The sequence below is a fragment of the Rhinolophus hipposideros genome (assembly GCF_964194185.1).
Source record: "Rhinolophus hipposideros genome assembly, chromosome: 3".
NCBI lineage: Eukaryota > Metazoa > Chordata > Mammalia > Chiroptera > Rhinolophidae > Rhinolophus > Rhinolophus hipposideros.
Window position 1 is genome coordinate 86,328,205 of NC_138049.1, and position 144,179 is coordinate 86,472,383.

General features: G+C 34.1%; 1 protein-coding gene across 2 annotated transcripts; it reads right to left on the reverse strand.

Moving 5' to 3' along the window:
* Positions 1–441: 441 nt before the first annotated feature.
* On the reverse strand, positions 442–97,104 carry HCRTR2 (hypocretin receptor 2). Of its 2 annotated transcripts, XM_081044953.1 has the most exons (8): positions 96,842–97,104; positions 36,734–36,912; positions 28,007–28,250; positions 23,415–23,530; positions 8,556–8,776; positions 5,694–5,815; positions 3,410–3,635; positions 442–722 (listed from the first exon to the last, which is right to left on the reverse strand). In XM_081044953.1, the coding sequence occupies exons 1-8, from the start codon at positions 97,062–97,064 to the stop codon at positions 668–670; spliced, it is 1,386 nt and encodes a 461-aa protein (XP_080901079.1). In that variant the 5' UTR covers positions 97,065–97,104; the 3' UTR covers positions 442–667. The 2 variants fall into 2 exon arrangements, with proteins under 2 accessions (XP_080901079.1, XP_080901078.1); XM_081044952.1 differs by lacking the exon at positions 442–722 and having other exon boundaries at positions 3,142–3,635.
* Positions 97,105–144,179: the final 47,075 nt, after the last annotated feature.

Consider the following 144,179-nt stretch of genomic DNA (forward strand, 5'->3'; position numbering starts at 1 on the left):
CAAATGGATTTCATATTAGATAACATTATTATCTCATCCTATTGATAACAAATTTTAGTAACATTAATGGCATTTTTCATTAAATCTTTGAAATATAAAAAAGAGAGATACATATTTTATGTATAGCATAAAATAGTCACAATACTTTCTTTTTATAAGAAGCCTTCTCATTTGTGTTATTAGCACATAATGAGGTAAGTAGTTGACCCTTTGTTCCAGAAGATTGTCAGCTTTGGGGAACACATGTTTCTTTACCATTTGTTCCATTAAGGTAACCATTAAGGTAAAAAGATTTAAACCTAAATCTCTTAGGAGTCCTGTATCACAGTGTTGAGAGAAATGTACACAGTCTCTTATTCCACTCCTACAATATCTAGTAAGTACTGGTGTTTGTCTTTCCTTCCAGTCAATACGCACTTAGAAACTGTCCGCCTCTGCAAAATTTAACCTTAGTGAGTGTAAATAAAACAAAATTAGAAATTTGATTTTTTTTTTTTTTTGGTTAGAAACTCAAGTCATCCAGGTAGCCATAAAACACACGAGGGTTTTTTAAAACCAGTCTTCTTTCACACTGCCCATGTAATTCAGGGACCATTGTTTTATAAACCATAATCTCTGAGTGAGATGACGTTGAATGATATTCAACATTGATACTCAGCCTCTTCTTTCAGACCTCCAACCAGATTGACAGTAGTGATGACAGTGGTCCCTGTTGTAGATACCTATGCAGTAAAATACTTTATTTCACATGGGTTAATAAACAGGTGCCAGGTTGTATTATTTGGAGGAGTGGTTCTCAAATTTTAAGGTCTCAGAATCACCTGTGGGGCTTATTAACATACAGATTCCTGGATACCACCCCCCAAATTTCCGATTCAGATCTGGGATAGGGTGGAAATTTGCATATCTATTTTGTTCTCCGGTGATGCTGATGCTGATGCTGATGATTCAGGAACACTTTGAGAATCACTAATTTAAAGCAAAGGAATTCTGACTCCTGAGTCTGTCCTCAGCATACATCACAAACTCTGCCTCTGAGCCTTTCTCCTTTTCTTTCTTTCTTTTCTTTCTTTCTTTCTTTCTTTCTTTCTTTCTTTCTTTCTTTCTTTCTTTCTTTCTTTCTTTCTTTCTTTCTTTCTTTCTTTCTTTCTTTCTTTCTTTCTTTCTTTCTTTCTCTTTCTCTCTCTCTCTCTCTCTCTCTCTCTCTCCCTCCCTCCCTCCCTCCCTCCCTCCCTCCCTCCCTCCCTCTCTCTCTCTCTCTCTCTTCCCTCCCTCCCTCTCGTTCTCTCTCTCCTTCCTTCCTTCCTTCCTTCCTTCCTTCCTTCCTTCCTTCCTTCCTTCCTTCCTTCCTTCCTTCCTTCTTTCTTTCCTTCCTCTTCCCTCCTGTTCTCTCTTGCTCTCCCTCTCTCAATCTCTCTCCTTACATGATAAAGAACTAGATATATTAGGGTCTAAAGGATTTAACTCTTACTCTGAGATATTACTTAGCTATTAAGGCATATTATCAATATTATCTGAAGTTATCATCAAAGTATTTAAAGTGCTAGTTTCCATCACAATCTGAAAATTACAACTCTTTTTTCATACAGCATAAATAAGAAAAAGTCCTCAAATACACAAAGAGGAGAGAAAAGAGTTACACGACTTTGTTTCCATTTATAATTGTTCTGATAATCAGCTATATAATTTCAAAAACCCTCATATTCCAGGGTAGTTGTTGCTTTTAGCTGTAAAAGCACAAAGTAATCCCCAATTATAAGGTACGAAAACAACTTGTGGGTAATTTGGCTGTATGATTTCTTTCTGAAAGTGATGAAGTTGAGTAAAAGCAAGAAAAGAACAAGACTGAAAATTATCTTCTATGAAAATTATCTTCTACGAAAATCTTTCTTAAATATTGTTCTCCATATCTTTTGTTTCAATAAAATAAGAACACCTGCTACTATCATATGTGAAGAGCAATTTTTCATGAACACTGGAAGTAAACATACGTTTTACTTTCAGTTTAATTTTAACATGACTATTTGAATCAGAAAAAAATTGCAGAGGAACAAATGTGAAATATCTGGTGCTTTGAACCCCAGAGCTTACATTTGTACAAACTATACTACATTTCTATTCATTTGTGTGTAGCTTAAGAGCAAACCTCTCCATTTTCCTAATCACCTGGCTTTCAGCCCAAGGCCCAGGCGGAATTCGCTGACATCAACAGTGTCACTAACTGTTGTGTCACTGACTAAACAGAAACAAGACAGTCCCAATGTCCAGGTAAGGAAGAGCATCGCTGGTTTCTTTATTGCTCTGTCCGTGTCGGAATCCGTCTCCCAGAATGCTTTGCTGCCCTGAGCAAAGAGACTCTTACAAATTGTCTCTTCCAGTAGACTAAAGCTCTTTTAAAGGCACGTTTACATTCACCCCCAACTCATTTCCTAGCACCTAATACAGTGGGTGCTTTCTGATAGGTGTTTGACAAATGTTTATGAAATTTAAATAAATGCAATTGTTTACCACCAAATCTCCATGGCATTAACCTGTGCAGTACAGGACCCAACTGTGATTTACTAGTTCACTACCCCCTTTCTTTGTAAATTGAATTCTTAACTTAATTCCCCACAGCCAACTACATCATTTTTATTGGTTAAAGACTATAAGAGAGTAATTTTATCTCATTTTTTAAATGCTGAAGTCTTAGAGATGGAAATCATTATGTATTCATAGCTACTCTAAAAGTTTTATTTTAACTGAGTCTTACTGGCCATATGTTGAGATGAGAAATGTTGGCAATAGTAAAGTTACAAACCTGAGAAAATTGTGTTGATGCATGATAAAATTAATGGAAAATAAATTTAATAGTATATTTTTATATATATTTTAAAGGTAGCTTTTGAGTAACATAATATGCTATTTTGTATATAAATTCTTTCAGATGTCACATCATAATGATGGTCTTTTGTGATTTTCTTTTTTTTAACTATAAACTAAAATGCCTGTTGTTGATTCAGTTAGTGATTGCTATTTCTTTTAGTAGTCAAAAGAAAATCACTGGATAACTTGGTAATTTTTTGCAAAAAAATTGAATTTTGAGGTTGAAATAACAATTAGAAGGAAATGTTTAAACATTTAATTGACACAAATCATAACACATGAAGCTAAAAGTGAAATAGCCTGAAATAAATTCAGTTGAAGGTTAAATGTCTAACATATTTAAATCAAAAATTGAGAATTTTTTTTTAAACTGACATTTTTATTTCCAAAGAGCAATAGATTTTTCTTTTTTTAAAAAAATGGGTCCACAAAGTAATTTTAGCTTTAGATCATTAGGATAATAAAATTTCTGTGCACAGAGATTTTTTTTTTTTTAAATAATAGTTTTACTCAGGTATCCTTTTCATATGAATAAATATTCTACCAGTTTTGAAGCGTCCCCGCTCCATTGGCTGCTGGGAGTGTGCTTATACTGGTGAGCACAACTTGCTCTGAGAGTTTTGATATGTTATCAAAGTTGCTGATCTGGGTGGTCAGCGACTTCCGGCTCTCTGTGCTTGTTCGCCCCCTGGTGAACCGATCCTCCTGGCGATGGTGAACTCCAAGGCAACAGCAAGAAAATGCAGCTTTAAATTCCTCTCGAAATTTTCCTGGCAAACCAGGGAGAATGAAAGGAAAAAGAATTGTGGTAAATGTTTTAACAAATCATGAATAGGGTACAACTGAGTTGCTCCCTTGAGCCAAACTAACAACGAGGTGTAACATTTTGCAAAGATGGGGAAAATAGGAAAAGGAAATTGAGTTACTGGAAGCTTGGTAGACTCTTGAAACAATGAGGTATTTTTATAAAATAATGAGACTGCTTTTCATGTGTGATATTTGGAGTTTGTTTCATTCCTTTAGAGTCAAAACTCATATATTTGTGAATATGGGTATTTTTAACTAGTTAACCATAATAAAAGTGATCATCAATAGAAGAAAGCCCAGAAATATTTAATAATTTCAAGAATGATAAAACTTATACGTAGCCAAAACTATATTGAAATTACCCCTGCATTTTACTCTGAAGAAACTGTTCTACTGAAACAATCAATTGAAAATATCTAGAAAAACATCTTCAAATACCTAGAAAATCTCTAAATTTTTATAATTTGCATAGACAGAACAACAAATGAAATGGGAAAATAAAAAACTTTTGAAGTTATTCCTTGTTTTTAGATAACTGACATGAAATTAGAGAAGTATGAAAATGAAACAATTACATTTTTAAGGGTAAATGGTAGTGTTGGGAATAATTTCTTTTTTCCAAGCCTCAATTACCAAACTGGGTTACTGAATGATTAAATAAGAAGATGAAGGTTAAGGGCCAACACAATAGCAGGGACATAACAAGTCCCCAGTGATTATCAGCCTCCTTTCCTGCCTCAGTCTTAACTACATAATAGCACTTGGACTTGGTTCTATGGCTTCCGGCTTCTGCTTCAAACACTTCTCCCTACTACCTCCTAGTAGGTTTTACCTGCTTGGTGCAAGGCTCAGGGCTTTAGTTACCCTTAACCCCTTGGCAATTGCTTCCCAGCTGCTTAACAAGCCACAGCTCCACGTGGTCCCTTCTCCCTTCAAACACTGCACCTGGTCCTATCCATTGTCTCAGACCTATTGTAGTCTTTATTTTGGAGACTGGAATTGGGTATGGCATGGAAATGCATGAAAAGGGGCAACTGAATACAAAATAAACCTCACATATATACAACCTGATTGTCTGACAAGTGAAATAAAACATTCATACATATAGGGTGTATGCAAGGTTTGAATAAAGAGTTATTTTTTAAAAATCTAATTGACTAGTTGGCTGTCTTTTTCATTTTTATAAACCAGAAAGCCAAATATGAAGTTGGAAAATGCCCATACTTTATTAAGTATGCAATAAAATAAATCACTCCTCCATATATAATTATAATATATTTGGAGGTAGAAATGAAAAAGAAATAGCCAACGAGTTAGAGAAGAAAACAATGCAAAGATGTAGCTAATTAAAACACATTTTTAAAAGTCAATCAGGCAAAATGTTTCTAAATAAAACAATAATTAGTTAAATAATTTTTTATAATTGTATCGATGCCATAAACAGAGATAGATGAAGTAAGTTACAGATGTGTGTGTCATTTAGTTGAGGTGTTATTTAGGAGTAATATCATTTTTTGTGGTCAGTGAGAGATCTTGAGAAAAACCCAAGAGATGTTACCCACAAAAAAAAAAATATGTAAATTTACAAAAGTATCTAAAAGTGCAAAAGTTCCAGTTCAATCTCAATTAAGCTACGAATGTTGGCCAAGGAAATAATATAGCAAGGCTGTTTTAGTTTCAGATAAAATTATCTAACATTTTTACAATTTAAGTTTAATGTATGACAAGCAAGATTCTGTGTTATTCAGTTCACACAATTTTCACTTCCTTCCTATTTCAACATTTCTTCCAAATTTTAGGGGGAAAAAATCCCTTAGATAACTTTCTCTGATGACTCAGGTTACATGTATTCCTGTTCATAAGGGAAAAACCTGAAGACAAATCAGATCAGATAAATGTTTTTCTCATTGTATGGCGTCTAAGCTCTTCACACAGTACAAGAGTATTCAAAACCTTTAGGCCATTCGTCCATCCTTAGTTAGAATTGTGATTTTCTATAGAAAAAACAGTTGAAAACTCACCACTGAGAAAATTATAAATAATAGGGTTCGCAGCACTATTGGCATAGACAAGCCAGTGTGAAAATGTAAACCAGGCATATACAGTCTCTCTGTCTTCCGTGTGGGTAAACATCCCAAATACTCTGTAAGAAAAGAAACAATAACAGGATAACTAGTGTGATTCTGGAGAATACCTTTTAAATAATTCAATTCAAGGGTGAACAAAGCCCTTGATAGAAGCTGCCTGACTCCCTTTTTCCTCTGTGGCAGACATTGATGTTGGTAGCTTTATGTCACTACAGTGAGTTTAGAATAACTTCAGCTCCTAAACAGAACCTCTAAGGCACAATTAATAAATCAAAAGTCTCATCAGGTCAGAGAAGACGGTCTCTGTCTTTCCTATAAACAGCAGATGCAATAGTATTTCTTTTGGGCAAGAATACAGAAGTTGACTATGTAGCTATTAATATTTCTTTCATTTTGTCTGTAAATGCAATTGAGCAGTGTTTGTTACTCTTCCATTAGAATTTACAAAGCACTCCTAAATTGCGGTCTCTAGGTACTTCTTCCTACTTTTATTTGTGCATTGATCAAAGTATTAAATTTCTTCAGCTCCAATCTTCCCATGCTGAGATTTACCTCTGGGATTTCTTTATACCCAGAGGAGAGTTAGTTTTCAGTAGGCAAAATTCTGGTAATTTTATAAATGTATGAGTTTATTTTTATTATTTTTAACTCTGAAAAATCTTTCATTATGATACCCTTAACGATCATTTTTAAGATTTGTCTGTATTTAGAATATCCTGTCTATGTAATTCTATTCACAAGCCAATAGCAGGTAACTTACAACTAACTACTCCATCAATTTATAGGCTGAGGATTATAATGCATTTCCTGTCAGAGATTCCACCACCATTGATTGTGTGATTTGTGACCATGATAGATATGCATTTCCAGAATAAAGTGGTGCTTTATGGACGACTGGAATTCTACAAAAACTACAATATGGTGTGAAACAACAAGGACAAATGGAATTAGTAATATGTTATGACTCTCTACCACAATACATCTTTGAAATCCTAGACAAATCAGAACTGCTTTAAAAAAGTTGGTTTTGATAGGCAAAAAATAAATTAATTGATTTCAAGAAAATGAATTTAGAAATTTATATGAGAAAGAAAACAAGTATATGCAAGGGTAAACAAAGAGATACACATTTGCAGTAAATGTGTGTGGCAAAGAGAAAAATAATTTTTGAGGTTATTTAAAAAAATTTGTATTTTGTGAAAAAAGAGCAGGATGCTCAAAAAATTGAAAATATTTTAAATTAAACATGAATTTTCTCCTTAGAAAGCAATTTTTTTTCCTTGGAGAGAAAGGTGTTTAAGGCAGAAGAATAAGTGAAATGTTATGGACAAGTAGGTGTTTGGAAATAGCTAAACAAAAGGTACAAGGGCTGACATGCTGGAAATCCAAAGGAGCAACCCAGAGAGCAGTAAACTTAATTTTCATTGAATTTAGACAGATTAAACTAAAAGTACAAAAAAGGGAAAAAAAAGAAGAAAAAAAAAGAAGAAAAAAGAGAGAGGAGAAAACTCATCCAGTATCACAGTATATTTACTAAGTTCTTAAGGGCAGAAAATAACATCTAGCAAAAGACCACAATACATTTGTATAGGATTTCTGTGGTCAAGAAAAATAAGGGGTATTACGAAAAGATATGGAAAGCAATGTAGCTCATTTTCCTGTGAGCTAGTTTATGTTTCAAGGACCCAAGCTGCCAAAAGTCTTTGAGACCCGTGTCTGTAGTAAATAATATTATTAAACGAAAGTGCATTTTCCATTTTTTCTCCTTTTAAGAAGGCATGAAGCAATCAAAAACAAGGGCCAAAGACAAGAGGACTCTTTACAGCTGATTATACCACCTTTCATATGCGTGACTCCCTTCAAAGCTCTCTCCAAAGATCCCAGCTGTGAGGAACATGATATTGACTCTAAATCAGCGAAAAGTGAGAGCAGCAATCCTAGTTTTAGTTCTAAGTCTATCATAAACAGAATTATTATTACCTTGGGACTAGTCTATGTGCAACATTTATGATAATTCTCCATAAAGTGGTTTGCCGTAAAGTTCAAATGTACCATTGCCCGGCATTGGCTGTGTTGTGTTGGTCAATTTTTTGAACTTAACTGTGTGTCTACAGTGTAACAAGTAACATACTTTCTCTGACTGAAAAATTTTGTGCTGATTTTTATTAATATTCATCCAGAGTTTGATTCAGTGACTTTAGGAAATGGATTTTCTTTCTTTCTGTTTAAGCGTTCAAAACACGGTATGTGTCACAGTGTCATTTTTATGTGCCTGTGCTCTCAAACACATTTTTTAAGTATAATTAGAATACTAACAAAACATTCTTATCTTTTTTTTTTTTTTATCCTTTAGAGAGAATTCTGTCACAATTCCCTATGTCTTTGAAAACAAAGTTTGGGAAAACCCATTTGTTTTGATCAAAAGAAAACTCCAAACTGTAAACTGTAAATGAGATTTTTTTTTCTTTCTTTCTTTCTTTTTTTTTTTTTTTTTTTTTTTTTTTGCATTAGAACTTTTTCCTGCATCTAAGGCTTAGTAATTAGCTTGAAGAGGTCAGGGGACCATCTGTTTTATGTTTGTCATTCAAAAGAGAATTTGCATGGACAAGAGAATTTACAATCTGAGCACTCTACGAGGCTGTTTGCCTTACCTGCTGGTAACAACAACAGAGTTATCTAGCCTGACAAGCTATCTAGACAGGGTTTAGATTTTTCTCAGGCTTAAAAAACAAAGCTCTTCATTAAGAACCAAGAAATAATAGGTCACTACATTTTCAAATAATAAGTGAACTTTACCTCTTTAGCACATTGAGGATGCTAATTGGTAGATAGCAAATTGCAAACACCAGAAGCACAACCATCAGCATCCGGGCTGTTTTCCTTCTGGCTCGGATCTGCTTTATTTCAGCAGCCACAGCGCTAATCCTGGACTTGGTCTGCTGTCCTGGCCCTCGAGGCTGTGAAACAGGCTGCAGGGGCTTCCATTTTCTCTGAACTACAGATGATGTTCCAGGGATCTGAAAGGAGTGGAGACCCTTTATTGTTACCTGAATGAGCAAAGTTCCACTTTGGAGAAGTGATTATAAGACACAGAAAGGAGAGCGCCCAGACTCCTGTGGTCTGAGAGGATTGAGGGCCTATTTCCCCAGAACGTTTACTGAACAGAGTGTGCTTGAGTAATACATGTGAGTGCCAAATAGGTGATTGGATGGGGAAAAAAAAAAAAACACGTTGAAACATTACAATTTTGTCAAGGTCTAAATTAGAGAGCTGCAAATGGAATAGATATCTCTTTATAAAAAGAGAAGTTGTAGAGACAATGGAATATTCCATGCTATAAAGAAATGAGCTATCAGTCCATGGAAAAAAATAGAGAAAACTTAAATTTACATTTAACTAACTGATACAAGCCTAACTGAAAGGACTACATATATGATTCTGACTATGTTAATCCTGGAAAAGGTAAAACTGAACAATAAAAAGATCAGTGACTGTCAGGGGCTGAAATGGGGAGGAATGAAATAGGCAAAGTACAGAGGACTTTTAGGGTAGTGAAAATACTCTGTATGATATCATCATGATGGATTCATGTCATTATATATTATGCCACGTATTTGGATACATTGTCCAAAGCCACAGAATGTACAACATTAAGAGTGAACTGTAAACTAAACTATAGACTTTGGGTAATTATGCTGGGCCAGTATAGGTTCATCAGTCGTAACCACTTTTGTGAAGGATGTCATAATTGAGAAGCTGTGCATGATGTCAGCTGGGAAGTACGTAGGCATTCTCTGTACCTTCCAGTTAAATTTTGCTGTGAATCTAAAACTGCTCTAAAAAAAAAAACAAAACAAATAAAAATCTCTTAATTAGAAAAAAAGAGAGAGAGAGAGAGAGAGAGAGAGAGAGAGAGAGAGAGAGAGAGAGAGAGAGAGAGAGAAATGAAAACTGGAGAAGAAGAACAATAAAGGGATGGCAACCATATTATCTTTTTAGAAATTCTGTTTGGGCTCAGATACCAAAATTGAAAGAGAAGGAAAACCTAACAGGTTAATTGCAAAGGGAACCTGAAGGATTTTTCGTGTATCAATACTGCCCCCTGCTGCTGGATGGCCGGATAGGACTTAACTATCGCTTTTTATTAGGTTTTCTGCTTCTCTGAGTTGGCCAATGTAAACCTTTTCGTGAAGGGAATAAAAAATAAAATATTCTCTGTTGCTTACTATGTATTGTTACGAAATAGCTTGAAACCAATTTTATGGTGTGTCACTTTAACATGCACACAAACACACTGAGAATCCCTGTGGTCTTACATGAACATTTCAAATACCTGGAATTTGTAAAGACAGTTATACAATTTTTCTTTTCAAGTTATTTGATAACAGCAAGGAGTCCCTCCAAAAATATTTTCTTTTTTATAAGCTCATGGAGACTGATAGCGTTTAGTGAACAAAACAATAAAATTCAGCACGTGTAATTTTTTTAAAAAAGAAAATGTGCCAGTAAGCTTGTACATATGGCCATCTTGGTTCTATTAAGATCATTCAGCTGTTGCTTTTATGTCTGGGCTGCAAACTGGGACAGACCACTGTGTCCCTGTGGTCTCTCAGAATGGATGTTCGATGGATTATCTTGCTTTATACATCAAAAGATTGAGGTCTGTTAGATGATCTCTGAGAGCAGAATTTTACTTTGATATTTACACAGATGATTTAATGTAATGCTCCTTTTCACCATATCTATTCTCTCTCAAAAAAGAACAAATGAAGTTAATGAAACCTGGCCTTAAATAATGGCCTTAAAAAATGGAAAATGATTTATCTTCTTTCTCTATATGTCCTGCCATGTAGGCCGACATTTTCATACAGTGGTAGCTCCAGCCAGTGTTCTTAACCGTGATTGGCAGGTGATAGGAGCTGAGAATCTTCCTCCTCTGTAAGTCTCTTTTTAAATAGTCTTTAAAATAATTGAGGAGAAACTGCAATAGATGTTAGAAAGTTCCAGAAGTACTTCAGCATAGGTAACCCTATAAGTGTCTGCTAAATAACCTTGAACTGTTTTCTAAATGATTTCTGAGAGATCATTAGACTTTAGCAATTGTATTATTGAGTGCTCCCCTGAAGGAAAGAATCAATACCCTGCATCCGATGACTTCTACAACCATCAGACACAGAGTTCCCATAAAGAGAAACTGCCACAGGGAATATGGCTAGGGTCCCTGCAATCAGAAAAAACAAACAAATAAACAAAAAAACCGTGATCACCTCCCCTTTTAGATGATGATCTAAATAAGGAGAGAAGATGATTAATTCTGCACTTGTGTTGAGGATACATGCAAGTACTTCATTGATACGTTGTCTCTGTCTAGAGAAAGTCAGCATAATATTAATAGAAATCCGTGATTCTAACTGAGCACCGGGAACTACGCATAATCTTGAAAAATCTAACGCATTCCTGAAAGTAGAGTATTATAAATGTCATATCATAGATAACCAAGCAGGCATTGAGAAGAATAAAATGAAATATCCAAGTGTGTATCTTTAATAATTGATCAGCTAGAATTAGCACTCAGTTCTGTCTGACCATAAAGCTCATCTTTTCCCATCATGATGCAAGGTTTCCATTTATAACCTTCACATTATAAACACAATGTGATATAAATGTCAGTAAAATTTAAACATATGTGTAGTTATATGAAAGCATTAATAATAATATAAAAGAGCTTTGAAAGATCCAGCCTGGGAAACTGTCCACATGGGCAGGGCTTTTTCCGTGCCATGTCAGTATACGGAAAACACACACACACACACACACACACACACACACCACTTTTATTCCACCATTATAAATAAACTTTAAAATCATCTTTGACATGAAAATACATCCTGGAAGATGTATGATTATAGCTATGAATTGAAAATATCATATAAGTGATGGACCTTGAAATCTGCTATCTTAAGAAGTATTTATGACCAGGATGAAGTTTTAGGTAAAGACAAACATATTGCAGACATTAAAAGGGAATAAAAATAAATTATGAATTACAATAAGTTTGCAAACGTAAATGGATAAATACTTTGAAAATTAAAAATTACAAACACTAACATTACATGTTGTTATACACCTTTCTACAAAGAAACTTTGGGTCCAGATAAATTCACTGATGAATTCAATCAAAGAGTAGAGAATAAACAATACCAATCTTATTCTTACTCTTTCTGAAATTCAAAGAAATGATAATACTTCCAACTAACTATGGCTTTATTTGATTGTCCTAATAATCAAAAATATGACAACAAGGAAAAGAACCCACTGACAAAATATCTCTCATGACTATAGATGAAAAGCTCCTTTAAAATATGTGATCGAATCAAGAAACATACAAAAAATAGATTTCACTCAATACATCAATAAGAGTTATTACAGCAATGCAATGGTAGTTTAATACTCAAAAAACAATCAATGTAATTTATCATATTAACAGAATAAAAGAAAAAATATGATCATTTCAAAAGATTAAGGAAATGAATTTGAAAAATTTGATACTTTTTTCAACATAAAACTCTCAGTAAACTAGCAAACCAGTAATAGAAGGAAACTTTCTCCACCTGATAAAATTATTGATGAAAAACCTTTAGTCATCATCCTCCCTAGTGGTAAAAGATTAACACTTTCCTCTAAGATTGGAAATAAGACAATGAAGTCATCTGTCATCACTTCTACTCAACATTGTGCTGGAGATCCTCACCAGTACAACGACACCAGAAAAACAGATAAAAGGCAGAGAGATTGAGAAGATGTTATTGCTTACAAATACAATCATAAGGAATCTATAAAAATGACACCAGAACTAATACATGAATTGAGCAATCGGCAGGACACAAACTCAGTAAATAAAAACTGGTTCTACCCCAGCAATAAACTATTGGAAAATTAAATAACACAAGTTTCAACAGAAAGAGCATGTATTCTTGGGGACACATTTAACAAAATGTGGACAAAATACGTATCCAGAAAGTTAAGAAAATTGCTGAGATAATAAAAAAGACGTAAATAAATGGAGAGACCTAAATAAAGGTTCATGGATTAGAAGACCTTAATATTGTTAAGTTGGTAGCTGGAAGGGTATAAGAGTTTGAATGATGGCTTTTTGTTAGGACTTAACAGATGTCCAGGACAGTTCTTTGTCTTTCCTCTATTCTTTAACTCATTAAGCACTTTATTATAATAGAGGGCAACTGATACTGAGAGGTGCTGTCTCATATGAAACAATAACCTCCTTACATTTCTCTGTCTGGCAGGAACAGAGACTTTTTTCTTGTTCCTTACACACAGTGCCATTTGAGGAGGATTGTGTTAGAAGACCAGTGACTTCTTTCTGTTTACCTCGGACTTCTTGACAATTTTTATTTGACCTTGGCACTGCTCTGTTGGAGTTTAGAGGCACATGCTAAGTTTTATGATCATAACTACTTTCTTTGTCCCAGCCCTTGACTTCATTCTCACAGTAAGTAGCTCTACTTTCAGATGCTACAGAGAGCCCTATGGACTACAACTGCTCTCCCTGGTCTACTCTCCCAACCCCCACAAACCATGTTTCCTGTCCCTTGTCAGTTCCCAGATCTGTTGTCTCTCAACATTATTCCATCACAAAGTCAATTAGCAATTTTGTTGTTGTTGTTGCTTTTGTTCCTAGAAATATTTTCCCCCTCTTTCCTGGGATCCAACAAATGTTTTTCAAAGAATAGGCCCTCTTATGCTTCGGAACTCTTATGGACTTTAAAATCTATAATTACAAACAACTTTTGGCTAGGTCGCATTATATATGCATCATGTTGAATTGTGTGCTTATCCTTTTTTTTTTCCCTAAAATTTCAGCGGAATTTTCTAAAAGAAATTTCCCTCTATCTTTAATGTTTGTTTGTTTGTTTTTAATTTTTAAAAACCCATCATTTTCTTACTTTTCTTTTTAAAAAACAGATTTATTGAGATCTAATTTATATGCCGTAAGTGTACCCTTTAAAGGGATACAATTAAGTGGTTTTTATTGTATTTACAGAGCTGTGCAATTATCACACCATCACTATCTAATTCCAGAACATATACATCACTCCAACATAAAACTGCAAACCCATTAGCAGTCACTCTCCACTGGCCCATTCTATGACCCCGGTCAACCACAAATCTGTCTGGGGCACTATAAAGTTGACTATTCTCTATATTTCATGTAAACAGACTGTTACAATGTGTGGTCTTCTGTGTAAGGTTTTTTTCACTTAACAATGTTTTCAGGATTCATCCATATTGAAGCATGTATAAATACTTTATTTCTTTTTAAAACTGAAAAATAGTATGCATATATCACAATTAGTTTATCCACTCATAAATTGATGGACACTTGGATTATTTCCACTTTTGGCTACTATGTATAAGGCTGCTACAAACATCCACATTTAAGTTTTTGTGTGAACATGTTTTCAATTCTCTTGGGTATATACCTAAGGAACAAATTGTCACATGGTAATTATTTGTTTAAGATTTTGAGAAACTGCCAACTGTTTTTCAAAGTAGCCACATCATTATTTTCTATTCCTACCAGCAATGTATGAGAATTCTAATTTCTCTATATCCTCACCAACTTTTGTGATTATCTGTCTTTTTTTCTTTTATTTTAGCCATTCTATTTTGATGAGGTATCTCGTGGTTTTGGTTTGCATTTCCCTAATAACTAATATGGTTTTGATGTGCATTTCCCTAATAACTAATTTTTAATGTGCTTATTGGCCATTTATATATATTTTTTTGAAGAAATATTTATTCAAATCTTTGCCCATATTTAATAGGTTATTTCTTTTTATTGTTGAATCACAAGAGTTCTTTTTGTATTTGGGATACTAGTCCTTTACCCGATATGTGATTTGCAGTTCTCCCATTCTGTGGAATGCCTTTTCACTTTCTTCATGGTATACTTTGAAACACAAAAGTTTTTATTTCGAGAGCACCCAAAAAAAATTGATCTACTTTTTAAAATTTTTTTGCTTGTGGTTTTGGTCTCATGTTTATGAAACCATTGCCTAAACAAAGGTCATAATGATATGTGACCAAGATCACATAATAAATGTGATTTCTTCTAAAAATTGTATAGTATTAGCTCTTATATTTGGATGTAAAGTCCATTTCAAGTTAAATTTTATATATGGTGTAGGGTGAAGTCCAACTCTATTCTTTTACTTATGCATATACCATTATCTCAGCACCATTTGTTGATAAGACTATGATTTTCCTGATTGAATTGTATTGGCACCCTTGTCAAAAACCATTTAATCATAAATATAAGGGTTTATTTTCAGACTCAGAATTCTATTTCATTGACCAGTATGACCATCTGCATTCAAATACCAGATTATCTTGATTCCTTTAGCTATATAATTAGATTTATCATTTAAGCAGTGAGTCTTCCAACTTTGTACTTTTTCAAGATATTTTGGCTCTTTTCTATTCCTTGTATTCTTGTATTCCTTGCATTCCTTGTATTCTTTGGCTGTTTTCTATTCCATACTAAATTTAGTATCAGGTTGCCAATTTGTGCAAAAAATAAAATAAAATAAAATGAAAAACAGCTGGGATTTTGGTAGGTATTATTCTGAATCCATAGATCAATTTGGGGAATTTTTCAGTAAACAACATTAAGTCTTCTAATCCATGAACATGGACTATATTTTCATTTGTTTAGTCCTTTTTAATTATTAACAATATTTTGCAGTTGTAAAAGTAAAAAATCATGTACTTCTTTTATTAAATTTATTCCTAAGTATTTTATTTTTTGTGGTGCTGTTTTAAATAAAATTGTTAATTTCATTTTACAATCATTCTTTGGTGGTATATAGAAAAGAAATTGATTTTTTATCCTCAAAACTTTTATCCTCAAAACTTGCTGAACTTGTTTATTAGCTCTAATGTATTTTTGCGTGTGGATTCTTTATGATTTTCTCTATACAAGATCACGTAATCAACAAAAAGAGATGGTTTACTTTTTACTTTACAAACTTTTATTTTATTATTATTAATATTATTTCTAGACTGGTTAATCTGGAGAATCTAGTTCTATTCAATATTGAACAGAAATTATTAGAGCAGACACCCTTGTCTTGTTCCTGATTTTAACAGTCAAATATTCCGTCTCTCACCATAAAGTATCATTTTAGCTGTGGGGTGTTTTAGATGTCCACTGTCAAATTGAGTTGCTTAATTTTTTCATCTTGAAAGGGTGCTATGTTTTGTAAAATGTTTTTACTGCATCTATTGAGATGATCATGTGTTCTTGTCTTTTATTCTATTAGTATGTTGTATTACATTGATGATTTTCATGTCAAACCCATGTTGCTTTGCTGAGCTATATTATATTCGGTCACCATATATAATTATTTTTATATATTAAATTTGGTTTAGTAGTAGATTGTTGAGTATTTTAACACCTATGTTTATAAATATATTAGTCTATAGTTTTCTTATGATGTCTTTGTGTGGTTTTAATATCAGTGTAATTCTGATCTCATGGAATGAGATGGGGAGTATTCCCTCCTCTTCTATTTTTTTGAAAGAATTTGTGAGGTTTTGTGCTACTTCTTCTCCAAATATTTGGTAGAAGTCAATTTTGAAGACATCTTGGTTTTTCCTGTGGGAAGTTTCTTTATTACTAATTCAGTTTTTCACGTATAATGGGTGTATTCAGATATTTCTATTTCTCCTATTCTTCAGTCTTTTTACAGTTTTTTTTCCCATTTCTTCTATGTTATTTAATTTGTTGGCATACATTGTTTTATAGTATCTCTGTATTCCTTTACACTCGTTTTCTTTTTTTTTGTTGTTTGTTTGTTTAAATTTCCGTAGTGTCTGTAGTGATATCCCTCTTTCACTTCTGATTTTTGTGATCTGGATCTTCTTTCCTCCTTGCTAATTTAGGTAAAGTTTTGTCATTATCTCTAATCTTTTAAAAGGACAAACTTTCAGTTTTATTGACCTTTTTATTGTTTTCTTATATTTTATTTATTTACACTCTAATCCTCATTATTTCCTTCCTACTATTTGCTTTGGTTTTTAGTACTTTTTCTATCTCATTTTTTTTCTTTTAATCTTTATTAAATTTATTGGGATGATATAAATAAAGGTTAGTATTAACCTTTATATAAAAGGTTACTAAAATTATATAGGTTTCAAGTGTGTATTTCTATAATATGTCATCTATATATTGCCTTATGTCTCATTTCTTAAGGTAGAATGTTATGTTTTTAATTTGAGATCTTCATTCTTTTTAATAGTTATTACAGATGTCAATTTTCTTTCAAGCACTTCTTTTGCTGCAGTTCATAAATTTTGCTATTGCATTTTCATTTTCATTCATTTCAAAGTATTTTCTAATGTGTTTTGTGATTTCTTCTTTTACCTATTGATTATTTAAAATTGTAATGTTTAATTTCCAGATACTTGTGATTTTCCCGATTTTACTTCTATGATAAATTTCCAGTATGATTCCATTGTAATGGAAGAATGTACTTTTTAAAGAATTCAATAATTTCAAGTGTTTTTAAGCTTGTTTTATGGCTTACTATATGATCTGGCCTGGAGAAGATTCCATGTGCACTCAAAATGAATGCACAGTCTCCTGTTTCTGATGGAGTATTTTATAGATAGCTGTAAATCTAGTCAGTTGATAGTTTTGTTCAAGTCTAGTTTCTCCTTGTTAATCTGCTGCCTAGATTTTCTATCTATTGCTGAAAGAAAAGTATTGCAGTTTTCAACTATTGTTGTTGTATTGTCTATCTCTCCCTCCAATTCTGCTAATTTTTGCTTTATGTATTGTAGGTTTTAGTTGTTAAATGAAGATAAGTTCATAATTTTTATACCTTCATGATGAATTGACATCATTATGAAATGTCCCTTTTTAGCTATAGCAATACTTTTTGTTAAAATCTCTTTTGTCTAATATTAGTATGGATACTCCAGCTTTCTTTTAGTTACTGTTTGCTTGGTATGTCTTTTCCAATATTTTACATATAACCTATTTGTCTTTGACTATAAGATGTATCTCTTGTAGATAGCATAGAGTTGGAACGTGGTTTATTGTTTGTTTTAAATATCCTGCCAATCCCTGAAGTGTTTTATTCATTTACATTTAATGTAATTATTAAGAACCTATGATTTATATCTGCTATTATGCTATTTGTTCTCTCCATATATTATATCTATTTAGTTGCTTTATTTTATATTAAACAGATAATTTCTAATAAACCACTTTAATTATCTTATTACTTTCCATACATTCTTAAAGTTATTTTCTTAGTAGTTTCCCTGGGGATTATAATTAAAAACTTAAACAATCTGTTTAGATTAATGTCAACTTTTAAAAATCAACTTTTATTTTTATTGTGGTGAAATCTATATAAAAAAATTACCATTTTTTTAATAGCTAAGACTTTTTAAAATGTATTTTTTAAATTACAGTTGACATACAATATTATATTACTTTTAGGTGTACAACATAGTGTTTAGTCATATACCTTACTAAGTGATCAGCCTGATAATATGTCTAGTACCTATCTGACACTATAAAGGTTATTACAATATTATTGACTATATTCACTATACTGTACTTTATATCCCCATGACTATTTTTATAATTGGCAATTTGTATTTCTTAATCTCTCAACTTTTTCATTGATTCCCAAACTCCATCCCATTTGGCAACCATCAATTATTTCTCTGTATCTGAGTTTGTTTCTGTTTTGTTTGTTCATTTATTTTGGTTGTTGTTTTTTGTTTGTTTGTTTGTTTTGTTTTGTTTTTGTTTTAATTCTACTAAAAATTGGTCATAACAATATTTTTTTGGATGTGTCTCCTAGGACAAAGTAAGCAAAAGCTAAAATAAACAAATAGGACTTCATCAATCTGAAAAGCTTTTGCACCACAAACGAAACCATCAACAAAACAAAACAAAAAAAACCCTACCAAATGGAAGAAGATATTTACAAACAATACATCTGATAAGGGATGAATATCCAAACTATATAAAGAACTCATATAGCTCAACATCAAAAAACCAAAAAATCAATATAAAATGTGCAGAGGACCTGAATGGACATCTTTCCAAAGAGGACATACAGATGGCCAACCGACACATGAAAAGATGCTCAATATCACTAATCACCAGGGAAATACAAATCAAAGCCACAATGAGATACTACCTCATACCTGTCAGGAAGGTTATCATCAATAAATCAACAAACAATAAGTGTTGGTGAGGATGTAGAGAAAAGGGGACCCTCATTCATTGTTTGCTGGACTGTAAATCGATACAGCCACTATGGAAAACAGTATAGAGGTTCCTCAAAAAATCAGAAATAGAACTACCTTACGACCCACTAATTCCAGTTCTGGGTCTTTATCTGAAGAAATGCAAATTACTAATTTGAAAAGATATATGCACCTCTGTGTTCACTGTAGTATTATTTACAATAGCCAAGATATGGAAACAATCTAAGTTTCCATTGATAGATGAATGGTTGAGAAAATATGGCACATATATACAATGGAATATTATTTAGCCATAAAAAACGAAATCTTGCTATTTATGATGACATGGATGGATCTAGAGGGTATTATGCTAAATTAAATAAGTCAGAGAAAGACAAATACTATAGATTAATGCCAACTTAATTTCAATAGTATGTAAAAGCTTTCCTACAATACACCTTCATCCCTTCCTCTTCTTTTGAATTACATCTTTATAAATTATTAGCTTAATCTTCAGAGTTTTATAATTATTGCTTTATGCTGTTGATTTTTAGTCAGATATGAGAAGAAATTAATTACAAATAAAAATACATTTATAATCTTTTACATTTACTTATGCAGTTACCTTTACTGACTCTCATTATTTCTATGTGTAGAATTGAGTTACTGCCTTTTGATTCTGCCTGTGCAATTATAATTTTCTATTTCCTCACACTAAACTAACTTGTCATCACCAAGTATTAATTAAGTTCTCTTAGAAGAGTGTTGAAGAATAAAGGTCAGAAGAAGAGACTATAATACAAATTGGTACAAGGAAGTGCTTTCAAAATTGGAAAGAACTTAGAAATTTTAAATTTAATTTTAAATTAAACTATCTGTTATAGTTCACCTCCAGTTCCTCCCACACTACCAGATACATAGTAGTTGCTTAATAAGTATTTGTGGAATGAATTAATATGGGTCTACATGATGATTAAGATTAAAGTGTTGAATTATATGAGGACTAGAACTGGAAAGATTGCTGACAGATGCATACAGGCCAAGCAAACGAAGAGTAAGCAGGTCTTAAAAAGAGCAGTTTTAGAGAAGACTGTAGAATTTCAAGACTGAGTTCTCTGAGTCACATTTTCAAAGAGAGATTTAATTAGATTATAGCAAAGCATAGAATAATTCTTTTAATGGGGCTTAAAGTTCTTGAGAAAGTCAGACTAGGACAAACATTTTGCTCACTAATAATGTTACACTTACTAATTCCAAAGTATGGAGCTGATTCTATGCATCTTCCTAATAATATGAGCAAACAGGACAGGGCCTCCTTTTGATGGCTCACTTGATTTAGCCTATGTGTGATTTAGCACACATAATGCCTTGGAACTCTGTATACAGACATTAACAGCTGGAAATTGAGAGTTGCTCCAGCAGAATTCTATATAATCACCCAATTGTGGTTAATTTAGTTTATTGTGGCTGCTAAAGTGCACTGAGCTGAACTTGCCATTTTCTATTCCAATATGTTTTGTAAATGTTTTAAGCTTCCCAGCCCAGGCATTTTACTGTAAATCTTCTGAATCATGCGGCTTAGATTTACCAGGACAATTCATCAAAGGAACTCAAAGAAATGTGGATTATTTCTGAATTTGTACTATAATTTTGAACTTAATTTAGAGTTTGAGAAATGCAAAATTATAAGCTTAAATAACAAAGCGGTAAATTGGTTTTGAGTACTTTCATTGTGCAAGTTACCATGTTAATGTTGGGATACAATGATGAACAAGACAGATTCAGGTACCCTCAAAGAGTTTTAAACTTATGTCAATCTATAAATAAATGAATAAGCAAATATACAAATCTGTGATATGTAACATTTCTCGTCTAAATCTAAAAAAAGTATTTCTATTTCTATAAGCTCATTAAATGCTTTTCCTCCTTCAAGAAAATTTTCAAATTCTATTTTTTTCTCTCAACTTCCTCACTGACTGGGCAATGGATTCTGCTTGTCCTCCTCTATCTAAACTTTCTAAGTATTGGGTTGGTGCAAAAGTAATTGCAGTTTAAAAGGTTAAAAATAATTGCAAAAAACTGCAATAACTTTTGCACCAAACCAATACTTAGTCATTATTTTACTCACTTTTTTCTTACAAAGTATTGACTGAGCAACTGACATGGACTAAGCATGTACTAATTGGAAGGATACAAGATGCTGGCAAGAGTGTACTGTCTTCAAGTTAGTAGAAGAGATAGACAAATGAAAAGTGATTGTAATGTTATTTTAAAGTGTATGAAAGAGATCTATTTAAGAAAGTAGTCACATGCACCAATTTAACACATGCTTCTTATTTTAGAAATATAAGCAGAATTAGTTGAAAGGTTGAATAACAGCTTATATTGTTACAGTATTTTATTTAATAAACACTTATTATACTCAAAGTACTTGAATGACTCTATCTAGTAACGGTAACAATGATGTGTTTTCATCACTTTAAAGATGAAAGAGAGACTTAATTTAGACAGACATTTAAATAATTGAAAAAATTCATGTATCTATTAAGTTGTAGAGTTTGGGTTTAAACTCATACAGTTTGGACCTTGAATCTATGTTTTTTACTTCACTGTACTATATCATTCCCTATTATTCACTCCCTAGCTTATAAGAAGATCCCCATTGCCCTTTGACTTGCATGGTCTTCCTGTAATAAAAGGATGCCTCCCTTCTTTGTGGTCAAGCTTAACCACATGACTTGTTTTGACCAATGAAAAGTGAGGAGACATAACATTATGCCAGTTTAAAGCAGAAATTTTAAGAGATATTACATATTTCTTCCAGCTGTATAACCCTTTCCCTCAGTCCCAGCATGGCATGTCCCAGGAAATGCTATTCCTTTACACTGAGTTTTGGAGTGAGAGGACAAGTGGAGCGTAGCCACAGCCCATCCTCACGACTGACATGGCAGACATGTGAGACAAATTGTTAACAAAAGCCACATATATATTTTTTTTAACAGCTGAGTAACCTAGCAAAAACTGACCAGTATGATAATAGTCACCAAGAAGCCACCAAGGGTACAATACTAACAAACACCTGAAAAATACATCAGGTGACACTGACTTCATGGCCAGGTGAAGAGTGTTGAGGATATAATCATTAGGAATATCACCATTTATGTTTTACAGTGGTACACATTTGTTGTTTTAGTTAAAAGGATTGAGGAAGATAATACTAATAAGGGTTGGTATTAGTCATATTTATTAAGTCATCAAAGAGATGACTTATTTGCAAAAATAGAGGAAAAGAAAACAATTGGAATTATGAGACATATAGAATTGAAAACTGCAACTGTTGCTCATATCCCACCAGTAAAAGATGATCTTGAAAACCGCTTTGAATAACAAGGGTTGAAGAGGAACCAAATTAAGATTCATCCTCAGACAAAAACCAAATGAAAGGTTTGTTAAATTATTTTAATGAATTAAAGTGGCCCAATAAATTCTTTCAGTCGGATCAAATATGTCAGAGCAAATAGACTAAGGGCATAGCTTTCCACAAGCCTGGAAATCTCAACGTACTGGCAATATGTATAGAGAAAGAGAGATATACATCTTTGAGTAATGTGGCATTTTAATATACAGTTTACAAGATGCTGAGCTATTTCGTTTGTACCTTTATAAATCACTACATGTTTGTTGGTGATTCCCTACAAATCATTATGGTTTAGTTTAAATATTACCTGCTCTGAATTAGATCCCCCTACACTAAGCCCTCCTCTGACTCCCTGTGCTTCTATTTGTTATAATGATTTTCGCTCTGCATCTGACTATTTCCCTCCTGTAGGCTATGAATTAATCAATGACTGACTGGAGCTTTCAGCTTTTACTCAGACACGCATGCAAAAGAAACATGATAAATATTTGATGAGTGAACAACTGAGTGAATGAATACATTCATTGATGTAGTAAAATTATCTAACAAATTTCATTACTCTCAAATCAGCATTATAAATATTTTCTTTAATTCTAAATTTTGCTTGATTCTTTTACTGTTCTTAAAAAAATCTTTGAATTTGGAGATTTAACCCATAAAATAAAAATGTATTACATAAATCTCATCAAAAATTAATGTTCTTTACTTACAGTATCGGAAATTTTAAAGAAATTTTTATCTGTTATTTCTCATAAAAAGTGAAATTTATAATATTAGTCCAGACAAAAATTGTCAATTATTCACAGAGATTTAAAATTTACAGTAATTAAGTCAGTTGACAAAATATATTCCTTAAATATATTATATTGATTCAATCTACCCTTAAATTTTGTTTTTAAGTACATCTCGAAGAAAACCAAAAAAAAATTATTTGAAATACATACCTGTCGGCACCACAGTTTACGAAATATTTGCAAATAGGCCAACACCATAAGACATAGTGGTGCCATGTATGTCACCAGAAAGAAACAGATATGATACATCTTGGGGTAAATTTCACCTGGAATGAAAGTGAAAACAATAAAATCTTACAATTCATAGATTCAAAGAAAACTGTCAATGTTTTGCCTTCAGAGCACACATTTACCTTCTATATGATTTCATTGGCATGTATATACACAAAAGGTAAAAATGATGTACAATATTATTTACTTACATTTACTCATATACATATATATACATATATACGTATATGTGTATATGTGTGTATATATATGTGTATATATATATATATATATATATATATATATATATATATATATATATAAATAGATAGATAGATAGTCCGGCTAGGTCTTATTTTTGGGGAAACATGGTATATATATACATAAACGTGTGTGTGTGTGTGTGTGTGTGTGTGTGTGTGTGTAATACTAAAGGTGAAGGCTTAATTTCATTTAATGTACTTAGAGAGGAATAATAAGCCATTTCTTAAATTGTGCTGCCAGTCTATACAAAGCAGTGTTCATTTATCAAAGAGCCTTTGTTTTTGTTTTGATTATATGTGGCTAATTAACAAAAATTCCTTTGAATTATCCTATACTTGCATTTATAAGAAAGTACATGACTCAATTACAACCTAATTACTACTGCTTTTGTTAAAATGGGAAGAAAATGTAAACTCAGTTGATTCCTTCTCATTAGAATATGTTTCCTGAGAAATGGGAAGCATTCCCAGTTGTACTTTCAAATGTGGAAAAAATTCAGAAAAATAAATGCAGCAAACATTTGATAATGATTCTTTTCGTTGACCTACTAGAATATACACAAAATTTCTATTTAAGTATGTTGTGTATATATCTCACTTATTAGGTAAAAGCACCTCTAGGATTATAGTGATTTCTTATTTACCACTAAGTCTATGTACACAAATGATACCTATCACAGATTAAGCATCTATAAAAGAGTCAATTAATAAATGAATAAATGGCTTAACATTGTTATTTTAGATTGTTCTAAAAAACATATCTATTACTGAATTTTTAAATGCTTTAAGAGATATTTTCCTTACCTGGTATTTTAATTTATTAAAGTGATCCCATTACTTTTATTTAAATGCAAAACAGAAAACAAAAAAATACCCTACATGGATTCCATGAATATTAAATGCAATAATTAAATATAATTCTAACTGAATGCTAACAAGAGTTTGTTTTCACTTCTAAAAATTACATAAGTTACTTTGACTTTGATTTTGGCAATAGGTTCCATACTATCATTGAGGGCTATCACCTCCATGCATTTTATTCTTTTCATTATTTTAGAAAGAGCACTAGACGTATGAAGAATTGGTTATGTGATCAAATGTGGTAAGGGCAATTTATAGGCAGGATTAACTAACAGTAATTTTGACCATACTAATGATAACATTTATTGAACAATAATTCATTTAATTCTTACTGAATATATTTTAAACATATCTACGAGTTGAATATCCTCCACTTTCTTGATTCCACAGCCTTATATTCTGGAGTTAGTTGAGTTTAATATTCTCCTTATTCTTCCTTCTAAAACTCTGTCTACTTTCTCTGATAGATGTTTTACTCCACCGTAATCTTCAGAGGGGACAGCAGAACCCCTGTGTTGCTAGGTCTAAGAGACCAATTTGAGGTGTGACTTTTAGCTTCTTTGTGGCCCAAGACTCTCACACCTAGCTCATCAGTTTCTAGCTTCCTTTCAAGTTTATCCTATCAAACAGGCTTGTTACATAAAAACTCATAGAAACCAAGCAGCCTGACTGGAGGAATAATAAACAGCCTTTCCCTTTGAAGTGCTACAACCCTAGCAGCATTTGGTGAGCCAGATTCAAAGAAACTGGAGATTGACTTCAGCACTTTCCAGGGACCTCAGTGCTTTGAACTTTTATTTGTTTTGAAGAAGGTGTCACATGAACCCACATAAAAATATACCTTTGAAGCTTACATACCTGTAAAGCCTTGATGTCTGCATCAGACTAAATTTAGTGAGTAGAAGAAGGTAGACTGATAGGTAATTTTTTAAAACACTGCAGCTATGGATACCATCACGGTGATAACAGTTTGGTGTTTAAAACAGATGGGAAAGAAAACTCATTCAGCAGTCTGTATACTTATAAATAGTTGGGAAAATATGTAATTGGTTGGTAAGTACATATTATCATAATGAACACCCACCAAGAGAAGAATTGGCCAAGCAAAATTATACTTTCAGGCTATGATAGGCTGTTTCAATAAAGAGATTATTATAGATAATTGGGGAAACAGGATAATCTTAAATTCCTCATTTTATACTTAGCATCTGAGCTCATTGGAAACCTGGAAATACAATTGAAATTTTAAATTGTATGTGTTGTATGTGTTGAAACTATCTTTGAAGTCTCTCTGCACTTGATGAGCAATGACTTTAGTACGTTTAAAAACATTTATATATGTTTCATGTAGCTACATGAAATTTGTTGCACTTAAGGATTACCTAAATTAGAAAACAACATTTTGAATGATTGACACATACTAAAAATTGGTGTCTACTCAACTGATGAATAGGCATATCTGAATAATGTTTGCACACATCTCAAACCAACAAACAAGGATCAAATGTGGATCTTTATTTAGGCTTTGAAATCAGAGATTAAAGAATAATATATATTAGACAAAACTTTATTAAAAATAATATCATATGTTAGACAGACAAACCTTAATTTCTCTCAGATCAGTTAAGGTCCATTATTGAGTCAACATGTTAATCTAATTATCTAAGAAAAAAACTACCAACATTTTTTCCTTCATGTTACACCTATCAGGGTCTTAATGGACAAGTGAAAATAATTTCCCAAATATTTAATTTGGATTATCTTTTCAAAGCTAATGAATTAATTAAAGTTTACTTGAATCTATAATTTAATATTGTCTGCCTAGTAAATATTTTCAATAAATGTTCCTATTAATACACATACACACATATTTATATACTTTCAAAATCTCATAATAGTCCAGATGCCATAATTAATTTGGCTGTAAAGAAATGATCCATTATGATTTTTTTCAGACTACTAAAGAACAATTTGGCAATAAAATCCAAGAGAGAGATTGTGAACTCCCAGTTCCAGAACAATATTTGACAAATAGTACATGCTCATTAATCATTGGATGAATGAATAGTTAGACAATTAAATCTTTGATTTAGTGCAAAAAGAATGTTACTTTTCTTCCAATAGGATCCATCTGTGAAACTATGCATTTATAAACAAGGAATCAAGAGAGTATGGATATAATTCTGGAAGGATTTTTAAATTGTAGAAGCATGAATTGAGTGACTAAAGCAAACAATGAAAATACACAAAGACATATTTTAATATCATTAAAATAAATATTCATACATTTTATTTCTGTTTGAGTGTCGAATGTGCTTGACAAAAGTTATGGTTTGTGGTCTATTTGTATTTTTTAATAAGCCATAGGCAATGATGAATACAATGAGTTGCAGATGTAATTTATCCACAAAATATTACATCTTTCTGGTAATATTTTCAGTAAAACAGAGTTCTCAGTTATTTTATATCATGAGTGAGATAGCATTTACAAGACTTTCCCAAATGTAATATGATAGATATGAATCAAATGACCACATTGTTTACTGATTCTTTCTATAGTGTAATGTTGGTTGTAAGACAATTATGATATCACTGTCTGCTTTTATAACTATGTTATTAACTTAGGTTAAAGAGAAGAAACAGTTCATAAATTAATCTCAAAAAGCAGATCTTTCACAACAAATTTTTAATAATTGGGCTAAATGGTATTTAGACTTTAAAGATGTTTGAACTTTAGAGAGCTGATATTGAAAGATATAATTTCTTATGATGTGTTTCAGTTGTGACTATCACACGTGTCCAAGTTTTAACACTTTAAGTTAAACATGAACTTATAAATAGCCTAAATTAACCAAAGCTTATGCTATGCAAAAATATTATAATAAATGTCTAATAAGCAAAATGATGAGAACGTGCTTTGAATTCTTTTATATTCTTCTTGAAAACATTAAGTGATTGACAATTTCACTCAATATTTGAAAACTGATTTCATAGATTTTATTGTTTGATTTTAAAGACGACCAAATTCAATTTGGTATCGCTTACTTTTAGCATTTGTAATAACTTTAAGTAATTATGGGCTAATATAAAAACACTTGTAAATAGTTTTACTAAGTGATTTCTGAAGGCTAAGTTTAGATTTTAAGGTATTCAATAACAACTGCTTTTGTGGGGGAAAATGTTCCTGCTAGAGGTAGATAACAAAAGTGTTCAGGGTTGAAATCATTTTTATATATTTATTGCTCAAAGGTAATTAGAAAATGATGTGGTTATTTACTTAATCATAATAACTAATAAAATTCTCTGTTTTCAATTTTTTTCTTAATGGGAATTAATGCTACTTGATTATTCAGGAAAACATTTGCAACTCTAACATAAATGTTGGCTTGTGGGCCATCATGTACTTACCGCCCCAGTGCTCATCGCACACTGTAAAGAGCGTGGTTTTATTGGCTAAGCCAGGGAGCATGGTGCTGCACTCCATGACAATGGCCTGAGGAATCATTATAATGCAGGAGACAATCCAGATGATGACTATGCTGTTTCGAGCTCGTTTGGCGGTGCTCTTGAACATCAAAGGGTGACAGATTGCGTACCATCGATCCAAGGCAATGCAGCTCAGTGTGAGGACAGACACAGACACTGACACCGTCTGGAGAAACAAGGGCATAGTGAAAGAGCTGCACCAGCGGTTCAATGGGTCACTCGTAATATTTTTTACCTGATTAGAAAAGCAGTCAGAACAAATAATCATTTTCAAAGTTGCCAAACAACATTTCATGCAGTGCTTTCTATTGAACACAAACTTTGCCAAAAATAATATTAAGATGTTAAGAAAAAAACAAACATTTCTCATTAAACATGAAAAAGATGCTCTGAAAACATTGTAACCTTTTATGCAAATGTTTTAATTTATAATATGGTATTCTTTGAAGAATTACTATCATTATTTTGTCCTAAAACTTTTCCACTGATAAGGAAATCATATCCTCAAAGGCAAAAAAATAAAACACATACCAGTTCATAGTCTGAACTTGAAAACTCTCTTTCACTTAGAGATAATAATGTGACACATCGTTTTAAAAAGTGATGTAGGCATTTGATTGCAATTGCATTTAATTACCATTTTTGAATTATGGAAATCTCATTTCATGTTTTCAAATAACAAAGGTCATCTGCACATCAATTCATTTCTAACATATTACACACAAAGAAAGGCATGAGATATGTTAAAAGAGAGTTCTGTGTGACAATCTCCTTATCATAGTTTGCACAGAGCAGTTGTAAGCAACTTGCTTCTAAAATGCTAATAGGCTTATCTAGTCCAGATTTCTACAAAACTAGTAACACCACGAATGATACTTAAACTTGAAAATTTAAGGAAATAGTATGGAAACATGTTAAGCATGATTACACCCACATGATCTTATAATATAAATTAAATATAACTTACACAATTATATTTAATGTAGTTTCCTATAGTGGATGAACCATTGATTCTGATACCACTCTCAAAATTCCATCTTTAAAATGAAGCCTCATTCTCTTTTCTATTAATTTTTATTACAAATTTTTATTTATTTTTTTCTCAGTACTTCTAATACAATCATTTTGTTTATTGATTTATTCTTTGTCTTCTCTTTTGGAACAAATCTCTATGGCAGGAGGAATTGCTATTGTATTTTCCCCCACAACAGTGTCCCCAGTATCTGGCACCGTGTTTTCTGTGTTTAATAAATATATATTTTTTAATTAATGAATAGTTGCAAGCCTCCATGTAAGGTAACAGATGCAGTCCAGTCATCCTTCTCTTTTTTCTTTCCTAGTTGTATTGTTCCATTGTTGTATTGTATGTAGAAAGAAAGGTATCTCTGTTTCTTCCATCAGGACCTTCCTTACTGATTCACTGACTATTGGTTTGGATGAATGAAAGGAACTGGAGAGCCCACACAGAACAGGAGAAAAGGCTCTGGGTTAAGCATCAGGATGACCCATCTATTCTCACTCTCCTGCCAGCTACGTATGCAGTGTTGGGTCACCCACTTTACGGCTTTTGGCCTAATGTGTATGTGTTGTTATTTTTTCTGTTAAGTGAGTGAAATTGACAGGATAAGATTCTTGCCACTCTGATTGTTTTCATTCTCTCTGGAAAGCAGAGTATAGTTGGAATCAATTATGCAACCAAGTTTCCTGGGCATGAATCCCATCTCACTTGATAAATGTGTGAACTTGGGTAAGTTACTTCTCCTCTCTATGCCTCAGTCTTCCCATCTGTAAAGTTGTATGATAATAGTACCCAACCATGGAATTGTAGGGTGAATCGGTTAAGATGTGAAATGACTAGACATGTGCTAGCATATAAATGCTGTGTGTTTATTATTTATTGTGATTATGGCAATAATAATGATGATTGTACTATTAGTTTTTTCTTCCATTCTCAAGCGGGGAGTTCTAGCTTTTAATTGGAACAGACCACTTTTCAGTGAAGACTAGTCATAGAAATTACAAGTAGAGGCTTAAACTATGTTGAATTCTTGGAAGTAAATTTCATTTTAACTATAATCTTAAAGGGCTGAACTCTATCAGAGTAGGCTTAGATTGGAGGACACCTGGGAATTCCCTGGTGCTACCTTAGAGTGCATTCAAGTCTCTTTTCCAGAACAATCCTCTTCTCTTCTCAAACTTCATTTCTTCCCTGTAAATATGCCAAGCACCCAGTGCCCCCCAATACTCTTGCTATTTGGGAATAGAATTGTGACAGTTTAGATCTGCACAGTTGGGGGGTTAGGGCTATGTTTATCCAACTGAGAAATTAGAAGTGTAACATGTTCAACAAGGATTAGTGATTTATTATTCATGGATTCTAATCAATGTGGGTGAATATGATAAAGGTAGCATGGTTCAAATTACAAAGTACAATGCCTCTTCTGTTATCCTCCAATGGGAGAGCATATGCTGCTATGGTTAATTTAACAGTAGAATCCACTAAATGGACCCTTGCCAATCACTGATTTAATAGTTACTGTACTGCTACATATTTGCTGATGTATAATACACGCTAGCTTCCAATTTCCAAGGTTTTCTTGGGGGAGATATAACATTGCATCTTATCCTAAGTGATTAGAAATGAATTTTGTTGCTGCACTTTTGGGTGCACATTTCACTTAGAGTTTGACATTAGCTTAAATCAACCTGATGTTAATAATTTGAGAAATGAATCTACTGGGTATTATAAGTGTTATGAATGAGAAGAAGTGAGATGATGTGAATTTCTGCTGTCAGATGCTTGATCTTTCATCTATGGGCTCCCTGTGGCGAGCGTCATGTTTAGAGACTTCCTTTGGTAGAGAATGAGTCTATTGTATGTGTGCATATAGATATGAGAGAAGGACCTCAGAGATCCATGACAAGTAGAAACAGAAACTGTGCCATATCACAGATTTGGATGACAGGCTTTAATTGATTGCAAGATAATAACGTGTGACTAAGAGAGTGAGGGAGACTGTCTGAACACTCAGCACCTACCACCTACATCTCAGTTGGCTTTTGTTCTTCTTTTCCTGGAATTTCATGTGCAGAGCCTTTTTTGCAGTTAAAAAAAAAAAAATCACTCTGAAAAGTAAGCAACTGCTCTTGTAAGTGTGGGAAGAAAAATGAAATATAATTTTCCAAGAAATTGATGATAATTATTCAGCAAATAACTCAATAAATGTTAATGGTCATGGATTTGTAGAATTATTAAATAAATAAAAGTGTCATTTTAATTATTCACATAAGATTTGTTAAATTTGTGGGACTTCTAAGATTTTTGAACATTTGCCAAAGTACTATATCACTCATAAATCTAAAGGTTGTATTGTATTATATTTAGAAGAAAAAGAACCTATAAATCATAGAAAATTAGCAAATGTCCACAAAATTTTATGATTTTTTTTTCAATTACAGTTGACATACAATATTATATTAGTTTCAGGGGTACAACATAGTGATTAGACATTACATAATTTACAAGGTGATCACCCTGATAAATCTAGTACCCGTCTGACACCATACATAGTTATTACAATATTATTGACTATATTCCTTATGCTTTACTTTACATCTCCATGACTATTTTGTAACTACCAATTAGTACTTCTTAATCCCTTCACCTTTTTCACTCACCCTCCCAACTCCAATTCCATCTGGCAACCATCAAACAACTCTCTATATCTATGAGTTTATTTCTGTTTTGTTTGTTCATTTATCTTGTTCTTTAGATTCCACATATAAGTAAAACCATGTGATATTTGTCTTTCTCTGTCTGACTTACTCCACTCAGCATAATACCATCTAGGTCCATCCATGGTGATGCAGATGGCAAGATTTTAGTCTTTTTATGGCTGAGTAATATTCCATTGTATGTGCGTATGTGTACCTCCTCTTCTTTATCCATTCATCCATTGATGGACACCCAGGTTGTCTCTATATCTTGGCTATTGTTAATAATGCTGCATTGAACATATGGATGCCCATGTCCCTTTGAAGTAGTGTTTTGGGTTTCTGTAGATAAATACCCAGAAGTGGGATTCCTTCTTTGTCTCTTATAATAGCCTTTGTTTTAAAGTCTATTTCGTCTGGTATAAGTATTGCTACCCCAGATTTTTTTTCATTTCCATTTTCATAAAATATCTTTTCCATCCCTTCATTTTCAGTGTGTGTGTCTTTCCATCTGAAGTGAGTCTTTTGTAAGCAGCATATGTAAAGATCTTGTTTTCTTACCCATTCAGCCAACCTATGTCTTTTGATTGGAGCATTTAATCCATTTACATTCAAAGCAATCGTTGATAGATATGTAGTCATTGCCATTTTATTATTCATAGTTTTGATCTTTCTCTTTTCTTCTTCTTGAAGAAATCTCCCTAACATTTCTTGTAATACTAGTTTGGTGGTGAACTCCTTTTACCTTTTCTTGTTTGGGAATATTTTATCTGTCCTTTGATTCTAAATGATAGCTTTAGTGGGCAGAGTAATCTTGGTTGTGGATCTTTGTTTATCATCACTTTGAATATGTCATGCCAATCCCTCTGGCTTGCAAAGTTTCTGTTGAGAAATCAGCTAGCAGTCTTATGGAAGTTCCCTTGTAGGTAACTAACTGGTTTTCTCTTCCTGCTTTTAAGATTCTCTCTCTGTCATTAAGCTTTGGCATTTTAATTATGATGTGTGTTGGTGTGGGCCTCTTCGAGTTCATCTCGTTTTGGACTCTCTGTACTTCCTGGGCTTGTATGTTTATTTCCTTTCCATCATTATTTGTTAGGAAAGATTTCCGTCATTATTTGTTCAAATATGTTTTCAATTCTTTTATCTCTTCTGTCTCTTTCTGGTATCCCATGTGATGTGAATGTTGATATGCTTGATGCTGCCCCAGAAGCCCCTTAAACTCTCCTAAATTTTTTTAGTTCTTTTTTCTTTTTGCTGTTCTGATTGGGTGTTTTCTGCTAACTTATCTTCCAAATCACTGATTTGATCCTCTGCATCATTTAATCTACTGTTGATTCCTTCTAAGGTATTCTTTATTTCAGTTATTGTATTCTTCTTTTCTGACTTTTTTAATGCTTTTTATCTCCATTTTCACGTTTCCCATATCTTTGTTAAAGTTCTCACTGAGATCATTGAGCATCCTTATAACCATTGTTTGGAAATCTGCATCTGGTAGATTGCTTGTCTCCATTTTGTTTAGTTATTTTCTGCAGCTTTGTTCTGTTCTTTCATTTCAGACATGTTTCTTTGTCTCCTGATTTTGGATGCCTCCCTATGCTTGTCTCTATGTATTAGGTAGGGCTGCTACATCTCCCAGTCATAGTAGAGTGGCCTTATGTAGCAAGTGTCCTGTGTGGCCTAGTGGCACAGTTTCCCTGGTCATGTGAGCTGGGTATTCCAGGTGTGTCTCTTGTGTGGGTTGTGTGTGTCCTCCTGTTGTAGTTGAGCCTTGGTTGCTGTTTACATATCAATGGGAGGGATCGACCCTCAGGCTGATTGGTTGTAAAACATATGGAATGCTTCATGAATGTGCATGTTTTCCTTGCACAGGGGCCATGCTAATCTTCTCTGTATGGTTCCAATTTTAGCATATGTGCACCCAAACAATCTTAAGTGCCACCAAAATTTGGCTGGGTTTTTATAATATGTTTCTAAATATTCAGTAGGACATAAGTATCATATATAGAGAAAAAGCCATCAGTTTCAAAATAATACAATTAAGGAAAAAACTACTTTAGTTTAAGAATGGCTGTTGACCATTTGTACTGTTTATTCTATTTGGGAAAATTCTATGGAAAATAAATATTGTAAGAATTTGGAGATACTAGTTTTACTACTGTGCCAGTATTTTTGTGCATTTACAACTGTCTATCAAGAAGTAATATTGAATGAGGTAATGAATGGATCTAGTCTTTTCCATCTGACTTAGATCTTATGGTTACTCAGTAGTTTTCTCCTTGGCCTATGGAGAAGAGCATCAACTGAGGAGTTGATGAGACTGGACACTGTTTATAGAGAAGCAGAATCTATCAGGAGGTAAAGATGTTCCTTTAACTGTAGAACCTGGTCAGTTGTACTATGTGAAAAACTACTGCCAATAACTTTAAAAGAGACCAATATCCTACAGCACTCACTGTTTCACACTGCTTTCTGTCTGTCGTTGCGTGCTCATAGGAGAATCTGGAATATTTTGTCTGTATAAAGTTATCACTGTGCATTAGAGCAGGACTGCACCAACCTCAAGATGATACATCCCTCAATCACTCATTCTCCACCAGGGAATCTTCTGTTTCATAGGAAGAGCATGAAATAGTCTCTCAGCAAAGAGAATTCTAAACAACTAAAGCCATCTTGAAACTTAAGAGGATTCCTCAAATTTCCCTCCGGTTGGTTACTGGGGCCAAGAGCAATGCAAAGGTTGCTGGAAGTACCACAGGGATAGTGAACTATTAAGACTTTTCTGCTGTTATGATTTCCACAGTGTTTCCATGCCATACCATAAGACCCATTTGTTACAGATTTTTTTTTTTTAATGAAGATACTTTTTTCTGTTGTCAATGTACTATTTCTCTCAAAAAATGTTGCTATAGTTTATTTTTGTAACCCATTCATGGTTTTCAGCAAAGTGACACAAGGTAATCTCACAGTTAAACTTAATGTTTGTAATGAAGCTTATAACTTCCATGGCATTTCCCACTTAAATATTCTATCAATAATGTCTGACGTAAAAGATCATCATTTTTTTTTGTATAAGAGGTCATTGAAGAACTAATGGGGCATTGAAGAACTAATCTCTATAACATTTCAGATCCAAAAGATGAATTAATAGAATTTCTATTAATGGGCTATTTGTGGTCTTCCTCAAATTTTGTTTTTATTAAGATTTTATTTTTTTGGAATAATTTTAAGATCACATCAAAACTTAGGAGAAAGTACAGAGATTTCCAATATATCCCTGGCCCCCACTATGCATAGCCTCCCGTATTATCATCACCCCCCACCAGAGTGGTGTATCTGTTACAAGTGATGACCTACACTGACATATCACAATGACAGTTTACCTTATGGTTTACTCTTGGTGTACATTCTCTGTGTTTGAACAAATGTGTTTGAACAAATGTATAACACGGATCTACTGCTATATATTATTGTTATACTGCTTTAAAAATCCTCTCTGCTTTGTCTATTCATCCTTCCCAATCCTTGGCAACCCCTGATCTTTTTATTATCTCCATAGTTTTGCCTTTTCCAGCATATCATATTATTGGAATCATACACTATGTAGTCTACTCAGATTGGCTTCTTTCCCTTAGTACTAATAAGCATTTAAGGTTTTTCCTTGTCATTTCATGGCTTGATAGTTCATTTCTTTTTTATTTCATTTTAAATTGTTTATTTATTTATTTTTATTAAATTTATTGGGGCAACATAGGTTAATAAAAGTATATAGGTTTCAAGTGTACAATTCTACAATGCATAATCTGTATATAGCATTGTGTTTTCAACACCCAAAGTCAAATCTCCTTCTGTCACCATATATTGGAACTTCTTTATCCTCTTCTACCTCCCTGCTCCCCACTTACCCTCTGGTAACTATTAAACTGTTGTCTGTGTCTATGAGTTTTTGTTTGATTTTTCGTCTTGTTCATTTGTTGCTTTCAGCTCATTTATTTTTTAGTGCTGAATGACATCCTGTTTTCTGGATGTATCACAGTTTATTTCTCCATTCATCTAGCGAATGACATCTTGATTGCTTCCAAGTTTTGGTAAATATGAATAAAGCTGGTATACATACTAGCTTGGTAGCTTTTTTCCCCCCAAAGATTTTAGAGCTATCAGAATATCAATCAGAAAATTACTCTCTGAAAGTATTTGTTCTTAAGTTCTTGGAGTGCAATGAGTTATAGGAAATTTTTTTTCACTACTGCACAATAAAACATCTAATGATGATGATGACTGATATTTATTGAGAACATTATTATGGTTTTATAAGATCATCTTCCAGAGGGTAATCACTATGCCAAGTGATTTATATAAATTATGTAAGTAGACTAACAATAACCATAGGTAATAGCTTTAATTAAAATTATTATCCTTTTAAAATAGGTGAATCACAAAGAACTTATGTATTTGGCTCAATAACATACAATGTAGTGAATGGCAGAACAGAGATTCTAAACCTAGTAGTTTGATTCAGAACCCACACTAAAACCTGTTCATTATACTGCTTTGATCACATAGTTCTTAATTTCTCAGTATGAAATGAAACCACTTCTAAAAACAGATAATCCTCAATTATTTGTTCTGGGAGTGGCTCAGTCATTACTTTGTTCCAGTTGCTTATTTTATAATCAGAAAATTAGAGATCAAAAAAGTTAAAAGTTTATGCAGCATTTAATGATGACTTGAGGATTCTGTTGCTTTATTGTTACCCAGAGCTTAACTTGTTTACCCAGAAAGTCTCAAGTACTATTTTCCTTGTTTGCCAACTCCTTGGGCAAGTATATTTCTTTCTTAACTCACTGGTTAACTTAAGAGAGCACTGTGACTATACATGAAAATGCTTTTTTCAGTAGCTTCTGTGTTTGAACCCCACAAAATGTCAAAAACAATTACCTGTAAATAAGGAATCACTTTACAGAGGGACTGTCCAAAGAACCATGTCTCAGTGATGTCCACAACCAGGGTGGCTGGAAGGCAGGTGATGGTCACGAGTACATCAGCCAGAGAAAGGTTAACTATGAAGTAGTTGGTTACCGTCCTCATGTGGTGGTTCTTCCACACTGCCACACAAACTAAATTGGAAAGAAAAAGGAATAGTAACTGTTGTGGACCGAATGTTTGTGTCCTCCCCACATTCGTAAATAAATCGACGTCCTAATCCTCAATGTGATTGTTTGAGGAGGTGGGCCTTTGGAAGGTGATTAGATCATAAGAGTAGAACTTTCATGAGTCAGATTACTGTCCTTATAAAAGGGACCCCATAAAGATCCATTGCTCCTGCCACCATGTAAGGACACAGCAAAAAATCTGCTGTCTATAAACTAGGAAGTGGGCTCTCACCAGATATTGGATCTGCCAGCAACTTGATCTTGGACTTCTCAGCCTCCAGAACTGTGAGAATACATTTCTGTTGTTTGTAAGCCGCCCAGGTTATGGCATTTTTTTATAGTAGACCAAACAGACTAAGACAGTAACTAAACAAAGAAAATAGGTACTGATGAAGAAACACTATCGAGCTAATTAATATTCCTACAAAGTCCACAAGTAAATATTGAAAAGGAAAGATAATTTAAGGCTGGGCTGTGTTTTCACTGAATTGGTCAATCTGTGTGAATGCATGCTTAAAATCAGTTTGTTTACCTTGTAAACATTTCTCAACGGATCATAAAGCTGTGTTTACATTTACTTAATTTTGAATGATTTTTGCAGAAGTTAAAAAATAACTGTTCTTCTTTCTGTTCACTCAGTGCTCAGCATGTAGTAGATACTCAAAAAATATTTACTGAATTGAGATGAATTAGTAGCTAGCTATTTTCAGTGAACTGTAGTGTCTGCCTCATCCATGACATTTACCCTTATCTGCTCCCAAACTCTGCATTTGGAACTTTAATAGATGAAGAGGCTTAAAAGACAAACATCAACAATTATTCAGCTCCCATTATTGCCAAATACTGAGCTAGATGGTTCATATACTCAGGTCATTTATTTTTGATAATGATCCCAAGGGAAGATGTCATTGCCAACATTTTACACGTGAGGTAATTGAGACACAGGAAATTCATGGAACTTGTCTAAGTTCCATGCACAGATGGCTCACAAAGCACAGAACTGGGATTAAACACCAAGTGAAGAGTTAGTTGACTTCTTTTGTGAAAACGAAGGAGTTATAATAAAGTACATATAAATTCTAGAAACTCAATATTCCTTTCTATTACTCCCAATGGCCTCTAAACATCACCTTAAATCAAACATACTTTTCAGTACTTTCATAGTTGGGTCTTCTTCATTATCTTTCAGTATATCATTATGTCTAAAAGCTGAGCTATATCATTGAGTTGCTCTTTATAGAAACAGCATTCAGTGCTGGTCTCTCTGCCCTCCCTCTGTCTGGTATATCCAAAGGTTCCATAATCACTGGCTTCAGAATTATATAGGTATAAGCACTGCTACCACATTTACTGATGTTTTGCTTCAATGAAAGTTACTGTGAATATGCCTGGAGTATTATTAATCTGTCAGAGCTGTCTCCTATGCACTCAAATGATGTAGTGATTAGTAACCTTACACAAAGGAGAAATAAAAGCACATTTTGTTAAATTTAAATCACTGAATGAGGATTTATTTTTGACAATTATGCATCATTTATTAAGAGTATCATATTCTGAAAAATACTTTTACTAACTCCTGAAGCTGAAATTACCCTTCAGTCACCAGCAGATGCTAATAAAATAACTGTATTTTTGAAGATTTAATTTTTAAAAACTTTACGTCTTCCTCTAATCCAGTACCCTAGTACCCAAAATCTCAAGTGAAGTTTATTAAACTGTAATTTTTATTATCTGAAAACGCTGCTGCTGAATGATTTATTTCTCAGAAACACTTGAAAGACACACACACACACGCGCACACACACACCAGCACGCTTATGCACAAACCCATTCTAGCAGTTGACTAACACACCATCACAGCTCGTTATGAGAAAACTGACAAAAGTATCATGCTGCTGGTACTTGGTCAATAAATGGTCCAAATGATGCAATTTTGAATATACAAAAGAAAACAAGACCAAAAAATATAACAAGTTCTATTTTGTCTCCCAATTCTCCATACTTTGGAGGCGAGAAATGGCAGTGATGGAAAGACAATGTTAATGCATTATGTCTCACCAATATGAAAGCAAATATATTTTCAACCAACACTGCTATACGACCTACTATGTGCCATACCCTATTCTGAACAATTTAAGTTATTAAGTATCTTAATCCTCATAATAATACCATGAAGTGATTACTATTAATATCCCGGTTTAACAGGTGGGAAGCCAAGGCCAAAGAAGCAATGGAATCTGTCAAAGGTCTAATAGCTACTTAAGTGCTAGAGCTTAGATTTAAATCTTATCCAGCATGCTATGTGATTATATTGTGCCCTTTACTGAAGCAGAGGTGAAAATGAAGCTGCCAATGTCTATTTGATAGGACCTTAACAGGTTTATAGAATTTTGGAGACGGAGATCATTCAGTCTAACTTGCCATTTGATATATAAAGCACCTCTGTAAAATACCCATCCATCCACTTGAACATTTTCAATAGTAGGGAATTAATGACTTGCTAAAATCCTTGAGTTCATTTTGTGGTGGCTTTAAGTACTAGCAAGTTTTTGTTCATGTTGAGTTGATACCTGCTTCCCTTTCATTTCTGCTAAGGGGATTTTAATTCTTCCCAGGAAGCAAAGAAATAATAAGCCTTACCCATTTCTCTACATTGTACTTGTATTAGTTTCCTAGAGATGCTGTAAGAGAGTACAACAAAATGGGTGTCTTAAAACAACATACATTGATTGCCTCACAGCTCTGGAGACTAGAAATTTAGAATCAAGGATTCAGTAGGTCCATTCTCCCTCTGAAACCTGTAGAGAAATTGTTCCTCGACTCTTCCCTGCCTCTGGTTGTTTGCTGGCAATCTTTGGCATTCCTTGGCGTGCAGCTGCAATACTCCAATCAATCTACCTTCATCATCATATGGAGTCCTTCTGTGTCTCTGTCTTCATGTGGCTGTCTTATTTTAAGGACACCAGTCCTATTTATTAGGCACCCACTCTACTCTAATATGACTTCTTCTTAACTAATTATATGCACAATGATCCTATTTCCAAATGAAGTCACTTCTGAGGTATGGGTTGGCACACTTCAACATCTTTTTTGGGGAGGGACACAATTCAACCCATAACAGTCTGCCCCCTGGTCCCTAAAAATTCATGTTTTCCCATATGCAAAATACATTCACTCCATTTCAACAGTCCCCAAATACTTAACCCATTCCAGCATTAACTCTAAATCCAAAGTTTCATCTAAACATCATCTAAATCAAGAATAGGTGAGATTTGGGGTAGGATCCTTCCCAGGGTAAAATTCCTCTTCATTTATGGACCAGTGATACCTAGGATACAAGTTAACTGTCTCCAAAATACAATAGTGGGGCAAGAATATGGTATATGTTCCCATTGTAAAAGTGAGAAATTGGAAGGAAATTGGGGTCACTGGTCTAAAGCAAGTTTGCAAGTCTGCAAGGCAAATCCCACTAGGTTTTAAAGCTTAAGAATAATTGTCTGTGGCTTGGTGCTCTGTTCTTCTGGCCAAGCTAGGTATTGGCCACAACTCCTCAACCATGGGTGGTGCTCTACCCTCTGGAAACTGTAGGGAAATCCTTCTATGACACTTCCTAACTTCTGGTGGTTTGCCAGAAATCTTTGGTATTCTTTGGCTTGCAGTCCCATAATGCCAATCTCTGCCTTCATCATCACATGATGTTCTATGTTTTTATCTTCACATAGCCATCTTCTTAGAAAGGTCCTACTCCTAATGGATTAGAGGTTCACCCTACTCCAGTACAACTTCATCTTGACTAATTATACTTGCAATGGCCTAACTTACAAAAAAGGTCAACATTCTGAGGTACTGAGGGTTAGGACTTCATCATATCTTTTTGCAGAAACACAATTCAATACATAATGGTAGTCATTCAAATTTTTGAAGGCCACAGCTATGACCATTCCCCAAGCCTTTCATTATGCAGGCTAAATATCTCTTGAACCCTCATGTGCAACTGCAGGGTTTTGCATCTCACATCACCCTGGTCCCTTTCTTCTGAACACACAAGATTATCAGCAATGGCTTGAAATGAGTTACTATAATGGCAAACACATGTACAGGTGTGATCTCACCAGAGCAGCAAGCAACAGGATGATTGCTTTGGTCAATAGCACTCTATTAGGACAGCCTGAGATCGTGTTCGCTTTCTTAACAGCCAGGTAATACTTTTTTGGGTCATATATGAAAACAGTTACTAGAAATTTGTGGTGTTGTGTCGATGTTTCTTTACTTTTGAATCTTGGGGAGAAAATGCCAAAACAAAATCTATAAAGAACATTATTTGGACAATCACAGAAATTTGAATTTGGATTTCATGTAAGATAATACTACTGTGCCATTTTAAAATATCTTAAGTATGGTCTTCACATTATGTACATTCAAATGTTAAAGACTATGGCCAGGCCTATTTCCCAAGACTTTGCTTCTCGGGGCTAAATACCACCAGACCCTTTCTGTATAATAGCAGGATTGGCCCTCTCATCACCCTAGTCTTTTTACTGTGAAAACGCTTCAGATTAACGGGAGATATCTTTACATGAGCTATCAAGAGCTGCACAAACATCTTTTAGGGGCCAGGTGCATATTTCCTAAATCTGTGTTGAACAAATATCCATTTGTTCATTCATTAATCCATTCAAAATATTAAAGGTACAAGGTAAACACCACCTTCTCTTGAAAGAACATTACATTTATGCAAAGTTAAATTTACCATCTTTTACTAAATTCTCAGCTCGGCCTTCATATTTCTCTGAAGTATAATATCCTTTCTTTTTCTCCCCAGTACCTATGTTTGAAATCTCCTACCTCTGTAATTTTATTTCTATACCTACTGCAAATATCTGTTCAGATTATGGTAATTATTAGCTGGAGTACTGCAATAACCTCCTAATAGTTCACCTTCACCCTGCCTATCTTTACTCCTATCCACTTTATCCTTTGATATCATTCTCTCCAATTACAATATCTCTTTCATTTCAACAGTAGCTCTCCTTGTCTTCTTCTTTAGGTAAAAAATCCTCAGATGGCCATTCTACCGGTAAATTCTAGTTGAACTTTCTTTCCCTCTACATCTTGCAATGCTGCCCATAAAATCTCAGACCCACAAGATAAGTTTGATATCTTACTATATAGCAAACATATTCTATGACCAGGCCATTGTAAATGCCATAGCTTTGTTAGGAAATGACCAAACTTCACTTCAACCCATTTTTTTCAAGTAATTAAATCCTACCTATAAACATCCAAAACCAATCAAACATAGAAAAATAGTTTATTTCACAAAATCTTTCTTAATTAGGCTAATACAACATGACCTCGTTCTTCTTTAAAAGCCTATCAGATAGTGTACCATTCCTGGTCAGGAATCACATTCTAGAATTATTATAGATTACTATAGGTATTTCTATATATATTTCTCTCTCTCTCTCTCTCTCTCTCTCTCTCTCTCTCTCTACCTACATATATACTGTATACATATATATGTATACATATATACATATATACCATATACTGGTACAAAGGCTTTTTAAAATTATTATTATTATTATTTTATATCATGTTGACCTGGCCTTTCTCTTTTTCTTGCACTTCTTGTTTAGTATAGCTTTTTTCCCAACACAAACATGGCCTAGAACATACTTTGCAAATAAATAAATATTCATGGCATTGATTTGTTCATAAATTATAGTATGTTCCTGCCATTGGTATGGTACATTTACCCACAAGCTTCTTTAAAAGGAGAGAGAGAACTTTGTTGCTTGTCAATAAATCTCTTTGTTCACAATTCTCCATATACTACATTCTGATAAGCTTTGATAGGTCCTAAGACATGAATTTGATACTACTTTTGAAATCAGTTATTTGAATGATCATGATACACCAATATTAAAGTTCATTTGCAGTGAGTTTGTACTTGAAAGTCTGCCTTCATTAACCAAGGACAAGGGAGGATTAGGTGATCAGTAGGAGATACCAGAAAGTAGGAATACAGTCAGTGAAACTCCAGCTCTCAGAAAGATTTTATTGAAATAGAGATTTCTGAGATTGAGAAGTGCCAAGAAGCTAAAAGGCTGTTTATTCCTTTCTCTCTCATCCCTCATTTTATTGACTTTCTCTTCTATAAAAATCTAATAATATGTATCTCCTGTCTTTTCTCTGTAGGACTGACATGTAAAAGTGGCTCAAGATATATGGAAACATCTGCAGGTTGTGATACAAAGAAGGATTTTTAAAATAATATCTAGATAGAGTCTTTAGAAACAATCTTAGTTATTTTCCTGTTATTGTATGGGCCAAAAGTGAAACTGACTTTCAAATAGGAAATAAAATATAAGTTTGAAAACACCTTTGTCATTTTATTCTGCACTTTCAATACACTGCTTTTGCTTTATATCTATCAAACCCACATATGGAAAAACTGCTTTCTCTCTCAAATCAATACTTGTGCTTGGAAAAATTTAAACTAAGACTATATAAAGTAATAAAGCATTAATCCGTTAATGATATGATTTTATTAAAAACATGAAGTTGCATAGGTGAGATTGTATCTCTTGTTAAACATACACGTAGGTCTTGAAATATCAATAATTGATTTTATGATTATGCATTGTACGTGGTGTATTACTGAGCATCTTGAAAGCACTTGTACTAAATATATGAATTTTATTTTAAGCATTTTCAAATTTATTTAATTTTTGTAACATTAAAACATGATATAAATGTTATGCTAAGGAAAATAAGCCAGATGCAAAAGGACAGTAATTGTATGGTTCCACTTATATCAAGAATTTAGTCAAATTCATTAAGATGAAAAGAAGAATGGTGGTTGCCAGGGGCTGAAAGGAGGGGAAAATGGAGTATCATTTTCTAAGGGGATCAGAGTTCAGTTTTACAAGATGAAAAAGGTTATGGAGATGTAAAATCGTGATGGTTGCTCAACAATGTCAATGTACACTTAAAAATAATTAAAATGGTGATTTTTAAGTTATATATATATTTTATTGCATTTAAAATCAGTTTCAATTACAAAGGGGGCTATAAAATGGAAAATAAAATTTTGAACTATAACGATGTCCCTCAATAATCTTAAACACAGAATGAAAATGCCTAAGAGCAATCATAATTACTCATTTTACATTTTTTTAAAATTTACAAACAGCTAACACAATTATTTAAAAATATTGTAGTTCCACAATATTAATGGCAGTGTTAAAGACAGTAATCACATAATTTTTATATACAGTTTTCATTATTTATAAAATCAAAATATAGTTTCTGGTAGGTTGTGCTATTTTAATTTAGATATGTTAATGAAAGATTGTCCAGTTTTTTGTTGTTTTTAAAACTTAATTTGCAAATATATGTATACAGATATGTAATATATTTCCTTGACTGTTATTTATCATATTACACATGTGTAAAATGATAAACATGTCGGGAAAAGACTTTAGAAAAATACTGTAGTTCCACCCTTTGCCACAAAGTGTCAGTGAAGGCCTTTGAAACTGCTTGTCCTGTCACTTCAAGGATGAGTTCTAAACTTTAAGTTAATTGTAATTTCTATAATTTAGAAATGAATATATTTGTTTCAAGTGGGATTTCCTAAACCAAAAACTTTCTTTCTCAAAGGATAAAATGACTAATATCTCAGTTAAATACAAATGAATGAATTAAGGTGAAATAAAACAATTTTTCTCAATGCAAAACAACAACAAATAAAGCAACTGATACACATGGAAAATAGCTTATAGCTTAAATTTAACTCCTGTAAGGAAAACAGGTAGAAATAGAGTCATCCAGAATCATTACGGAATGTAGATTTTAGAAGCAGGAAAGTTGACTAGTAGTCATAAAAGGGTACTAAAAACTTCCCATGAAATCCTAAATTTTTTTTTTCCTTTTTCTTACCTCTTTTGCACCCATCAGTGTAGCATCGGCCCTCTTTTCCACTGTCAGTTTTGCCTCCTTCTCTTTCTGGGCAAAGACGCCAATATGCTGAGCTCAAACCTATTCTCCAACTCCACACCTTGGCAAGGTTGTCTATAAATTTCTGACTGTACGCAGAACAACAGCAGGCAAATGTGCCACTTCTTGTTTTTTTTTTGTTTGTTTGTTTTTAACATAAGTCTGCCAGATGGGACACTGCCAAGAACCACATCTGTAGTGTGAATTGTGCCTCACAAAAGGTTACCTAAGATTAACAGAAAGCAAACTTTTACAAAAGTTACTAGTATATATGCACATACAGCAATACGTACGCCTAAAATGTTTCAGTTTTTGGCTCCCCAGGAAAATATAAAAGCCTATAATTTGACAAACGTGTTTTCATTGGCACCTGTACATTATGTTAATGTAAACAGAACTTCTCAGAGAGACTAAATGATGTCACTGGGGTGTTGATATCAGTGAGGAAGTGTGGCGAATAATTAAGATACCACAATTAACAATTCATCTGTGAAGGGATTTAGCAAAGCAGTATCTTCCCAGACATAAATGGGCAGGGAGAAACTGCACAGAAGAATGTTATAAAATGGAAACACAAAGGAGATAATCATTTATAAGGATCAAATCCAAGAATATTCTTCAGAGGAAAAATACAGGGAGGAAAGCCAGAAACCAGGTTTGACTTTTCACCTGTCTGTAAGTGGGATGAGTCCTCGCAGGGAGGGGCTCAACCTCCTTGGCACCAAGGGTTCTGTATAGGAAGGAGCTGCCAGAGACCAAAACAGCGTTGTTATTACAATAATAGGTATTCCTAGGCATTTAAGGCTGGCCTGTGAAGAAGGCGAGGCTCCATGATCTTAGCATCTGCACTGCTATGAGGGGCTACATTCAGTAGCTGTAATTTCACTTCAATGGACTTTGTTCAAGAGTGAAATATGAACTTTCTAGTTATCCATGTCTTTTTACGCTTTACAGGTAAATCACTACAGGTGCGTGTCTCTAGTGTCACCTCTTAGAATTGCATCTGGACGTCCACCCTGTCCTCAGAACTCTTCAGAGATATGGCCAGTCTTCACCATTGTCCACTTTTCACTGATTAATACACACAAACACAAGCAACCTATCCTTCCCATGACATTTGACTTCTGTTTGTTTTACTGCTTGCAATGAAATTATTTTTTGTTCTCCTTTGCAAAAATGCTAATCCTCTTTCACTCATACATATCTTCAATCCTCTTGTCTTTTTCTTCCACACTTTTTCTTTATAATTTACTCTCACAACTTCAACTCTCAACTCTAGGAGACTAATTTCCAAAATAATAACTCTATTCCAGGGTTCTCTCTTGCTTGCCATACCAAAATTTCTAACTATATATATTTTCATCTTCTAGATGGTTTATCTTTACTTCACACTCAACTCAGGGATCATGAAATATATATACTACATATACAAGTATATATCCCATGTTAAACCATTTGGACACTTTCCTACAGATTATGAAGAGTCTGTGAAGGATTTTAAGCAATGGAGTGACAAAATCACATTTTTATTTTTCAAAGACGACTTGGGGGAATGTGAATATTATATATACTTTTAAACTGCAAGCAGGGAGACCAATTCTGATAGTGTTTTATAATTCCATTAAATAAGGTGGTAACAAAAGAAAGAAAAAGAAATAAATGGTTTCTAGAAATAATAATGAGGATGAAACATGAGGTCTTGATGAGGGATTAGATATAAGGGTGAGGGAATGGGAAGAATGAGAGTGGTTATCAGGTATATTGCTTGGGATTTGAGTGGAAGATCCTGTTGCTCACTGACCTACGGTATAAAGGAGATGGAGGTGGCTTCATCTGGAAGTAGGGTAGAAGAAGAGGAATTCTATGTTGTACACATGAGTTTAAAATACTTGTGAGTGACCCTACTATCAATATCAGTTTGGTGCTTGGGGATTTATGGGTCTATATTTCAGGAGACATAATTCAGTTACAGGTAAATATTGGGCATTCATCAGAATAGAGATAGTGATTAGCAGGAGCCTGAGTGGTTTTATTGAACGGATAGGAACAATTGGAGCTCGAGTTCTGTCAACTAAGTAAACAACCGGCTTTCAGCTGCAACCCCCAAGGACAAAGTCTAGTAAGGATAGACTTGAAAGAGACAAACTCGCCTAAAGAATGAAGCCCAGCTTCAAATGCCTTCATTTACTGACTAGAATGAGGTTTTCTTTCCTAATACTGTCTGCCAAAGCAAAGGAAAATACTTTGAGGAAGAATATAACCATCTAGAGTATCACATAATTTCTACAAGTTTTCATGCAAAATGTCACTCATTCAGTAAAAAATCATCAGGCATACAAGAAGGCAATACCGCATGATGAAAAGTCTTTACATAAAAAAGAAAAAAACGCTTTCTGAAACGTTTAAATAAGTAGATTAATAAGTTCAAGTACTTATATGATATTATGTAAAATATTAATAAAGAATTAGAAAATATTCAAAGGAAAAATGCAGAGCTTAAAATATCCATCAATAATAAGTGGCAATCAAATCATATATTAAAATACTATACAGCAAGGGAAATTATAGAATTATAGCAACACACACAACATGGATGATCTTACAAACATAATGTTGAGTGAAAGACACACAAGAACATGTGCATTTTGATTCCCTTTAAATAAAGTTAAAAATGGGTAAAAATTAGTCTATTGTATTACAAATCAGGATACGGTTTTCATTTTGGTTGCAGGGTGCATGTTGGTGGAGAGAAAAATGTGAAGAGAGTTTCTAATATTCCGGTAATACACTTTTTGGTCTAGTTATAAGCATCTGTACACTTTTTTCTAGTGATCTATTTATGGCTTATATATTTTTGTACATATGATACCTCAATAAAAAGTATACTAAAGGCAACAACAGCAACAACAGCAGCAACAACAAAGACCGTTAACTATAAGAAATAATTATGCAAATTGACCTTTCTCAGGTAAATACATTGGAAATATCTTCTCACACTGTGGCATGTATTTTCATACCATTTGATGTATTGTAATTTTAGGGTTGTTTAATTTATCAAACTTTCCCTTTATCTCTGATATTTTTTAAATTTATTTTTACTTATAGTTGATATACACTATTTGATTAGTTTCAGATATATACCATAGAGATTAGACAGTTATGTACATTACATTACAATACAGAGTGATCACCACAATATGTCTAGTACCCATCTGACACCATACATAATTATTACATTATAGACTGTATTCCCTATGCTGTATTTTACATATGTTAACTGGAAATGCAACAGATAGATTTAACAGTCGATAGACAAACCCATCTAGTAAAACTATCCAAGCTAATGGAAAAATATTCAAAGTAAAAAAGAGAAAAAAAGATTGAAAATGCAGGACTGAATATGAGTAATACATGTTGAAAATTCCAAAATACATGTAATTAAATTCTCAATGTGTGAGAAGAGAAATAGAATGAGGCAGAAATAATAATTTAAAAGATATTAACCAAGAAGAGATATTATCCAATAATTTTTTAAAAACTAATAAAAGGCACCTATCCACAGATTTCAGAACTGCTACAATTATCAACTACCGTGTTTTTCCAAAAATAAGATCTAGCTGGACAATCAGCTCTAATGTGTCTTTTGAAGAAAAAATTAACATAAGACCCGGTCTAATTTTACTATAATATAAGACCGGGTCTTAATATAATGTAATATAATGTAAAATAATGTAATAAAATGTAATGTGATTTAATACTTGGTCTTATGTTAATTTTTGCTCCAATAGACACATTAGAGCTGTTTGTCCGGCTAGGTTTTATTTTCAGGTAACATGGTATGGTAAATATGAGAAAAACAGTTACATTATAGTAAAACTGTTGAAAATCAGTGTCAAAGAAAAAAATCTTAATTCAGAGAAAAAAATACATCACCTTCAAAGCATCATAATGGAATTGACAGCTATTTTTTTAAAAGCGAAGTTAAAGGACAATAAAATGTCATCCTGAACACAATGAAAGAAAGTAATAACAATCTAGAATTGTATATTCAATGAAAATATGCTTGATAAATGAAAGTGAAATAAAGATGTTTTCAGACAAACAAAAGCTGATAGAATTTGTCAATAACATCTCCAAACCAAAGGAAAAACTAAGGGGAATTAAACAAAAAGAAAATGATCTCAGTTGGAAATACAAAAATTTAGAATAGAAATGATAAACATGTGATTAAATATTAATTATATTTGACTGTGTAGAATAATAACAAACATCATCATCATGTTTTATGGGGGTTCAATAACAGTAGCAGAAAAAGAGGCATGGGTAAGTGAAGTTAAGTGTTCCAACTTTATCACAGTGTTCAGGAAATGTTCAAAATACTAATTTACGAGATATTAAATTTGAGAACTTGTTCCAATGATGTTGCTAACCTTTTTTTTTTGTAATTATTCTCTTCAAACATTAATAGATTCTATAGCAGTAAAGATCACACATTTTGGAGTTTATAAACCTAATTGCAATTCCATCTTCAATATCCTTTAATCTTGGACAAGTTACTTACCATCTCTGTGCTTCAGTTTTGACATATGTAAGATTGAGACACATGTACCTATCTTCTAGAATTATTTTAGTGAACATAAAAGTATCTGGTACAGAGCTTACAAGATGAATGCACCATAGATGTCCATTTAAAAATTGTGTTTTTCCACAGGGTGAAACTTAATAAAATTATCCACAAGTTATCTCTGTCATCTAAAAACAAAGACTTCTAGCACTGGCTATCTTAAAATTTCACTTAAGATTCTGATCTTTATTCAATAGTTGAAACTTGACTTGAAATCAGTGATCAAAAAAAAGTTCATAGTTTTGGGACTCACACTGAGTAAGGTAAAATAAATCCTTTTAGATAGCATGCCAATGAAAGTGAGATTTTTAAATTTCAACTTGATGCCAGGAGAGAAAACAACAAAAAAATGAATGTCCACTTGGATCTTCAGGACAACAAGAACAATGGCATAAACAGCCACAGCTGTTCAAAATTCACATCCCATGGATTCAGTGAAAGCACCCAAGAAAATAGGAATTGTGTGGTGCATTTTAATAAGTGAATATATAACGATTGTATTAATTAATTGCCAATTTGACTAAGTAATATTCATACTCCAGTGAATGGGTATGAAAGTGAATTACATGCAAATGAATGTAAATAGTTGCACATTGACAAAGAGAGGATGCTTCTGAAGCCACTATTAGTATTGTTAAGTTTTTAATTATATGCTGAAGCCAAATGTTTCTGTTAGACTAGCTCTTGGAAATTAAAAAAAAAGGGAAATAATTTGTTATACAAAATTGTGTTTAGAAAAATGGGTTAGGACACATCTGTTCTGTGGAAGATGGTGGTCAATTAACAGAGATGGATAAATTAATCACAGTAGGAGGGGCAGGGTGGAGGTGAGGAGATTGTGAGTTTCATTTTGGTTATCTTAAATTCGATGTACTTAAGTAATGTACATTAAGAAATTTGCTGATGTACATTCTTGATGTACATCAAGAAATTTGATGATGTACATTAAATTTAGAGAAACAGCAACAAAATGTATGTTTAAAGATACTTGCCTAGGACGATAGGCATTTATTAAAGATAAGACATGTCAAAATAGCCCATGTTGGCTTGTCTTTAGCTTGTCATTTTACCAACTCATAATTTTGCAAGATTTGACAATCTTTTTCCGTTAATGTCTGAGTTCATTGCTTTTTCTTCTTTTTGTTTCATATTTTTTTGGTCAAATAACACTTTATAATAAATGAACCTGCCATATTAGAGTCATACAATTCTAATTTAAAAAGACACAAAGTAGACACTTATTTTTACAAATCTTTGCTTCCTTTCCTTAAAAAAATTGCAAGTACCATAGTTTAAACTAGAAATCAACAACCCTGACACTTTCAATTATTAAAGTGGGTGTTCCTTTGTTTTATTAAAACAAAGAGAATGATCCACTGATAATTTTATATGAATATATTATTCTTGCTTCTCTTCTCAAAAGAGAGTATTCTTTCCACATGTGTCTATTTTTTTCCAGTGACATTAAAAAATAATGAATATTGACTTTTTGCTGGTCAAAGATTAAAAAGTACCTTTAATAGAACATCCAAGTCTGTGTTTCTTTTTAAAATAATAAGGAATTGCTATTTACAAATTGTATGCATTTTTGCTTAAGTACTGAAATATGTATAGATAACCAATATAAGTAGACTATTGACTGGATCATGTTCTTCAGGAAAAAAAACACACACAAAAACCAAAACAGTGTATTTTTCTTGGTGCTTATTCATACCACATCTCTGAATTTCCACTCTGGAAATGGCATGGGAAAGAGCCTAAGGGCATAGGAGTTATGGGAAGTAGCAATTACCTGCACTAATCATAGAAAACGTTAAATTACCTAATATTAACCACTGAGTCACAGACGTCAATAAAGGATTTTCTACAGAGGTGAAGCAAATTCTCGGTTATCCCAGGCATACGTGCTGAAATTTGGATCAAGGATGTGTAGTTGGTCCTGAAATCGAGAAATCACAGGGGCTAATATGTGGATGGGCCTTGGTCTTGTTGGCTAGAAATGAATTAGAAAGGAAGTATTTCCTTGGGTAATGACGCTCAGATGACCTGAATTCTTATTCATTAATTCATAGTTTCAATACATATTTATTAAAGATAACATTTAAGTTTGCAAAAAATAACTAACACATGTTTTAACATAAGATCTTTCATTTTGTGCAAAATACAAAACATGTACTATGGTTTGGGTTTTTAAAATTTGTTTCCAAGTATTCATGTATCCTTTCATATTAAGTGAAAATTTACATGGTAACTAATATATGCGATTATGCTATACATCACTATGCTAGGTGATGGTGAAAAATGTTCTGGTTTGATTCCTTCAATACTTCCACCCTCCACATCCTGGGATAGATATTCCAGAACAATAATGTAATTTCTCTAGCTCACCTTTTTGTTAATTCATATTACACATTTAAAAATTCACTTTCATTCATTTAAATGAATTTTATTTTAATTCATGCATAAATTCATTTTTTCTTTAATTCATATTATACATTTTGAAGAAATTCTCAAAGTTTCTTTATTAGGGGGTTTCTGCTCCTGGCCTATGAACTATGTTTTGAGTAATGTGGTCTAAGGATCCTGCTGTCTCAAGCTCTTTTTTGTTGCTATTGTTGTTATTACTATAGTATTATCAGAGATATTACTGCAAATACCAGCCATAAAAATTTTTTTATTAAGTTTATGGTCATTGGTCAAATCTTAGTAGTTTATTACATCTAGAATTTAAAATAGAATGGAGAAAGCTTGGGAAAGTTTCAGTTATGTTGTCATATAAAGTCATTTTAGAAAAAAGAGAAAACATTGTTGAATCTAATAAGGTTTAAGAATACAGTGAATTTATTGTCTTAGAAAATTCTTTCCTCTCGATACAGCAAGTTGAATGAAAGCTTAACAGAACATTGGAATGGGAATCAGATCTCAGAGGCTGTTTGGTGACCCAGATTGGGACATGTTTTTGGAAAAATTTTGGGTTCACTTATAATGTCTATCAACATTATAACTAGTTTACTGAAGAAATCACTGAGGTTCCAATGAGAAAGAATGAATGTAATGAATATTATGACCATGACTTCTCAACAAACTGTAAGATGTAAAAATCTTACATTTCAATCTATGTTTCAAGATAAAGACGCTATGAAACAGCATCAAAAACTGAATTCACATGCTTAGTACAGCCAACACCTACAAATCACATGTTGAACTTTTATATTTTGATTTTTGCTACTAAACTCTCTTTTTTATCCAAATTGGAAGTAAAAATTCTTTGTTCTCCAGGTTTTAACATACTTCTTTGAACTTTTACATATAAATTTCAAACCTCTTTTCCGCCTCCATTCTGCTTGACTTATTTTTCCCTGGTCCTATCATTCATTATTCATGTTATGATGTAACTTCACATGCTCTTTCTGCTGTGATTCTGTTATTCATCACTGTCCTAGTAATCCTCTTACTACTCCAACCATGGCTTCTGTATTTGTTTTGAGTCTTAACTGACTCTTCCCTCACTGTCTATTTTCACCACAATGCCATAGGCCCAAACTAACCTACTGAATCATCTTCCAGACACTAACCAGTGCCTAAATAATCTCCTGTCTTTCAACTGCCAAGTTACTAGTTATTTGGCTAAAAAATAATTGTTATGCCCATCTTTATATATCTTCTCTGAACTCTCTGTCCCAGAATGTTGACATCTTCATTATATAGATTTATCTACACTTCTAAATCTCAATTTTATTTTTAATGAAATTTAATTCCATTTATCTTTCCTTTTCCTTTTTTCCTTATTCACAACAGAAATTGACTCTTTGTTTGTAATTAGCTCTATTTCCTCCACGAAGTGTAACCTAGAGCATCTATTTTGAATTAAGTACTACGCACCATGGGGAAACTAGAGAGGTATATGATGCATTACATGTCCTTAGAATAATACGGTTTTTATATATAAAACAATTATAGGAACACTCAAGGGCAGTCAATAGTCAAATATTTAGTTCTGTGTGACTGCCTAGGTATATTGCACCTGATAGATTTTTAGGCAGCACTAAATTCCCCATTCAAACAAATCTTATAACATTAATGCTTTTCATGTTACAGAAAATGAGAACAGATTTTTTTTGTATGTGTGTGTGTGCGTGCATCTTCTAAAGAAACAGAAACTCATAGACACAGACAATAGTTAAGTGTTTACCAGAGGATAAGGGAGCAGGGGGTGGTACATGAGGGTAAGGGGATCAAATATATGGTGATGGAAGGAGAGCTGGCTTTGGATAGTGAACACACAATGTGATATATAGATGATGTATTACAGAATTGTACACCGGAAACCTATGTGACTTTATTAACCATTGTCACCCCAATAAATTTTAATTACACACAAAAAAGAAGCATTTTCTGAGTTATGTATTTTGCCTACACAGACCAAACTTGCAACAACTCATATGCCTTTGGCTCACCGTTGAGACTAGAGCACTGACACAGCTACTCTGGATTATGGTCAATAATTCAACTCATAGAAGTTTGGGAATGAGAATGCTATTCATGGAGCTAGGTATGAATAATTTCCTTATTGATAATGAACAAAATTATTCTAAAATGGTCAATTAGGTAGAAGTGAGTATGTGATATATGTGAATTAAGTGTGATTACATTTTATGTCAGGTAAACTGTCAAAGAGTCTTTCTTCAGCTTACTTCATAATAGCAAGATTTTTAATTGAACCAACAGTTTATCCTAAATATGGAGGGGTTCCACATCATATAGAAATTTGAAAAATTATAGTATAAAAAATATTGAAGTGAGAAAAGATCACCAGGTAATAAACTTAGAATCAAATTTAGAAACCAGCGTTAACATAAGTAGCAAAGTAATGACACATAGCCATAAGAAGATGACCCTTGACCCCATCTCCAAAAATTTATTTTGCAAATATGGTTTGTTTCTAAAAGTTAATTGGGATCAAAGAACCTCAAACAGAGGGAATGCATCCCATCTAATGATGTAAAATTTCTTTCAGGAATTTCTATAAAATGTTGTATTTTTAATTCATGCTTACAGAATTAATGATAATTCAGAGACAACATAAAGGAGAGTTGAGTAAAGGCCTATTCACCAAAGTAGCCAGATGGATTGTTTTCACGAATTGACTAAATCTACTAATTGCTTGGCATCACATAGATACAGCTGAAAGGATTCCAATTGCTAATTGAGAATTTTTTAAAATGTCAAATATGGTGTCAATAGTTCAGGCAAATTAACTAGCAGTTCAGGAAAAAAAGGGAAAATAACCCAGAAAAAAAAGGAGGGTCATTAGAAGGAAAAAAATGCTTTATATACTCTGTTTCAGTAAAAATTCACTAAAATGACAATAGATATATACTTGTATTCACAAAATAAGTAGACTCTACTATTTCTTGTTTTTAAGCAGCATCTTACGTGAATTCAAGTTACTGCAAGTATATTTGGCAAATTCTTTAGCAACTGGTTCTTTTTCTTTTGTCAAAAAATGAATAACATGAAATCCATTCTCTTGACAAAATTTTAATGTAGAGTGTTAACTCTATGCCCATGGCTGTACAGCAGATATCTAGAAGTTTTTTATATGCATGACAGAAACTCTATACCCACAGAACAGAAAATCCTCATTCTTTCCTATCTCCAGCCCTGATAACCACTGTTCTATTCTCTGATTCTATGAGTTTACTTAAAAAACCTCATACAAGTGGAATCAAACAGTATGTGTCCTTCTGTGACAAGATTATTTCACTTAGCATAATGTCCTCAAAGTTTACCCATGTTACAGCATATAATGTATATAATGCTAAACAATATTCCATTATATGTACGTGCCACATTTTCTTAATCCATTTATTTAATGATGGACATTTAGGTTGTTTCTACCTCTAGACAATTGAAACTAATGCTTTGAATATTGAGAATAATGTTGCAATGAACACAGGAGTCCAAATATCTCTTCTAGATCTTGATTTCAATTCTATTGAATAAATACCCAGAATTGGGATTGCTGGATCATAGTTCTATTTTTAATTTGTTGAGGCATCTCCATACTATTTTCCATAGCAGTTGCACTATTTTGCACTCCCACCAACAGTGCACAAGTGTTCCAATTAACCTACAACTTTGCTAACACTGATTATTTTCTGTTTTTGTTTATTTGTTTGTTTTGATAATGGCCATTTTAACAGATGTGAGGTGATATCAAATAGTGGTTTTTGATTTGCATTTTTTTGATAGTGATGTTGAGTATCTTTTCATTTACCTGTTGGCCAATAGTATGACTTCTACAGAAAAATGTCTCCTTAAGCCCTTTTCACATTTTTAAATTGAGTTATAGTTCATTTACTATTGAGTAATAGGAGTTTCTTCTATATTTTGGATATTAACCCTTTATCAGATATATAGTTTGCAAATATGTTCTCCCATACTGCAGGCTATCTTTAAAAATATTTTTTTTTTTTTAGAGAAGTTTAAGGATCGCAACAATGTTGAGAGGAAGGTACAGAGGTTTCCCATATATGCTCTGCCCCCCACTCCACAGGGAGTGGAGTTGTGTTTTATTATCACACAACATAGCCTCCCCATTATCAAGATCATTCTCCAGAATGATATAATTTTACCAGGGATAAACCTACATTGACATATCACAATCACCCAAAGTCCATAGTTTACTTTAGGGTTCACTCTTGGTTTTATACATTCTAAGGGTTTCAACAAAAATATAATGACTTGTATCTATTATTATTCTACCATACAGACATTTTTACTGCCCTAAAAATCCACTGTACTCCACCAATTCATCTCTCCCCCCTAACACTCCTGGCAACCACTGGTCTTTTTGATGTATCCAAAGTTTTGCCTTTTTCAGAATGTCCTATTATTAGAATCATACAGTATTTATCATTCTCAGGTTGGTTTCTTTCACTTAGGAATATGCACTTAAATTTCCTCCATATCTTTTCATGGCTTTATAGTTCATTTCTTTTTAGTGCTGAATAATATCCCATTGTATGGATATACCACAGTTTATCCATTCACATGCTGAAGGACATCTTGGTTACTTTCAAGTCTGGCGATTATGTAAAGCATAAAAACATCTATGTACAGGTGTTTGTGTGGATATGTTTTCAGCTCCTTTGAGTAAATACCAAGGAGTGAGACTGGTGTATGATATGGCGGGACTATGTCTAGTTTTAAATCACTGCCAAACTGTCTTCCAAAGTGGCTGTATCAATTTGCATTCCAACTAACAGCATATGAAAGTTTCTGTTACTCCATATCCTCACTAGCTTTTGGTGTTATTAGTGTCCCAAACTTTGACCATTCTGTTGGTATGTAGTGGTATCTTGTTGTTTTATTTTGTATTTCCCTGATGACATATGATGTAAAGCATCTTTTCATGTGCTTTGGTTGCCCTCTGTATGTCTTCTTTGGTGAGGTGTCTGTCAAGGTCGATGGCCCATTTTTCAATTGGATTGTATGTTTTCTTACTGTGGAGTTATATAAGTTCTTTGTATAATTTGGATAGCAGTCATTTTTCATGTGTGTCTTTTGCAAATATTTTCTCCCAGTCTAGGGACTGTTTTGTCATTCTCTTGACACTGACTCTTGAAGAGCAGACATTTTAAATTTTTATGAGGTCAGTTTATGAATTATTTCTTTCAAAGATTGCATTTTTGTGTTGTGTCTAAAAAGTCATCAACATACCTAAAGTCATCTACTTTCCCCCTCCCCCTATATTATCTTCTAGGAATTCTATACACTATGTTTATGTTTCACATTAATTCTGTGATCAATTTTGGTTTAATTTTTGTAAAGGGTATAAGGTCTTTGTTTAGATTAATATTATTTTTGCATGTAAACAGCCCGTTTTTCCAGCATCATTTACTTATTTGCTCTTTTGTATTTCCTTTGCTCTTTTGTCAGAGATTAGTTAACTATGTTTATTTGAATCTATTTCTGGGCTCTCTGTTTTGTTCCATTGATCTACTTGTCTATTCTTTTGCCATTATCACACTGTCTGTATTATTGTAGCTTTATAGTAAGTCTTGAAGCTGGGTAGTGTCAGTACTCCATCTTTGTTTTCCTCCTTTAATATTGCGTTAGTTATTATGGTCTGTTAGCTCTCCATATAAACTTTATAGTTTGCTGATATCCATAAAGTAATTTATTGGGATTTTATTTGGGATTGCACTCAATCTATAGATCAAATTGGGCTGAATATGACATCTTGACAATATTGAGTCTTCTTACTCATGATCATGGAATAGCTCTCCATTTACATAATCCTTCTTTGTTTTTGAACATCATTGTAGTTTTTATTATGTAATTATTATGCTACTGGGATTTTAATAGGGATTTTCTTGAATCTGTAGAATCTTTGGGTAGTATGGGTGTTTTAACAAAATTAAGTTTTCTACCTCTTGAACAAGGTTTTCTTTCCACTTGTTTGTTTCTGCTTTGATTTATTTCCTCAGTATTTTATTGTTTTCAGTATGCAAACCTTTCGCCTCCTTGGTTAAGTTTATTCCTAAGTATTTCTTCGCTTTTGATGCTACCGTAAATGAGATTGCTTTCTTAATTTCCTTTTTGGTATATTTGTTATTAGTATTTTTTATTTTTGATAGTTTTTTAGTTTTATTTTCTTTATTTTCTTTCTTTCTTTTTCCAGTACTTTGAATATTCTTGTCTGCAAGGTTTCTGCTGAGAAATCCATCTATGGTCTATGGAGGCTCCTTTGTACATGATGAGTTACTTTTTGTTAATATCCTTTCAAAATTCTTTGTTTCTGATTTTCAATAATTTGATTATAATGTTTCTCAATATATTCTTCTTTGTGTTCTACTATTTAGAGTCCTTTAGGCATCATGAATTCAGATGTCCATTTTCTACCTCAGATTTGGTAAGTTTTGAGCCATTGTTTCCTTAAATTAGATTTTTGCCCCTTTGTCTCTGTCTGCTCCTTCTGGGACTTGCATATGTGTAAATTAGTCTGTTTGATGATGTCCCATAAATCCATTAGGCTTTCTTCATTCTCTTTCATTATTCTTTCTTTTGGCTTTTCTGATTGGATTATTTTAAATGACCTGTCTTTAAGCATGCTTTTTCTTCTGCTTGATCAAGTCTGTTGTTGAATGCTTCTTGCAATTTTTCAATTATTGTTGAAAAATTCAGCTCCACAATTTCTGTTTGGAGATATATACATATATGTATATACACACACACACACACACACACACACACACACACACACACATATACATATATATACACACACATATATATGAGGTTTTTTTCCATGCATGGTTTTTCTGAGCTCATTGAGCATCTTTATGATGGTAACTTTGAATTTTTTCTCCGATAAATTATATACTTCTATTTTCTTAAGATCAGTTTCCAGAGATATATTTAATGTCCTTGATTGGAACAAGTTTTCCTGTTTATTCATGTGTCTTGTAACTTTGTGATGGGTTCCACACATTTGGAGGGAAAAAAAATAGCCACCTTGCCCAGTTTTTATGGACTAACTTTGTACGTGAAATGGCCTTTACCAATCAGCCCAGCTAGAGATTCTGGGGGCTTCTCAAACCTTTCTGTAGCTGAGTCTCCTCTGGACTTGTGCGTGTAAATTCCTAAATCAAGGGATTTATCATTTTTGTTTGTTTGTTTCAGGAGTTTGTAATGTCTGGCTCCTTTTGGTGTCTGCCTGTTGTACTGTGGGTCCTCTGGAGCAGTAACTAGCTGCCCAGCTCTCTTTTGTTCTCATTGACCCTCAGGCATCTAGATTATGCTGTGTTCCATCAGTTCTCTGAGACAGGTGAGGCAAAAACTAGAGCCTCTAGCAGTCCCTCAAAAAGTTGTAATGTTGATACACGTTCTAACTCTTTCCTTCCTCATGGAGAAGCTGGGTGTTGGGGTTTTTTTTCATGCTGATTCCCCACTGAGCCAGGGGGAAAACTATTGTGAGTGAGTGCATGCTAGTCAAAATATTTCCTCTATTCTCAGCATAGGAAGTTGCCCTTGCCTACCAGTGGCTAGATTTAGGCAAGACAGAAACAAGTCCTGTGGGCAGCCCCCTGAAGTCTAAAGTTGGGTGTAGGTTTCTGTCTTCTCTTCTTTCCCAGAGAGAAGCCAGAATCAGGGAATTTCCTTCCAATTGCTCTGCTGTATGCTGTGAGACTAAACTATGGTGAGTGAGTGACACAAATTTTCCTATCAGTTTTGACATGACTCATTTCTTGTTTGCCTGGGCTGCAGGAACCTCTTAATTGGTTTCTAAATTCTCACAAAGGGAACTGGTCCATGTATTGTAGTTGAGTTGGTTTCTCTGTTGGGTAAAGAAGGGTTTGAGGCTTCCTATTCTGCCATTTTGCTGATGTCACCATGAAGTTGCTGGTTCATTTTTAATTTTCCCCCAAATTTTAATAAGTGGCAAGACCTAGAGCCAATCATCTAAAAAACTGTTCTTTGTTTTATAAGTTGATAATTCTAAGATGTCACAAGATTGACTGTCACCTTATTGAAACCTGACCTTTATTGAACAGCCACAAACCCTCTGTTCTCCATGAGACTCTACATGCTGCCATTTCATGTTCTTTCTTTTTAATTTCATTCTACCTTCCCAAGTTCCCCAACACCTCAGGCCTCTGCATTCCATCTTGGCAGCTTCTTATTTCCACCCAGGGTTTGACTTTGACCTGCTGTTCTTTTTTGTGTGCCCTCTCACCCCCTACTTCTCTTTTCCTTTAATGTACTTTAATTTTCTTCTCTCCCCTGAAAGTCACCTAGCCATAATCTGATCCACAGTGAATGGAAAAGGAAAATATATATAATGCCAATGAAAAAGCATAGGGAGTTACCTGCATTGAACACATGAGCAGTTTTGCAGTATCTTTTTTGAGGCACTGACTTTATTTAGGATGCCTAAAGAGTTAGAATTTTAAACTAAGTAAACTCTTGTCAGGTACATCTTGCCTGGACCAAAGAAAGATGCATCATTTATGATGTGTTTATTTGTAGAGAGCAGCTTAAAATACAAGGACACTTATTATTTAACAATAATCCAAATACATTCTTTCTCAGAGTCAGGTCAGAACTTTGTGAAGTAAAAAGGACTCAGTCTCTTTCTATTCTGCCACGTTAGCATATGGTTCTTTATTCTCAAGTTAGTCATCAGATAATTACAAAACATCTACCTCAAATCTTGGTATCAGACTTTCTCATAACCAGCCAGGAAGAATAAAAACAGATCTTTAAAAATGATCTCCTGGTACTGCTTTTGTTTTCCATTGGAAAGCAAAATCTTTATCAGTATCTGCAAGACTGAATTCCCTTTAAATCACATTGGCTAGAAGTTACTGACATGTCCACCCCCATAGCAATCATTGGGAAAGGGAAACAGGATTGACATGGTTGCTTTGGAAAAATCATGAATCATCACTGAAGTCAGACAAATTGCCACTTATAAAAAGTTGAGATGCCTATAATAAAGAAAAAAGGGGAAATGACATAGGTAGGTATCTGTGTCTACTTTAGTGTCATTTCCAAATATGTTGTAACCTTGAGGGGACAAAATTCCTCCATTCACACTAGAAATAAACCTACTCAGGCTAGAACTGCAGCCATGATGGGGTTCTTAAAACATGCTGTATTCATCTTTCATCCTCAGTATTGACCTAGGAATTTATGAATAAATGCTAGACATTCAGCATATTGATGAGATATCAGTAAAGACAGATATTGCTGTGTGTGAGTGTGTGTGTGTGTGTGTGTGTGTATCAATTTGACATTTGTGGTTGTATTTGCTGTTGAGCACTTACTTACAGAGAGACTCTGTACTAAAAAGGGGACAAGACAGCATTGTTTGTACTCTCAGAGTATTCATGGCCTAGCTAGTAAGATATCATTGAATAAACATTAACATTAAAATGAGGTAGGTATTGTGACACACAGTCTAGCATGCTGAGGAAGTACTCATCCCAGTACCTTGGAAATCACACAAAGCTTCCCAGAAGAAGAGATGCTCAAGTTGAGACTTAAAGGAGAAGTGGGAGTAGGCCAAGAAGCTACACATCAAGAACACCATGTGTTTCAAGGCTCAAAGGTCAAGGGAAAATATCAAATTCAAGGATTTGAGGGGAATTCAATAAGGAAAGAGTTGGGAAGGCAAGTCCAAAAAGATGAGGCTGAATCATGAAGTGCTTTTAAAAATACCAAGGTGTTTAGAATTTGTCTTGACTCGAACAGCCGATAGGGACAGGCCACATATAACCCCCAAATTAAAGGAAATACAAAGAAAAAAGGAAGTTGTAGGAATAAGAAAAAGGGCCATCTTCTCCTATCAATATTTAGGAAATAAGCATTTTTCAGAACCAAGCAGAGTATTAATCACAGGTGTTATAGCAGTGCCATGAATTATAATCATTTTATGCTTTCAAAAACTTGTATGATTGACGGTCATGACATTCATTGTTTGAAATTTACTGTACATTTAACATTTTTATTTTCAGTGGCCTCATGATCAAATGCATAATAAAATAGACTTGTTAATTCTCTTAAGAAGTAAAAACATCAGTTGATGTCCAAAAGGGCTTTCAAATCCAGGAGAACGTGGCAAAGTCAGATTGTACTGGTCAAGTTCTTTTCATTGCAAGTAAAAGAAACCAACCCTAGCTTATTAAATAAATAGAAAGAAGGATGCAAGCAAATCTTTCAGAACCAAGAGGCATGTTTATATCTGGCCACAGGAAAAGACTGTGATCAGAAAATGAAAACCATCAGGGCCATCTCTGTGTGTCTCGTTCTCTTTCCTGTCCTCACTTAACGATTTTATTCTCTTTTTTTCCTCTCCCTGTGGTCTGGGTTTCTCAGATCTCCACTGCAAGAGTGGAATATGAACGCCCACCTTATTCTAATGTCAGTGATGGCAGAGATGAAGTGGCAGAGCTACCACTTCTCAGCTGATACCATAAATTTTGTGAACAAAATCTCTGAGGGCCTCAGGGCAGATGTCCACTCCTGGTCTAGTCAGTGTGGGTCAGAATTACAGGGTTACAGAGTTCATGTCTGCTGGGCATCCAGTCCTATGGTTTTGGAGAGCAGGTTCCCTCAAAATGTGTCATTTTTGAGCAAGGAATAAACCAAAAATTTCTATTACAGCCCTAATAAAATAAAGACTTCTATTCTAATAAGTGTTATTAGTTTTATTTAGTAAATTAAGGTTTACAGCTATGCTATATCTATTATCATACCAGCCTAAAAAAATTACACATTTCTAATAATCCTATATATTTATTTTGTTTGTTAACATCAAAGAAGCTGTGCTGAGTTAGATAGCTTTGAATGCTATCATTCTGTGAAAGAAACCAAAGGACATTTTGTGGGAAAACTGTTCCATTCACTAAGACAGGTATTCTACAGTCTTTTTCTAAGCAAATTTTCTTAATCAATAAACTGTTTTCAAGGATACTTAAATCACATGATTAAACCTCCTTTATTGTATGACTCTTTAGTATGTAACTTCAGGTAGACTAGAGATTAAATCATATCTCATGAAGCGTGCCACTAACGTATGGTAGAACATAATTCTTTATAACTTCCTTAGAGACTCCACTTTAAGTGATTAACTTAAAAGACAGTCTGGATTAACTTATTATGTTATCATAGTGCTATGATATGCCAACTTAATATGGCAAAGAGTTAACTTAGAAAATACATCTATAATAAAAGAATTATGGTAAATAAACATAATTTTTCAATTTGCAAATATTTTTCAGTACTTCACATCTCTTTTCTGAGAGATGCCTCAGCAAAAGTACCCATATTAGGGCCTTCAGTTAACACCCAAAAGACATAAGTGACAATGTAATTCAAGGTAGTCCTTATATTCTAAGTACTCTGCTTAGGACTATGTGAACTGAAGTAAGTAATGCTTTTGCACAGATGTCAGTTTAATTAATTTACATAGTTCATCCTAGACTGGTATTGATTAAAACACAGCTCATCATTGAGTCCATCTAATTATACCCATAAATATTTATCATGGCTGATTTCCATTACAGATTTCTCCTGGAGGTCCTGAAATACACGTCACAAAAGAAAATGGGAAGAATGACAGCAGCTTAAAGTATAAGGTGCAACTTTATCCATATGTACCAGAGCAAAAATCAATAGATGGCATGGAAAACAACCTGGCATCACCTTCTTCTTCCCATCAAAATATATGTCCCTGCATATTTAGATCACATCAGCAATGAGGCAAATTTAAATGTGTGAGTAATACATTCTTAAATAGGGGTTTACAGATAAAATTCAGAAATCACCTTCTTTTGTTAAACAAAAGATAGCTCTTTTTTAAAAGAGTGAATATCACGCCCCATTAAGGTAAGGATCCCTGGTTGTTCAAATCTTTTCCAAATATAAATCTCAAACCATATCCCATGATGATGTCATTAAAGCTCAGCTAGATCCAAGAAAGATACATTGAAACAAGAAAGTCTGGCATGATTTTAAAGGCTAAATTTGTTCTAAGATCACATAGATTACAAACTGTTTTTTTTCCCCAATGTCTGGAGTTGTAGCAGATGTTTTTTAATGAAAGCAGATATATTGACCTTTCAGCAATCGTTTATTGCATGTATTCTCTTGATATTAAATACTTGTAGAGGACAGAAAAAAAGTACATTGGGCTATTTTATTACTGTTAGAAGAAACTTTAGAGGTCACCTGTTTGACCTCCCACGCAGGGCAAAAATCTTCAGTACAATAACCCTGTTACCGTGAACTGTTTAAACATTTGAAGTGTTTAGGAGATGATGCCTATTACTGTACATAATTTACAACAATTTTTAGAAGTTCTTCCCTATTGTAAGCTAAAATTTTCTCCCTATTGTTTCCACTTTTTTTTTGTCCTGATGCATGCCCACAACATTTTGTCCTTGTCTCCTAAGTGATCATAATCTAACTGGATTTTTAGTTTTTTTAAAATGGCAAGTTTAAAAGAAATTACATCTACAATTTTTTCAGACTTGATATGGAAACCATTAAAAAGAGAGAAAATAATTAAATTCATAGAAAACTGAAAATCTTAACATTAATTTCTACATTTAACTGAGTTTAAGGCAAAGAAAACACTCCATTTTGTATGTTACATATTTCATTTAGAATGCCAAGAAATGCTTTCATGATTGAGTATTTTTATTCTACAAGCTAGGAACACACACCTGTAACATAAATTGTCCTTATCTTATTAGTAAAACGTGTTTATTTATTTACGAATATCCACTGAACTGAATTCAGAATTGATTTCCAACCTGCTATAAAGCATAGTAAGAGGACTCAATCTAAATAACCTGCAACTTTGAATATCTAAATGCAAGGGTTATTTGAGTTATGAGGTAATTTGGAAGGTATCTTTTTTTTTTAATTTATTTATTGGGGTGACAATTGTTAATGAAATTACATAATTTCAGGTGTACAATTCTGTATTACATCATCTATAAATCCCATTGTGTGTTCACCACCCAGAGTCAGTTCTCCTTCCATCACCTTATATTTGATCCCCCTTCAATCCTCCCATTTTATACAAAAACATACCAAGTCAAAGTTTAGTGTTTTTTATATGATCACACATCAATTAGTTGTAAAGAGAGGAATATAATGACGTCTCCTGTCTTCTAAACTTTTATTTCATTACATGATAAATCCACAACTTGAAAACTGACCCTAAGTCAATAATACTCACAAAAAATTGTTCAATACTAATCATTCGATTATTTTGACCATTTTCTGATATGATCTTTATAAAAGGAATAGGTCATATTAAAAAGTCTTTTAAATTAATTAAATGATAAAATCTTTCTGATGCATAATAATGCATATAAAACCTTTGTTGTTTTCAATAAATTTCACATGTCTTATTATTGCTGTCATTATTTCTGAACTAGTTAGAACATGAAACTTAATTCTGTTTGCTGATATTTTTCAAAGCTTTGCTAATCTTGACAGATAGTTTTTGTTTTTTTACCTTATTCTTTGTAGTCATTTTTCTTTTAAAACAAACCCAATGCTTATTAAATTCTTACTAATCACCTCACAGTTTCCATTATCTTCAGTTTCTGTTTGAAAACCAGTATCTTTTCTCATACTTTATCTTTGGTCATCTTTTGAAAACACAGCTAGTTTCATAAAAGAAATATAAATAAGAAGTTAAATATTTTTCTTTCAAACAAGGTGAAGAAAATTCCCAGGCATAATCTCAATCATGAGATCATTTCTTGTTGATAGAGGATAGCAAAATCCTTTATGAAAAAAAGCCACAAAAATACAAGTCAGGATGGAGAGCAAATCATTGAGCAAATAAGGTAGAGTCAATATAGCATTTGATATAGGCCCTCACCACCTATGTTCAACCAAGCAACAAGGTGATCCTGTAAAATGTAAATCAGATCATTCACTTCTGTGCTCAAACCCTTCTAATGGATTCCAGTCTCACTTGAAAAAAAAAAAAATCTTAAGTCTTAGCAATTGCTTGCAAGCTCCTATCAGCTATTCCATGTGCTCCCCAAATATATCTCTTTTCCCTGATATTAACTCCTTACTTTTCCTCATATACCCTGCTCATAATTCCATATCAGGGCTTTTGTACTAGCTATTACTTTGGGAAAGTTCTTTCCTAGGATATCTGCGTGTTTGTTTTTTTTCTCCCTTCTGGAGATCTTGGCTCAGTGAAGATGTTTTCTCCGTGAGCACTACTCTGACCATCCAGTCATAAAGTGAACACATACCCATAAGACATTCTCTCTTTTTCCATTTTATTTTTTTCCATAGCACTTCACGCCATCTAACATTTTAATGTACATATTTTACTAACTGCTTTTGTTCATTGTCTCTCAACTCACAATAGAAATGAGCTCCACGAAGAGAGGGCTTTTTCCCAACTATTTAATTTTCTATCCTGTGTACTTATAATACAACTGGCACATGACAGGCCGACAAGGTGTAAAACAATAAACAAACAAACAAACAAAAAACAACATGAGTACAATATTGAATAACATTGATTATCATTGTTTAATAAGAGAGATAGCAACTAATCAGAAAAAAAAATAAACTATTTCTCAAGCTTTGAGGAGTGCATGCTATTTGTCAAATGAGTATTTATATATAGGACAAAAGACAAATTTCTGTCCTTGAGAGAAATTTTATATATTCATAGAGAGAGAGAATATAAAGCTTAGAGCACACAGCTTTCCTCCTTATAGAGGCAATCCTAGAGATGGAGTTTAGGGTATTTTGACCTAATTATGTTGGTATTTCCAATTCTAGTTTTGACATATCAATAATACCCGGAGAACTCTGAAGGATGTAAGTGACTATTCTAAACTAGCTGTTTTCACATTATTAAAGCAATGAAAATATATTTAAAACAACATTGATGTTGAACCTAATATTACATAGATAAAATTTGAGCCACTGAAGCTTAAATGGGGCATGTGTGTGAGGGCGGGTGGAGGGGAGAGGAAGAGGAGGTTGACTACCATACCATTTTTCCCTGCCGTTTTGACAGGGCTTTATCTAGAGAAAAGTAATTTATGAAAATAGCTCAGCTTCTGAAGTCAGACATGTACATATAAGGCAAAGATGATGAAGGCTATGATTCAGATTCTTCCTTTAATGGAGGTCTGTCACCTCCACAAAAGGAAGAATCTTATACTTATGGATATTCAATAAATATTTTCTAATGGGATTTAATTTTGTGAATGAGCAAAAAAGGAGCTAGCAAGAATAGGTGATGAACAAAAGACTCCGAATAGCCAAAGCAATCCGAAGAAAAAACAACAATGCTGGAAGTATCACACTCCCTGACTTCAGCTTGTACTACAGGGCTACAATAATCAAAGCAGCATGGTACTGGCAGAAAAACAGACACACAGACCAATGGAATAGAATTGAGAACCCAGAAATAAAACCACATAAATATGGCAGACATTTTTTGACAAAAAGGCCAAAAACATACAATGGAGAAAAGACAGCCTCTTCAATAAATAGTGCTGGGAGAATTGGAAAGCCACATGCAAAAGAAAGAAACTAGACTGCCTTCTGTCACTATATACAAAAATTAAGTCAAAATGGATCAAAGACCTAAACATATGACATGAAACAATAAACTGCATAGAAGAAAACATAGGCACTAAACTTATGGACCTTGGGTTCAAAGAGCATTTTATGTAATTTACTCCAAAGGCAAGGGAAATAATAGCTAAAAATAAATGAATGAGACTACCATGTTTCCCCAAAAATAAGACCTAGCCGGACAATCAGCTCTAATGCATCTTTTGGAGCAAAAATTAATATAGACCCGGTCTTATAGCAAAATAAGAATGGGTCTTATAAGACCCAGTCTTATATTATAGAACGGGTCTTATGTTAATTTTTGCTCCAAAAGATATATTAGGGCTGATTGTCTGGCTAGGTCTTATTTTTGGGGAAACATGGTATATCAAACTAAAAAGTTTCTGCGCAGCAAAAGAACCCATCCACAAAATAAAGAGGCAACCAACCGAATGAGAGAAGATTTTTGCAAACAATGCCTCCGATACGGGGCTAATAGCCAAAATATATAAGGAACTCATACAACTCAACAACAAAAAACAAATAATCCAATTAAAATGGGCAGAGGACCTCAAGATACATTGCTCCAAAGAGGACATACAAATGGCCAATAGACATAGAAAAAATGCTCAACATCCCTAATCATCAGAGAAGTGCAAATAGAAACCACAATGAGATATCACCTCACCCCAGTTAGAATGGCTGTCATCAATAAGACAAATAGTAACAAGTGTTGGAGAGGCTGTGGAGAAAATGGAACCCTCATACACTGTTTGTAGGAATGCAGATTGGTGTAACCACTATGGAAGGCAATGTGGAGTTTCCTCAATAATTAAGAATAAAATTACCACATGACCCAGCAATCCTTCTCCTCGGTATCTACCAAAAAATCTGAAAACATTTATCTATAAAGACATATGCGCTCCAGTGTTCACTGCAGCTTTATTTAAGGTGGCCAAGACGGAAACAACACAAATGTGGTTGTGTTGGCAGAATCATGTCAAAGCAAAAAGAGTATGAGGATCACCATGGAAGGAGTTTCTGGTACAAGCTTGGAAATGATGTTTATCACCTTTTGTTCAACATCGATTACTAGAATTCCCTTGCATGGTGATACCTAATTGCTGGGGAAGTCAGAAAATGTAGACTAACTAAGTGTTAGGAAGAACAGAAACTAGATTTGATGACCAGTCAGCAGGTTTTATCTGAATCAACACTTTTGATCATTAAATGTGCAGTTTACCCTTCTCCTCACACATTAAATGCATTCAGGCCCTCCGCAATGGAGACAATCCAAAGTCCAAACCATTACCTTCAACAGATGAATGGATAAAGAAATTGTGGTATATATACACAATGGAATACTATTCTGCCATAAGGAAAGATGAAATAGTACCACTTGCGACAATATGGATGGATCTTGAGTTTATAATACTAAGTGAAATAAGTCAGACAGAAATAGTAGAGAAACATATGATGTCACTGTTATGTGGTATATAAAATTGAAAACAAAAAAGAGAACAAGACAAACAAATGAAAAAACAAAAATTCATAGACATAGAAAATAGTTTAGTGGTTATCAGAGGGTAAGGGGGAAGAGTGTTCTAGAAGATGGTAAATGGGGTCTAATATACAGTGATGGAAGGAGAAGTGACTCTGGATAGTGAACACATAATGTGAGATGTAGATGATGTATTATAGAATTGTACACCTGAAATCTACGTAACTTTACTAACAATTGTCACCCCAATAAACTTTAATTAAAAAAAAAAGAATAGGTGATGAAAGAAAACAGATCTACGTAATTAGTATTATTTTCTGAATAGCAAAAATATAAATGAAAAAAAATAATCCAGGTTATCAAAGCTTTTCTTTAAAATTCAATTAATATGTTACTTTATTTGAAAAAAATTCTCTACTCTTATTCCCAAATCTGAGAGGCTATGGATTCTCATTTAACTTTGAGCTTAACTCTACTGTGAATGCAGAAACATTTAATTGTTTAATATTGTTTTATCTCTAAATTTTTTAATATCAGATATTAAAATTGCTTCTTAAATAAATTAATTACTTAGATCTATGGTGAAAAAACATTTCAAAACCAACAAAATTAGTACTTATATTTGACCAACATAAGTAGATGTTAGTAGATGTTTCTAGATATTTGCTTACTTTTCTAGATACTCACTGTAAAATTTTAGCTTGTGAATCTAAATGCAGTAAAACCCGAATGCAGTAAAAATGCAGTCAACCCGAAATTTTATTAAAGTATAGAATATTATATTAACCTCCAAGTAGGTAGAAGGTGAAATGCAATTATTAAATTTATGTAAACTCTCCCTAAGCATGGTATATGTCCTTTATGGGTTCATTTATACTCATTAAATAAGTTTCGCCTAGCCCTTTTTTCTGCTACTAATAAATCAATATAGCTAAGCAAGAAAAAAATTACATATTATATCTACCATTTAATAATGTATTTATAAATGCACAAAAAATCATCTCGTTTTTCCCATTATAAATTAGAATTTTGTCATTGAAATTTACTTTTTTAAAAATTTATTGGGGTAACAACTGTTATTAAAATTACAGAGATTTCAGGTGTACAATTCTGTATTACATAATCTATAAATCCCATTATGTGTTCACCACCCAGAGTCAGTTCTCCTTCCATCACCATATATTTGATCCCCCTTACCCTCATCTCCCAACCCCTACCCCCCTTACCCTCTGGTAACCACTAAACTATTGTCTGGGTCTATGAGTTTTTGTTTCTCATTTGTTTGTCTTGTTCTTTTGTTGTTTTTGGTTTATATACCACATATCAGTGAAATCATAGAGTTCTCTGCTTTTTCTGTCTGACTTATTTCGCTTAGCATCATACTCTCAAGATCCATCCATGTTGTCACAAATGGTCCTATATCATCTTTTCTTACCGCCAAATAGTATTCCATTGTGTATATATACCACGACGTCTTTATCCATTCTTCTATCAAAGGACATTTTGGTTGTTTCCATGTCCTGGCCACTGTAAATAAAGCTGCAATTAACATCAGAGCACACGTGTCTTTATGGATAAATGTTTTCAGATTTTTTTGTGTAGATACACAGGAGAGGGATTGCTGGGTCATATGGTAATTCTATTTGTAATTTTTTGAGGAACCTCCACACTGCCTTCCATAGCGGCTGCACCAGTCTGCATTCCCACCAACAGTGTATGAGGGTTCCTTTTTCTCCATCGCCTCTCCAACACTTGTTACTATTTGTCTTGTTGATGATGGCCATTCTGACTGGAGAGAGGTGATATCTCATTGTGGTTTTTATTTGCGTTTCTCTGATGATTAGTGATGTTGAGCATTTTTTCATATGTCTATTTGCCATTTGTATGTCCTCTTTGGAGAAATGTCTCTTCAGGTCCTCTGCCATTTTTCAATTGGGTTATTTGTTTTTTGGTTGTTGATTTTCATGAGTTTCTTGTATATTTTGGATATTAGCCTCTTATTGGAGGCACTGTTTGCAAAAATCTTCTCCCATTCAGCTGGTTGCCTCTTTATTTTGTTGATGGTTTCTTTTGCTGAGCAGAAGCTTTTAAGTTTCATATAATCCCATTAGCTTATTTTAGCTTTTACTTCTGTTGCCTTTGGAGTCAAATTCATAAAATGCTATTTGAACCCAAGGTCCATAAGTTTAGTACCTATGTTTTCTTCTATGCAGTTTATTGTGTCAGGTCTTATGCTTAAGTCTTAGATCCATTTTGAATTAATTTTGGTACATGGTTAGAAATTTACTTTTAAAATTTTATACACATGTAGTTTTGAAGTGAACATATATGTGTTTTGATATAGCTTCTCTAAGTGATCTGTTCATGATTGCCTCAATTGTTAGTATGACCTAAACACAGAAAAAAGAAAATAGTAAAAGTCTAAGTCTGAATGGAGTTTACTAATTGCATCACCAATGAAGCTGGACAGAGATTCTTGGGCTACATGTGATTCTCTGCCTAAAGTAGAATAGGATAAGTTATACCAATTGGAAGACAGAGAAAGCCTGATGCATCTGTTCTCCCTGCATGCAATTCTAAGACACAAGGACCTTCAATGACCAAAGGAGAAAAGAAGATGCTCATCCTCTAAAATTTTAGAAAACTTACCAAACATGTTTACCTTAATTGCTACTCTTATCAGGTCAACTCTAGGATCCACATCCATTAAAGCATGTAAGGTGGAGGCAAAGAGTAGGGAGATGGAAAAGTAGAAAAGTGCAAATGGCAGTCTAGAAAGAGGGAGCGAGGTGCGATCAATGTTTGATAAATAAGACAATCTCTTAAGTCTTTTAGGCTCAACTTAATTTCAAGAATTTAAAAATGTAGTTATTTCTAGTTGAGTTAGATTACCTCATACTTTGTAGAGAAAATATTTCAATACTAGTCCAGAGAGTCTGCCTCATGAATTTCACAAATTTAGATAGTACTGTGCTTATGAACTTGACATTGTGTATTAAATCTGGGAAGGAAATGCTGCCAGCACTCAAATTGGCAGGAAAAGCAGGGAGAACTCTGAAGTTCACCATTAGTGTCTCCCAGATAATGCTCTATGAATTTAAATATGAATGACAGAAGCAGGGAAGGAAAGTTACCTAAGTAAAGAAAACAAGACAAAGAAACCTTGGAATGAAGACTCAAAAAGAGGGCACAGTTAAAAATTGTTCTAAGAAACATGAAAATTTGGGAAACATTTTGCTTGAGTTTTCCAACAATGGAAGAGTACGGTGGTCTCTCTGGAAGATTAAGGACTAATGAATGAAGTGAAATGAAGGCAGAGAACAAAAGGTCAATGAATTAGAAATAAAAAAAGTACAGTGAGACTTGAAATTCAAGGGAAGAATTTAAAAACACTCTAGAGGCACTAGAAACTAGAACTAAAGCTGTGCAGAGAAATATTCCAGAATTCAGTAGAAAGAGAATGAGATAAAACTATGTAAGGGAAGGTAATAATAGAACAGACATACAGCTTAAGAATTATATGCACTATTAAGAACATTTAGCACTAAGAAAAAAAAATAGAAATATTATCTAAACATAAGACTCATATCATATAAAATATATTTATATAATTTCATATGATTACCAGGGAGGAAGAAAAACATTCTAATTCTCAAAGAGCAAAATGAGCAAGTCTAACTAAAATTATATCTTTATGGCACTGAAGTACAAAGATGTTAATAAAAATGTGTACAGAATCTGATAGTAAAACTTTATGACTAAAGAATTTTATGTACAGTAAATCTTATATTCACTTGCAAAGCTAAGAAAATTATACTGTCTGGAAGAAAAGGGGCATTTGGATCCACAAAACATATATATATATATAGTCAAGATATCAACACTAGAAAAATGAAGTACAAATAACTATAGTTGAATTGTGTAACCAATTATATTTAGAACAATAAATAATTTGTAAATATGCATACAGAATTCAAAGAAAATACTGTAAGGTATTATAAAGAATAAGATTCATAGAATATGTAATAATATTATATAAAATATATTGAGCCTATAATTGAAGACAAGATAAGTAAAAATACTAAATGTCTTGTCAGAAATGGTAAATATTAAAAATTATAGATTTTAATCTTGAAAATGGGATCAAGGAAATTTTAAAGAGATATATGGAATCATGATAAATTATAAGCAGGGCAGAGGGAGAAGGAGCAGTGGATGTCTTTACTAAACAATGGATACATTTAAAAAAACATTGTAAAATTAAGCTTGCAAGCTGTCTTTCAAAATCACTAGAAAAGATTTTCAGAAACAAACAATATAGTAAAATATAAAAAAAAACATTTTAAGGATAGAGAACACATATTGTAAAAGAGCGTCTACATTTAGTTAAATGATCATGATCATAAATGATAAGCATTTTTATCTTGAATGTTATGAGTGTGAATCTTCTAGGTGGAGAAATCAGGTGGATAGGAAGGTCCACCTGGGGCAGGGAGTGAGAGCCCAGATTAGTCAGCCACCAAAGAGCAACCCTCAAGCACCGCTGAACTCATTCATGTTCATGGCACAAAATGTAGATTTTAAAAATGTATTCATTCAAGTCCTGAACATATTGACGATATGCAGTGAATGAATAATGTTGTGATGGATTTAGATTTTTGACTGACTGATTAAATCCTTCCCTTATGAATTTTTCATTTGATTCACAGAAATAGGGGAGAAACCTGGAATTTTAATGTAATATTTTTCTCAAATCATCAATCATAGTGAACATTTATTCCCTAGCTTTAAATTATCCCCTAATTATATCTCCTTGTCATTGTTTTAAATGAAACAAGTGTAATTATTTTAAAGTGCACAAAAATAACATTGAACACTCTTATCCTTAAATGTATAATTGTATTTTGTATTCACCTTCCCAATGTTTTTGTTTTATAAATAGAATGTATTACTAGAAAAAACAATCTAATATATAAATTTGAATATGTGTACTCAGGGTGGATGGATTAGGAAAAGAAAGGAGATAATGTCACAAACTTAATAATAATAATAGTAAAGAGTTAGAAAGAAAACAAAGTCATGAGTCACATTTTCCGAGCAACCAAATACATTGTCCAAGATAGAAGGCTACTGTTTACATTTCTGAAAGTATTCAATCCTTCCTTTTCTAAAGATCTTTAGTTAAGTAGATATCAAATTTTCAAGATGCTGACCCAGCCCCAACTTTCTACCATGTTGCATTTAAAAAAAATGGTCAAACCCACAAAATCCTCGTTCTTAAAATTAGAAAGCTGGGCTAGACAATAATGAAGGGAAATTCTTCTTCAAAATCTGTGGTGAACATTTGTGCTTTTTGCCATCCAGCATCCATTTCCTTTCCTCCTGTTAAGAGTAACCTGATTTTTCTTTTGGAACACTCCCCCACACCGCCCCCAAGCCTCTTACTCTTCATAAATGCCTCCAGTGGCATTGCTCCCCTCTGTTCCTGTTTCTGAGAGCAGACATCATTTAAGAGCTGGCCAAATAGATCATAATTTCAATTGAGTCATGATTAATTAAGGATGGCAACCTGACCCCAGCAAAAATCAACTAGATTAAATATAAACTAATCTTGGGATTTAAGCTTGCACAACCAGAAAAAAGAGGACTCTTTTCCATTGAGGTTGATTTAGTATGTTGTAGGCCCATGGGTTGTCGGCAGCCATCTTGTCACAGAAAACTTAAAAGTGAAGCCATCTGGTGTTGGAGACAGAACAGATCCCGACGGCAATACTGGGACCTTTGAATCCAGGTGTTTATGAAATGCAATCTGGATTTTTCATTCCCCTGCCCCAATTACCCCTGCCCCACCCTACTTCAAAACACACACATTTATTCACGTTTTGTTGAGCTACTTTTTAGTGTCTTGTCACTTGCAGGAGAAAAAAATCTTGATAATACTTACAATAGTTCTAAGAACCTGATTCCTTGGTGCTATTTCCTGATTCATTATCAAAATTCAGTGAGGAAAGTCTAAAGAATGAAGCAAAGCTCAGAACACTAGCAGGTGCTAAGAAAAGCTATGCATCAGGTTTGCAATTACTGTTGGGGTTAGGGCAGGATTTCAGCTAGTGATAGAGTTAGAGGTAGGTTTGGAGTTAAGGTTAGAGCTAGAGATAGTGCTGGAATTAATTTTAAGTTTAGGGTAAGAATTAAGTTTTGGGTTAGTTTTAGAATTAGACATAGGGTTAAAGATAGACTTGGGGTAAATGATAGGATGAGAGATAGGTGTGAGGTTATTTTAGACTTAGGGTTCATGTGAAATTTAGGGTTGTGTGTAGTTTTAGGGTTGAGGTAGAGATAAGGGTTTGTGTTATTGATGGGTATTGGCTTAGAGTTACTGGTAGGATTTGGGTTTTTGCAAAGGATAAGTTTTGAAGTAAGTTTCACACTAGATTTGGGGTTACATGTAGTTTGCATTTATAGTAGGGTTAGAGGTAGGCCTGAGTTTTTTTGTAAGGGCTAAAGGTAGGTTTGGGGTTAGTTGTAAGTTTAAGTTTCTAATTAGAATTAGATTTTAGGTTAGTGTTAACATTAGGGTAAGAAAAGGGGCTAGGATGATTTTTAGGGGTATGGTTAAGGTTAGGATTAGAATTAGAGTTAGGTTTGAGGTTAGAGTTATAGATAATGTTAGAGATAGGTTTGGTGCCAATATAAAAGTTAGGATTATAAGCAGAATTGAGTGTAGTGAAATGGTGGGGGTTGAAGATAAGGTTGTGTTAAGTTTCAGACTCTTGATTAGAGTTATATTTGGGGCTATATTTAGGGGTAGGTATGGGATTCAAATTTGTGTGATGGTTGGGGTCTGAGGTCGATTTGGGGTTAAGAGTCTTGGGGAGGCTAGAGTTTGGGTTATAATTAGAATTAGAGATGAGTTTCAGGTTAGTATTATAGTTAGGTTACTGTTAGATAGGTTTGGGGTTAAAGTTAGGTTAGTGGCAGGCTTAGAGATAGATTTGAGATTAGTTAGCTGTAGGACTCAAGTTACAGGTATGGTTGGGGTTAGTTTTACAGTTGGGTATAGAGATAGGATTGTGGTTAATTTTAGGGTTAGGTTTTAGAGTTAAGGTTGGGTTTAGCTTTACAGTTGGTTTTTAGGTCAAAGGTAGGGGTTGATAAAGTCATCTGGCTATAACCAGAATCAGAGTTAGGTTTGGGGTTAATATTAAGTTAATAATAATATTAATAATAACGTTAACTTAATAACTTGGGGTTAATAATAAGTTAGGTTTAGAGGAAGTACTGTTAATGTTAGGGTACACTTACGGTTATAGGAAAGACCAGGTTTATTGTTAGTGTTACAGTATGGCTAGACTTAGAGGTCTATATTTGAGGTTCCTGAGGGAAGAATATACTCCTTGACTCATTCAGGGAAGGCTTGCTGGAGGACCACCCAGGCTACAAGCACGTGTATCATCTTCATTCTTCTTAGAGAATAACAATCTCTGAGGAGTGTAAACTATGTCAGAGAATAAAGGTAGTCAGAGCCTCTCACTTTCCTTCTCTATTTTTTCCCGTGCTTTTTCTTGTACTTTCATTTTCTCTCTCCTTCTTCCTTCTCACTATCTGTATAATACAGGTTGGTTCCTATTTTAATCAGTACTTTTTAGTTCAACCATCCAAATCTAATGAACATAAACAAAATAAATCTCATGTACCTGGGAAGGGGTGGTCTAACTAGATCTAGGGATTCCAACAATAACATTAGGGTTCTCTCCATCTCTTAGTCTGTATCTCTGGAGGCTGGCCTAATTCTCTTACTACAGATGATTTTCTTCTGTGTGGCAAAGGGAAGATCTTAGGCATCTTTAGGTCGAATCATCCCAAGTAGCAAAGCTTAGGTAATAAAGCTGCATTTATCTCCCATAACTGATACATAAAATCTAACAGACAAACTCTAATTATTTCCATTTGGATCAAATTATCATCCCTTTGACAAGGACTGTGTTTGGAGAACAGGAAATTATTCGTCCTTTCTGTCTCTTATCTTATGCAGTGGGGATGGGAGTGTTGGTGGAGGGTGGGGGTGGAAGTGGTGGGCATAGAACTGTGATTGATAGTTTCTTTCCTCTCTTCTCCACATTTTCATGAAATGTCAAAGGGACAGTTTCCTAAAGGAAGAGGTAATGCTGATATGTGAAGAAGGAGAATGTAGTTGTTGGCAAGGCAACAAGCAACAGGTATATATTACAGATTCCTATGCTATAAGTGAAATTTTAAATTCTTGACCTGTTAGGCATTTTTGAGATATAAAGAACTGTGTTCCTTTTTATCTTCTGTACTCTAATTAACTACTCTATTTTTTTCTGATTTTAATTTAAGCCATTTTCTCTGTGGTTTTTTTTTTTTTTCTTTTTTTGTTGTTGTTGTTTTTATCTGCTTTGGGTGCCTAGAACATCTTGATACAACACTTTCCTCATGAAACCTTTATACATTTTGAACTTTTCCTTTCATTTTAGTATTTTAAGTTTGTATGGTGTGTGTGTGTGTGTGTGTGTGTGTGTGTGTGTGTGTGTCTGAGAGAGAAAGAGAGAGAGAGAGAGAGAGAGAGAGAGAGAGAGGTTTCCCTTTCTGAGGCTTTTATATTATAATGTTTCTCTCTTAAAAAAATCAATATGCTATTGATTTTTCATTTTATCTTCACTTACACTATCTGTACTATATTGTTACTGGGTATCTTCTTCAGTTATTCCTCTCTCTTCCTGCTTATTATTCTGAAAGTTGATGACTTCATAATTATCATTTTCAAAGTATTTTGGTGAGAATTTTACTGGAAAATATGACTAAAAGAAACATGTCTCTGTCTGCATTATTAGATTTTAAAGTACTTTATATGAATCACTCCACATTTGTTTGTAATCTAATTTTGTCTTCCCATATGATTATATAATCATTAAAAGCATACATTTTTTGTTTTATAGAAATTCAAGAGGCCAACATCTCTTTTATTGAAAACGTGATAAAGTGATAAAGAGCTATTATTAATATCTCATTGTTTTGTTGTTTCAATAGTCATACCACCAGCTCATTCAGTGACAAAGAAACATAATTCAATACCAAACTTAAGGAAACTGAACATTATGAAGCAGAACAGAACAGAATTTCCCAAAGTAAGTCTCAAGTTTATTTCTATGACTCTATGTTTATTATAAAATTAGACTCTAATGTTAATATTTTAAGTCCTATAGTACTGATAGTGAAGTAGTAATGGCATATAATTAAAGATCAGTTAGTGTCTTAGATATATTTTCGGATTTGAAATTTTAAAATATTATCCATTTTCAATTATATATTGAATCATTTTCAAATTCCTCTAACTGATCAAGGTTTCCAAATGACATACCTGTTCTTTTTAAAAAAGAAAATGGTTTATAATATGAATTCACATGTTTAAAATGAATTCTACTTCTTTTTCTATTGTTCAAATATAAAGCATTATTGTCTTTTAGAGGGAGGTCATAGTTACTTAACAGCATAAAATATTTCGTCCTATTAGAATTTTAAATAAACGTGCAAATCACCAATGTTTCCAATAATATACACCCTGAAGTTACTGCAAATAAGCAAAACCTAAGCTTATAAGCAAACTACAGAAATTCTTATTCTAAGATTTATAAGATTCTACTTCCCTTTCCTAATAACGTTAAGTCAATAATACAAATGTAGGAGATACTGTCCTTTTAACTCAGTTATCTATGACCATGAAAAATAAAGGGAATTCAGACAAATGAAACCAAAACCTTATTTAGAGCACTGTTTTTAAATCTGTTATAAAAAAACAAAACTTTGCCCAATGTTACTGGGACAGACAACCAAGCTAAGATTTTTCACCCATTTATGTTGCAATGCTGAGATGATAACAAGTTGTGAACCAGTCTTTAGACAACAACAAAGGAGGAAAGGACATGCAGAAGTCGGAAAATAAATGGTATTAGCATTCGTTAATGGAATTAACTCCTATAGTCCTACATCTATGTAATGAATGATGCTAACTCTAAATGACTTATTTAAAAAAATTAACTTAAACGAAAGTAATAATAAAACAACCCAACTATTGCATTTGATGAGAAATTTGGAGATAATGACACCTTAGTCAAGTGTCATAGGTAAACAAGAGGATGAGATGGGAGCAGTAGAAACTCCTCCATAAACGGTGCTTTGCCAGAGAAGCGAATAAACCCTAAGATTGCCACTTGCAGTGGAAGGGAACAAAATTCTCAAGAACAAGGACTTTTTGTGTGATTCTCAGGATACTAAAAGCTGGAGGTGGCAAAAGTTTAGCTTGTTTGTACCCTACCTCGATAGCATTATTTGCTTCATTTTTTGTTACATCTGCCATTCACTTCTTTTATGTCACTGTCTTATGTTTCATTCTCATCCATTAAGGTAATTTTATATATAAGATCCTATATTTCAGTACACTATTCATATCTCTTTAATAGTAGATACCAGATTATATTTTTCTTTAATATGTTGCATTTCTGTCCTTTCCAGGAGACTATTAACTCCTTAAGGAAAATGATTATATATTTTTAATCTTTCTTCCTTCTAGTGTCAAGCAAGGATAGTATCCGGCAATAAATAGATGTTCAATAATTGTTGAATAAATGAAGGAATGAATGAATGTTATCTTATTATTCAGATTTCATTTATATCCATTCAACAGTAGCACACCACCAAAATTAGATCTTTGGAGAATGTCAGGATTCAGTATGCAGGATGCTGACATTTTCTCTTGAGAAAATGGTAGTCCATGACCTTCTAAATGAATCAGTCCCTATAACCTTCCAATCATTACCCAGAAACCCTCAGTAATTTTTTTTCTTAAATCTGCTCACAGATCATGTTTTCTTATACTCATACAGTGCTAAAAATAGAACTTTAAACATTTAATTATAGCTTTGAATAGAAAAATGAGCATAAAACTACAACATATATCCTGTTCCTGTGTTATATTCAGGGTATATAGATTAACATATAATACTTAGACATTGCCTGCAAAACAGGAAAACAATTAAATTTAGTAAACAATGAGTTTTAAATGTTTTATCAATTAATACGTAACTTAATTCATGAATACTCTAAGTAAACAAAAACTAATAACTTGGGAGCCAGTTGCAGGAAAGTTGAAGATGATGGCTTTCTTAATAAAAGACAGGATAGATCCTAAGTATTTTTCTCAAAATGAAAATGGAATCTTTAAATTTGAGTAGCTTGAACTGAATATAAAGGAGAATAAAATTATCTATAATTAATGCCACTAATAACTCTTTAAAATACACGTGACCATTCCATGGTTTTTATGTATATACACATACAACATATATTGTGTAGGAAAAAAAATTAGACTTACATATTCCAAATCTGAATTATTTTAGTTCAAAATAAAAATGTCTCTTCTCTAATCTCCTACTACCAAATATATCTCAAGTCTTACAAATCTTTCACTATATTTTTGTGACAGCTACTCTTTGGACGTTGAATATTTGCAAACTCCAATATATTGAAGAAAATGTAGGTAACCATCTGTCTGCAGTGGATTTAGATAGAACTTGCTAGAGTCTTATGTTTCTTTCTTGTTTCCATATAGAGAATTAAGGATATTTCAGTACAAAATTGCATTTCTAAAATGTTAGTGTGTACAAACTCTTGGAGAACAGTTTTTATTCCTTGTCTTAATCCTATCCATCCAGTATTTCCATATATTCAATATTATTGCCAAAAAGTTTTCGATGTTCTTACAATTTTGCAGGATCCTAGTATCTATCCTGTATCCAACAACTCCTAACATTTATAATTTAGTAAATCAGAACCACTAGATCTAAGTCAGAGCTAATCTTTCACATGCTTTTGTGTGGTCAAACACCTTTGATTCTCATAACAATGCTCTGTTTCATTCCATGACATAACTGACTACATTTATTATGTATAGCAAAACTCATGTAAATTTTGTTTAATGCATCAAGGGACACACAGTAAAAGGAAGGAAATTTCATTTCTATCCTGAAATGACTTCATATAGAAAATACAGAAGAAAACTTTGCAGTACTTATTCTGTTTTTCTCTCGAATATTTCTTAATCTTTGCTTTACTAGTTCTTCATACAGTGAAGTCTACTTATCATGTCAGACTTCTGTTTTTTTATGGCAAGGTTGTATAACAAAAAATGTGCACCGACTACTACCATGATTAATTGAGCCAATGTTCACACTGATACTTCTGCTTCAAATGTTACATAATTATCACTTGAAGTTATCACTGAGAAAACTTTTGGGACTCCCACAACTCTAACCCTTTCTTTTTTTCTCCTTTAACTCCTCTTGGTCTTTTTCTGCATTTCCTTGTTTTTCTGCCTAATCCCATTTCAAAGCAGGTCTTTCATTTTCTCTCCTCTGTTGCTCTTCATGGACACAATGGGATTTGTGTCAAATGTAAAAACACCTGGCTTTCAATTTGGCCTCCCAAAGTAGGAGGCCTCATGTAATGGGAAGCTTCCCTTTACTTTTTCTTATGGCAGGAATTCTCAGATTCAGTGTATTGGGGTCCTATTTAAAATGTAGATTCTAGAGTTTCACCCTTTGAAATTCTAACTCAGTAAGTTAGGCGTGGGCTCTAAAATCATAATTTTCATCATGTTCCTTGGTTGTCTGTTTTGTTTTTTCATGCATAGCTCAAGGTGATCCTTTTCATGATTCAAGGAAATATAGCTGTGATGATTTCATACAGGATAAAGCCAAGAATAAAATAACATGTAAGAAAGAATTTTCTATTCACTATGTAGTTCCTTCCACAGTCTTTCATATACATGGGGAACATGTAAAACAATATGGACATAAAAGATGACACTGATTGTTAATCACAGGTTCATTTCACCTGGCTTGACCTGTTACTTAAACTCTTGACTTTATATCCAAATATTCACCATACACCTCTCTGTACTATCTCAAATGTAGAATATCTGACACCAAACTTGATTCTCTCCCTTTCCCTACTTCAAACCAGCTCCTCCCAGGATCCCATATTTCAATAAATGGCATCAACTTCCATTTACTTGTCATGAAAATGTTGATTCTTCTTTTTCTCACACCTATATACAATGCGTCAGCAAATCCTGTTGGTGCTACTGTCAAAATAGACCCTAAATATCACCACTACAGTGTGTTTCCTAAGAGAAGGAGCTATGTGTATTTTGTTTGCCATTATCAAAAATATATAAATATGGGCCAGCCCGGTGGCTCAAGTGGTTGGAGCGTTGTGCTACTAAGACCGAGTTTGCTGGTTCAATTCCCACATGGGCCAGTGAGCTGCACCCTCTACAGCTAAGATTGTGAACAACAGCTGTCCCTGGAGTTGGGTAGCTGTGAGCAGCCGGAGGTTGGCATGGGCCGTGGCCAGATACCATTTGTTGCCATGAGCGGCCGGCAGCCAATTAGCAGCTGGTGAGAGCTGCAGTGGGCTACCGTGTGCTGCTGTGAGCAGCCGAACGATGACTGGAGACTGACTGCCTCAGTCCCGGGGACTGTAAGGTTCATAATACCAGCATGGGCCAGGGAGCTGTGTCCTACACAACTAGACTGAGAAACAACAGCTTGAATGGGGTGAGGGGGAGGTGGAAGAAAGGAGGGAAAAAATATATGACATATATATTTTTGAACCAATGAATTTATTTAGTGTTGCAAATAGGTCTTGCTACTTGATGCACTTATAAAGAAATTTACATTTCCTTGTATGCTTTCAATTATTCCAGAACACATAGTCTAAGTAATTTTCACATAAACTGCATATACTGCTTGCATAGCCACAAAGAAAAAAAATCAGAGCGACAAACTAATTGTGAATGGCAGGTGATTAAGCCCTACTTCCTACCAAAGCTACAGATGTGTACTCCTCTAGCAATTGTAATTCATCCTGCCTTGGCCAAATTCATCCTGACCCCTCTACACACAGCACTTCATTTTCTTCTATTGGTCTTGTCTATATTAAGAAAAAGAAAAATGGACAATCAATATTCTTTCTTTGGGCAAAAATGTCTATTAATCATAAGATTGTTTTGTGTTCCCATCAATTCCCTACATTTGATGAGTTGCTAATATCTAGCTCCAGAATATCCTTTATTTGTTTCATCTGTACAATTCCACTGCCTTGGTGTTACCCTCACATTTATTCTTTCCTGAAAAGTCTTAACAGGATTTCCAGTACCTGGTCTCTCACAACTTCCACTCATTCTTACCACTGCCTCAGACTAATCTTCCTCTGGGAGTTCTGGTATATCAGGACTCACTTTCAAAGAAATCCACAAGGATTTCAAACTTTTTAAATTGAATCCACCATGAGATAACACAATAGGTATCTGTGGGGCAGAGATCTACAAAATAAAGACGCTCATAAAAGCAATGAAAAGCATCAGAGGAAATTCTTGAAGTCTCTATTACTTGAAATTACCCAGGAAAGTTCATGAAGCCTGCGTTTTACAGGAATTCCCTGAATGATATTTTCAGCAAAGTTATTTATATACCTGCAAGCAATCATAAATTCATTCTTGCTACTTCACCAGCTAGGTGTTTTTTTTTTTTCATCCTTTGGAGCTTTTCAAAACTAAACTCACATGCCAACTATACCTCAAATGCTACCTCTTCAGTGCAGGAGTACTTCCTACCCCAAGTCAGATCCAACTTTTATGTTTCCACATTCTAACACATAGCGTATGCCTCTTCAAAAATTCTCATACTATGGTCTATTGTTTACATGTCAGTCTCTCCCACCAGATTAGACATTCCTCGTAAGCAAGGACCATGCCTCTTTCACTTCTGTGTTTTCTCCACCGAATGCAATAGAACATATTACACCTTAGGCATATTCAATAAGTATTTGCTGAGTGAAATAAGGAAATAGCCCCAAATTAGATAAGCCTTAGAAAATCAGTGTGTTTGGTTCAAGCTGCTTTATTTTTCTGTTCACCTCTTGCTGGTACAGTTAGACAGAGCCCTCTGCTTCTCTATACTGTTTTTACCTTCATTTGGATGAGGAAGATGTATTTGCATGACTTCAAACCAACAAACTGTAGATATTGACATTTTTGCTGATGTGACTCGGAGAAGTCTTATGAACTCCTAATAATAAATTTCACTACCTGGGAAAAAAGTGAATAGTAGTCCAGCCACAAAGGTCATTGTAAGATTAACTATGATGGTAAATGACAAATACATACATTTGTTGAAAAGTTATGTAAATAGGGCAATATAACAATTCCCAAAAGCCTGACATATAAATTTTACTGTAATTCGCTTGATTCACAATAAAGAGAAATATTGATAAAATTGGTTCAATTTGTCTAGGGTTTACTACAATTAGCAATGCCTCACTTCTCTGGGCCAGACACCACTCTTACAAATTTTTAATTTGATGGATATTTCAAGATACTGAGGAACAGAGTTAGTCAAAAAGGTTTATGTTTTCCTCCTTCCCCGTTGAATGCATTGTTAGAACTATCCAGTTACTATCAACACTGCTGTTGCGCTCCATCTGAGAGTATAATTTTTCTTTAATTGTATGCAGCATCTAGTGGACCTATGAGCAGAATTGTCATAAGTCCCTGGCAGTGGGCAGAATGACAAAGGATTCCTAAAGCTGTGGGCATTCACGAAACATCCTGGGCTCTGAAAATGATATGTTTGGCCCCTTCTTATTGCTGAAAGTATGAAGTAATGGTAACATACAGTCTCGGTTTTCTTTCCTCTTTTGGGACACAAATGGTCAAATGTTTCCTTAGATTTTTATAAAAACATAAAAAAAAAAAAACCTAAGAATTACTTTGAAATAAAGAGAAAAGAGGGGTTAAGTAAGGACTTTGTACACTGCATGCTCTCCTTAGTTATTACAGAAATGTACTGTGTTATTTGGAAGGATCTTGGTATAACTTCCTTGAGGAAAAAAAGAAAAAAGAAAACTTCCACAATTTGTAAAACCCATTTGCTTTTCATGAGAAGAGCAAAATACTTTCATGATAATGTTAAGGGGATCTCAGTACTGGGGAGAGATTTCCAAATATTCTCCTGAATCATTATTTTAGTAATTATGTAATACTCATTTTAATGTGTGTATTCCTAAAGATATTGACTGGCAGTATCACAAACATAATTCAAATTACTGAGGTTTTATTTTAAATTTTTATATCGAAGAATGTTAAAGTCTGCAGTGACTAATTAAAAAAAACAAAATTCTTATAACTAAAATATTGCTGCTTAATGCCTGGCACTGTTCAGGACACTGAGAAAACACCCACAAAAAAGAAAAATAAAGGATCTAGTCTCATGGAACTTACATGGTACTTAAGGAAAAAAAAAAACAGAAAAAAATAACAAATAAACCAAGAATATAATTTCAAATAGTAATAAGTTCTATAACAAAATCAAATGGGATGGTATCATAGCACGTGAAAGGGATGATGTTTCAGACTGGGCCTTCTGCGAGTCTTTGGTGGGAGATCTGACATGTGAACCGAGAAGTAGCCAGACATGAGAGGGTCAGAGGGGTTTGGAGATTTGTGAGGACTCGAAAGCAGGAATATATTGAGTCTGATCAAGGAAAATAAATTATGCTCTGATGATAAATGAGATCAAGAGATCCTCCTTTTTACGTGAATGTTAAATCAAGGACTTTCACATCTCTAGTGAATGTATCTTTTTTGCTTCCCTAAAAGTTGGTTTATTTACTCAGGGAATAGTTGAAAATATCTCAACCTTGGGAAAGTCAAGGCTTTGTATCTACTTTTGGCATTTTTAAAGTTTAGAAGGTAGTTTCTTCATCCTGCATGAAAACAAACAAACAAACGAAAAAATCCACAAGAGTGTATTAAAATCCTATTAGCCATACAATGCAATCCTCTAAGTGTGTGTGTGTGTGTGTGTGTGTGTGTGTGTGCATGCACATGTTTTTATTTATGTGTTTTTAAGTTCTTAAGTTTTTATTCTCTTCTTTTCTACTGAGATAGCTTAGGTTTCTTTCAGTGATTAGTTGCAATGTTCATTATGCTAGGTGGGAGGGGAACACATGAATCCATAAAGAAGGGTAATTTTGCTGACTTTCAGGAATCTATGAATCACCATCACCATCTCTGATGACTTCAAAGAACAAGGCCTTCCCAGGCTTTCCTGTGTCTGAACTGTAAATCAAGCCTCAGCACAGCAATGTCCCAATAACTATGAAGAGCTTTTCCTGCACCAGCTGGTGAGATTTGTTAATATATTTGTTTTTAAGCTTTCTAAAATCGGGGAACTTCCATATTAAGTATTCTAATTGGAGAGATTAAGTTTTAAGCTAATTTTTCATAATGAAAAGTTGACTCAGTTTCACCCAATGACAAAATGGTCTCATAAGCACTTAACCATAACTCTCTACTTCTATCCCAGAAAGATTAGCACAATTTGCACATTTCAAGAAAGACAAATTGGCTTCAAAATAGTATTTATAGGCAATATAGTTCTCTACCAAAGTGGGTGACTCATAAAATTCATTCTGAACTGAGGAAATAAATTATTATAGACAGTGCTTTTTTGACCCCATTTATAAGCATTGTAGTGATAAAATGAAGGCCCCATATGGTTGTAAACCATGTGATTTCTAAATTCATTTTAGAGTCACTGAGTAGGAATAAAAACTCACTGAAAATCTAGAAAAGAATATTAAAACTTTTAATCACTGCCATATTCCCATTGTGAGCTAGTAATAGCAAATATTTTAATTAATTAATTAATTTCTACTTTTAAAACTCCATATATATATATATATAAATTTTAAATTGAATTTATTGGGGTAACATTGGTTAATAAATTTCAGTTGTATACAACTCTATAATAGAACATCTGTATACTCCATTGTGTGAAAGTCTTTTAAACTAATCACAGGTTTATACATTCTGAAGTGTTACCATGTCAACTTGTAGAGACATGTTCTCTGTAATTCCCTAATGGTTGACCTAGGGTCAACGTGATATCTTCATTGATTATTTGAATGACAAAAATGCCATTTAAGATAAATTTTCAAATGACCATATTTGGGGAGTTGCAAGTCATTTAGAATAAAAAAAAATGGGGATTTCATTAGATCTCAATTTTTTTCTTTTTTTGGGTTTCCGTCTAAGGTCACAAAATGATCTAAAGGCCAAAATAATGGATGAGTAGGAATATAGGTGACTGATTGAAACCCTAAAAATATGTTATTACAAAAATAATTTTAATGAAAACATTATACAATATTGGAAAGTATTAATAGAACCATGGCATACAAGAGTCAGACATACATCTTTCAGGAAAGAAATATGAAAAGTCATTTGAAGAGAAATTTCTTCTCAAATGTAAACATTCAGCAGTGTGAAAATAGTTACACTTTTTGTCTATATTTTGGTCTTCCTTTTCCCTTTATTTTTTCCTCATTTTCTTACTCTTCTTTCCTCCTTATGCAGCATGTAGAAAGCCTCAAAGAAGTAATTATTTAGACAATTTTGATTACATCTTTTATTATCATTTTTGTTTTCATTAAAGTAGGCTTGATTTAATGAGTCTCAAACAGGACATAAACTCCAGTGTGAAAACCTTCACACGTCTTTCTCCCTTTGGATGTATCCTTTACATTAACCCCAAAATGCTCTCATGAAAAATGCAAAGCAATGACGGCACTCTCCTTAAAATTTTCTAAGGGCTCCATTTAAATTATAGTATCAAAGCCAGACAAGCTCTTCAGTGGGAAACACAGGTCTTTTGTAATTCAACCCTTGTCTAATGCTCCAGCTTCATCTCTAGACTCCCTTTATCTACAGGTACACTTGAGTTGCCCAACTGCTTAACATTCTCTTCACAATCCATGCTGTTTCACGCGTCTTTGATTTTGCTCATGTGGTTTCCTCTGCTTAGAACATCCTTACCCAATTTTCTTCACTTGTATAACTTGAATTTATACATTAAAACTCAATTTAGGTGTCATTTCCTCCTGAGTCTTTCTCTAATCCTCCAAATGGAACTAAGTGTTCTTCTTACATACTTTCACTACACCCTGTAACCCATCTATCAGAGCACTTGCCACATTATATTGAAATAATCTATCAATATTTTTGTCTGTTCCACTGGCAAGTAGGTTCCTTGGTTTCTATTATCTTTGTACCCTAGATGCTTAGCACATTAATCACCACAGCATTTCTTAATATTATAAGTTACTTTGATTGGCAGAGATCCAAAATGCCGAGTGGATCTATCTATCAGCTTATTTTAGGCTTATGCCATTAGATACTTGATTCCTCTAAATTCCCTTTTTCTGAGTCTATGCAAGTTAAAAGTACTTTTAACTATTGTATGGTTTCTGTGACAGAGACAGATTTCCTTTACACTTTCAGCCCCACTTGCAGTTAGGGTGACACAATCTAATTGGTTTTAGCCAAATGATTATGGACATGATTGGTATGTGTTGCTTTAAAAGTCAGTATATTTTTTTCCAGTTCCCTCTTTTTTCTACCATGACAGCTTTAGAGACTATATAACTTATCCCCAAATTAAAAACAAACCAAAAAACAAAAACAAACAAAAAACTTAAAACAACAAATATTTATTATCTCACAGTTTCTAAAGAGTCAGGAATCTGTGAGAAACTTAGCTAGATTGCCTTGTCTCAGAATCTGTCATTAAGTTTCAGACTAGCTGGGGCTGGGGAACGGTACTGTTACCGTCATCTCAAGACAATCTGGCAGATATATTTCCTTCCAAGGTCAGATATGAAGTTGTTAGCAGGCTGTTGGCTGGACAATTCAATTCCTTATTATGTGGGTTGCTCATAACAAGAAATCTTACTTTCTCCAGAGCAAAAAAATACAACAGCAAGAGAGTGTGTGGGGTGGGGTAGGGGGGCTCAAGGCAGAAGCTGCAATTTTTTATAATGTAATTTTGAAAGTGACATACTCTCACGTATGTCATGTAATCTTGTACGTTGTTGGTCACCCAGATCAATCCTGGCACATTGTGGAAAGGGATTACACAAGGGTGTCAATGCCAGAAGATGGGGGCACATTAAGAGCCATCTTAGAGGTTGGTTACCACAAAGGCCATCTGTTAAGTTGGTACATAAAACATGGTGGGCACCTGGATCATGAGTTATTGGATGAAACACTCTCCAACTCACATTAGCTATTAAATAAGCAAGGAATAAACTTTTGTGATCAGGGTTTATTTGGTACTATGGCATAGCCTACTTATTCAGACCAATAAATCTCATAAAGATATGTCTACAGACAGAGACTATGATGATTGAAAGGACTTGAAATAGTCTAGGACTTGTAACAGTAACTTCTTATTTTACATTCAAGAGTTAAATTAAAGAGTTAAGAGTTACATTAAAGAGTTAAAATTTTGGAACTCTTTTGTATTTTCTTTTTTGGAACTCTTTTGTATTTTCTTTTTTGCGAGATTTGTGAATTTAGTTACTGTGTATCTATGTGCAGATGTTGCCAAAAATCAGGTATGCAACATCATTGCTGAAGGCCAGAAAAAGATAGCTAGCTTCCCTAATCTTGGCCTCTTCTAATACAGAAAACGCAAACTCTCCCCAAGCTGAAACACAACCCTTTGATATGTCATGTACTCAAACTTTTCTTTTAAAGGATTTTAAATCACTTCAAGTACTTAAAATTTTTTCACTAAATAAGACTTACCTGAAAGATTGTTGTGAAGAATAAATGAGATGATGTATGCAACATATCTTCTGGAGAGTGAAATACTACATTAGTGTTAAATAAAATATTAATATGTATTTAATAATGAAAGCAAATTACTGGAAAATAGTCAATCATAATAATCCCAAAATATTTTAAAGAATAAAGTATATATTTAATCTGAACAGTTTGGTTTTTGTTTATGAGAAAATAGTTCTATTGGCAAGGAATTTACTGCTACATGAAATTTATATCAAATATATTTACTTGGTTAAGAGGTCATCTCTCATTGAGAACAAAGGTGAAATAAATAAATTCCCTCCTAAGAGTCAGCTATTTAAAATACGGGTTATATATGTCAGGTATTTTATCCTAAAGCATCTTAAAAGATTCCTCTGTCAGTATACAAAGGTCATTTTATGTCTACTGTGATGGGCAATGCCTTTTTGAACATATATAACACCTTATATGTAGTTTTAGGAACACTATTGTGTGATATAAAGATTGACCTGTTCAGTCAAATCAATAGAAACGTCTGATTGTTTCCTAAACATTATTTATGTTGGAAAAATAAAACAAAATGCATGTATGAGTTTGAAAACCTAAAAAGAAAATAAAAAGATCATTAGATTATCTGAGATAGTCAATGTTTAGATCCTCAATCTTAAATTGTGTCTAACGATTGCACCATACATGACAAAATGATCCTCGGCCACAATTATCTAACATTTATCCAGTGAGTCACCCCCCTGAACCGGCAAAAGCATTTTTGGCAGCACCTATATTACCTGGAAATTTTCTCTTATAAGGTAACTTTAGTCTGACCTTGACTAACTTATCAAATGAGCTCATCCTCACAGCTGACGACACGCCAGAACAACTCCGTAAATTGTCCAGAGGGCACACCTAAGCATCATTTCCACTTTCTTTTCCTCTGTGTTTTTAATCAGAATTAGAAGCAAGGGAGAGAGAAAGGATGAAGTAATAGAACACAAGTGGGCCAAGGAATCTGGTAAATTTGTACATGAACCCCAGTGCTGCCATTTACTGTATGACTAAACTTTGGAATAAGTTAAAATAGCTTTTGGAATTTTATTCTTCTCATTTGTAAAATAAAGCTATTAATCTCCTCATTAACCATGGGTTATGAGGCATCAGTGAAATATACATATTCACTGTGGAACATGGCATATAGTACTCGATCAACTTTTTTCATTTACCTTTGCAGTGAGAAAAGGAACTGGAGATGAATACCCTCAGCTTCACCTATCACATGCCATTGACGGAACCTTACTAGGGAGCCATTGCTTACTGGAGCCACATCACTAAGGGTGTGTCAGAATGCTACTAAAAGAAAGATGGAAAGATGTTCCCTGACCAGCGAAATAACATCGGCAGTGGATACTTGTGAAATTTAAGGAGCTGAGCAAGATTCAGGGACTTTGGAATGCTAACATAGCTGCAGTATCCGAGGATTTGCGGATACATTCTAAAATATGGAAATCTGAAATAATACAAATTCATATAAATATATATAAAATTCATATATATATCCTAATAAAATCAAGAAAAAACTTGAAACTGGAATGCTGTATTTGTATTTGAATGTTATATTTGGCCTCTTTTGAAAATTGGTATCGTGTTCATTATTTTACTTCTCTCATAATTTTTTTCAAATATAGGAACAATCCATTACATTCAAATTACCAGTAGCACATGTTATCTATTAGTGTCTATCCATGATAAATGTTGATGTTATCTATGAGACAGACGTTTAAAAAGTTACCACTGAGATTTTGTTCAAGTCAAAAACATGATTTATTTTACCTGGTAAAACTAAGTTGTTATGGTTTTAGTAAAAATGTAGAGGCATCAGTTTAATTCTTATTCAGATAAGCATGTTTTGCATTCTGCAACTAAAAACATACAGGTTTAAAGCTTAATAGCTATATTTATATTACCTTTTACAGTCACTATTCATGACTTCTATAGACTCCTGGCAGAGATTAGTAATGTATTACCTCTAACCTCTTTCTGCTTCCTGTGTAGGAAAGGGTGCTTTACAAACACCCACAAAGCTGAATTAGACATTAGATGAAGCAGAAAAAAAACCTCTTAGGCTTAGAAGTAGTGAGAATTTGTAACTCTGCCATTTCCATATCTGGGACATAAGATTAGCTCTGTAAGAAGCAACCTTATTACAGATGTTCCTCCCATCCCATCCACCCAACTCAGCTTAACTGTTATTGGGTAAATTACTTAATAGGCAGTGTGCTTTAACTGAGTTAAATCAACATATTATCAGTGTGTGTGTCTGTGGGCGTTATTTAAAACATTAATGGTGATAGACCAACCAATTAACAATTTAAAAACTCAGTGAATGGTACCCAGTGCAGGCAGATTTAAACTGTGTGAGAGAAAAAAAAATATCATAATAGGAATGACTTTTACAGAGAGATGGGAAGGCATTATTAAGTAGTTAGTAAAAAGGCACTAAACACACCTGTTAGGGGATGGGGTGGGTGGAGGTGGTATGGGAAAGCAGAGTAATGTGCCAACTTCATTTTGCTAATAGCTTTTAGGAAAACACTCAATTGAAAAAAGGCTAGATCAGAGGCTATAAAGATAAACAGTAACACAGAATGGCCATGAAGACAGAAGATGGCTGCAAACCACATCAGAGAGAGACTTCAACAGTACGAATGAAGGAATAGATATGGGCATTTAGTGTTTACTATGCATTGAGGGGAACATATATGGCACTATATATGTATATTTTCCCCTCAATACATACTACATATACACACTACATATATACATATATATAGTGCTAAAAATGTATACACATTTTAAGAAAGGAAAAAACTATTGAAATTGTAATACTCAATATATACCGATAACAAAAGATGAATACAAGTCACATTTGACTTCTGCAATTACAAGAGGTTCTCAAAGTGGTTGCCATCAGTGTCCAGACACTTCTGATTATGGCGCTTGAGCAATGTTGACCAAAGTGTCCACTTGTATGCATTTTTTTTGCAATATGTATAAATGTATATATTTCCACATATCTACTGCATGCATACATACATATACATTTGTGTGCATACAGCTCTATATATCTATATATTATATCTTCATAAGTTCTTTACAAGGCAAGCATTATCAGCCTTAATTTTCAATTGGAAGAAAAAACTGACTTGGAGAGTTCAATAATTTATGAATGGTCACACAAGAAGGGAGAAGCATAGCTGAACCAATGAAATCTGTAGAATATTCTCATTTTCATATGGAGATAACAACAGGAAAGATAGAAACAATCCACGTGAAAATTAAGATTTTTTTGAATACAGAAGTAAAAGAGGCAGAGAATTGCTCGTTTCCTCCAAATGTTTAATGTTTGAACTGACTGGAATCCATATCCAGCTTCAAATCAAGGAAGAAGTAAGAATTACATTAAATATATTCCTTTTAGTGTCCCCAAGAGTTCTCTTCCCCCAAACACATTAATTTTAAAAATGTAATATTGTTCAAAATACATTGGTCAAATAATTGGAGGCATCTACTTGGCTATAGTGCAAGATATACTTAGGAATAGGCTGTATGGGGCATAATTTTAAAGATACTAGAAAAATACTGCTTCCAAAAATAACCACCTTCCTCCCTAGAACTTAAATTCTAAACATGTGTGTCTTTTATTAGAACACATATACCTATAAAATTCTATGTAGAGTAACATTTGTTTTATTTTTAAAATGCCACTTTTTTTTGCCAGGAAACTGCTTTCCATCTCTGGAAACAAACATCTGATAGTGGAGAGGAGGCATAAGGAGAAAGAGGAATTGTGGAGACAAGAAAATAAGGCGGGGATGAGCAAGACTTGGTCATTCTGCTCAGAGCATATCCTGTTACATCACTTTACAAAAGGACACTGTGGGAGAATGACTTCTAACTGGTATATTATATGTGTAAGTTCAATAAGGCTGAGATTTCCCAAGTAGTCAGTTACATGCAAGTGCAAACTGTGAATGGACCTGAAGGGTCAGTGATTACATTTGCTGCCTATACTGTGGTATTTCACCTTCAAAACTAATGATGCATTTTTATCTTGCATGAATAATGTGATTTCTTGTCCTGCCACTTTTTGAATAAAATTATTTATACCAGAGGGCCAAAAAAAAAAAAAAAAGCAATTCTCAATCGAATCCATTTTGCAAATTTGACAGTGACATCAAAAAGCAGAAAGTGGCTTGTGAGTAATGACACTGCTCATTTGTTTAAATGTCAAACGTAACCTCATAAACTTTCAGGGAATATGTTTGTAAGAATGGGTTTCAGTTCAGCCAGAGAGGATTTCAGTGTCATTCAGTAATAAGGAAAACAGCTGTCAGTATCTTAAGAGCAGAGTGTTTGAGTAAATCTTTCTTTTTAAGCTAAACGGATTGGCCATTTCAGCACTTAGGGCTGTGGACAGGGCTCTCTTTCTTGACGTAATGAAACAAGTTTGTCTCACTGTAGAGGTGTTTCCTTCTGGAGTTTAAAACACTCCCCAGACTAAAAGCATGGACCCCTAAACCATTCAGTTAAGATATAAAGACTATGCAGGTCTTTGCAAAGGTCTGTGCAAACCCAGAATGAAATAATGCATAATGCATAATGCATAATGCAGCAAAGAGGTACAAATTTTCTCACAGAGCATAAGTCTGAAAGAAAATTAGAGAAGGGAAATATGATTTGTAGTTAAACATGCCAAAATTTTACTGCAATGCAATAACATTCTTCTTTGGATAGGTTTTGGTTGGAGAGAATGATAGAGTCATTAACCCCTTGTGGTAATTTATTAACAGTGGACATAGATGCCGAAGAGAACAGGAAATACATTTAATAGCTTGCAGACAACCAGTAGCAAGTAATTCATTCTTTACATGCTTTCTAGCTCTAGAGTAGAATATCAATGGGGAATTCTGGATCTGAGGTCAAAAGAAATGGAATTGAATCTGAATCAGGTTCCTTAGCAAGTCATTTCATTTGTCTAAGTCTTGCTTCTTTATCTATCAAATGTGGGTCACTTTGAGGTTTAAGTGAAACAATATATACGAAGGGGTCTGGCACACAGTAGGTTCTCAGCAGATTTTCAATTTGGATCATTCACTTATCATTAAGTGTTGGCATAATGCAGTGAAATGTTGCTATACAAGTGGTCATGTGTCTTAATAGTTGTAATCCTAAGGAATAGATAACAAGTAGAAGGGAAACAAGAAGATATAACTATTAACAGACATATTCTTATAACAAAGGACCCTAATCATGTGTATTCCACCTTTTTTGCATCCTCAAAAGATTCTCTTTCTGTCTAACCTTAAAAAAAAAAAAAAAAAAAAAAAAAAAAACACAAAGAAAAATAGCCTGAAAACAGTACAGAAAGAGCAAACTAAAGTTCTCAAAGAAGTCTTAGCCTTCTCATCAAATACTATTCTACCAACTTTCTCCAGAATGCCTCTCAGTCATATATTTCCAACTACTCTGTCTGCTGAATTGGTGAGAGACTACTTTGAATGCTTCCTGCCCAGACTGACACATTTGGGGAAAGAAAGTAAAAATGAGGTTGGTGCTGAAAGCCTGGTAAGTTTTACCACTACAACTACAAATTATTAGTTTGGAATTCAAAGTCTCCCAGACTATCTCACCTCACTCATCTTCTTCCCTTTTAATAACTGAAAATCCAGAGCGTCTGCTCCTCACCTCCCCCACCCTCTCCTGTCATTTTCAACAGCCATTCCCACCACACTGCCCTCTACATTTCAAACACCTCCCACTTTCCATTCATCAAGGTACATGCTCCTTCCATTCACAGTTCATGTTAAGCCCTCCTGTCCCTCCCTTCCAAAACTCCTTTTCCTTAAGTGGATTCCTCAGCTGCCTTCATGAACTCCAGCTACCAAATTGCTATTGCATCCTCTGCCCAACCCTCAAAAATTATGCAGAGGTGGGGAGTGGGGAGGAAATGTATGTTTGCATGCAAACCTAGACAAGGACAAAGAGAGAGAGCCTAGCATTAAGCTTGGTCTCCTCTTTGGGGAAAAAAAAAAATAGTTATCAATATTTCCCTAGCCTGGCAACAAGCACGCTCCAGGGGGAAGGGGGGAATATACAGATATAGATGATATAGAGATAGAGATAGAGATGGAGTGGATGAATGAATGACGAATGAATGGATGAATGAGTGGGATCTCTTTGGTACTTTTCTCAAATGCCCCTCCTTCCTCCTGCTTGCTCCCAGCACTGGTATAATTCAGCTTCCCCGTGTGAGTGCATCTTCCTGTTTTGCCTCTATCTCCACTCTCTGCCTTCTTTTCATGACAACCTCTAGACAGAGCCTAAACCTCCTCGCCAAAGGTCACTCTACCTCCCTCACAAATCCTTTGTGACTTCAACAGCCTGAGCAAGCTTGTTCCTTAGAGGTACAGCTTTGCATTCTGCCAGCTTTACCTCTTCCCAAACACCAGGAACACCCAGCCACGTTACCCAAAAGGATGACTAATTTCCCCCGCACTCAAAATCCACCTGGAGACCGAGTCGCTGCCCCTCTCCCTGCACTTGTAACCTAGGTGCCCGCAAAAGAAACGCGATTCCCCGCTTCTCCCTGCGAACAAAAAAGAAAAAAAAAAAAAAAAGAAAAGAAAGAATGAGAAAAAAGAATCACCCTTTCTGGGCTCAGTCCTGGTTCCTAAAACCAGAAAACTTTTTCTTTTCTTTTCTTTTCTTTTTTATAGAAAAACCCCACCCTGAGAGCTGCGACCTCTTTGTTTGCATCCCAGGAGGAGGGAGGGGTCTCAGACTCTTTGCGGCCGGGAGTGGAGGGGACGCTCCAGTCCTTTGGAGGGCTGCCCGCGACCAGACTCACCCAGGACGTTCCCAATGAGAGCCACCACGAACACGACGATGTAGCCGGCGATCAGGACCCACTCATATTCCTTCGGGTGTAGGTATTCCCTCCACAGGTACCGCAGGAATTCCTCATCGTCATAGTCGGTGGGGTTTAGAAAGGGCTCTTGAGTTTCATTGAGCTCCGAAGCAGATGACCAGTTGCGACAAGGGGGTGAGTCCTCCAATTTGGTGCCGGACATCACGGGCTCGGGTCCGGTTCCGCTCAGTGCTGCAAGCTGCTCTTCCCTTGCCCCATGAGCACTGGTAATTGGCGGTGGCAAAGGCTGCTCGGAGAGGAGAGAAGGGGCTCCAGAGCAGAAAATGACGTGAAAAGTTACTGAGCCAATGCCTCCCGAGTCTTATGCCCGGCAACTCCTGCGGCGGCTTGGCTGTCTTTGCAGTGGAGGTTGCACCGGGCAGAGTGGCCGTTGAGGACCTAGCACCTGGCTGCAGCAGTGACACCCGGAGAAGCTACCTCTGGCTGGGCTCAAGCTCAATTACTCCTCATTCCATCAGAGTCCGCAGCCCACAGCCTCCTCCCGCCGAGGGAGAGCCGCAGCTGAAGTAGGGGGTGGGGGAAAGTCATGAAAATTATTTTAACCTGTTTCACTGTGAGTTAAATCTGCCTCTTTTCTACTCCCCGCCTCCCATTTCTCACGTGCAGTCTCTATAAACCATACACAGACATGTGTAGGTCTCTGGACATGACAAGCATGTCAACACTTGGTTAATACAGGATTGGTTGAGGCATTTGTCTCTGTGTTGTAAATATAACGGGAATGAGGAGGAGCTGCTGTTTTCCTCCCGCAGGACTATGCAAAAGTCATTTCAGGCAAATATTGCAACGTGTTTGGTTTTGCCAATTTAGCACTTGCTGAACCTTTCAGGCTCTCTTCCTCTCCCCCTCCTCCAAACTGGGGAATGAGACCTTGTTTGAATTGAAAGAGATACTCAGCTGGAATTCGTATTTGCAACAGCCAGTGTCATGTGAAACACAGCAACAAATTCTTGAAGGACACCAAGAGTCATAATAGTCCATGGTGTCAAGCCAAGGAGACAATAACACATAAAACAGCATTAAACATTCTCAGTGGGATGTACCTGTAAAAGCAGAAAGGCTCTCCGCTGCTGAATACCACACCCAGCTGGTCTTTCTTCTCATTGACTCAGGACTAGTATCACCTGCCATTCTCTCAGTTATTGATTTTTGTCTCTAAGAAGAGTGTTTTGGGATCTGTCTGAAGGAGAGTTCAGAATCCTTCCATTCTCAATAAGGATGATAGGAATATCACATTTGATTGATCATAATCTTGGACTTGGGAAGGACCTTGGAATCCCTGAGGCTGAACTTCAGATTGAGAGTAGAGCCTCCTGATAACATTGTGGCTGTGCCCCCCGCCCCTAGTTTAGCTGTGACCACCATCATTTACTGCCTCCACCATCATGGGACTGCTCTAAAGTTTAGAAAACTGTTTCTTACATGAAAACAAGGTCTTAAACTAGCACCCGACCCTCTTAGTCTTTTACCCCAATTCCTAGTTTGTTTCTTGGTGCTACATGGAATGAATCTTCCACATGATAATTCTTCATATATTCCAAATAAGTCTCACTGCTCCCCTCCCCCATCCATGCTCCCTATGTTTACTTTTTCTCCAATTATTTTCACTACCTCTACAACTTATATTTGCCTGGTCTTCCTTTAGACAATTGTCAATATCTTGCATAATATGTTACTGAGAGGAAAAACAGCAATCTGTTTTGGATCTTGCCAGTAAACAATGTCTACTATTATTTGGATGCACCCAATGTTTGTATCTAATAATTTTTTCATAAGTCACAATACACTGTTGGTTCATATTGAGCGTTTACTCAACCACCCACCCCCTCTCACAATCATAATACTTCACATTTGTTTTGCACACTATGGTTTACAAAATTCTTTTATACACATTATTTTAAAACCTCTCAGGAACTATTAGTAGCCTTGTTTTACAGATGAGAATACCGTTCCTGGAAGAATTCAATAATTTACCATAAGTCAAGTAACTCATCAGTGGCAAAACCACCCAGTTCTTCTGATCCCAGCTTGGTGCTTCTGTTATTAGACACATATTGTATTTCACAAGAAATGCTATTATGGTATTTTCCCATTCTGCCCTCATCAAATTTCTTTTTGACAGAATAAATAGGCATTTTATTTTTTTGACAAATGTTGACATAGTTGTCCTATTCCACTTAAGTTATACAAAGTTACTACTTTCATGCATTTTACTTTCTAGTGAAGTTAGACAGAAAAAAAATCAACTAATAAATACATTAAAAAAATGAACATTAGGAAGAGATAAGTGCTATGATGAAAACAAAACAGGGCGAAGTAATAGTGAGTAGAGAATCCCAAAGACCATATTAGAAATAGATGGTCAAAAGGGCCTATGTGAATAGGTAACATGTAAATAGGATATCCGAATGAAATATGCACGTATTAATATAATTTTGTTAATGTGATGTTTAACCAGATCTTTTTAAACACTGACCTGTTATCCAAAGCATGAGCCATTTTTCCTGACCTCTTGTCATTGGTAAACTTGACAAGCAGGCCTTCTGCAGCTTCATGCAAGTTCATTGGTACAACTCTGCTAACTTTATCCTGTGGTATAATGTGTTCCTCTGATGTATTAATATCTGCACTTTCTTCTTTTTTATACTATACTTTTCAAAATGGGAAAAGTAGTTGCAACTTTAGTATGAATCTATATTCATTAATGTCTACAAATCCTTATTGACAATTCATAAATATGGACCCAGTGTGCTATTTACTCAGTGCCCTTAGCTTTCATTTTATGCCTCTTCAACTTGTCTATACTTTAATCTTCTCTTTTTAAGTCTTCATCTGCAATTAATCATCACTCTTTACCAAGTTTAAGTAAGGAGAAGTGAGACTATTTTCAAGATTTTGTTCTGTTATCTGCTTTATGTTGTGACAAGCATGGGTTTATCTTGATCCTATAAATATTCCATTTCCTTCTCTCTGTAATTGATCAGGTGGTTTATTTTAAATATGTGGTACTCCAATGCCATATAAAAATTCCACTGAAATCTTCAAATTATTGTTGTTTTATCTTTTGCAAGTACCTTGTGAGATGATAACTATTACACTACTCATTTGATGTGATCTCCTTCCTTAGATCTTTTGATACCTTTTTGGACATCTAAAAAGAATTTTTAGTTCTGTAGGTATTATTATTCGCTTCAATTCAAAATCTCTCTGCTGGATATAAGGAGAAGGATGACACCGATTATCACAAGACAGTAAAAATACTTTCAAATTTGTCTGGTGATGACCTCTTAAGGTTGTTATAAGAATTAAAAGAATTGATATTTTTAGAACAATATCTGGTATTATAGAAAGTGATCTGAGAATGTCTGCTGTATAAAGTTTAAAACTATATGATCCCATGGTGTGAATATCATTTGCTATACATATACAATTACTCTTTTTAAGTGTTAACATATATTATTTTAAAAAAGAGACGTAGCTCACAATAATTGTTGAGTAATTGTTTACCCAGCTTATATTTTTGTTACTTTATTTTAGCTCTTCCACTAACCTGGAATATTAAAAATGAGAAAGAGAAGGAAAAATAAAACTCAATACCAGATTTCTTCTTTCTTTCAGTGGTTGTGGTTAGGTTGCTCAGAGATCTCAGACTGTATGGGTTGTCTCAGATTTTACATTATCTCTGATATGTAGACCATACTTACTATAGGATAACTTTATGGATCCATTTCAATAAATATTTTGAAGTATCTCAGATGTGCCTAGAAGTTTAGCTAAGAGCTGGGGTCATAAAGATCAATAAGACATAGTTCAGCCTCAATGATCTCACAGACCACTAGTGAATTAGAAGACTTGTAATGAGAGAATCACTGTAAGTTTCTAGAGCAGAGGATTCACAGCGTCATGAAAACATGAAAGAACACCTAATTTTTAGCTTAGAGAAAATCTAAATGGATGGCTCCCTTACAGGGAAAGTCACTCTTGAGCAGACCACTTGAAGAGAAGAAGATTACTAAGTGGTTAAGTGTGGGAGGTGTTCAGATAGAGGGAACAGCATTTCATAAAGACTAGGAAGCAGGAGAAAACATAGAGTGTATGAGCAAAAGCAAGGTAAAGAAAGCAAAGTCAGGCTTTTTAAACAATCTCTGGCAGTGATGTGGAGACTGGATTAGAGAAGGGTGAGACAGAAGATAAGGATTCTGTGTAGATTAATAGAATGATCTTTCTGTCACAAGGAAGGTAGTGGTTGTAGGGATTGAGGGAATTTGGTATCATTCAAAATTTAACCGTTTGAATATACATCATTTAGAATGCAGGCATCTTTTTTTGTGTTTTTGTTTTTTCTTTGTTGAGGAAGGTTGACTACATGGAAACAGTATGTTTGAAGTGTATTACTCTTTCTTTGTATATTTTGAAGAAAAATTGAAGAAAGAAACACAGTGGTGTTCCACTATTGACTTCCTGATATTTGAAAAGAAGTTGTTTTCCTTCCTTTTTATCTGTCAGAATGAAACAAAAGTTAACTTTGAGCAATCTCAGTAATGACTGTACTGAGCTTATTTATTCCCAAAATAAATGTGTTAGTTTTGCAAGAAATTATCTGATATCTCTAGGCTTCAAACATCACATTTTCTTATAATATGGCCTAGAGCTAAATCTTTCTGGAAAAGTCTCTGAATCATGGGGTGCCTGGAAATCTATTTTTCAGACAAAGAAGGAGAAAGGGACTTCTTCTCTTTCTCCTTCTCCTTCTCCTTCTTCTTTTTGGTGGAAAGAAAAGCAGGTTTATTCCAAAATGCCAGCATTAACGGAAGACAGTGGACTCCATCTCACAAAGACTGCCTTCCCACTCTTAATACCACAAAAATGTTTCATAGACACACAAGGAAGGGCAGAGCAAAGAAAAGGAGAGGTTGGTCAGGCAATTCTTGAAAAAGGCACTTCCCAGAGGCTGGTGTGCCTCAGGGTCAGGAGCAGATTCCATACACATGCAAAAACTTCTCCCAAGTCAGCACAAGGCATGCACTACAGGCATGAAATCGGCCCAAAATAAACAGAACCATTGAAATTGGTCGGTGTGCATCATACACGTACAGTAAACACAGTTGTCAAAGTTTGGCGGGAGGGTAGAAAATAAAGAAAAAAAAAACACAAGAAATGGACTTCTGATAGCTTGTTACTATTAGGAGTAACTCTTGAGTACTGTTGCTAAGAATAAAATAACCTCCTGCCCTAAAAAAATCTTAGACATCAACAAAATCATCTGTTGCAAAATTCTATGAAATATTTCTGTTTCTTTTTCTTCCCACCCTTCTTTTACCCCCTCCCTCTTAATTATGTCTTATTTCAGATAAGGTTCTCTCTGCTCCTCTTGTCTCCTATCCTGCATTATCAAGTCTGACATTTTCCCATCATGGTTCTTAGATTCAACAATATATGAAACTCCCTCTCTATTTCTATCCCATGTTGAGCACAGACACTGTTTCTCTTTTATTCAGTTTTTGTCTCATGAAAAGCATAGAGGAGTGAGCAAGTACTTTATAATTCAGTAAAGCAAATGTCTTTAGGTGTACACCTAAGAGGGATTGAAAATGCAAGAGACATCTACTCTATCAAAGTGGGTCAAGAAGGCTATCCAGACTTAATCTTAGATATTAATCTAAGATATTAGATTATCTTAGATATTAATCTTAGATATTAATCTAAACTCAGAATGAAGAATGAGAGTAGTAACCAGATTATGGAAGGGTTGGGAGAGACAGGTGGTAACAAATAGAAGCAACTGACTTGTTTGGGAGACAACATGAACAGTCAGCACTCATAGAGGGCTTATTTGGGTCAAGCTCTGTGCCAAGCACATTATATGCATTAACAAAATTGACCTTCAGAACGCGAGGAGGCAGGTCTTATGAATTGTTATACCAATTTTACAGATGGAGAAAGTGAGATGTGGAGAGGTTAAGTAATTTGCCTAAGGACACACAGCTAGAAAGTGGCAGAGTCCTTGAGAAGAGCTGTCATAATACAAGTACCAAAATGTTTCTTGGCATTACTCTATTCTGTTTCCACAGTAAAGAAACAAAAACAGTTTAATATAATCAGCTATTTTCTCTATTAGTAGTAGTAATATCGCAAAGTTTTGATTCTTAAAAATCACATTTGTAAAGTTATATAAATTTCATATATTTTTTTTAAAAAGTTTTATTATATTTTAAGTAGTGTTGAAGAGCAGAATTACAGATGAAATTTATATATCCCTCAAGGTGATGTCTCCCCCAAAGTATATCCATCTCCTTCTCTGTTCTCTCAGGTATAAATGTTTTTGTCTATCCTATACACTTAGCGGCATAAATGTTGTCTAATTCGTCTTTTCTCTCCGGAACTTAGCACAGCACTTTACATGTAGCTATTGGTCAATCGGTTGATCTGAACTGAATTGAAGGGAGGGACTCCTTTTCAAAAAGTGAATATTATGTGAAAAAGTATACATACCTGTCACCTTTGGTTATGTAGAACCATGGAAATTCTTGAATGTGTAAGTATATCATGCATATTACTAAGTCTTTTGCCTGGAAAGAACTTAATTTTTTTGTCTAATGTGCTACTCTATTCAATTACTCTTTCCATATCTAAAGGTTCTTTTTCCTTGTTACAATGGCAAATGGTTAAAATAGAAAAAATAATACAGAATACAAAAAAAGTAATAATAATGAGTTTCAATGCAATCCTAAAGTGCAAAGTGAAACTTTTGGGGTGCTTGCCCATTCTAACACCCTTCGCTGAGAACAAACATTAGCCTCAGCCACTCTGAAAATTGGCCTCCCAAGTGTGAGTGCAAGACCTGCCTTTCCAAATATCATTCCTTGGTCCATATGAGATCTTGCTATACCTATGGGTTTGTGTTCATTGAGATATCCCTATTTTTCTTTTTTTAATGTAATTTTTCCTTGAGCACATTTGAATGGGCTCTTCCTTGAAAGTAACACTTGGATACTTGGCTGAGATAACAGAAATTTACTCTTAGTAGTAATCAGTGAGTTTGGCATCTAACATTTAAGGCACATGATCTAATTTTCCATATAAAATAAATTTTCCATTTTATTGTGTTATGTAAATTAATTAAATTCTAATTTTTAAAGACTTTGATTTTTTTTTTTTTTAGAGTAGTTTTAGGCTTACAGCAAATTGAGAGAAGGTTCACAGATTTCCCATATACCTCCGTCCCCCATACAAACACAGCTTCTTCCATTATCCACTCCACCAGAGTGGTACATTGTTACAATTGATGAGCCTACATTGACACATCATAATTGCCAAAGTTCATAATTTACCTTATGGTTCCCTCTTGGTGTTGTACATTCTGTGGGTTTGGACAAATGTGTGATGACATGCATGCATCATTATATTATACAGAACATTTGCACTGCCCTAAAAATGCTCTGTGCTCCATCTATTCATTCTTCTTCTTATTGTTTGTTTCAGGTGTACAAAACAATGTAATAGACATTTACAACCCTCACAATGTGATACCCCCCAATCTACTACCCAATACTCATCTGATATCATATACAGCTGTTGTAATTCCATCGACTCTATTCCCTATGTATTCCACATCCCATCTCTCTCTCTCCATATATAATATAGTTGAATGTCAACTATATATACATATATATATACACACACACATATAGGAGAGAGTAATTATATATATAATTTATATATATATATAAATTTATATATATATATATTTTATATATATATATTTATTTTTACATATATATAAAATTTTTATATATTTATATATATAAATTTTATACATGTACATATATATGTATATATGTATATATATGTGTATATTATATATATATATATATATATATATATATATATATATATATATGAGAGAGAGTAATTATAGTTGACATTCAATATTATTCAGTTTCAGCTTCAGATGTATAACACAGTGGTCAGGCAACTACGCAGTCTATGAAATAGTCTCCCTAATAAATCCATTGCTTATCTGGCATCTTATATAATCTTTACACCATTATTGATTATATTCCTCAAATTTTATTTCATATCCCCATGACAACATTGTGACTACTAATTTGTGCTTTATAATCCCTTTACCTTCTCCTCTATCCCCCCTCCCATCTAGCAACCATCAGTTTGTTCTCTGTATCTATGAGTCTATTTCTGTTTTGTTTGTTCATTTATTCTGTTCTTTAGATTCCACATATAAGTGAGATCATATGGTATTTGTCTTTCCTCATCTGACTTATTTCACATAGCATCATATTCTATTGGTAACTAATCATTAGAGAAATACAAATAAAAACCACAATGAGATACCACCTCATTCAATTCAGAATGGCTATCATCAATACATCAACAAACAACAAGTACTGGTGATGATGTGGAGAAAAAGGAACCCCATGTGCATTGTTGACTGGAATGCAGATTGGTGCAGTCATTATGAAAAACAGTATGGCGGTACCTCAAAAAATTGAAAATGGAACTACCTTATGATCCATCAATTCCACGCGTGGGTATCTATCCAAAGAAATCCACAACACTAATTTGAAAAAAAATACATGCTCTCCTATGTTTATTGCAGCACTATTCACAATAGCGAAGACATGGAAACAACCAAAATGCCTATCAATAGACGTTTGGATAAAGAAACTGTGATACATTTATTCAATGGAGTATTACTTGGCCATAAAGAAGAATGAAATCTTAACCATTTGCAACCACATGGATGCACGGATTTATTCTTTCCTCCCTCCTAATCCCGGGAAACTACTGATCTTTTTACATTCCCCATAATGTTATCTTTTAAAAGAATGACAAATAGTTGAAATTATATGCTATGTAGCCTTTTCAGATTGGCTTCTTTTTCTTAGGAAGATACACTTAGGTTCCATCATATCTTTTCATGGCTGACAGCTCCTTTCTTTTCTAGCACTAAATAATATTCCATTGTCTGGATGTATCAGAGTTTATTTATCCATTTGCTTATTGAAGGACATCTTGGTTACTTCCAAATTTTGGCAATTTTGAAAAAAAGCTGACAGAAACATCTCTATGCAATTGTTTGCATGGACATAAATTTTCAAATCCTTTGGGTAAATATCAAGCAGGAGAGTTGCTGGATCATATAATGGAACTATATTCAGTTTTGTGAGAAACATCAGAACTGTCTTCCAAGGTAGACGCACCATTTTGTATTCCTACCAGCAGTGACTGAGAGTTTCTGTTGTTGTACACCCTCACCAGCATTAGGCATTATTAGTGTTCCAGAATTTAGCCATTCTAACAGGTGTGTAGTGGTATCTTATTTTAATTTGCATTTTACCGATGACATATGATGTGGAACATCTTTTTAAATGTTTCTTTTCCACTGTGTATCTTCTTTAGTATGGTGTCTGTTAAGATTTTGGGCCCATTAGGTTGTATGTTTCTTTATTGTTGAGTTTTAACAGATTTTTGCATATTTTGAATAACACTTCTTTATCAGATGTGTCTTTTGCAAATATTTTCTCCCATTCTGTGGCTTGTCTTCTCCTTCATTTGACGTTGTAATTCACACAGCAGCAGTAATTAATTTTAATAAAGTCCAGTCAATGATTTATTTTGTAGATCATGCCTTTGGTGTTGTATCTAAGAAGTCATAGACATACCAAAGGTCATCTAGGTTTTCTGCCATGGTATCTTCTAGAACTTTTATATTTCTGCATTTTATATTTAAGTCTATGCTAGATATAATTTTTGTGAAGGACAAAGGACCTGTGTCTAGATTCATTATTTTGCACATGAATGTCCAGTTTTTCCTGCATCATTTGTTGAAAAGATTAACTTTGCTCCATTGTATTACCTTTGTTCCTTTGTGACAGATCACTTGACTATACAGGGGTCTATTTTTTGGCTTTCATTCTGTTCCATGATATATATTCCCCTATTCTTTTTCACCAGTAGCACACATGATTACTGTGCCTTTATAGTAAGTCTGTAACTATTATAACTATTTTAAAATTCTTCTTTCCCATTGAATGGTCTTGGCACTCTTTCTGAAATTCAACTAGCCATAGATGATATATGTTCATGTTTGAACTCTGAATTCTATTCCATTGTTCTCTATTTCTATCCTTTTACATGTATAACCATATTTTGATTACTGTAGCTTTGTTGTATGTTTTCAAATTAAGAAGTGTGAGTCCACAAATTTTCTTCTTCTTCTTCAAGATGGTTTTAGCTATTCAGGATCCCTTGCAGTTCCATGTGAATTTTAAGATCAACTTATCCATCTCTGGAAAAAAAAAAGGAATTCTGATAGGACTGCATTGAATTTATAGATCAATTTGAACAGCATTTCTATCTTAACAATATTAAGTCCTCCAATCCAAAAACATGGGATGTCTTTCAATTTTTTTTAAGTCTTCTTTAATTACTTTCACTAATATTTTACATTTTTCAGTCTATAAAACACTTCCTTGGTTAAATTTATTCCTAAGCATTTTATTATTTTGGATGCTATTTTAACTTGTGTTTAACTTGTGTTGATTCCATTTTCAGACGGTTCATTGCTAGAGTATAGAAATATAACTAACTTTTGCATATTAATCTTCTATCCTGCAACTTTTCAGTACTCATTATTAATAGTAGCAGTTTTGTGTGTCTGAAATCTTTGGAGCTTTCTATACGTAATATTATGTCAACTGCCTAGCATAGCTTTACTTCTTCCTTTCCAATCTTGATGCCTTTTATTTCTTTTTCTTTCCTAATTGGCTAGAACTTCCTGTCCATTATTGAATAGAATAAGTGGAGTGAACCTCCTCGTCTTTTTTCTGATTGTAATGGGAAACTTTTTTGTCTTTCATCATTAAGTATCATGCTGGCTGGATGACAGTGGATTTTCATAGATGTTTCTCTGTCCAGTTGAGGAAGTTCCATTCTATTCCTAATTTGTTGATTTTTTTTATCATGAGAACATATTGGATTTTGCCAACTTTTTCTACATATGTTGAAATAATCACATGTGTATTTTTTTACCCTTTGTGCTATCACTATGATTGCACTATGATTGTACTGCACTGAATGCTTAAATTTAACCAATCTTGTATTCCAGGTATAAATCCCACTTGTCCATGGTATACAATCCCTTTAATATTTTGCTGAATTCAGTTTGCTAATATTCTGTTGAAGATTTTTTTCATCTACATTTATAAGAGATATGGGTCTGTAGTTTTCTTTCTTGCAATATCTTTGTATGGTTAATATCAGAGTAGCAATAGCCTCATAGAGTACTCTGGTTTTGATTTCAGTTTTACTAGTTGCTTGCTGTTTGAAATTGAGATAGTCACTCAATAACTTAATGCTTCAGACTCCTCAATCTCTGGAACTACATACAAATTTTTGTGAGGGTTAAATAAGATTATGTGTGCTTTGTAAACTGTAAATCACAGTATCTATATTAAATTATAACAAGTGTTGGTGTCAGTGTTAAGAATAATAGCAGGGAGTAAAAGGGTAGATTTAGAAACATATGTACCTTAACTAGGATTATTACAATTTATTCCTCTTAGTTTTCATCACAGTATCTATAAAATGAGTCACAATAATTCTAGTTGTGTTACAATAACTACATTAACAATAATAACATAGCTATAATGATATAATAATAATACGTTACTAATACTACACATATTGAGTACGTATTGCCCAAGCCCTTCACATATATTACTTTAGTTATCCTCACAATACCGTAATGAAGGTGTTTTATCTTCCCTCATTTCCTAAGTGAGGATGGTATCTAAAGTTTGGATAATTTCCCAAGGTCACACAATTTGGAAGTCATGGAGAATCAGTTAAGTCTGTGACATAGTAATACTAATAAAGTTAGTCATTTTTTACTCTCCTCTAGGAATTGCTCTCATGTTTATATAAATAAGATGAGTCAACTTTTGTTCAGATATTCTTCAAAAACTTTATATATTTTCTGAAATAACCAATGGGTTTAAAACAAAATAAAATAAGAGTGAATGAATCTATTTTTTTTCTATCACCTTGAAAAGCAACTTCTTTAAAAACTTTTTCCATAATGTTGAAATGAATTAACATTATGCCTGTTGAAAATGTCTAACCACCACCCTTGCACACTTCTGCAGTGAATAGCTCTTAGGCCTTGGCAATTCAGACAAGTGTTTCTGAAATAAAACACTACACATGTATAGAAAACATTTAATACCAATGGATGAATATCTTCCCGTAAAGACAACAAAGACAGTATCTATTTTTTTTATAGAGCTTTAGTAATGATGTAAAAAAGGCTTTAGACATCCTTGACTGATTTTTGTGCTAACATATAAAACATTATTCAAATACAAATTTGACAATTAAAAGAAACTCAGAATTCTAAGATATTTCTGTTCTTTAACTGAGTTCCTTATTTGGTATTTTGCATAACAATTAGAGACCAGGCTTTGAAATTTAGTAGCGGCAAATCAGCAAAAGAAAACCCATTAAACCTGGCAGTAAAACCATGGATTGATTTAATCCATTTAAACACAAAGCATTAAATATATGTAATCAATGTGTTGCTAGCAGAATGTGAGTTAAGTGTACTTTTCGGTTGCATACTGGACATGGAGGTGAGACATCATGACTGGTAATGTTCTTTGGTGCTTTTATAAAAGATATGCTCTTTATTAGATTGCAACACTATTTTTTTAAATTTTTTTTATGAAAGATAGTTCTCAGAATTAAGAAACTCAAAGTTTAGAAAAGTGTAGCATTGAAGTGCTCTAACCTTTTCAAATATTCTAAATGATTTCCAATTCAAATTTCTGAGAGCCAAGTACATTTGTCTTGCTTAAGTAATATATTACAAATAATTTCTGAAAATAAGATACAAATTTTATATTGATCTGATTAAAGGTAGAGATTCAGGACAGGTAAATTCCCTCCTCTTTTAGAATGTACTTTAAATCATTTAAATTCATTTTCATCACTAGAAAAAAATTTAAATTGCTCACATGATTGAGGCATTGATATCATGATGTCTAAGTGTGAATGACGGCTGACATACTTTATTTAAAACTCATGTTTAAAGAGTTTACGCTTAATGTCTAATTTATTGTTCATTTACGGATTGCATGCTTCGCTTTGTCAAAATATTTTCCTATATCCTCATTTGATCTTTCTTGTATTTATGCTTAATAAAAAGAAGAGCAAAAGCACAGATAAAAAAATCATAATAACAATTTCCCCATCTCAATTTGTATCCTGTTACGTCCACTTGCATTTGTTGGTAAGAACCTGAAAAATAGTGGCCACATCTGCTCTCTCTCAGAGAAAAGCCCTCCTATGTAATATTGAAGGCTTTTGGGTGCCCATACTAGTCTAAATGTTTAAATGCATTGATGACTTCTTTTGAAATAAAATAACAATTATGAACAAATAGATTGTGGAGTCTTAGCATTAAAGTGATTTTTTTTTCTACAAATAAATTCTGTATTTGGTGGAAAGAAAATAAAGTAGAACGTTAGAAAAATTACACATGTAAGAAATGACAGGGAACAAAAAGCTTTGAAGGTCTATATAACAGGAAAATTTTCTTTTTTATAAAGTCTTCTGGCTATGTTCACACTGGTATATTCAACTACATAATTGTTCTTAGGTTGTAAGTAGCCATGCAAACATTTTTGAATAAAGATATTAACTTTCCCCACTCACAACAGTATCTAAGTTTACAACTTAGTTGTGAATGAAACAGGGGAAAAAATGTTTCTACAAGAAATGGGGATTTTGTTTTCTAATACTTCAGTTTCCCTGTCTTTCAAATGGCATTTGAATGCAGTTATTCCTCTAAAGTGGAGGTCTTAAAATTTGGTGATTCCCAAACATATTTAAGCATTTAATTAAATGCACTAAATTCTAGTCCCATTGAAATGTTCATATAAACATACATACACACTACCTGAAACCCATCCATGAACTACAAAGTTCAGAACCCCAGACTTATAAAGTCTTAGCAATTGGAAGCATCTCAGAAATACACAATTTTCCTGCCATAAATTAAAGAACATACATAAACTAAGACTGAATCGGAGGAGGGAAGTTGCTTCCCATCACATCTCAGAGTTAGGTTTCTCTAGCCACCATCCTGCAGTCTACCCTATCCCTCTATTTATTGAACAATTGTTTCATTAAAGTATTTGATGTAAACACCTGGAGAAAAGGGTGGTAGATAGGTGAATGGTAAGGCATGCCCAATGGTCACTTGATAGAATGTCTTTCCCTATAAATTCCAACCAACAAATGATATTCTGGTTAATAACTATTTGTGTGTGCATGTGTATGTGCAAACCTAACATAACATTTTTTATTAAGCCAACAAATGTAATTATTAGTCAAATTAACATATGTTTCCCAGTACATTCACTATAAGACAACCAGGATATAGTATTTATTTTTATCAATTATGAAGATTTTTGGTGAAATATTATGAACTCATATTTTATACTTTAATCCAAATATTGATATAGATATTCTTCAAATATATCTAATAAATGAAAACAATCAAAATAAAGAATTAACATAGTTTTGAAGAAAATAAATATGCAATGGTTTTAAATATCTCTGAAACTGGTGGTTTCCAAATGTCTTCCCTATTAGAAATATCTACAAACTTTAAAAATCACAATGACCTAGACAGAAAAAGTCAAGAGCCATATGATTTCACTCATATGTGGGATATAAAACTGAAAATAACAAAGGAACAAGAAAACAGACAAAGGCACAAAAACTTTTAGACACAGACAATAGTTTAGTGGTTACCAGAGGGGAAGGGGGCAGGGGGTGGAAGATGAGAGTAAACAGAATCACATAGGTGGTGATGGAAGGAGAGCTGACTCTGGGTGGTGAACACACAATGTGATATATAGATGATGTATGTAATTTTACTAACCATTGACACCCCAATAAATTAAAAAAACAGAAAAAAAATCACAATGACCAGGTAAATCCCCTATCAATTCAATTAAATCAAATTGTTTTGTAATGATAGCCAGGTACCAGTACTTTGGTTTTTTCCTGTGTTTGTTTGACTTTTTGTTTGTTTGTTTCATTTAGGATTTCTGTATCTATTAATGTGTTTGCAACTAAAATGGATTCATCTTTTAAAAACATATGTGATATATAACATTGTGTAAATTTAAAATGTATGTGTTAATTTTATATATTGTATGTGATTGCCATTTTAGTGATATTTAGCGCTGCTATCATATTGCATATTTATATGTTCTTTTTAGTGGTTGGGATTGTCACGCAGGGTGTCATGCAGGGTCTCTGGTCCCACTCCCCACATAAGAATGCAGGACATGGTGAGCCCAAAAAGGAACACCCATGGAGCCATAGATAAGGGAGTCATACTACTATATTCTCGATGGCGGCTGGGTTGGAGACACAGGAAACAGGATCCCCTCGATCTGCAACCCTCACTCTGACGCTTGCCAGCTCAGCCACCATCTTCTTGCTAGTCCCCATTTTCTGCTAGTGTAGCCACGGCAGTTATATTAGTAGCCAATGGCTCACTGGTTAAAGCTGATGGCCAACCAGCCACAGCTGATGGCCACCTAATCACAGTTGATGGCCATTTACTACCTGAGCCAGCACCCTTCCACGTGAGGCCGAGAGCCTGGAAACTGCACTTCTGGCTCTGTCCCCACAGGGATATTTTAGTTTTAGTCACTCAACAAGTTTGATGATTGTAGTACAACACTGTTGTCTATATTCTTTATACTGTGCATTGTGTCTTTATGGCTTATTTGTCAATACTATTCATTGCAAGTTTGTAACCTTAAACATCAATCTTATCCTCACCACCATCCCCTGGTAACCACTATTTTACACTCTGTTTTTTATGAGTTTGACTTTTTTAGATTCTATATATAAGTGATATCATGCAGAACTTGTCACTCTCTGACTTATCTCTGTTAGTATAATGGGCTCAACGTCCATCCATTTTCTCTCAAATGGCTGAATAATAGTCCAACATATGTTTTTTATCCATTTTTCTGTTGGGTATTTAGGTTGCTTCCATATCTTGGCTCTTGTGAATAATGCTGCAATTAACATGAGAGTGAATATCTTTTCAGTCTTATTTCATTTCCTTTGGATATATACCTAGAAGAGGAACTGCTGGATCTTATGGTATGTATATTTTTAAATTTTTGAGGAACCTCTATTTTTTTTTCATAGTGGCGGACCAATTTAAACTCCCACCAACAGTGTGTAAGTGTTCCCTTTTGATGACATCTTCACCAGCACCTGTTATCTCTTGTCTTCTTGATGATAGCCATGCTAACAGGTGTGAGTTGGTATCTCATTATGGCTTTGATTTGCATTTCTCCAATGATTTGTGATGCTGAGCATCTTTTCACGACTGTTGGCCATTTTGATGCTCTCTTTGGAAAAAAATGTTTAGTTCTTCTGCCTATTTTTTAATTGGATTATTTATATTCTTGCTATTGACGTGTGTCATGCAGGGTGTCAGGTGGGGTCTCAGCTCCTGCTCCCCACATAAGAACACAGGACATGGTGAGGCCAAACAGGAACACCCATGGAGCCATAGATAAGGGAGTCATATCACTATATTCTCACTGGCGACATCCGCTTCTCTGCAATCCACTCTTGCTAGCTCAGCCACCATCTTCTTGCTAGCCCCCATTTTTCTGCTAGCATAGCCACAGCAGTTATATTCATGGCCAATGGCTCACTGGTTACAGCTGACGGCCAACTTGCTACAGCTGATGGCCATGCAATCACAGTTGACGGCCATTTACTATCTGAGACAGCACCTTTCCACATGAAGTCAAGATCCTGGAAACTGCACTCCTGTCTCTGTCCCCACAATTTGTATGAGTTCTTTATATATTTTGGATAGTAACCTTTTATGATATATGGTTTACAAATATTTTCTCCATTCCATAGTTAGTCTTTATTTTGTTAATTGTTTCTTTTACTGTGCAGAAGTGTTTGAATTTGATGTAGTCCTAATTTGTTGATTTTTGCTTTTATTGTTCAGGCAGTAGTAGTTTTTAAAGATCCTTTAGTTGTTCCAATGTGTAACAAAATTTGGAACCACAGTCCTAAATCTTCTCAATTTAAAGTGCAGTCTTCAGACCAGGAGCATTGGAATCACCTGGGAGCTTGCTAGAATTGCAGAAACAGGACCTACCCCAGACATACTAAGTCAGAGTAGCCTATATTATTAACAATATCTCCACGCGATTGATATGTGTGCTGAAGTTTAAAAACACTGATTAAATTGTGAACTATAAATTAAACAAAATTCATAAGTAGAGTAACATATACAGAAAATAGTTTGAGCAAAAATATTGCCATCAAACATATCTGTAACAGTAATCTTAAGGAAAAAAGATAAAGCTTCTTTTTTTTTTTTCCACTGACATTTGCCCTAGCTGATATTCTGATTTTATTAATCAAACATCAGGTACTTTATCTACAAGATTAATTATTCCAATTTCTTTCTAATAAGACATCTTGCATTTGCCAAAGACTCATTTAGCAATTTTGACTTTAAAATGTCAATTTTGTTGTAGATCTGTATTGTGAAAATTAATGACTGTAAATCTTTTTCAGTGTAGCAATAACAATTTTTTAACAATGTGGCATCTTTTGCTATCATGTGAATAAATTACTGCTTTTGCATTGATGCAAGTATCCTTTCCTCAGATTATGGTATATAAACTAAATATCTTACATTGTATATCATTTTCTGAGATGAATATTGAATGTATGACAATTCCATACAAATCATAATTACTTTCCACTATTCAATCATTTATTAGTTTGGTAGTATTTGCTGCTTGTCTACTGTGTACCAGAACACTATTACAGAGGACGTTTTCACAAAGTACATACAATTACTACCATATACTGTTCATCTTTAAACTTAGGTTTATATAAAGCAAATATTAACAGATCCAAAGGAAGAAATAGACAGAAATACATAATATTGGTAGTATTGAGGATTCCAATACCCTACTTTCATCACCGAATAGGTTATCTGGACAGAAAATACAAGAAAAATTTTAAGTCCAATTTTTTTTAAGAAAAATTGGACTTAAAGAACCTGTTAGACCAGATAGACTTAACAGACATTTGTAGACATTCCATCTGAAAGCAGAATTCACATTCTTGTCAAGTGCACATTGAGGTTTCTCCTCAATAGTTCATATGATAAGTGATGATGCAAGTCTCAATAAATTAAAGAAGATTGAAATCATATCAAGCATCTTTTCTGAACACAATGGTATGAAACTGGAAATGAATTACAAGAAGAAAACTGAAAAATTCACAAATATGTGGAGATTATACTACATGCTACTAAACAATCAATGTGTCAAAGAAGAAATAACAAAGAGAATTTTAGAACTATCTTGAAACAAATGAAATGGAAATACAACATAAGAAAACTTTTGGAATGCAGCAAAAACAGTTCTAAGAGGACACTTCATAATGATAAATGCCTATATTAGGAAACATGATCTCAAATAAGCAACCTAACTTTACACCTCAAGGAACTAGAAAAAGACGAACAAACTAACCCCAAAGTTAATAGGAGAAAGGAAATAACAAAGAGAGCAAAAATAAATGAAATAAAGACTAAAATGAAAATAGAAAAGAGCAATAAAACTGAGAGCTAGAGTTTTGTTTTTTTTGAAAAGATAAACAAAAATAGAGAAACCTATAGTCAGACTCACCAAGAAAGGAAGAGAGAGGACTCAATTAAATAAATCAGAAATAAAAGAGAAGATGTTACAACTAATACCACAGAAATATAAAGGTTCCTAAGGAATAAAAAATACCATATAAATAATTACATGCCAACAAATTAATCAACCAAAATGAAATGGATAATTTCCTATAAACATACAACCTACCAAGACTGAATCAGAAAGAAATAGAATCTCATAACAGATTAATTACTAGAAAGTACATTGAGTCAGCAACCGAATACCTCCCAACAAACAAAAGTCCAATACTAGATGCCTTCTCAGGTATACTCTACCAATATTTAAAGAAGAATTAATACTAAATATTCTCAAACTTTTCCAATATCAGAAGAGGAAGAAGACTTCTAAACTCACTTTATGAGACTACTATTGTTGTGATATCAAACAAAAAAAAGGACAAGACAATTATAGGCCAATATCCCTGATGAACATAGGGAAAAGAAAGAAAACAATAAACTTACATTGGAAAATCAATTTAGAAAAATATTCAGCATGCCAACTGCAACAGTAGATAGAAGAACAGAGTGCTATCAAACAGAGAAGAGGGAGTAATTTCCCTACCAATGGCTATTCTTCTATGGAGGGGTCACAATTTATATGAAAGATGTAGGATTTTTCTAAGTAAATGGGGAGAGAGAGGTCAGAGAAATTGGATACTAGTTTGTTTTTTTTTAATTAACTTTATTGGGCTGAAATTGTTCAGTAAAATTATGTAGATTTCAAGTGTATATTTATATGTCATCTATATATTGCATTGTGTGTTCTCCTTCCATCACCATATATTTGACCCCCTTTTCCCTGTTCTACCACCCCCTCCGACCTTACTCTCGGGTAACAATTAGACTGTTGTCTGTGTGCATGAATTTTTGTTTCTTTGTTTGTTTGTTACTTTCAGTTTTATATCCCACAAATGAGTGAAGTCCAATTAAAAAAATAATAATGAGAAAGGGATATCATGTTCAGGGAAAAGAAAGAAATTTAGTGTGGCTATAATACAGTATGAGAGGAGATGAGGTAAAGGCAGTTGGAAAAGATTGTTATGAGACCTTATATGCCTCATGAAAGAGCCAGACCATTTTTCTTGGCATGTGGAATTGTCAGAGGTTGTAACATGTAAGCAACATTAAGAAAAGTGCCTTTGTTTGTTTGTTTGTTTTTTGTTGGTTTAGAAAGGATACGAAAGTGAAACATGAAAAAAATCAATGAAGACCAAGTAAGGGTTTATTACAGTAGTCTACATATGTATCAGAATATAAGAACATAAATTACATCAGTAATAAAAGAAATGGGAAGGAGGGAGCACATTAAAACAGCATTTGGGGAATTATATCTACAGGGCTTAATTGCTGGGAGAATATGAAAGGAAAATGTAGTGAGATAGGCAACAAATCTACTAGTAGTTTTTCCATGGGGTAATATGCTGGTGATAAGGCTAATAACTGAAAGAGAAAAACAGGAAGAAAAGGCGGTTTTGGCTGGCAAAGACATTAGTGAGTTTAATTCTCATATTTTATCCCTGTGGAAGTTCTTAGCATTGCTCTTAAGGAGACAATCGTAATTAATAATCCAGAGCTCACAGAAAAGCATGGTCTAGCCCAAAGAATTCAGAAGTCATTAATGGACACAGATGGCCATTGATGCTGAATGGTGTGTATCACTTAGAAATTGGTGAAAAAGAGACCTGAGCCTAAGATCCTATAGACTATCAATATTTGAAGAACACATGGAAGAAAATGATTCTGCAGATGACATTGAGAAAGAGCTATATAAAATGAGAGAGACAGGAAAGAGTAATGTCACAAATAAATTGTTGTAAGAAAATTGAAATGAAACATGTGCCAATGAAGATCTGTTGCTGTTTGGTGTTCCCAAACATGATACTTGACTAATTTGTGAATTCTATTCCTATTTTTAAGGGCCTCATAGTTACACAAAAAGAATACAAGAGCCTAGATTTGATAACAAAAATTGTTAGTGAAGAACTCTGTGCTGTTTAACTTGGCTTTAGTCCCTCTCACAGAACAGTTAGTGTGAGGCTTTTAGGCAAGGAGACTGGTTACCTGGGATCATAGCTTGGCTCTACCCATTGTATGTAGGGATCCTGAGTATGGTACTTACCTCCAGTTCTCATTTCCCCACATTAAGTGGATATCATTGTTACCAACCTCCATACAATTATTGTATGGATTAAATGAGATGCTAAAGGTCAAGCGTTTAGAAAGAGCTGGTACAAAGCACATGTGCTACATAATTGTTAGCTATTATTGTAAACAAAATGTTTCTTTAGGTTGGCTAGGATCCTCAAGTTTATATCAGTCACACAATTCCCCCCGCCAAAAAAGGAAAAGAAATGGGAAGCATTTTTGAAGCGAGTCAATAAGTTTCTGGCAAACACTCCTTGTTGAATGACTTGTTTTTGTTTTGTTTCTTTTGTGTGTGTGGTTTTTTCTGTAGTTTTTTTAATCTTGCATTAACTAACATTTGGGATGAAAGTGACAGTTGCAGAACCCAAAATGTGGGTGTGTGGGCTTTATTTTATTGAAATAATTACAGAAACTGGAGGAAAGCATTTTATTTTGCCTTCTAAGGAAAATATATATGGAACTCATACAACTCAACAACAACAAAAAACAAACAATCCAATTAAAAAAGGGGCAGAGGACATAAAAAGACATTTCTCCAAAGAGAACATAAGTACAAATGGCCAATAGACCGATGAAAAGATGCTCAACATCACTAATCATCAGAGAAATGCAAACAGAAACCACAATGAGATATCACCTCACACCAGTTAGAATGGCTATCATCAAGACAAATTATAACAAGTGTTGGAGAGGCTGTGGAGAAAAAGGAACCCTCATACACTGTTTGTAGGAATGCAGATTGGTGTAGCCACTATGGAAGGCAGTGTGGAGGTTCCTCAAATAATTACGAATGGAATTACCATACGACCCAGCAATCCCTCTCCTGGATATCTACCCAAAAAAATCTTAAAACATTTATCCGTAAAGATGTATGTGTTCTGATGTTCATTGCAGCTTTATTCACAGTGGCCAAGACATAAAAACAACCAAAGTGTCTTTTCATAGATGATTGGATAAAGAAGATGTGGTATATATACACAATGGAATGCTATTCTGCCATAACAAAAGATGAAATAGTGCCATTTGTGACAACATGGATGGATCTTGATATTATTATCCTAGGTGAAATAAGTCAGACAGAAAAAGTCGAGAACAATATGATTTCACTGATATGTGGGATATAAAACTGAAAGTAACAAAGGAACAAGACAAACAAATGAAGAAACAATAAGTCATAGACACAGACAACAGTTTAGTGGTTTCCAGAGGGTAAGGGGGGTTGGTAGTAGATGAGGGTAAATGGAGTCAAATATATGGTGATGGAAGGAGAAATGACTCTGTATGGTGAACACACACTGTGATATATAGATGATGTATTACAGAATTGTACACTTGAAACCTATATAATTTTACTAACCATTGTCACCCTAATAAATTTTAATTAAAAAATTAAAAACAATAAAAGTAGGGAAAAAAAGAAAGAAAAGAAAAATACAAAATAAGTGATAATAGATAAGGATGGCAGTGTTCCTAAACTAAAAATCTGAATGTCTAGCAGGGGTGTCAAACTTTTTTCAACATTTTTTTACCAAGAGCCATATGAGGTAAAATACACAAATAGCCAGGCCACTCACTTGAGGTGAAGTAGTATTGCCTCACCTGGTTTATTTAAGTAAACTAAATATACTTTTGGAATTATGTTGCGGGCCAATTAACAATGGATTGCGGACCACGGTTGGCCCGCGGGCTGCAGTTTTGACATCCCTGGGACTCTAGAGCATACTCTAAGAAATTCAGAGATCCAAACTCATCAAACTGTACACATTAGATATGTATAGTTCTTTGTATATCAGTAATACCTCAGTAAAGCTGTTTTTGTTTTTTTAAAGATAATTTGAGGGATGACCTTTCAAGCTATTTAGAACATTCTTTAATTACATGGTAATTGACAAATCATGGAAACTGCTGTTCTGCTAACTTAGAGTATTTCTGAAGTGGCACATTTTGCCCAATAGTTTTAAACTCCTGCTGATTATCTAGAAGTAATATGTTTTATACATAATGTTTTACATGTAATGCAAGGGCCTCTTTATTCATCTATATATCCATCATCTATCAATCTACTTACTTACCTAACTACTTACCTACCTATCATCTGCCTTTATTTATTTGTAGATTGTACACAGGTTGTGAAATGTTATGGAAATAGAAGTATGTGCACTGCAAAAATGTTTTCTTCTTACTTCAAAATATTCTGTTGATCACTTTTAATGGGTTTAGTCTTAGGTGTTTCCTTGATTAGGAATAATGAAGATGACTCAGAATTAGAGTTCAGATAGCACACACAGCTGGAAAAATATACTTTATTATTTAATCTTGGTGCGTCCATTTTAGTTCAGTGCTACCACTTTAAAAGATGCAAAATCAGACACTTGGAGAACTGTGCCACAAAAACAAAAAATATTATATATATGTCTTCTATCAACTGCTTATATATTAAGGTTTTCGTAAGCCCTCGACACACAGGTTTGTGTCTAAGAAAATAAATGTGCACTAATGTTACTTTAAAAAAATTATATGGTCCAATGAAATGTACTCTAATAAATGCCATCATTTCTCTTAAAGATTCTTTAGTTAATTATCTTTATTAATTCTTTTAAGCTTTGGTGATGACAAATCTCACCATTTAATTTACTTTATGTACTATTTTGTCCTCTATCATATCTTGCTTCTATTCCTTCATTAACCACATTGGACTTTTCTGTCCTGTCTTTAATGATTATAATGTAAAACATTTCACTGACATAATTTTACAATATATTTTCCCCTCTTGATATTCTGTCTTATAAGTTATGAAGAAAAATTCTTGGATGTATTTTATATGGCTTTTGATGACGTTTTACTCTTGTTTTGGCAGTAGTTTATTTGTACATATCTCATATTTGCAATCTTCTAGAAAACGTGTATGTATAACAGTCACCACTAATATGTTACCTGTTAAAATAATTTTTATTTCCTGCCTTAGTTTTCTAACTTTGTCTACTTGTGGTTGTTTAGGAATAGATACTACGTTGGGAATAGACGTTATAGATTTTTATGCACCCAACAGCTTGTTTTCATAAACTATTTTATCCTTTTGAAATGTATCAATTTAAAGAAATACTAAGCTCTTCTGTAGGAATGTATTTTGCAGAAGTCACATTCTTTAAAAAAATAGAATCAGTATATGTATTAGCAATTGGATCACAGTAGGACATAATGGACAAATAATTAAACTGTAATTCAGGAGTATATCCTTCTCCTGACTTCACTTTGTACACTTAGCTAATTTGCTCTCTTTTCTGGTTTTCTCATCTAGAAATGAGAGTCTTAGCTATTTCTGGTACATGCATCTGTCACAATGCCCATCACTTGATAAGTGACCAATAAATATTATTTTGAATAAAAAAGCACATGTCAAACAGCTATTGAGGGAAGGGGCAGGAGAAATTCCAACCCAGATGCAACTACCTCTTTAAATCGTCCTTTCCTCTGTGTTCCTGATCTGTCTGGGCAGATACACCTGTGTCTAATTTAAAATATTGAATTCCTTGTAAATATACATTTGCAAGACAATACTAACATACTTTTTCAAGGCAACTGTGATTCAGTAGAAAAAGATTGGAATGAAAGTTGAAAGACATAGGTTAATTATCTGATTCTATAATTTACTTCTGTATACATGCTTCGGTTTCTACATCATAAAATGATGTTAGCTCTTTCACAGTGTGTGTGTGTGTGTGTCCGTGTTTTTCAAAAAACAAAAAACATATAAAAGCATTTTATAAAATCTAAATCTTCATAAATATGAGTTGTGATTGCAAATAATGTATTGTGATGCTACCCAAAAAAGTGTGTTGGGAGGGAAGGGCAACATTTGAAAAAATGGTTTTCCTTTCCTCCCTTCCTCACCACTGCCTGTTTCTAAAATGAAAGACTTTTGATTGTGGAGTCATCTCCCAGGAAACCATGGCAAGAAGATCTGAGTGAGGAGAGCTTGGAGAAAGGACTGAATCTAATTATGAGGGAACAATTAGTCAAATACAGAGCAATGGACACCCTAATAGACTAAACTCTTCAAACACAAGCTGTAAGTTCTTAACCGGTCATTTCAACTTTTTGTAGGCCTTAATATTTTCAATACAGTGAGAAAAAAAAATAAGGAGAGTGGATGAATAAGACAAAAAAAAGGATGGGGAGACCGTGAGAAATATCTTGTTGGTTCTCTGGTGACTCAAAAAGAGTTAGATTAGATTAAATTCTTCAAAATCAAATGCACCAATTTATGATTCTTTGTTGTTTGTCTAAACAGAAGGTAAGGGTGCCCAGGCATAGACAGATTTCTGAGTGTTCTGGGAGACAGCTACAATTTCAATATAGTCAATGAAACCACTATGGCTCACTTTTATTGTTTTGCTTGTAAACATTCATTTTCATTTTATTTATTTTTCATTACATTATTGGGGTGGCATTGATTAGTAAAATTGTATAGGTTTCAAGTGTACAATTCTGTAACACATCATCTCTATATATTATTGCACTATGTGTTCACCACCCAGAGTCAGTTCTCCTTCCATCACCATATATTTGACCCCTTTTTCCCACCACCCCCCTTACCATGGCTCACTTTTATAATGGTAACAGTGACATTTCACAGAGGTACTTTTTAAAAGTTACCCCATAAAACTGGTCGATTCTATGCCTCCCGAATTTCAAGGAAAGATGCCTTTTCTAAAAAATATCTTTAATGACCATCTTCAGATTCCACTTACTCTTCTTGGGGTACTAGGAAACAAGATTTACTTGTAGTTTAGAATGAGGTTTGGTTCCTCTTTGACCAATCTAGAGAACACACACAGTTCTTTAAAAATCAAATCAGAACCAATAATTATGCATAATAATACCCTGCATTTGTAGAGCACCATGCTTTGAAGTTCATCGTTTTCCCAGTGCTTTTATTATACATTATCTCCTTTGATACTGTCACAATTGCATAGGGAGGGAAAGTCAGTTATCATTCTGTTTTACTAATACATGAAAGTGAGAATTTAAAGATTTCAGTAATTGTCAACGTCCTCAAACAGTATTAAACCAGTAACCAGAGTATTAAGGTCAGCCATAGCAAAACTGGGCTTCTTGAGCTTCCAGTCTTTATGTAATTTCATATATTAATCTGTCCCTTAAACAACTATTAATGCCTTCTGACTTGCTTCAGTTGTCTTCTAACGATTTTCCTTGCTTGCACACTAATCGTTTTTAGTCTTCAGATTATGACCAGGGTAGTTCTTTTCTTAAAAAAAAAAAAAAAAAATATTGGGGAATGGTGTGTTTCTCCAGGGCCCATCAGCTCCAAGTCGTTGTCCTTCAATTCAGTTGTGGAGAGCACAGCTCAGCTCCAAGTCCAGTTGCCATTTTCAATCTTTAATTGCAGGTGGCGCAACCCACCATCCCATGTAGGAATTGAACCGTCAACCTTGTTAAGAGCTCGCACTCTAACCAGCTGAGCAATCTGGCCGCCCCTCCAGCAGCTCAGCCTCAGCTTGTTGTTTTCAATCTAGTTGTGGAGGGGGCAGCTCAATGGCCCATGTAGGAATCAAATGGGCAACTCTGTTGTTCAGACCTCATGCTTTAAACAACTGAGCCATCTGGCCACCCCTGACCAGAGTAGTTCTTAAAACAAAAGTTAGTCATTTCACTCTCTCCAATCCCAAAACCTTCAATAGCTGCCATGATGTCTAAAAGTAAATCCACAATTTTCATTCTATGAAGCCTTCTTATGAGGCCCTCCAGGATCTAGCATTAAGGACACTTCTTTCATTTCCTTATGCCAAGGTAACTATATTTGCTTCTTTGTCAAATGCACCAAGGGCCTTCTGACCTTGGGCTTTTGTGGGCTCTCCTTCCAGACACAAATGCAATTTGCACTTCCAATTTTGTATGGCTGATTGATTTAGGTATCTGCTTCCTCTCAACTCCTCAGAGGGCCCTCTGTCTTTAAAGAGCTCCCCACACCCACACTCATTTTCCATCCCCTTACCTGCTATATTCCTAGCACCTGAAAGAGCGCCTTGCAAAAAAAAAAAAAAAAAAAAAAAAAAATTCTCAAGAAATGTATGTTGAATGAATGAATGAACAAATGGACAAAACCAACTGAGAGAGCAGCAATACAGCAAGGTTGGGTTTTATCCGTGACAGGCTGTCCATATGGAAATATCCATGCATGCTGGAGACATAAGTACCTGCTTTCTAAAGCACTTTCTTTCCAAAAATCTCTAACCCTCTGTTTTTTTAAGCAGTTTAAAATGGTACATGTTAACATTTTCACTCTAGAAAAATCTAAAGATAAGGATTATATTTCAGAAGGATCAGTTCACATAAAGCAGTGTTTATAACAAAAACACATAGTCTTTCAACATCTGTTCCTCACTCCGTTAGCTTGACCCATTAGCATGAGGGCAACAGAAGCATATTGCTTTGCAATACTAGCCACATATTATATCCAGTAAAGATTTAATTTTAATGAATCATTATTTTTTTTATTTGATTATCTTATTCTTATATTTGATCAAGTTCACCTCTACAATTTAAATTGCAGGATCCCACTCACATACATTTTGTTAAAGTAGTTCGTGATACTTGCTGGAGACAAAAATGCAAACTATATATTCCTTAAAATAGACTGAATCTCATCATATTGACCATATGGAATATCTTTATTGGCAAATGTCTCAGGACAAAATAACTTTAACTATTTCATCTTTTCAGCATGCTTGAAAACAGAGATTCTTTTTTCCTACATACATGGGGTTTTCACTGATTATGTAAAAAAAAAAAAAAAAAAAAAAAGGTTCTTAAAATGATCATTGTTCCTAGCCCTAAAATGAGCTCTAAGTTTCTTGTATGTGGATAGAGGAAGGAAGAACAAAGTATACCGTGTTTAGTATATCAGCAATAAAACTAGGACAGGAAGAAACTTGAGAGCAAAAAATTTATCTCACCATGTTTTTAATGATCAGACCCCTGTTGTCATGTGCCTTAGAATTTGTTTTTTTTTATTGCCTCTATAGCAACCCAATAAATTTTCAAGAAAAACTAAGTTTTATTTTAGTGCTTTACAGTCTACAGAGTGTTTTCATAAAAAAAAAAAAAAAATCCCATTGATTTCTCACAATTATCCAGTAAGACAGATGCAAAGTTTTGTATCTTTTTTTACATTCAACCAGCCTAATGTTCCATGAATGGCTCAATCAAGAACCAAAGTAAGGACATTTAACTGTGCAGTTCACCTTTTTTCATTAAATCATGCTGTTTCTTTGACTTCGAAGATGTACAATTGCCCTGGTCATTTACTAGCTTCCTGAGTTCAGGAAAATACTGCATGATAACCCTCCCTTATAATTGTCCAATATTTCTACCTACAACATATATCACAGCTCTACCTAGCTGGAATAATACAGTAGAACTTGGGAATTTTCAATGCTGTGCTATCAGGAAAAAAAATTATTAATAAGCAAATTTAATTAATTAATAGGCTGCTATATTTATTCCTTCTCTCCATTTTGACATTAAGTTGGATCCATGTAAAAGTTCAGTTCCTAAAGAACTGTCAGCCTCAGGACAACAAAACAGACTGCTGTTTTCACAGAGTATAAGAAAGGTTTTCACTGGTTGCCTTTCGGGCTGTTGGCGCTTTAAATGTGGCTGGCATACATGAAAGGTTTGGGATGTGATTTAAATGAATTTTATTCCTTGATTCTGTCATTTGTAAAACTAGAAATTAATTGCAGAAAACCCAGGCATGGGAAGTTATTTCATAATGGTTTTTAATGCTCATTTTCATGTCTGTGATCATTACTTATTCAAGGTCACCATAGCAGAAGACTTCTAATGCTTACTCACATCCAATTCTCTTCCCCTTCTGGGCTCACAGAAGGCTGAGACTTTCCACCAGTTGACTATTTCTGAATAATGGTTTGTGAGAAAAAATGATCAAGTATTTAACTGCTAGTATGAGACCATTCAGAGCTCTCTTCCTGTGCTTCAGCAATTCAGGAGACATGAAGTTCCAGATGGTGTAGCCGCAAGGTAGAGAAGCTTCATCAGCCAGAGTCCCCATATGGAGTAGAACACCCTGCCAAACCATGTGGGCCATGTAAGCAAGAGTGAGAAGAGAAACTTTTGGGGGTACGCTACTGAGATTTGGGGTTGTTTTGCTAATGCCTACCTAATTAACCAAAAATCCGAAGGCTATATATCAAAGAAGCATAGAAATTAGATTCAGAAGATCTTGATAACATCCAATTTAATAGCTTTGTCAACTTGTGTAAGACACTTAAATTTGTTGAGTTTCATATTTTTCTGTTCTAAAATAGAGGTGATAAAAATATTTCCTATCCACTTAAAAGAGTGACTATGAAAATCAAATTGCATAGTGTAGGTTGAGTCACTCTGCAATTTATATCCATAAATGTGGTGACATATTTTTGATTCCTTTGAAATTGTGATTTCCTGATTAAAGGAATTCCTCTTGCTATTCTCCTACATTCAACCCCCTAGAAAAAGTAGACAGGATGACGAAAGTCAGAGTGTAGGACTAAGCAGGTTGCCAGTCTTTGTTTTAATTCATTACTATAATCATATTGTAGCTCTGCTAATTAAAATCAAGATTTCTTAGAATCAGGGATTCAGTCTCAGGTTCAATTCCTTGACATCCAGTTGTTTCAAGTTTGTTTATGCTTTTCCTCTTTAACTAGCTTTGAGCATCAAAGAACTAAGAGATCCCTTTATATTTTCCTTAGCACAATGTGGAGTACAAAGTAAAATATGTGTAAAGAGAGAATCAAATCAGTTTCTATTATTCCTTGGATTCTTAAACCTGACTTCTCAGTCTAACAAAGCAAAAAGACCAGCAGAACCAGTAGGCACTCATTGTATATCTCCTTTACTGGTTGAATGGGCCCAACTAAGAAGAGAAACAGGCATATAACTTAACTATCTACATTTTGAGTCATGAAGTCTGACCATGTTTTGTGTCCTCCCAACATAAGAGATAATTGGGATGTGATGTGCCTCTTCAAGCTCTCATCTGATTCTCCCTCCGTTGAAAGAACAAAGAAACACTCTAGGTAGTAGTTACAAGTGGGCTCTCTGAAGCCAGACTGAACTCCAGCTCCATAACTTACTGAATTACCTTGAGCACGTAACTTCTTGATGCCTTAGATTTTTTTCATCTATAAAGTCGGTATAATAACAGCACATAACAGTTTTTTGAAAGTGAATGTATGTAAAGTGTTTAGAAAAGAACCAAGACATAGTGAACACTATAAGGCTTACTTACTATGGTCTCCTTTTAATCAAAACCAAACTTGTTCTGACACAAGCTGAAGTATTGGATGGTCTAAAAGCTGGGGAGAGTTTGTGGGAAGAGAGAGGAATGAGTTTTTGAGCAAATTTCATAAAGCAATATAAGGTGAAGAAAGATGTTGCTACATTTTATGATTTCATGATAGACCAGAGGTCTATAGGACTCTTTAATCTTTTGAGCACAGATTTGTGTTTCCTTTCATGGATCACCACATGTAGGGGAACCAATTATGGTTTACATCTAAACTGAAATTTAATTTGTCCCCCAAATCATCTCTTTCCTTATTTCTGATAAAAGTCTAAGTGTTTACCTGGTTACACAAACATGAGACCTCAGTGTTACTTTTTATTTATTTTTTTGATCCACCATATCTCTCATTTTCAAACCCAATTGGTGGCCAAAACTGGTCAGACATTTTGACTATAGTCTTTTTTACTCCCTTTCTATTGCCATCTATAAATGCAAGCCTTCATCTTTCCACTGCCTTATTGCTCTGGGCTTTCCACCACACTTGTTGCTACCAGTGAGACTCAACTCTCCCTTGCTATGGCAAATAGAAGAGCTGGTTTTTATTTTTCCTTCCAAGGATACAGATTTCAGAAAATAGCCATTTGGACTCACTTCTACCACTATAATTATTATATTAGTTAAGAAATAAATCATTAAAGTAACCAAGTGGTAGTTTTATTCCTAATATGATAAGCCATACATATATGAATTTAAAAGAATAGCAATGTCCCATTTATATAATTGGGGATTAAATAGGCACACACACATATACATAATGGGGCATACGTGTAACTGTCTTTTTCTTTTTCAAAACTACAATGATTCTTGGGGCCCGCCCAGTGGCTCAGGTGGTTAGAGCTCCATGCTCCTAACTCCGAAGGCTGCCGGTTCAATTCCCACATGGGCCAGTGGGCTCTCAACCACAAGGTTGCTGGTTCAACTCCTCAAGTCCCGCAAGGGATGGTGGGCTGTGCTCCCTGCAACTAGAAACAGCAACTAGACCTGGAGCTGAGCTGTGCCCTCCACAACTAATACTGAAAGGACAACAGCTTGAAGCTGAACAGCACCCTCTACAACTGAGATTGAAAGGACAATTACTAGACTTGGAAAAAAAGGCCTGGAAGTACACACTGTTCCCCAATAAAGTCCTGTTCCCCTTCCCCAACAACAAAAAAGCTACAACGATTCTTCACCAACAGATATTCATACTAGCATGAAAATCGACGTTAATAGTGATTTCAGGTCCAATAAGAAATTTCTGACATTCACAGGTCACCATGCAAAAATTAAAGGAAGCTTTGAAATGGAGATCCTATTTTTACTTTGGACATTTCTTATTTCTGACTTGATGCATATACCCTTTCTTAATGTTATAAGAGCCTCCATAATGTGTGTATACACACACACACACACACACAGTTATGGAAAGAAAGCAAGTGAGAGGAATATGCTTGTCAGCTTCAATTTTGTATGCTTAAAAATTCATGAAAAAAAGAGACTAAAAGCTTAGGAGCAAAGAGACAGGAAATGTCAAGCTTGATAGGTTATGCCGAGAGAAAAAATTTACTCTAAAAAGAAGTCCCACCATTTAACCTACTGGTGTTAATTTGATTTTATATTCAACATGAATATGTTGTATCTATATAGATTACATTCAGATTGTTATTCTACCAAGCGAAGACTTCTGTTGCTCAGTGGAGCTCAGCATTTCAAGGCTCTGAATCTGTGATTGTCATTCATGCCACTTTAAAAAAAAAAAAATCTTTGAATGTAACTGCACAACACACTATTTTGTCCCCTAGTACTGCCCAAAAGTCTCCTGTGACTTGAAATCTATGGCCACAATGGATCTGTGGTGTCCGGTAAAAAGCTGGGTTTTTGTTGTTGTTGTTGTTTTTTTTTTTTTTCTGCTAAAGGATGACTCATGAAAATCATCCCAACCAAATATAAAGCAATACATCTCCAACTACTTTTTTGTTTTCCCTCAAGATTTGCAGGTTGCACATAAAGGAGGGTACACGGAGCTGGTCTGCCACAAGGCTCTGCTGTCCCCTTCCACTGCCCCTCAAGCATTGTCCTCCTTCCCTCACGCATGAGAGCTGATCCCAAACTCTAAAGGTGTCCTCCTGGAGTACCTCATCTTTGAATGCTGTTCATACCTAAATTTTCCCAGCAACATTTAATGTGAAGATGCCACACTTCCTGTGCTTCCTTGCCCTTGATGTTAATCACATAACATCTCTGTTGTTAACCCACTCCAGGGAGGGTATGCACAGTGTCAATATTCCCCTTTCCTCTGCCCATAACACGTGTAGATAATCAATCACTGCGGTCTTTCCCACTCAGTCCAGACATCTTTATCATTCTTATCGTTACTGCACTCCAGATAGTCAACAGCAATCAATCAGGGCTCAAGCCCACTCACTACTCCTGGGATACTCATTCCCATTTAAAATGTGTGCATTGTAAAAATGAGTTCAAGAGACAAAATGATGGATCTCAATTTTTTAAATAAATATTCCTCATTAAATTCACAATTTGTGTGTGTGTGTATGTATGTATACTCATCCTTATGACAGTCATTGACTTTTGTATATGTTTACTCACAAATCTTATGAAATGAAAATGCTATAGATGATTATTGAGTTCATTAAAGAGATATCGCTCTATGTTTTTAAAAAAGCCACAGATACATGTGCCTGTTATGTTCGTCTACAGAAATAGCTGACTGAGAGTATGGACTTGGGGCAACATTCTTTTCTTTTTGCTCCCTAAATGCACTGTATTTATAGCTTGTTTATAATATTTGCTGCACTGTTTTGTAGTTGCTTCCCTTCCTGTTTCACTGACTTGCTCCTTGGAAGCAGGAGTGTCTCACTTCTCTTTACATCCTTAGCACTCCATACAGAGTTTTTTCACATGAGATTGATGTGACAAATGTTTATAGAAAGAGCAACTGATTGAATGAATAAGAGATTTTATTTTTTAACAAGTAATGTTATATTACTCGTCATGAAATTAATTCTATTCTTAGCATATCCAAAGCATTTTAATTTTTTTATTATGATGAAATTTTGTATAATAACTATTTTCAAATTTATATTTCACCTGAAGAAAATTCCCTTTTTCTGTTTGTTGAAAAATTAAATAAACTGACCTAGTGTTAATTCTCTTAATGAGTTGATTTAATGTTACTAATTAATTTGAATTGTAAAATTAGTATTTAATAGCTATAATTCTTAAAATCTATAAATTGGCTCAGGAGACTGTAAAGTTTTAATAGTTACACAAGAATGTTAACTTGCAAGTATCTTTGAAAGAGTTCAAAACTCATTTAAACAAATTAAGTCATTTTTGGATCTACTGAGAAATGTTTGGAATTTGAATTTTTAAAATAAATATTTTTTTAAAATAAATTACATTTACTCTTCTCTTAAGCTAAATACATTCCTAGAGCAAAAAAAAATCTGAAAAGTTAGAATCTTATAAAAGGTAAATTATTGTGTATTTATTATCAACAATAATAATATATGTAAAGTTACTCACAGTCTACCTTAAATGTATGGATTTCTTGATGTTATCAAAGTACAGATTTTTAAATGTGGAAAATGCTGACGTCTATTAGGTATGTTTGAAGTTATCCCTTAAACCTTGTTGATTAATGGCATGATGTTAATTTTTTCAAGTCCACCTCACTTTTTTTGAGCTTAAACTCACCACTTGGAATCTTATTTTGTGTTTTGAAATTGAGCAAGTACTCGTCTTTTCCAGTTCCTCCTTTGGTGCCTCAATTTGTTAAATCCTGGTGGTTATAATTCATGAATCTCAAGGACATTCTTTTTGCACATAAATGTTCGTCCAAGTCAGAGATGCTGTCATTGAAGAAAAAACTCACCTGATTTATTAAAACAGAAAATATTTTAAAACATACAAATTGTCTAAATATTTTTCCTGGAAGGTAGGCTTCTAGGTGATTTTAATTCTTTTCTTTTTACTTGACAATATTTTCCATATTTTATGAAGTGAATATTCATTAATTATATAAGAAAAATAAAAAATTGTCAAGAACACCTATGGAGATAAAGATGCAAACTTCCAATGGCACTAAAAATTGACAATACTACTACTAAGCGTATGTGTACTTATTCTGTACCAGATGTTCAATCCAATTATTTCTTACAACAAACTGATGGAGTAAATATTAGTTTCTTTAAAAAGAATAGTATTTGCAAGTTGTTTCTGTGTACGTGTGTATTGTGGTTGCGCAGTAATAATGAAAGAGGGGGGGAAAAACACAACATGTGGGAAAACCCTGGGGTCTAAGGGAACGCTAGATCTTCAAGGATGAGGCTGGATATTTAAAAGATAGGCCACAGTCTATAGGCTCTGTGAAGGATGATTGGCTTGACCCTAAGAATAATGAAATGTATTGAAATATTGTAAGCAGAGGATTGATACCATTAGATTTGTACTTTAAAGTATCATTATGGCTGCAGCATGGGAAATGAATGGAAGGGAGAGAAGAAGGGATAAGAAAAGCCATGGCCTAGGAGGCTGATGATGATGGATTTGATAGAAATAGAAATAAATCCAGAAAAATATTGGATATAAGATTCATGGAATCCAGTATTGGAATGCTTTGAGGAAACAAAGGGAAAGAAAAAAACATGGAGATTTCCAAGGCTCCTCCTGGTATAAGTGGCTACATCGTACTTAGTGACAGTCACCACACCAGAACATTGGAAGAAGAACAGTACGAGGAGCAAAATTTGCAAATTACCTGTTATCCTACTGACTTGGTGCTGTATTTGAGTTGCACAAGTGCAGAGGCCAAGTACAAAGTTAAATATAGAGATCTGTAACTCAGAAAAAGGTCTTGGATTAGAGTGAAAATGTGTAGGTCACTGGATATGATTCAGTGTCTCTGATGCAAATGATGGGCAAAGTACTGATAAACAAGGTAAGGAATTAAGCATCACTTGAGTCCAACACCATTGACACTGAAAATGAGATTTGAAATATTGGTAAGTGTTAATCAAACATGGTGGCATGAAACCCTATAGTACGTCCAGGAAAATAGATGTGGGTTGGTGTTACTAAAATACAAGGTGAGAAAAAAAATGAGTTTAAATAAACGTAAGTGGATTAATTAGTTAAAGAGAATTTGCTCTCAAAGACAACTTGTGTGGGAGTACGAATGTGATCTTGCAGAAGTGGAACAATTGAATATTGGCTGAAAAGATGCATGGCCATATTTGTATTTTAGATAGGATACACTGACTGGAGCCTAGAGGATGAGTTTAAGAGCAAAAGACTGTAATGAAGAAAACCTGATAAGTCTATTGCGTTCATCTGGACAGGTGGTGAGAGAAGGGATAATTAGAATAGAGAAAAGACAGATTTAAAAATATTTAGGAAACATGAGACTGCATTTGTCAGGATATGCAGAGTAAAAAGAAAGAGACTGGGACATGACTTGCAGGTTTCTAGTTTGATAACTAAGCAGCTTATAGTAACATTTATCAATTAGCATATTGGGGAAGGAGTTTCCATTTCAGACATGTTGATTTTGAGGTATAGTCAAGGGGATATAATTGACCAACATTTTGATACATGAGTGAGACAACTTAGGATGTGGTTTGGGCCAGAGAGAAATATTTACTATGAATCATCAGCATGTAAGCAATTGTCAAAAGAAGTAGAGTTAATGAAACTGCATAATCAACATCAACAAAGCAGCAGGTCAAAGACAGTTTACTAGAGAGCATGGATTTTAAGGGTTGGCTAAGAAAGAAATGACCAAAACAAAAACAAGACAAAACCAAGATCAGAATTGTTGAAGAGAACCATGAGAAACCAACATTTTCAGGACTGTGAGGTTGAGACTGTCAGATGCAGAAAAGAAGCCTTGAAAGCTTTGAAAGATTTAAAAGCATGGTGTGTTTGTGATACTTGCGTGTCTCTTATCTTTTTTGGATGTTTTCAAATTTCTTTATGATGACATTATTCTATTAAATCAATAATAGGGAGCTCTAGTATGCTATACTGCTATAAAGACTCACTGTACTCTATCTCTCCTGCTGATTACAACTAAAAAAATATCTGTAGAAACATTAGTAATTTAAAAATATCTGTAGAAACAATCAAAAGTAATCTAAAAAGTAAATAAAAACAGGCAGACTGTGGTGGGGAGTCAAAATTTGGAGGAGCAACTGAGAACAGGGTGAGTTTTCTATATTCTTTATTCAAGAGCAGGCACTAGTCACAGAATGTCCCAACAGCATGGTAACTAAAATTTCAACATAAACTTCAGTTTCTACACGGAGAAACCAGGAAATAGACCCTAATGGATGGAGAGTGTGTAGAGAATGATTATGACAAGTTGAATTTCTCTATTATTAAAAAGAGGATTTATCTGAGATTCAGGACACCCAATTCAGTCATTTAGATCATTTTGATACAATCACTTCTGTTTAATGTCTCAGAACTATCATAAATATCAAATATTGTAATGTACTCAAGAGTGCTTTAGAAGATCATAAATTTGTACTTGAATATGTTGTTAGCATTACTCATATTTACATTTCTGTTAGTTTATAATCTTTAACGTTTTTACAATATAGGTCCATATTCCAGACATCAGTTGATCAGTGTCCAAGTTGAGATAATTATGACTTAGCTGATTTCACTACATTTGATGCAATTTATATTTGATCAGCTGACATCATACTGTAAATGTAAGGTTTTTTTCCCTTCATTCTATCATTTTAGACATAGTGTCCCAGTCTTGGTCTGTCAGATGTTTTGTTTAAAACCAAATATCTCATGAGCAAATGAAACCCATTTAGCAATGATGAAAATCTGCTCTGTATGGCCTGTGACTTCTTCACACTTTCCTTTTCCCACATAATTGTAGTTCTGAGAAATTTTTGAACAAATTTAATCACTTGGAACTCATATCATTTAGACTGTTAGCATCTTTCATTATTATGACCTTTGAGTGGTGGTTTCTGAATCAGTGCCACTGGAATAAAAGATTCATTTTTTTTTCTCTTTATATTTGGAATGATTATTGTCTTCATAATCATTTGGAACCAGACGTCCAGGTCTAATGGAATATATCCTATGAATTTCTTTTGCATCAATTGTATTCTGGGTATTTCTAAAGAAATAATTTCAACTATAACCACAAATTGGTGGTTCTTGTTTCTTCCTTCCCCTTCTCTTCTCCCTTCCTTTTTTCTCCTCTCCTACCTCCTCTCCCCCTCCTCTGCTCCTTCTCCTCTTTACCTCTCTCTTTCCCCCTCTTTGTTTCCCTCTCCTTCTGTCTTCTGTTTCTCCTGAGAGGTATTGTAGACCCTTTTTATTTATTTATTTTTAATGAAAGACCACCAATTAAAGAAAATTCATTCTCTGCAATGAAATCTAAACACAGCAAAGAATTTTCAAGATTATGCAGACTCTGTATGAGTGGGATTTCCTTTAATTATAAAGAAAAATAATTTGAATTAACAAAATAACTTAAATACATATGTATTGGTGAACCATATAATCTATTATGTTTCACTGACCACTTCATTTAATAAAAGAACCTCTGAATTCAAATGACAGATTTTGGAGGAGGAAATTTTCTCAGGCTTCTTGTGCTACTCCATTTCTCTTCAAAATCAGTAAATGTTTATTACCACAGCACAAATATGTTGACAGTATTTTCTAAAAGTGGAAGTGCATCTTGCGACAAAAAAAAAAAAAAAAATAGATGCCACTGTAAACTAGAATATGAGTTTGGATTTTAAAAAAATCTTGAATACCTGAAATATTTGGAAGCTTTATGGAAAACAGACATATATAATTTAACACATCCCACAAACTCATGCCTCATCAAGCTATATAAGCCTGAAACAAAAGAGATGTAGAAATTGAAAATGTCAATGTACATATTTAAATTTGAAGTTAGACTGATATTTTAGATCAGTACCTATTTATTATTTATGTTTCATCCTCTCTTGAATTATCTTTTCTATGTTATCTTTTCCATATTATTTTTTCCATATTAAGCAACAGATGAAATATCGATAAATTAATTAAACCTACATGTAAAGGAGATTGACGTGTCGATTCCTTCCCATTTAACTTCAAAATATTGAATAATAATAACACCAACAAAAATGGTAGCTACCATTTTAGAGAATATGCCTGGAACAGCACCAAGCAATTCATCTAATACACACACACACACACACACACACACATTTCATCAACACAATGAATTTGATATTACTATCTTTATATTGCAAGTAAATAAGCTGAGGTTGGAAATTGATTAAATCTCATGATTTTATATAATTACTGCAGCAGTGGTGGAATTTGAAAACTGGCCTGTCTGATTATTACTTTAAACAAAAAAGCACCTACGTTGGGTCAGAAGCTAAGAATACAGAAATGATGAACAACCAGATTCTCTGCTCAAGCCATTCACAGTCAAAATTAAGCAAATAAGTTGGGGATAGATAAATATAACATAGAAATATTTAAATAAGGTATGTAGAAGAAAGAGAAAAGTGAGCATACTGGTATAGTGAACGCTAGTTCTGAGGACACTTTTGGAAGAATCTCATCAACAGCTCTGCTTTCTACCAACTGGTTACAGTCCTAAGACCTTGCATTGCTCATGTCTAATTTGTATGGCTGTGTACCTCTGAAAAAATGCAGATTTGTCATTGGAAAACAAGGACTTCGTGGCTGTGAAAGTCTTATTGCTCTCCAGCCACACACCCATTGATCATTAACTTGCATATGACCCCTGCATTCTGTGCTCTGACTGGGATAAGTACCTTCCACTTCCTACAGAGTGGCCCTGCATTTTTGTTTTAGACAACCAGCCCCGATAAAACTATTCTATGGACCAAAGTGTGAAAATATGTAGCAGCTTTCCTTTGTTGGAATGTGGAATGCTCCTTAAAACATCACCACTGTATCATCATCATTTGCACATTTGGGAAAATAAATTACAAATTATTATTATTTTTAATGAAAGTTTTATTAGGGTAAAAAGTGTTACTAAAGTTTTACATAGGTTTCAACTATACAATTCTATAATGCATCATCTATATATCACATGGTCTGTTCACCACCCAGAGTCAGTTCTCCTCCATGACCATATATTTGATCCCTTTTACCCTCATCTACCACCCCCCTACCCTCAGGAAACCACTAAACTATTATCTGTGTCTATGAGTTTTTGTTTCTTCATTTGTTTGTCTTGTTCCTTTGTTGTATTTTAAAAGTTTTATTTTATGCACAACATAACCAGTCATATTTTCCTTTTCTATTTCAATTTCCTTGTATTTGTGCATGGAGTGGGTGGGTGCTGTGAATATGTAGAGTATAATAAAAGTTACCTGGATTCTAAATATTTGGATAATCCGACTTGGTGGAATAGTTCGGTGGAAACATTGTCTTTTGGCCTGTAGTCAAGTCAAAGTGAACAGGAGCACTACTCAGGAGGGAGCACCATTAGCAGTGTTAGAAAGTATAACTAAATGGGAAGTCGTCAGAGGAGAAAAGAAGGGATTTACAAATATGCAAGGGCGGTCTCTCCAGTGCAGAGACCTAGCTGGTTATTTTGTTTTGCTTTTCTAAATAAAGTAAGTTTATCACTTCATGAAGCGATATGATGCCTTCAGAATACGACTCATAAAGCAGTTTGATTTCATGTAGCAATTTTGCTCAAATCATATTTTAAAAATATAGCTACATTTCGTTTTACCTCTCATCATCCTGGATTTTTTACTGTTATTTAGCATTTATATTTTAGTGAAATCATTTAAAAGTATCTTTTCAACTGAAAATATGAATAGTTTAATTAGAAAATTTTAAGTATAGATTTTAAATATGTGGAAATGCACAAAAATCATAAGGGATATTCAGAAAAACCTGTGGAATTCTGCAACAGCCATGACATTTTTTCAGAGGCTAACATATACATATTAAAAATATCAATACTCTTCTAACCACAATGATTAGGTGGTTGTGAAAGTCAGAAGTAAATTTAAAAAGTCAGGGATATACCAAAATGGATATTTAAAATGTTGGTTTAATTGTTGTAAAGTTCAAATGCACATAAACCTTGGTATCTTAAAGGAGAAACCTGACACAAAGCAAAAATGTTGTGAAAATGATCCCTCTTGCAATAATACTAATATATAACTTTATTTGTTTTAATTAGGCCTTTAAAGATATACTGCTAAAAAAAGTGAAGAGAATTAGTATATAGTGCGTATGCTATGGTACCTCTTGAAAATAAAAAGGAGGAATAAATATATTAATTTAGTTTATGTATGTATACATGAATCTATTTATCTACTGATGTCTATCCCTCTATTTATGGAAAGAAAAGACAGACACACAGACAAAGAAACATCTATATATGCATACATATTATTTCAGAAACAAGAAACTTGTAAAAGTAGTTGCTTTAGAGAGATAACTAGGAGACGAGACGTCTGGGTGGGAATGAGACTTTCTTTGCATCATACATCCTTTCATAGTGATTAAACATTTTAGTATGCATGCTAATTTCAATTTCAAAATAAAAAATAAAATCATATAAATAAACAATAAAAAAAATCATAAAATTTTGAAGAAAATCACCAGAAATATTTTTGTACCTACAAACAAGACATCTATACTGAAAGCAAGATAATGACAAAATAAGAAAAACAGCAATCAACAATTTTCTTAGGTGCCCTTTTTAGTCACTTGCAGAATCAATTTGGAAGGAACAACTAGCGTAATAAAAGATGCTCTGAAAATCCCCTGACTTGTGGAATCAAGTCTGTTTTGGACTAAAAAATTGAATTGAGTATCTTTTTAATAACCAAACTAAACACAGGAACTCTGACTTCCTTAATTAATGATGCTAGAAATAGAGACATCTAGACTTGTTCAAGCGACATATGTGAAATAACAGTATTAGTTGAATTGAAGCCAGTGTTTTGGTGGACCTAGTTTGATATATTTATCATGATGATGTCTGAGAAAAACTGAACTTGCAAAATGTTTAGTGGTTAACAATTTAACTAATGAATTACAATTAACATTAAATCAAAATATTTAACAAATTATCTTTTATATATCAGAGTACTCCTTAGAATAATTTCTAAAACGTAACTGTTTAATAAGTATTTGCTGAATTGAATTTTTAGCTACAAGGAAAAAGCACATAATAAATAAATTAAAGTAGGTTTCTTGAATGTTCAAACTGTACCATTTCCTAAGAATATCCCACTTCAATGTGTTCACCTCTCGATTTTTTTCAGTGTATCAAAAGTAATAGAATCATATTTTTTGTTAAATCCAATGAGCTTTTTTGTAATTACATGAGCAGTAAACTTGAGATCTCACTCTGTCATGGGTTGGCAAGGGAAGGTGCTGGTAAGAATTTTAAACTCAAGGTTGAATTGTTATATGTCTCCCTGAAGGAAAATGATCAACAAGAAGGAGTAAGACCTATATGAGGTAAGTAACTCCGTGCACTTTAAGGATGAAACATGGTCCAGAGTTGAAAACTTGGCAGAGTTCTTTTTTTTTTTTTTTTTTTTTTTTTTTGGTACTGAATTTCCATCACCACTACATAGACACTATAACTATTTTTTTCTCTTTTCTTTTTAAAAAATCTATAACAAAATCACTCTAATGAAAATAAAACTTGAGATTTAGACCTAGAATGCGTTTTGTGTGTTATAATTTGGCTGCATTGATTCATACATACAAAATAATCATCAGTGAAAATTACCTGAAGTCTAGCTGAGCAGAAGTCCTACAACTAACGACATACAGGAGAATCCACGTCAAGACTGGTAAGAGGGCAAAGATATGGAATGGGCTAGTCTCACACCCATGTGTGGCAGTCAAAAATTAGGAGGGATATCTTGGCTGTGAAGGTTCCCCCTTAGAAGCGAGGGGGGTGTCAGACCCACACCAGGGTCCCAGCCTGGGGTTCCAGTTCTGAGAAGAGAAGTCCCCACAATTTCTGACTGTGAAAACAACAGAGATTATAGCTAAGTGAGACAGAGGGCGGCTAAAGTCCCAGGCATTTCTCTTAAAGGGCCTGTGCATGGATTTGCTTGCTGATGGACTCACTCACTCAAAGATCCAGCACTGGGGCAGCAGCTCTAAAGGTGCCAAGGAAGTATAGGCAGAATTGTCTAGCTTCAATACAAGGGCTGGAGAGGCAGCATTCTTCCAGACAGAAGTGCTGGCAGAAGGCATTGTTACTTTTTTGAACCCTCCTACGTCCCAGTATGTAGACTTAGGCTAGCACCATATCTGAGCCTCCATCAATTTAGCTGACACAATTGGCCTTGTCCTGGTGATTACCTGAGACCCTGCCCTACCCAACTTGCATGCCCACCCAATATACTTCCAGAGGCTTTTCCATACAAACAGCCTGTCTTGGATCATAGTGAGGACTTTCCTAAAAGCTCTCAAAGGTCACAAACTATAAACAAGGAGTGTTTGGCCTCAATGTGTCTTGTACCTCTTGCTAAAGCAGCCCCAAGCTTGTCACTAGTGATAGCCAGCCTTGGTTTGCAGCTTGGCCTCTCTCAGGCACTTTGAAGCCAAGCACTGGTGACCGTCATCTGCAGATTGCTTTGGAGCTTATTTCAGGTGGCCCCAGGCATGGCACAGGCTGAAATTGGCCTGCAGCAGGGCTGCTCCCAGGAAGTCCTGGGGCCTGACATGATCTGTGGCTCACTTTGGAATAGCCTGGAGAATCACCTGTTGCCTCCACAAAAAGACATACCCAAAGGATGGACTGGCTAGGCACCAGAGCTCTGCTTTAGTGAAGCCTCTCTGTAGGGTCAGCCTCTGCACAACAGCTCCTCCACTGTAATCACAGACAGTCCTTACAACCAATCAGCCTGAGAGTCAATTCCTCCCATTGATGTGCAAAAGGCAACCAAAGCTCAACTATAACAGGAGGGTGCACACTACCCACACAAGGGACACACCTGGAGCAACCAACTCTAGTGACCAGGGAGCCTATGCCATTGTGCCCCACAGGACATCTACTAAATAAGGCAACTATACAAAGACCAGGTGACATAGCAGCTCTACCTAGTACATAGAAACAAACTCAGGCAGGCAGCCAAAAGAGGCAGACAAAGAAATATGTCTCAAACAAAAGAACAAAACAAAGCTCCAGAAAAAAAAATAAGCAAAATGGAGAGAAGCAATCTCCAGACACAGAGTTCAAAACACTTGTTGTAAGGACTCTCAATGATCTCAGTGAGAACTTCAGCAAAGAGATAAAAAACATAAAAAAGAACCAGTCAGATATGAAGAATACAATGAATAAAATGAAGAATACCTCACAGGGAATCAACAGTAGCTTAGATGAAACAGAGGACAGAATCAGCGACTTAGAAGACAAGGTCACTGAATACACCTGAACAGTAGAGCAAAAAGAAAAAAAAATGAAGATAGTTTAAGGGGCCCCTGGGACAACATCACGTCTACCAACATTTGCATCATAGGTGTACTAGAAAAAGAGAGAAAACAAGGAATTGAAAACCTATTTGAAGAAATAATGACTGAAAACTTCCTAACCTGATGAAGGAAATACACATACAAGCCCAGGAAGCTCAGAGAGTTCCAAACAAGATAAACCCAAAGAGGCTGACACAAAGACACATCATAATTAAAATGCCAAAGGTTAAAGACAAAGAGAGAATCTGAAAAGAAACAAGAGGAAAGCAGTCAGTGACCTACAAGGGAGGTCCCATAACATGGTTAGCTGACTTCTCAATGGAAATGTTGCAGTCCAGAAGGGATTGGCACAAAATAGTCAAAGTGATGAAAAGCAAGGAACTACAACCAAGATTACTCTACCTAGCAAAGCTATCATTTAGAATCCAAGCACAGATAAAGAGCTTCCCAGACAAGGAAAAGCTATAGGAGTTCATCATCAACCAAACCAGTATTACAAGGAATGTTATAGGGACTTCTTTCAGAAGAAGAAGAAAAAAGATAAAAATTATGAATAAAATGGCAATAATTACATATCTGTCAACAATTATTTTCAACGTAAATGGATTAAATGTTTCAACTCAAAGACATAGGGTGGGTGAATAAATTAAAAAAAAAAAACAAAAAACAAGACCCATACATATGCTGCCTATAAGAGATTCATTTCAGATTGAAAGACAGAAAATAAGGGGACAGAAAAAGATATTACATGAAAATGGCAACAAACAAACATAAAAGCTCTGGTAGCAATACTTATGCCAGACTAAATGAACTTTAAAGGCTATAACAGGAGACAAAGAAGGATCCAGTAATCCCACTTCTGGATATTTAGCCAAAGAAACCCAAAACACTACTTTGAAGGGATATATACATCATATATTCATTGCAGTATTATTTACAATAGCCAGTCTACGGAGGCAATCTGTCAATCAATGGATGAATGAAATGGATAAGGAATAGGTAGTACGTATATACAATAGAATATTCCTCAGCCCTAAAAAATGAAATCTTGTCACCTGCAACAATATGGATGCTCCTAGAAGGTATTGTGCTGAGTGGAGTTAAGTCAGAAAGAGAAAGACAAATGCCATATGATTTCACTTATATGTGGATTCTAAAGAACAAGATAAACAAACAAACAAAACAGAAACAAACTCATAGGTATAGAAACATTATGAAGGTTGCCAAATGGGAGGGGGTTCAGAGGGTGGGTGAAAAAGGGAAATTTGTAATTAAGAAGTACAAATTGTTAGTTACAAAATAGTCTGGGGATGTAAAATATAGCATAAGGAATACAGTCAATAATAATTGTAATAACTATATATAGTGTCAGATGGGTACTAGATTTATCGGGGTGACCATCTTGTAAGTTATATAAATGTCTAATCATTATGCTGTACACCTGAAATTTATAATATAATATAATATAATATAATATAATATAATATAGTGTGTCAAGTGTAATTGAAAATGTAAAAAATATATTAAAAAAAAAAAAAAACTCATGGGGAGTACTCTTAACCACTTCTGGTTTGGCGTTGCCTGATTAGAATCAATTTTTGCTCAAATAAATTCTTTAAAAAGTTTTTAAGTGTGTTTTTCCAGGACCTACCAGCTCCAAGTGAATAGTTGTTTCAATCTAGTTGTGGAGGGTGCAACTCACAGTGGCCCATGTGGAGATCAAACCGGAAACCTTGTTGTTAAGAGCACTGCACTCTAACCAACTGAGTTAACCAGGTGCCCAACTCTTAAAAGTTTTAATATGCCTCAGGTTTTGTTTCTACATTTCTGATGTTAGAAAAGGTAACCAAAGGGAGACCTCTGACTACCCTCAGGAGAAAGGAGCAACCAAGCAAAGGTACCTGTTGAGCCCCTTGAGCCTGCTTTCTCACTGCATCTGGAGGTGGTGGGTAAGTCTCTGTTGAATCTTAGCTTTTCAGCATCTGCATTGACCTTTTAGACTTTGAGCATGTTTTGTCCAGGCTTGATTCTGAAACTGACTGGGATCAGACTGGGTTCAATTGAAACACCAGACTGTGGCCAATGTGAGGCCTCAGATGAATAAAATTTTGTTTTAAGGCTGAACAAATGGTCTGAACAAATGGTTAAACTTACTAAAGATAATGTTCAATTACAGTGACCACAGTGGAGAACTTTTAACCATCTTAGATAAGCTCATCCATTTATGAAGTGCCATAGAGAAAAAGGGGTCTCAGCCAGGCACTTACCACAAAGGGTAAAGGGAAATTTATTTTTTCTCTTCTACAGTTTCTGTTGAGTAGGATGTGACCTACCGGGTCACCCAACTCACTCTGGGGACTGCAGACATTATTCCGTGAAAACTGGCCGAAGCTGTTAAAGGATAAGAATTCTTACCAAAGTCAGATTTCCCAGACCTCTATCCGATGCCTGGTCAAGAGTGGGAGGTAAAGTTTCATATTGTCCCTTCTTTTCTAAATACAGATTAGCGAGAGAAAAAATTGATTATCAATTTTTTTGTCTCCCAGGGACAGCTACTACTTTCCTGTTTGTTTCATTTTGTGTCCCAAGAACTTGGCTTGGCAACTGTCATGTTGGAGGTTCCCAAAGTGCGTTGCGTCCCTTTTTCAACTAGGGTCCTAAGGACAGCTGTTAGCTCTTGTGGATGGGAAAGGGGCCATATATTAACCTGACAAGCTCAGGAGACTGAAAATAACCACATAAGATGGCATGAGCATAAAAAATAACTGAGTAGGCCATAATAGGAAGTCGCATCTTTAGCTTCCCTCATAAAGTTAATCTGTGCATTTAAGTGAGCCTGTCTATTGTCTTTTTGCACCTAAAATGACATTCTTGGAATGTCAGTAATCCCTTTTTCTGGACCAGAGCAGGAAAGTACAGAATCCTTCATTATTATTCTTATCCCTCGATTATCATCTCTATGAGAACAATTAACTATCCTGTACCACCAACCGTGTTTCCCCAAAAATAAGACCAAGCTGGACAATCTTACTGTAATGTGTCTTTTGGAGCAAAAATTAACATAAGACCGGGTCTTATTTTACTATAAGACTGGGTATAATATATATATATATAATATAATATAATATAATATAATATAATATAATATAATATAATATAATATAATATAATATAAATATAATAAAATATACTGGGTCTTATATGAATTTTTGCTCCAAAAGACGCATTAGAGCTGATTGTCCAGCTAGGTCTTATTTTCAGGGAAACGGAATTTGTGAAAGAAGTACCCGTCTCTCCAATTTACATTAGCTAAATCTTCTCTCTTACTCCTTTAATCTATCACAGATAGACTTCATGTAACTCTCCTTCTTTGATTCTATGAATAAAATAAGCTGTAAACCGCCATTTTGTGGAGCATTTTCTCAATCTGGTGAGATTTTGCTCCC

Bases quoted from the DNA above. Each gene is read 5' to 3' on its own strand.
- HCRTR2 (XM_081044953.1), bottom strand. From the start codon at position 97,064: ATGTCCGGCACCAAATTGGAGGACTCACCCCCTTGTCGCAACTGGTCA. The intron at 36,913-96,841 runs GTGAGTCTGGTC...TTTCCAATTTAG, and splicing joins TCTCATTGGGAACGTCCTGG to TTTGTGTGGCAGTGTGGAAG. The intron at 8,777-23,414 runs GTATGTATTTCA...CACTCCTTTCAG, and splicing joins GTAAACTGTGGTGCCGACAG to ATCCCTGGAACATCATCTGT.